General features: G+C 38.4%; 1 protein-coding gene and 1 pseudogene across 7 annotated transcripts; one reads left to right on the top strand and one right to left on the bottom strand.

The window, feature by feature from the left end:
* Positions 1–29,558: 29,558 nt before the first annotated feature.
* Positions 29,559–30,428, top strand: LOC120236170 (annotated as a pseudogene).
* THOC2 (THO complex 2) lies at positions 29,867–140,278 on the bottom strand. 7 transcript variants are annotated; one of them, XM_039238800.1, is made up of 39 exons: positions 140,203–140,278; positions 124,702–124,760; positions 118,835–118,926; positions 115,567–115,618; positions 111,684–111,754; positions 110,703–110,824; positions 109,997–110,130; positions 98,935–99,101; positions 88,599–88,691; positions 86,421–86,576; positions 85,703–85,875; positions 84,261–84,456; positions 72,466–72,507; positions 71,892–72,022; positions 71,694–71,795; positions 64,304–64,400; positions 63,575–63,668; positions 62,930–63,010; positions 61,257–61,353; positions 58,985–59,102; positions 58,203–58,382; positions 57,034–57,198; positions 52,566–52,841; positions 51,381–51,522; positions 50,772–50,929; positions 49,725–49,853; positions 49,252–49,383; positions 48,980–49,164; positions 48,306–48,484; positions 47,947–48,049; positions 46,616–47,046; positions 46,363–46,421; positions 44,816–44,932; positions 39,882–40,019; positions 39,471–39,540; positions 39,231–39,388; positions 37,026–37,102; positions 36,518–36,563; positions 29,867–30,177 (listed from the first exon to the last, which is right to left on the bottom strand). In XM_039238800.1, exons 1-38 carry the CDS (start codon positions 140,271–140,273, stop codon positions 36,536–36,538), a joined length of 4,875 nt encoding a protein of 1,624 aa, XP_039094731.1. In that variant the 5' UTR covers positions 140,274–140,278; the 3' UTR covers positions 29,867–30,177; positions 36,518–36,535. The 7 variants fall into 7 exon arrangements, 6 of the variants coding, with proteins under 6 accessions (XP_039094731.1, XP_039094734.1, XP_039094732.1 ...); XM_039238803.1 differs by having other exon boundaries at positions 44,816–44,851; XM_039238801.1 differs by having other exon boundaries at positions 46,616–47,043.
* Positions 140,279–144,179: the final 3,901 nt, after the last annotated feature.

Genomic DNA, 144,179 nt, shown 5'->3' with positions numbered 1-144,179 from the left:
CAGGTCATGATCTCGCGGTTCATGACTTCAAGCCCCGCATGGGACTCTGCACTGACAGTGGGGAGCCTGCTTGGGATTCTCTCTCTCTCTCTCTCTCTCTTAAGATAAATAAATAATGAAAAGGATGTCTTTGATGGAGCAGTGAAAATTATCAGTGTTATCTGTGTTGACCCCTGAGTACATGATTTAATATTCTGTATGACAAAAATGGGAAGCACATATAAAGCACTTGAGCTGCATCCCAAAGTAAAATGATTGCCTCAAGGGCACCTGGGTCTAAAAATAATTGCCTCAAAGACAAACACTTGTGCAATTCTTAAAGCCATCCTTTCCACAAAACACCATTTCTACCTAGAAGAACTTCTGACAGAGAAACTTTGGTTTCTCAGACTTGGGTTCCTGGCAGCCATTTCCCCTAAAATTAACAAAGTCAGGCTGTCACTTCAAGGAAGACAACTGACAGCATTTTTTTCTTTTTGCCAGTTAGAAAATTCAAGTCTTCACGTAACAATTAGAGTTTTAGCAAACTTGCATCTGCCACCATGAGCTTGACAGCTTTCCAAAACACTTTCCTGCTGCGATCCATGGTTAGAGCAACAAATGTGATGTTTTTATATTGTATCATGGATTATGTCAATATTTAGAAGATCTACATAACTCAGTGAAGCAATGTTTTTTAAAGGATCAATGCATGATGTTACAAAGTCATGCGTGGCTAAAAAATTATCCATTTAAAGCGAGGAGACAGTAATGGATTTCTCATGTACGAAAACGCAAAAAGTTCGCAAGTATTGTTTCAGATTCCCTGTTGGGACTGACTTCTAAGAAGCTTCCACTTGTCAAATGTTGGTGCGTCATCAAAGAATATCCACAACAGTAGTGCTTGATCGTGACCAACTGGTGGGTGTTCGTCACATGCAATGTAGAATCTACAATAATGGGTGGTATTCAGTGTCTGGTTTACTAACTTAATTTCCCAGTTCATTTCCTCTTTGGCTCCATAATTTCTTGTAAGCTAGTTTGAATAAATAAGCCACATTTTAATTTTTCCAAGTACTTATGCAGGAATCAATCCACTTTGTTAATTTGTTGAAAGATTCCCATGAAATTTGGGTTTTGAAGAATGTCACTTTTCTCTAACTTCTGAAGAGGAAACTCCTTTCACTTCAAACTTTAGTAGCTGCAACTATGCTGAATGTCTTTTCTTGTCTGTTTTTCAAGACATTGGTTTAGTGCATTTTTATTTGACTTGCAAGTATTCTAAGTAAAACATAGCCTCCCAGGGCACCTGGGTAGCTCCGTTGGTTAAGCAACCAGCTCTGGCTCAGCCTTGCATCGGGCTCTGCACTGACAGCTCAGAGCCGGGAGCCTGCTTCGGATTCTGTCTCCCTCTTGCTCTGCCCCTCCCCTGCTCACGCTCTCTCTCTCTCTCTCTCTCTCTCTCTTTCTCTCTCTCAAAAATAAACGTTAAAAAATGTTTTTAAAAAAACATAGCCTCCTGGTGCTCTGTGGAGTCTTCATGAATTAATATATTCATCCAGTCTGTTTTGCTGAAGAGTTTATAAGCAAAACAATAATCTTTAGTCTTGAGGTAGGCTAAAGAGGATCTCAGAGCAGCTTAATTTAAGCATTTAGAAGATTCACTTTATATTGTGCTTGACTCTGTGCAAATACTACTGGGATAATGAGTTGGGGAAAATACGTCTTTCGTTAAACAATGTTGAATGGAATTATTCTTCATCACAAAGAGCACAAGGAAAGTTCACAGTTCTTACTAATGGCAATGAATGGAACTTTCGTATATGCTCTCTGGCCCCTACAAATTGTGTTTTACATCATTAGTACCTTCATCCTGCACTTTGTCAGTTCCTCTCGAGGTGCGTCTGATGCTTACAGCCTTCTTTCTTTTCTCTTGTTATCGTCTCCATTAGCAGTATTTTCTTGGTTATGGTTGTTCTTTTCTTTCATTCTACAATTTTTCATTTTTAGAGTGTTTAGTTTCGATTGTTGATGGAAGAGGTTTTAACAGGTGGACGCTTCTGGCAATCTTTCTTTCGGTTTTGGTTTTTGGCTTCCACCGTGAATAGGACAGTTTCTTCCTGTCCTATTCGAATTTGGGTCAGTCAATATTTCCGAATTAAAATGGGATCCATATCGGATACATATTATCTGTTATATGTCATCACGTCACTCTTATGCTCCAGACATTGACATACTGGACACCACGTGTAGGCAGTTTGCTGCCGCCGGAGCATTTGTTTCTGCATGCCATTTTGCTGTATTAGTGACGATTTTACATGCTGGTCCATGCAAAACTGCCAGACTCCGTCTGGAAAGCATGGATCATATGTACGAAACACAGTCCAAAACACTGCGATGCATAAAACATGAGACTTCATGCACACGCTCATTGTTCATGGCACTGCTGTAGCTTTGGGCTTACAGAGAAATTCCGATAAATTCTCTTTAATTAGATTTCCATCAAAAAAGAAAAAAAGTTTATGGTATATGTATAATCATTTATGCCGCATTACTGATTTTATTCCTGTCAGGTCAGAGCTTATGTTCTGATCAGATATTGATAAGAACCAAACCCTCCATGTAAAATGTTACAAGTCCGGTAATGAGAAGAACTGTCTATACACTAGCTTCTGGCTCTGTGCACTTCAAATCTTGTTTCTTCTGCACGAACCACATACCCTCTGTGCCACACACCAGAGGCACATTTGTTACTGCAGCACAACTCGTGGTCTCACACTTGAGGCGCACTTTGGGGAGTAGAAGGATTCCCAGAAGGCTTTCCTACATTATCAATAACCTAACTACACATAATGCATTTCCATCAACTGCCCAGTAGCCAGATCGCAGAAGTTCCCACAGGCTGCCAACCAACAACAGGGGAAACAGGACGGAGGGGAAGGCACAGTGAAAAGAGATGGCAGTTATAAGCAAGTTTTAAAATATCTGACTTGCGCGGGGCGCCTGGGTGGCTTAGTCGGTTAAGCGTCCGACTTTCGCTTAGGTCATGATCTCGCGGTTAGTGGGTTCGAGCCCCGCGTCGGGCTCTGTGCTGACTGCCAGCTCGGAGCCTGGAGCCTGTTTCAGTCTGTGACTCCCTCTCTCTCTGACCCTCCCCTGCTCACGCTGTCTCTCTCTCTCTCCTAGAAATAAATAAAACATTAAAAAAAAAAAAAGAATCCACTTGCAACAATGGCAAGGTGTCCACTGTAGAAGGGACATGGCAATGTATGTTGTCAGCAAGGACTCTATGGTAACATGCAAATAAGGGAGTTATTGCTGCAGCTTCTTAAAGAAATAAAAGTAACATAGGCGCAGAGGAAAGAACATTTCATTCTGCCTAGGAGGGCTGTGGTGTTGAAAGGCAGAAACTCATGGTTTCTCTTCTACTTACCACTCTACTCTCAATACTTCTGGCATCAAACATGGGGAGTGTGGGGGGGGGTTCTCATACCAAGCAATTCCCCAACACCAGCGAGGTGTCCTACAATTCACTCAATCCTTACACTATCTCCCGGGAGATAATGTCAGATCCCACAGGTTAGGGGCTCAGTCCCACAAGACTGTCCTCACTTCAGACATCAGTTGCAAGTCCAGTTGTCACCCATGCTTCTGACCGCCTCTTCCTTCTCAAGTTTGATAATTTGCTAGAATAGCTTGAAGAACAGGAAAACAAGCTGCTTATCATACTACTGGTTTCATATCTATGAAATCATTGCCAAATTCTGATTTTTCTTTTAAGAGCATCACAGGGGCGCCTGGGTGGCTTAATCGGTTAAGCGTCCGACTTTCGCTTAGCTCATGATCTCGCAGTTCGTGGGTTCGGGTCCCGCATCAGGCTCTGTGCTGACTGCCGGCTCAGAGCCTGGAGCCTGTTTCAGAGTCTGTGACTCCCTCTCTCTCTGACCCTCCCCTGCTCGCACTGTCTCTCTCTCTCTCTCTCCTAGAAATAAATAAAACATTAAAAAAATTTAAAAAAAATATCTGACTCGCGCAAATATTATACAAACATATGGCCACGGACATACACTATTAGGGCTCTCCAGAGGCCCTTGGGAGGGACTCACTCGTTTCATGGTAAATTCATTCAACTCTGGCTCTCACAGCAGCCAGACTGATTTTTTTTTTTTTTTTTTTTAACTAGAAGCCAGTTTTATCACTGCTCTACCTAATAGGCCCTGATGGTTTACCACTGCATTTAGAATAAAATACAAAATCCTTACCCGAGTTTACGAGAGTCTGCGTGATCCGGTCCCTATCTGTCTCTCTAACCCCACTGACCACTCTCCCCCTTGCTCACTACACTTTTTCCACAAAGACATATTCTGGAAGAGACCAAATTCTTTTCCACCTCTGGGGCTTTGCACTTGCTAGTTCTTCTATCTGGAAGGACTCTTTCACAACAATTTTGCTCTACTGGCTCCTTGCCATCCTTCAGATGTCAGGCTAAATGTCACCTCCTTAGAAATGCCCTGTTATTCCAATCGGCTAACCATGGATCACACCGCCCTACTTCGGCTCACCACGTAACACCTCTAGCTAATAGTTTCCTTCTTTATGCATGTTTCTATTTATTCACTGTCTCCCCAAATTCCAAAAGAGCAGGGACCTTGTCTACCGGATGAATTACCGAATCACTATGATTTATTTTTTTTAATAGTTTATTGTCAAGTTGGTTTCCATATAACACCCGGTGCTCATCCCCACAAGTGCCCTCCTCCGTGATTTAAAAACAGTGCCTGGCATATGTGAGGTCCCATTCACCGAAACACAGGAAGAAAAGGAACAAGTGAGATAAGGGAAACTGAGGAGTTCGATTTTGGACACGTTGCACTTGAGATGCCTGTAGGACACCCAAGTGGAGACCTTCTAGTAGGTTCCAATGTTGGGCGAGAGACTGGGTGGAAGACAGAAGTCTGGAAGTTGTCAGCACCGAGATGGTGCCTAGAATAACAATCATGGATACGACCAGAAGACATCTACAGTTCTCAATCCAGGTTCTGGATCAAAACCTGCGGAGAGGTCATTTTTTTCCCCTATTCAAATGTGGTTCCTCTTGCAATAGACCAAGTTTTGAAAGTGAAAACCAATTTTGCATATGAACTGATTCATGATAGACATTCCAGAGAACAGGCTCAAATATCATAGAATCACCCAGACTTTGTGCCTGACGAAGAGAAAGAATTCTAATTGAACAGGGATATATGTGGTTTTTTTTAGTTTGTTTATTTAGAGAGAGAGAGAGAGAGAGAGAGAAAGCACAACAAATGGGGAAGGAGGAGAGAGAGAGAGAGAGAGAGAGAGAGAGAGAGAATCCCAAGCAGGCTCTGCACTGTCAGCACAGAGCCTGATGCGGGGCTCAAACTCAAGAATTGTAAGAACATGACCTGAGCCAAAGTCGGACACTTAAACAACTGAGCCACCCAAGGGCCCCTGAACAGGGATCTATTTTGATGACAAAGTCAGCTTTTGGATGTTTGTTAACCTATGACTTCAATATTTCACCTCTCCTGAACATCACAGAGGGCTCCCTGTGCTGAGCACAAGGAGATTTTAAGAACTGGCAGTAAAGTACACTGACTTGTAAACTTTGTTCCTTCCAGTATACCTTTGCCAAATAATATATGAGAGCCTGCTAGAGAGTGAACACTAATTTGCACATTTAACAACCAACAAATAAAAGAAACCAGGGTTTCTTGGAGAAATGGTTGATTCCAGGCAGGGGAGAGAAAATGTACAAAACGAGCTTAGAAACTCTTGTCCTACCAGAAAGCAAGGAAGCCATCAAAGACATAGAGGTTCACTATATTTACTCTGTCTACATTTTTTTTTGAAATTTCTCCATTAATTTTCATTTCAACAATTAAAAATAGTAATACCTCAAAAAAGACTGATGTTGGGTCATTGTCTTTTTCCATCCTTTTATTTTCAACCTATTTGTGATGCTGAATCTGAAGTTATGTTTCTTGTAAACAGCATCAAATTGGATCAGGTATTCTTAATCCATTTTGGCAATTTCTGCCTTATAATTGGAGTGTTGAATCCACTTATATTTAATGTAATTGCCAGTAAAGTATCGTTTATGTCCATCATTTTCTTTTCTGTATGACTTATGTCCTCTTTATCTTCCTCCATTACTGTCTCTTTTATGTTAAATAGATGTTTTCTAATATACCATTGTATTCCCTTATCATTTCTTATTGCTATATATTCTTAGAGTCTTAGTTGTCCTGGGGATTACTATTAATTTTGGAGTGCCTGGGTGGTTTAGTCAGTTAAGCGCCAGACTTTGGCTCAGGTCACGATCTCTCACAGTTCACAGGTTCGAGCCCCTCACTGGGCTTTGTGCTGACAGCTCAGAGCCTGGAGCCTGCTTCGGATTCTGTGTCTCCCTCTCTCTCTGCCCCTCCTTTATTCATGCTCTGTCTCTGTCAAAAAATAAACACTAAGAGAATGTTTTTAATAACAACTCAATTTTTATTTTTTCTACTTCTATTAGTCCATATTCACGTTTAATCTGTCGGTATATATGAATATATATAAGGCATATTTCTAATATTTTATGCATGCTATTTTTGTACTGTTTTGTTACCCAATATCTATGCATGTCTACTTATATTTACAAGTCTACAAAATTGCCGTTTTTACTACCCAGGTAATTAATAAGCTGAATGGAACCATGTTACTGACATCTTCTTAGTATTAAGAATATTTTTTTTTATTTTTAAAGATCTAGTTTAGATTTATAAAAATCTAGATTTTTGTTTCAATAATATATAAAAACTTTACTCTTACATGAATCCTTATCCGCCCCCCTCCTCTGTGCTACAACAGTCACATTTTTATACAGTATGTGCCCATCAACATTATGCATATGCTCGTACGAGGTCTCTGAGGTTATGTTCATTTTCCTTCACCTTTTTCTTTCTGCTCCCCAGACTGGATAATCTCAAGTGACCTACCTTTGAGTTTGCTGCTTCTTTATTCTGCCAGTTTTAATCTTCAGTTGTATCGCACTTGGGAATTTTTCACTCCATTATATATTTTTTTTATTAAAAAAAGTTTTTAACGTTTATTTATTTTCAAGAGACAGAGAGAGACAGAGCATGAGCAGGGGAGGGACAGAGAAAGAAGGAGACACAGAATCCAAAGCAGGCTCCGGGCTTTGAGCTGTCCACACAGAGCGCGATGCGGGGCTCAAACCCATGGACCGCGAGATCATGACCTGAGCCGAAGTCAGACACTTAACTGACTGAGCCACCCAGGCGCCCCATACTCCATTATATTGTACTTTTCAACTACAGAATTTCTTCTTGGTTCTTTTTTCTAACTTTTTAAAATTGATATTCTCTGGTGAGATTTTGTTCTCACATTTTCCTTTAGTTCTTTAGAGATGGTTTCCTTTAGTTCTTTGAACATATTTTTAATAGCTACTTTAAAGTCTTTGTCTCTTAAGTCTAACGTCTGGGCTTCTTCAAGGGGAAGTTTCTATCGATTCCTTTTTTCCTTCACTATGAGCCACACTTTCCTATTCTTTTGCCTGTCTCATCACTTTTTGTCGAAAACTGGACAGGTCAAAGAATACAATGTGTCAACCCTGAAAATCAGTTTTTTCCTTCTCCCCAGGGTTTGCTGTTTTTGTCGTTGCTGCTGATGTTTGTTTGGTAACATCACTGCACTAATTCCTCAAAGTTTGTATTCCTTGACAAACGCAGTCCCAGTAGTCTCCCCTTGGGTAGATTAGTGGCCAGCTCATTATTGAGCAAGGATTTCCTCAAATGCTTTGAAACAGTAAGTTTCTGAGCCTTTTCCAAGAGGCTTTCTGTGTGTGTGTGTATGTGTGTGTGTGTTTGGGGCATGCCTTCAACACTCTGGCCGGCAGTGTACAACTCAGCCTTTGCTTTGCATGCACACAGCCCCAAATGTGCATGTGGCCTTTGAGATTCCCAGGAATATGTCAGAGCTTTCAAACTTCCCTATGGACATCTCATTCTTCAGTTTTTCTGTTTTTTGTTTGTTTGTTTGGACGCCTTCCTATTAGCCCCTTATTCACCATCCTCTTTTTAAAAGGTATCACCAGCTCAGACAGCTGTGATTTTAAACAATTGCCACTGACTGTTTTTACCAAGTAACTTGGGGACAGAGCTCTTCATACGTTACAAGCTCTGAGTCAGGTCAAATAAATGAAAGCCCTGAGAAAGGATCTTTTCAGAAAGCGTCCAGACAGGTCAAATAGGGACAGTTCTCTGTCCGGGAACTTTCCGGGAACTTTCCGGGAAACTCCTAACCCCTCCAGGGGTTTCTAGGCTTGCTGGTAAGTTTAGAGCTAACATAGTTTCAATAACTGTTGGCTTTCATGAGTATCGCAGAAATGGGGAGAGGGGAATGGGATTAGGCAAGTTAAAATACCACAAAGCTCACTGTTCTTACTAGGGTGCAGATTTTCTTAAATCTAGAATTTCTAGGGTTCTGTTTTTCTTAAATAAATCCTCTTCAGATCACTGAAAGTTTTGGTTAATTTCCAAAGTTTTAAAAAAGTTGATTTTGACAATTTTTGCCTGTGCCCTTATTTTCATGATAGAGCAAATCTTCACAAGTCCTCTTAAACCACCATTCTGGAAATGCATTTCCTTTTGCTTGGTTTGTTTTTGTTTTGTTTCTTTGTTTTTTTGTTGTTTCTTTTTTTGCCACCATATATGGACTTATATTGGATTTTAAGACAGATTTTAAAAGGATAATAAATGTTTATACTTATAAAAAGAGAGGCAGGACATGAATTTTAACAGACATTTAACAAACATGAATTTTGATAAACTAGGCATGGAGGGTTCCCAGATGTTGTTTTTAGAACCTGTCGTGGCACTGAAAATGTGGACTTTTTTTCCGCTTTGTGAATCTGGTGACTCCTCAGGAAGTGCAATGTCCAATAACTTTTCACACCAAGTTTAAGAATCCTTAGGCTTCCTGGGGCGCCTGGTAACTCAGTTGGTTAAGCGTCCGATTTCAGCTCAGGTCACGAGTTTGAGTTTGAGCTCGTGACTTTGAGCCCCGCGTCGGGCTCTGTGCTGACAGCTCAGAGCCTGGAGCCTGCTTCAGATTCTGTCTCTGTCTCTCTCTGCCCATCCACCACTCATTCTCTCTCTCTCTCTCTAATATAAACAAACATTTAAAAAACAACTGTGATTGCTTCTCGGCCTTTTGGCTAAGATCAAGTGTAAAAAAACAACTGTAAAAAAAAAAAAAAAAAAAAAGAATCCTTGGCCTTCCGCTTCAATGAAGCAATTTGGGGAATGTCCTGCCATCCAAAACCAAAATCAAAGCATGGCTCTTCCTCCATTGCTGGTTTCTGTAGCCTTCATCTTAACCAGCTCAGGCTGCAGCCCACGACTCCTAGTCTTTTTTTATTGAAACTTGGCAACTCTTCCTATCCTTCGTCAGCAAGCCACTCTTTACATGTAACTATGACCTGAATTCTAACTGCTAAGGGTCTCATGCTTTGTTTGTAAGGCAAGACTTCTTCGCTCTCTTCAAGCTAGCCTCTCAAGTGACGAATCTTCCCTAAATTTAAGAAGACTTTTTATAAAACTATTTTTTCTGATATTTTTGTTATTTTCCCTAGCAGCAAGATAACAAGAAAGTAGCATTCAGTACTTACCACAGTTCAGGCACTATGCCTCTGTATATTGATTGCTGAACCTGATGATAGTGGTGATATAATTTGCTGTCCAAATCAGGTCACTTTGAAGAGGAAGAGGGCACTATGAATAATCATGCACGGATAAAACACAAATCATGCAGGGGACAGTCCCGGGCCACCGGAGACACAGAATCATCCTACCTATGAGACAGGTAGTGTCATCCTCCTCACTTCACAGATAAGGAAAACAGAAGCTCCGAAATGTAAAATAACTTTCCCAAGATAACGCGGCAAGTTAAGGAACAGAAATGTGCTTCACGCCCGGGCCTGTTTGTCCCCAAAGCATGTGTTCTTGTTATACTCCATGCTGCAAAGCTGCGTTCATTGTGTTCACTCAAGAGAACGGGTTCGGTTGCTAACTACATATACCCTCGATGCGCCAAAGCAGGGTCCCAGTACCCCCGAGGAAATCTTCCGGAAAGAAATTCATCAACAACTTCCTGTGGTTGTCCTACTGTATTGGCTTTGATTCCTAGGACACTGGTTTCCAGTGGCAGAAATCCATCCTCTCCCAGGAGGCATTTCAGAGTGACAACCAGTATAGACTGGCCTGGCATGCAGCCGCTACTGAGTACTCAACGTTTGTGGAAAGATGAGCTATCTTCCGGCGACATCACCTGGGTGGTCTTTGCCATCTGGAAAGATGCTGATCTTGGTAAACTTGGCCCAACGTGCACTTCCTAATCCTGGACCTTTCGAGCTTCTGTTTAAATTATATAATAGGTATCAATCTAAAATTGACGTCATTCCACATGAAACGATGCTCAGCATCCCTCCTCATCAGGGAAATACAAATCAAAACCACACTGAGATACCACCTCACGCCAGTCAGAGTGGCTAAAATGAGCAAATCAGAGAACTCTAGATGCTGGCGAGGATGTGGAGAAACGGGCACCCTCCTGCACTGTTGGTGGGAATGCAAACTGGTACAGCCCCTCTGGAAAACAGTGTGGAGGTTCCTCAGGAAACTAACAATAGAACTCTCTTATGACCCAGCAATAGCACTGCTAGGAATTTACCCAAGGGATACAGAAATGCTGATGCATAGGAGCACACGTACCCCAATGTTCATAGCAGCACTCTCCACAATAGCTAAAACATGGAAAGAGCCTAAGTGTCCATCAACAGATGAATGGATCAAGAAGATGTGGTTTATCTATACCATGGAATACTACATGGCAATGAGAAACAATGAAATCTGGCCATGTGTAGCAACGTGGATGGACCTTGAGGGTGTTATGCTGAGCGAAATAAGTCAGGCAGAGAAGGACAAATACCATATGTTTGCACGTATAGGAGGATTAGGAGGAACTTGACGGAGGACCAAGGGGGAGAAGAAGGGGGGAAATGGTGGGGGAAAGGGAGAGAGGCAAACCATGAGAGACTCTTGAATGCTGACAAAAACTGAGGACTGATGGATGTGGGGGGGGGGGGGGGATGGGCATGAAGGAGGGCACTTTGGGGATGAGCACTGAGTGTTATGTAGAAACTAATTTGACAATAAACTATTTGTAAAAAATAAAATAAAATAAAATAAAATTGACGTCATTCTTTTAGTACATCCGCCGACAAATGAGGACCACGGCAATGTTACTTAAGTTTCTTGTCAGGGACCCTGCTGGGTCTGCAATATGATGTGCCAGCGTTAAGGTCACACAGTGCTAAGTGACGGGTATTGCTGGGACAGTCCTTGTATGTCAAACAGCATATACTTCCTCCGCCAGGCTTGCTTGCACGTTGAATGTGGAAGCACAGTCCGGGCCAGATTGAAGAGTCTGCAATGACCTAAAGTAATATGCAACGATTGCAAAATGCTTACTCTTTTCCTCTAGGCAAGTACAACCTTTTCCATCTTGATTATGTCAAGACAGAACAAAAGTCTTGATACAGATGCTACCAGGAAGCAGGCCAGCTACCGGCAAACTTACTGACACAACTCAGAGCAGCCATTTTAGCATACAGTCTATGTGGATTTTAGGCTGGAGCCTGCATTTGATTGTTTCTCAAGGGCAACTGAAAATGGCCTGTCAGAGCCAGCTCTTGACCAACTTTCTAGAATTCTCTAAGAGAATCCTGTCATTATCGATATTATGGCAGGTAGAGGCCAAGGCAAAAGAAACAACAGAAACTTAAAAAAAAAAAAATAGAGGTAGAGGCTATGTGATTTACCCCATCCTATTTCCTCTAGCTGTATGTAGCATATAAATACCAGTATTTTAAAGGATCAAAATGAAACAGAAAAAATTCCACCCTCCCTTTTACCCATAATGATCCCTAACAGCCACATCACCCCTCTTCACAGCTTTCAAAGATGGTTTTGAATAAAGGGTACCAAGAATCCCTCCATCTACACTCCACTGGGGCATGGTCTATCAGTTGGCCTAGGATTACGATAGTTATAGGTCAAATGACTTTGATCGTCTTGGATATAAATGATAGTGTAAGAAAACATGGCATGAGGATCAGAAGTTCTTCAAACTACATTCTCTGTGGAGTGGAAGTTGCCTTAATAAATGCCTAGAATTCGGGGCACCAGGGTGACTCAGTCAGTTAAGCATCCAGCTCTTGCTTTCAGCTCAGGTCATGGTCCCAGGGCTGTGCAATCGAGCCCTGCATTTGGATTTGGCTCCACATTCTGCATGGAGGCTGCTAAAGATTCTCTCCCTCTCTCCCTCTCTCTCTCTCAAAATCTCTCTCTCCCCCCCCTCTCTCCCCCGTCTCTCTCCCCCTCTGTCCCTCTCCCCCACTTGCTCTTTCTCTCCAATAAAAAAAAATTTTTTTTTAATGCTTAGAAATCAAAATTTTAAAACACACCAACAGAAGTATAAACAATGAAATGCCTGACCCGGAAATGCTTCACGAAGCTGGGAGCCTCATCTTCTTCTTTTCAGACTGTGTGCACTCATCTCACTTAGGGAATCGTATCATGATCCAACCCCACGTGCTTAGGACAAGAGCAGTGACAGGAAACAATGACAACCCAGGCTCCAGAGGGACCCACTGGGATCAGAAGAATAAAGGAAAATAAACTCTTGCAGGGCCTTGCTCCCCACAGCTCTCCCCTCTCTCATCTGGAGAGAATATTTGGGCGTGCAAATCATGACTGTCTGCCATTTAGCAGCTCATGAGACCTAATGTTTTCCACGAGTTTGAAAAACTTTGGTTTTTCAACCAGAGGTCATGACAGCAACCACATCTCCAGGGTGAAAACCGACTGGATATGATTGGACACCTGTCTTTCAGTTTGAGACCAAAAGTCTGGATATATAGCATCCTGGCTATGGTAAGACTGTATCTGAAAGTCCGTAAAAGCTTTAAAAAAATTGAAGTTATGAACTTACAGGGGTCAGTGTTTCTTTTATTTAAGTACTTTTATTTTAAGTACTTTTTTAGTTTTATTTTGCTTATTTTATTATGTATTTACGTATTTATTTTTTTATTTTTTTAAAGTATTTTAAGTACTTTTTAATTTAAGTACACTAGGGCCGCCTGGGCGGCTTAGTCGGTTAAGTGTCCGACTTTCGCTTAGGTCATGATCTCGCGGTTCGTGGGTTCGAGCCCCACGTCGGGCTCTGTGCTGACTGCCAGCTCAGAGCCTGGAGCCTGTTTCAGTCTGTGACTCCCTCTCTCTCTGACCCTCCCCTGCTCACGCTGTCTCTCTCTCTCTCCTAGAAATAAATAAAACATTAAAAAAAATTAAAAAAAAATAATTTAAGTACACTTAGGTGGTTTTTTTTAATATTTATTTATTTTTGAGAGAGAGAGACACAAAGTGTGAGTGGGCGAGGGGCAGAGAGAGAGGGAGACAGAGGATCTGAAGTGGGCTACACGCCGACAGCACAGAGCCCAATGTGGGGCTTGAACTCATGAACTGTGAGATCATGACCTGAGCCAAGATCAAGAGTCAGATGCTTAACCAGCTGAGCCACCCAGGTGCCTCTAGACTTCTGATGCTTTAAATGTACTGACCTTTGAAGAAAAGTTGTTTACACACAGAAACTACCAATTCAGAAATGGACAAGCTGAGACAGTCGAATGGTTGCATGTTAGGTTCCAAAGAAAGAAAGAAATGAAAATACATATGAAGCTAGCAGCCAGTAATCATAAAAAAAGCACTACCAGAAACTTCTCTGAACCATTTTAATATTTTTTAAATAAATATTAAAATTCACATACATTTCCAAGTTCATCTAATATTCCTATCAAAGTGAATCCTCCCACAAATCAGTGACTTGATAAATTTGATTTCTAAAAGGCTAAATGTCTTCTCCTTGATTTGACTCCACTGAAGACTAATGCAAGTGTAATATTGCATTACATATTTGCAACAAATTTTAAAGAAATTCAAATAAAGAGATCCAGAAAAAGTGAAAATACTTGGTCATTATAAAAGTTCATTTTTAATGGACTCATTACTATATAAATGTATTTGCTCTTCGTGACATTTAGATGACAAGGGAAAATCCAGATGATAAAAGGTCTTGCAGTATGCTAACGTTTAAAGCTTTAGTGAAGTCATCTATCCTTTTAGATATGTACATATTGAAGTTTATTAAAACTATTTGACTGGGGCCCCTGGGTAGTTTAGTCAGTTAAGCGTCCGATTCTTGATCGTGGCTCAGGTCATGATCTCACGGTTCATGATTTCAAGCCCCACATTGGGCTCTGTGCTGTCAGATCCAGTGTCCACCTCTCTCTCTGCACCTCCCCTGCTCACGCTCTCTCTCTCTCTCTCTCTCTCTCTCTCTCTCTCAACAATAAAATAAACATTTAAAAAACCTATTTGATTTTAAAAACAGAAGCTACGTAGAGGACCGGTAACTCAGAAAAACAAAGTGGTCTTTGAGTATATGGTTTGTTCTCAACCATGAGGGTGTAAAATGTCATGAACTTCTGCAGGTTCTACCCACATGGCAGAAGTGTGTCTGTGCTTCTCACCCTACCCAAATACAATAGTTCAAAGGGGTCTGTTAATGTGCTTGTTTTTGTGCTAATCTTGCATACTTTAAAATTATACATGATTACAATTATATAGAGGAAGGGCTTCCATGGTTACAAAGTAGCTGAAATTACTAGTCTTTATTTTTTTCTTTCAGTTGTTACAAACTATTGTTTCCTGATTGATAACACAGTGCTGTGGCCATTTCTGTTCTGGGGCTCTGTGTTATTAACCAGAAACCCTTGTTGATGTTGCCCGTCTCTGAGATGAGCCAAAAATTCGGAGATTCAAAGGATTAAAATTATCCAGGTGTTTTTGACACCCAAATTATTGCTGTCACTTCCAAATGGCCACTAGGTAGCACCAAAGGCTGGCTCCTCCATTTTGTAACCTATTGCAAAGCACTCACAACAAAGAGGATGCTAGAAATAATTAGGTGCACTTGATAGCCTTTAAACTTCTCGGCCACTATTTTTTAAAATATTTTTTCTGCCCTTTTTTCTCCTCCCTTTAAAGGATATCAATTACACATACGTTGGACTAGTGTCTCTCTGTTTTTCATTTTCTTTGGTCTTTTCTGTTCTTCAAATTTACTTATTATGAAACACACACATATATATATGTATGTGTACATTCATACATATAGATGAAACATCTATATTTATGAAATCAGGTCCACTAATTCTTCTGCCATGTTCGATGTGTTATTAAGCCCATCTAGTACATTTATTTCAGTTATTGTGTGTTTCCCCTTCAGAATTCCTATTTGTGTTCTGTGGTAGTTTCAACATCTCTATTGCGATGTTCTCATTCATTGATAACACGTTTTCCTTTAATTCTTTGAACATATTCATAATAGATGTTAAATCTTTGTCTGCTAAGTCTGGTATTTGAGCCCACTCAGAGGCAGTTTCTATTGACTGCCTCTTCCCCCAGGCCTGAGTCTCACTTTTTTGTTTCTTTCACAGTCTGGTATTTTTGGTTGAAAATTAGACATTATAGAAAATACACTGTAGGGACTCTGGATTCTGATGTGTTCCTATAATTACTGGGTGTTTAATCTAGCAGACAGTTAACTTACCTGAATTCAAACCGCAAATTTTGTGTCCTTTGTGGAATGCAGCAAATGATACCTTTGCTTTGCTCTTACAGCTATCCACTTGGAGTTTTAGCCTGATGCCCCACGGAGTCTCTCATGGGCCCGTGTAATGTGACAGTCAGCCAAGAATTTAGGCAGAGATGAGGCTGAGCTTTTCCGTGGCTTCCTTGCCTCTAAGGTTTTATACCTAACTACCAGCTGTCTTCCTGGCCTTAGGTTTAGTCTCCTAGCACTTCAAGTCCATAGCCTCAATTTTCTGCTGCTCCATCAAAGCACAGATGGGAATGCATTCGTTTAAAAAAAAAAAAAAAAAAAAAAAAGCACTTCTAGATATATACCCAAAGGAACTGCAGACAGGTACACTCAAATAAGTACATGTGCTTGCATGTTCTTAGCATCACTGTTCACAATAGCGAAAAGGTTGAAAGAGCCTGAATGTCCATCAATGGATGAATGGATAATTGTGGTATACACAGACAATAGACTATTTATTTGGCCATGAAAAAGGAAAGAAGTACTCATTGCCACTCCAACATGGATGATTATAAGTGCAACATTATGCTAAATAAAAGAAGGCAGACAAAAAGATCTCCTATCACATGAATCCATTTATATGAAATATCTGGACTAGATAAATCCATAGAGATAGAATGCAGATTGGTGATTGCCAGGGGCTGGGGGGAGGGGTGACTGAGGAGAAACCACTTAATGGGCAAGGATTTTTACTCTGGAGTGATGGAAATATCCTGGAGTTAGATGGAGGTGGTGGTCTCACGACAACACGTATGTAGTACATTCCACTGAATTGTCTCCTTTAAAATAATTCATTTCTGTTGTGTGAATTTCACTTCAATGTTACTTTTTGCTTATTATGTCAGTACCACTATCCATTAAAGAAATGTGAATTAAAACCACAATCAGATATAAATACACACCTATTAAAACAGCTAAAATAGGGGCGCCCGGGTGGCTGACTGCCAGCTCAGAGCCTGGAGCCTGTTTCGGAGTCTGTCACTCCCTCTCTCTCTGACCCTCCCCTGTTCATGCTGTCTCTCTCTCTCCTAGAAATAAATAAATAAAACATTAAAAAAAAACAGCTAAAATAAAAAATAGTGACAATACCAGATGCTGTCAAGTATATGGAACAACTGGACCTCTCATACATTACTGGTGGGAATGCAAAACCAATGAGTATAGTTTGACAATTTCTTATAAAACGAAACATTCAACTACCATACAACCCAGCAATCATAATCCTGGGCATTTATCTCAGCAAAGTGAAAATTTACATCTACACAAACACCTATACATGAATCTTCATAGCAACTTTATTTGTAATAGCCAAAAAATGCAAACAACTAAGAATATCCCTCAATAGGTGAATGGTTAAAACAAACTGTGATATATCTGTTTCATGAAATATTAATCAGAAATAAAAAGGCAGGGCAACTGGATGGCTCAGTCGGTTAAGTGTCTGACTTCCGCTCAGTTCATGATCTCGCGGTTCGTGGGTTCGAGTCCTGCGTCGGGTTCTGTGCTGACAGCTCAGAGCTTGGAGCTTGCTTCAGGTTCTGTTTCCCGATCTCTGTGCCTCTCCCCCACTTGTGCTCTGTCCAAGCCCTCCCTCTCTCCCTCTAAAATAAGGTGTCTTACCATCCTTCCTCAAAAGATAAATACTGTTTTAATTTTTTTCAATGCTTACTTATTTTTGAGAGAGACAGAGAGAGACAAGGCACAAGCGGGGCAGAGGCAGAGAGAGAGGGAGACACAGAATCCGAAGCAGGCTGCAGGCTCTGAGCTGTCAGCACAGAGCCCGATGCAGGGCTTGAACCCACAAGCCGTGAGATCGTGACCTGGCTGCTTAACCGAGCCACCCAGGCACCCCTAAAAGAAAACATGCTCTTAATAATGATAACATTTACCTAAGCCACATGAATCAGAATTTTAATGGAAACTCATTTGCCACTTTAATTTTTGCTTGTATCTCAGTTAAGCCACCAAATATGTTCAAATGCGGTAGGTAAGTGGAAGTTTAGTTAACTGAACTATGGTTTAGAAACATCCTAAGGAAGCTTTCTGAGTAAGTAAATCAATGATTTCATACCTCAACAGCTGTAATGCTTCACCAAGACCAAGAACACAAAGTATTTCTTACTTTGAGAAAGAGTTTAAACTCTATTTGGGCTAGTAGGCAGAGTCAGAATTTCCTGGACATATCCCACAGGGAACAGTGAGATGTGGCTCCTAAAATATTCCTAGTGACTTCATCTTTCCACATGCCAGCTCTAAAATAATTGGCAGCTGACGGCATGAAAGGTGCCTCTGGCTGATACCTTCTATTACCCATAATGTTCTTTCTTCAAAGGTTAGCCTATTCTAGTTCTTAGGACATTAGACATCTACATTTTCTGTCTGCCAACAGAGCTGAACGATGAAAGAGACCCTGGGAAATCTGCCATGTAAATTGCCTCAATGAGTGTTATTTTGATTATTGAGAGAAGAAAATGTACTTGACAAAATGTGAACTCCAGCATTTTTTCTTAAGTTGCTCTAAACTAACAGCCTTCCCAAAATAATGGCCGCTAACACCAAACTAAAAGTAACCAGAAAGAATTTTCGTTAGCCAAATCATCTTCTGTCAAAAATAATGATATCAACCTTGAAAAGAAAAACCTTCTCTACTCTTTGTCCAGGGTTATGGAAAAGGAGTCCAAGCTGGAAATCTACTTACTCAAGCTTCCTGGTGAAAAAAGCATGTATGAATTAGCCTAACAATCGTCTCCAGTTTTCCAATGGGCTGTGTTCCAAAATTTATTTGTATGTCAACTGTTTGGAAATCAGAACATTTTCCCATAACAAAGGGCGGTCAGGGTCTCAGAGAGCTCACAAAAGTTAATCAATAGACTGTAAATCTACCTCAACCATGAAACCACTGATACCAGTCTGCAGGCTGGGTCCTGAGAGCAAATAGGTTGCAGTAGAGAAGAAGAGAGGAAAGATATCTCCTTCTCCTTTCCTGTTCCTATTCACCTGGAGAAAATGACAAATGGGTCAAAAATTTATTTTCGTAAGATTTTAAGTACTCTAGGGGCCCCTGGGTGGCTTAAGCATCCAACTTCGGTTCAGGTCATGATCTCACGGTTTGTGGGTTCGAGGCCCACGTCGGGCTCTGTGCTGACAGCTCAGAGCCTGGAGCTGCTTCGGATTCTGTGTCTCCCTCTCTCTCTGCCCTTTCCCCACTGGTACTCTGTCTCTCGCTCAAAAAGAACAAAATTTTTGAAAAATTTATTTTACCTAATCTTTGCACCCAAAATGGGGCTTGAACTTCCAACCCCGAGATAAGAGTCGCCTGCTCTACCCACTGAGTCAGCCAGGAACCTTTGGGTCAAATATTTATTGAGTACCCTTTGCCATGTGTTAGGGGCTGGCATTAAACAACAGTCCTGCACTTGTGAAGCTGACATTCTAGAAGAATGCTGAAGAACCCACAGGAACCAAACAAATCCTCAACGAAGAAACAAAAGATGAGAAAGCACAACTGTTCCCAACCCACCAGTGATTAGACTTCCAAACCAGCCACCTCACCTTTTGGAGGTGAATACAATATAAAGTATGACCAGGTCCACAATTGGAAAAGTCAAACAGTTTAAGGTCAGTTGTGACATATTCTTCTTGCCAGTGAAACTGTAGGACAAAACCCAGAAGCTGAAGTTCACACACCAACCCAAGGTCAGGTCACCAGTGGGGCCAGGCCCAGCTGGGCCGCTTTCCTGCGTCTCCTTTCGCCTTCCAGCAGCCACCTGAGCTGCCTGCTGTGGTGGTCTCCCTGCGCCAGGCTGTGTCCCTTTCTCTGGCTTTTGCACAAGCAAAGCCACTCAGTGCCTTACTAGGAGATATGGGGGCAGGATGGGGGCAGCAGAGATCATTTGTGCTGTAGTACTCGTGAGAAAATTGATCGACCCTTCTCATAATGCCTTACTGAACCGATACGCACATCTCCAGAAGTTCCGACAAAAACGCTTAATTGTGAGAATTTCACACACCTCAGCTGGCCACTAGGGGAGACGTTTTGAAATCAGGGCCTTTCAGGGCCCACGCAGACTATACCTGTAGACAACTACTTAACTGCCATGTATGTACACAGCAGCTCGAGAACCAAAACTGTGGGGGGGGGGGGGGTTGACGTCCTAAGGAGTTCTCTATCCTCTGATTTAAAAACAACAACGCATCTAGTTCCATATAAATATGCGCCAAGCACCACTATCAGCTGTCTCACTTAATCCTTAGGAATGCCGTATGAAATGGTTGTCATGATTAGCTTCATTTTATCAGTGAGGAAACTGAAGCACAATTCATCTAAAAGAAGGCAGGGAGAAAAGGAAGAGATGATGGGACAAATTGAAGACAAATAACAAGATGTCAGATTTAAACCCAATCATATTGGGCGACTGGGTGGAGCAGTCGGTTGAGCATCCGACTTCGGCTCAGGTCATGATCTCACGGTTTGTGGGTTCGAGCCCCGCGTCGGGCTCTGTGCTGACAGCCAGCTCAGAGCCTGGAGCCTGTTTCAGATTCTGTATCTACCTCTCTCTCCGACCCTCCCCTACTCATGCTGTCTCCCTCTCTCAGAAATAAATAAAACATTGAAAAATAATAACCCCAATCACATCAATAATGACATTAAATATATTGTCTACACACACCAATTAAAAGGCAGAGATTGCCAGGGTGCCTGGCTGACTCACTTGGCAGAGTATATGACTTTTGATCTTGGGGTTGTGAGTTCAAGCTTCAACACTGGGCACAGAGATCAATGAGCGAATGAATGAATTTTTCTTTTAAGACAGATTGTCAAATTGCATAAATAAGCAAGAAACAAACCTATTTTCAATATTAAAAAATATATATACCTTGCAAATGGAATCAAAAGAAAGCTGGAGAAACTATATTAATATTGAAGTGGATTTTAGCATGAGAAGTACTACCAAAAATAAAGAAGAGTATTTCACTTCGATAAAGGGGTCAATTCACCAAGAATACATAGTCCCAAACGTGCATGCACCTAAGCACCAAGTTTCAAAATAAATGAAACAAAAACTTACAAAAGAAGAAATAAGATAAACCCACACTTCTTTTTGTAAATTTCAATACGCTTCTCTCAGTAATTGAGAGACCAAGCAGGCAGAAAATCAGCAAGAATACGGAAGATGTGGAACACCACCAACCAACTTGACCCAATTGGCATTTATAGAACACGACAACCAACAAAAACAGAGGACACATTCTTTTCAAGTGCACACGGAATATTCACCATGGTAGACCGGCTATTGTGCCCTAAAATAAGCCTCACTGAATTTAAGAGAATTTAAATAATTCAAAGTATGTTCTTTGACCACTACAGAACTAAAACTAAGTATACAGTAACAGAAGGATATTTGGGAAATTTTGTAAAGATTTGGAAATTAAACAAGTCTAAATGACACATGGGTCAAAGAATAAATCATAAGGGAAGCTGGAAAATATTTTGAGCTGAATGAAAATGAAAATATCACATGCTAAAATTGTGGGATGCCGGGGCACCTGGATGGCTCAGTTGGATACGCGTCTGATGCTTGACTTCAGCTCAGGTCATGAGATGGTGGTTCAGGAGTCTGAGCCCCGCATCAGGCTCCCTGCTGAGAGCCTGCCTGGGATTTTCTCTCTCTCTGCCCCTCCCCTGCTCTCACGTGCTTGCTCATGTTCTCTCTCTCTCTCTCTCTCTCTCATTCTCAAAATAAATAAATAAACATTAAAACTGTGGGATGCAGCTAGAGCAGGGGTTAGAGAGAAATGTATAGCATTGAATTATTAAACACTTATGCAACCCCCCTCTCACCAACGTCAGGATATTATGCAAGTAAAAGTAAGGAATGGAGGACAAAACTCAGCCCCGAACACAACAATCATAGAAAAGTGAACCACTGCAGATGAAAGTTAAAGGAGAAAGTATAAGTGGTATCAAAAGCAGCTCTGAAGTCCAAACCGCTTACCTTGGTAATGGATGCTTGCTGACGACATACGTCTAGGTTAACGAGAGGTCAGATCCAGGAAGGTCAGTGAAGGCAGGCCATAGATGGCAGGAGGTCAGAGCGTACAAGGACAGCATGGGCTAGCGGAGCTGATGAACTCTGATCCCAGGACAGAAGCTGTTGCTCTTGCTTTTAAAATACTTCTTGCTAAGGATGAGTTGCCCCTGGAGCTTAATACTTAATAAGAAATAAGAAGGCTTGAGACACCGGGGTGGCTTGGTTGGTTAAGCATCCAACTCTTGGTTTTGGCTCAGGTCATGCTCTCATGGTTGGTGGGACCAATGCTAATAGCACAGAACCTGCCCAGGATTCTCTCTCTCTCTCCCTCTCTCTCTCTCTGCCCCCCCCCCAGCCCCCCCGCTCATTCTCTCTCAAAAATAAATTTTTTGAGGGGCACCTGGGTGGCTCAGTTGGTTGAGTGTCCGATTTTGGCTAGGCCATGATCTCACAGTTTGTGAGTTCGAGCCCCACATTGGGCTCCGAGCTGACAGCTCAGAGCCTGGAACCTAGAGCCTGCTTCAGATTCTGTGTCTCCCTCTCTCCTGCCCCTCCCCTGCTCATGCACTGTCTCTCTCTCAAAAATAAATAAGACAGGGGCGCCTGGGTGGTTCAGTGGGTTAAGCGTCCGACTTCAGCTCAGGTCACGATCTCACAGTTCATGGGTTCGAGCCCCGCATCGGGCTCTGTGCTGACAGCTCAGAGCCTGGAGCCTGCTTCAGATTCTGTGTCTCCCTCTCTCTCTCTGACCCTCCCCTGTTCATGCTGTCTCTCTCTCTCTCTCAGAAATAAATAAAACATTTTAAAAATTTTTAATAAATAAGACATTAAAAAGGAAAGAAATAAGGCTCTGGATAGGTTCTGTTTCTAACTGAGGTAAGAACAGAGACGTCAGGATTGCACGTTGGTTAAACTCTGTAATTCCGAAATATCATGCCTTAAATTAGAATCACCTAAAGAACTGCGTTAACAAATACTCCAGGCCCGCACTTAAAATAATCTAGTGCAGTACATTTGGAATGTGGAACCTAAAGCTCCCCAATTAATTCTGATCTAATGATTTCCAGTTTGCAAACTACTGGTATACATATTATCATTAACAAAACTTGCTAACAGTTACTGAGCACCTGCCACTACCAGGTCCTCGTTATGTGCTTTACATGTATTGTTACACTTAATTCATTAACAAAAGGGCACCTCGAAGACCAGGTGAGGAAGTTCAAGCGGAGTTCATCCCCACTCAGAAGAAACAGATAAGGGAAAAATCATCTTGACATAGAGGCAGTAACTTTTCAATTACCTGTAAAGCTATGAAAAATGTGATTGATGAAAGCAATAAAAAGACTGGTGACGTCAGACACAGTCATGAAAAAAGACAAAAAGGGGTGCCTGGGTGGCTCGGGTAAATGTTCGACTCTTGATTTCAGCTCCGGTCATGATCCCTGGGCCATGGGATTGAGCCCCGTATCGGGGTCCTCACTGGGCATGGAGCCTGCTTGGGATTCTCTCTCTCCCTCTGCCCCCTCCGCCCCACTACTGCTCTTTCTCTCAAAATCAGTAAACGTTAAAAACAATAATAAATCAGAGACTCAGATCATTTTTAAAAAAGAATAAAGGAAAATGTCTTGAGGCACAGGACAGTCTCCAGAGGAAGTATTTGCCTCTCAAGCATGTTCCAATCCTGCAGTACCAAAGGAACAGTCTGGCTTCAAGGATTGTGCACTGTACCAAAATGGGTCTGAACTTCAAGTTCAACATTCTCTCTCCTGGAAGAACGGCTTCCTGACCATCCAACCCTTCCTGAAGTCTTCCCAGATCAACCTGCGGAGAACAAAACTTCCCAAATCACACCTAGTCTGAGGTTACTCTTAATCCTGAGAATCCCAGATGCATGTGCTATGAATACCTTACTGATTTTACACTTCGTTCATTTTCTGCTTGTATCTTGAAAGCATGATCTTTTGTCTCTATTATTATTGATTGCCTGGATCAGTTATCCTGAAAAGTGCAAAAGGTGTCTGCATAATAGTAACTAGCAGTGGCATATCTAATTACAATTCATAAATGTTCTTTGATAATGATATGTAACCCTAGAAGATAAGTACCACGACAAACTGCATGAAATCAGGACCATGAAGTCCTTGAATACAGTACAATAATATTCCATTTAAAGTTCCATGGAAACAGGGGCGCCTGGGTGGCTCAGTCAGTTGTGTCCCAACTTTCGATTTCGGCTCAGGCCTTAGAGATCAGTATTCATAAAAACAAACAAACAAATCAAAGGCCAGGCACAGCTTTTAAACTATGGAGATTTTGTTTGTGTTACTTGTATCATGGAAACCAAACAACGGTCACATGAGTTTTCTGATCTTTACTAACATGCTTATAAAAAGTAAGGCCATCATAAATCCCAGTTTAGAAGACCTGTTCTGAATATTCGAAAATGTTTTCCCGGACTGAACCAAATCATCAGGGACCTGGGTGCCTGGCCCATGTATTTTGGTGTCAGTGTAGAAATATCCTTACTAGGGGCGCCTGGGTGGCTTAGTCGGTTAAGCGTCCGACTTTCGCTTAGGTCATGATCTCGCGGTTCGTGGGTTCGAGCCCCGCTTCGGGCTCTGTGCTGACTGCCAGCTCAGAGCCTGGAGCCTATTTCAGTCTGTGACTCCCTCTCTCTCTGACCCTCCCCTGCTCACGCTGTCTCTCTCTCTCTCCCTCCTAGAAATAAAAATAAAACATTAAAAAAAAAAATTAAAAAAAAAAAAAGAAATATCCTTACTAGAATGAGTTGAGGCGTTGGCCATCAGCTAACATTCAGGGCCATTACAAGGCACATCCCCTTGTTTTGTTTGCTGAAAAGACAGGGCTTGTTCTTCATGACAATGTGAAGGAGAAGTTTCTTTCAGGCTCATCAGAAAATGTTCTTCTCCATGACTGGCTTTTTATTTAATGGACACGTTGATTCTTGTAACTGTGACATGACCTTCTCTGTGTGGCCTTCCACGTTTCTCAGATCGTCCCGGATGTACATGACATTTTTTTTTTTTTTTTTTTTTTTTTTACAAATAGTTTATTGTCAAATTAGTTTCCACATTGTACATGACATTTTGGAGTGTTAACTTCATTTTAGGTATTCATTTCACCCAGAAATCAAGTTTTCTCATTTGCTTTTTAAATACTGGACTGTTTTTTCATAAATCGTTTCCAGAACATGGCAGGGTAGACATAAAACTATTACACAATTGCTGGGGAGAAAATAAGGCCGCTAGGATTTCTAGCCGTATTTGGCTAAGGTGCTTCCAGGAAATAGAGAATGGCCCTATACCATGGGCTGGTGACTTTCCAGCCACAAATTGCTCCTCACTTGTACACTGTTTAACAAGGCAAGGGAAGATATTCTAACTTTTGCCCCTACCGTTTAAGAAAAGGTAGATGGAGGGGCGCCTGGGTGGCTCAGTCGGTTAAGCGTCCGACTTCAGCTCAGGTCATGATCTCACAGTTCGTGGGTTCGAGCCCCGCATCAGGCTCTGTGCTGACAGCCAGCTCAGAGCCTGGAGCCTGTTTCGGATTCTGTCTCCCTTTCTCTCTCCCAGAAATAAAACATTAAAAAATTAAAAACAAAAAACAAGGTAGATGGATGTACGACAGTCTTCCAACTTCCCACCTGCTCGAGAGAGACAGGTTCAGGGTTATTTTGTATGTGTTTGTGTAGTTTAGAGTTCTTTAGGTCCATTTATAAGCCTAAAAGTACAAACTCCTTTCTAAAAGATGGCAAACTTACACACCAGCCACGACAGCTCAGAGCCTAGTTCCTGGGAGAAATCCTGCATTACATGATTTTCATGTAAAAGGTTCAAAGACGGGTAAGGGGTTAGGGATTACTCCTGCTCATATTACCGAGTCATGAAATATTCATACCGTGGTAACTGCTTCAAAATATCCTGCTTTGCACCTCTTCGCTCCACAAGATCCCTCTGAAGAGAGCAATAAGCCCTGCCTCACCCAGGTTCCCATTTCCTCAGAGGTCCTCTCTCCACCTAATGTTAAATATTTCTTTGGCACCACTGATAGAACGGAAGGCACGCGAGGGTAGCAGGGACTTTGTTTTGCTCAAGGCTGTACCTCTGCTGCCTAAGAGGCACTCAAACCTTTTTTAAATAAATCTTGTATAGGAGGCTCTCTAGCAGGCTTTGGTAAATGAAATTCTACTAGAACTGGCAGGCTTATCCATTCATGTTATCACCTATCCTTTACATACAGCTGCTTCGTGCTACCGTGTCCGAGCTGAGGAGTTGCAAAAGGGTGTACATAGCCGGCAGAGTCCTAAATATTCACTATCCGGCCCTTTACAGAAATCGTTTGCTGACCTCCACTAGCATTCATTTGGCCCTTATTTCTCAAGCTACCACGTATCCTAGGTACAGGAGTTACATCTTAATAGTCCTTTGTACCCAAAACAGAGTAGATGCTTAAAAATAGCTACCACTGGGGCGCCTGGGTGGCTTAGTCGGTTAAGCGTCCGACTTTCGCTTAGGTCATGATCTCACGTTCGTGGGTTCGAGCCCCGCATCGGGCTCTGTGCTGACTGCCAGCTCGGAGCCTGGAGCCTGTTTCAGTCTGTGACTCCCTCTCTCTCTGACCCTCCCCTGCTCACGCTGTCTCTCTCTCTCCTAGAAATAATAAATTAAAAAAAAAAAATTTTTTAAATAGCTACCACTACACAAATACAGATTTCCTACTTCCAACATAAACTATTTTGGCCCAGTTAAATCCAGAGTTAGTACTTTCCACCCTCGATGCATTGGTAGCTGGGATGCAACCAAAGCTCACCCGTGTCCAATAATCTGGAGATAAGGGGAAGAGGTACTGATGCTAAGTAAACTCGCAATCGTGTCATCTTTAAAACGTGAATGCAACATAACTGGGGTGCTCCCCCCTGGTAGGTTTCAGACCAATGATTTTTCTCAATGTCAAAATCATTTTAACAATGTATAATTTCTTTTTATGCCAGGCCCATCATGGGTGCTCAACAGTCACTGAATGGATCATTCTCCCATAATTATTGTGCTCATCAAGTTTTGCAAATTACAATTACCTGAAAGGAAGCATCAAGATTTATATCCCTTTGCCAATTCTAAAATATGCTCAGCATTTCTCAATCCTTTAAAAAATTATAGCCTTGTCATTCTCTAAAAATTAATTTGCATACGTATCACTGGTTCCAAAGAAATAGAGTAAATGGATAACTCTGGGCATGGTTTCAGCCCACTGTTTACCCCCCCCCCCCACTCCCCAGGTGCAGAGGTGAGCAAATACGACTTTTTCATATTACTGAGTGAGGTATCATTTGAATACACTGTAGAACCATGGACTAGAACAGAATGGAGAGAGAGAGCTGGAAACCATACTGAATTATCTTTGCTAAGTTATTGTGAATAAGCAACAATACACACAATAATATACAATCATTTGAGAAAACTATCGTTTATTTAGAAAAAATGGTTACACTGGTAGAATTCAGTAGATAAAAAAGTTTTCTTTTAAAAATGCCACTGTGAAACTTTTCCAGACGAAAGTCCAGCAATACAAAGCTCCTGTAGCTGTAGAATTAAAACACAATTAAGTTTTTGATTTTTTACCCCCTCCCAGATTTGTCTAACATAATTACAAGGAAAAATGGCAAGGGACAAGTGAGTGCTGGTACCTTTTTCTTTTTTCAACAGGTTTTCATGTCGTACACGTACTATATAAAATGACTCCTAAGCACTGCATAAGACACTGCTCCCACTTTGTTCTTAGGGACTAATATTAAAAACAGGCCAAAAAATAAATTAAAACTTGAGTTTTAAAATGAGGTAAATTCAAAATGGTTCAATAATTGTTTATTTTCAGTTTCAAGCAATAAAAAGGAAGCATCTCAGGTTGAAAAAAACCAACCAAACAAACAAACAAAACAACTAAACCCAGGCAATATTTAGTTAGCCTAAAGTGAAATTCTGTACACAAGTAACCTTATTTGCTTGTTGGGAACTGTATGCAGCACATTGTGCTAAAAATATGGAACAGTTAACACTTTCAGCCATTTACTGAAAATAAACACGTAGAAACTAAGCAACAAGTTAAATACAGTAATGCACAACTCAACAGCTTTTAAGTTTTCGGCATGGAGCAATAAAGCAGATAACTGAATAACTTAAGAAGATGCAAATTGGCCCTCTTGATTCATAATTCTTGGCAATCAGGAAAATAAATTTCAGGTCACAGCTGAACCATTTCATTCCAATCTCACCTGAAAGAAACAAAGTGATTATATTGATAGATAAGGAAGGAAGAAAAGAAGGGAGGAGCAAGGGGAGGAGGGAGGAGTGGGTGTAAGGGAGGGGAGAGGGAGGAAAGGAGAGAAAAAAGAGGGGAGAAGGGAAGGAGGAAAGGAGGAAAACAAGAAGAAAGGAAAGAAGGAAGACTGAAGAAACAAAAAGCCAATGAGCTCTGTCAATCAACAGCCAAGGCTTGAATTAAGTCCCTAGATAAGAATGAAATATTTGTGTATTTCTCATTGCCCACTCTCCCAAAACCATTGAAAATAGATACACTAAGAGGGCTTAAAAAAAAAAAAAAAAAAAGCCACTGAACATTCTGCCTGTGAAGGAAGAGAAGTGAGGGGAGGGGAGGTTGGATAAAATGAAACACAATACTCCACAGGGGCAAGCAACAGCTTGTCAAAAGGAAACAGAACACACAGCAATGAAAAGGAACCGATTTTACATGACCAACAAAAAAGAGAGAGAAAAATGACATCACATTTTTCACAAGGACACGATTTTAATAGTGACTTATATTAAGATGCAATGTCTGCTAAATTATAAAAATTGCTTTAAAAATATATTGACTTAATTATACTCATTTCCTTTCCTTTATGTACTGACATTTTCAAATACTGCATATTGAAATAAATTCAAAACATGATCATTACAGCATGTGGCAAATAACTTCATATCTGCCTAACATTATTCTCAAATTTTAAACTAATGCTTAAAGCATTAAACTTTATTGACGAAAATACTACATTCACATATTTCATAAAACCAGAGCTAGAAGGGCCTTGGAAAGTAATCACACTTGCATGAAATGCTGACAAATAATTTACACATCATTTCTATACAGCATTCTGTTCACACCATGTATAACCTTGACATTACCAATTATAGTTGTGGATACACTAATGTCGAACTTACAATTTTAATACTTAAAAATCATTGTTCCTGTCCATCACAAATGAATGGATAAACAAAATGTGGTACACATTCATACAATGGAGTATTATTCAGTTACAAAAAGAAATGAAGTTCTGATACATGCTACAACATGAATGAATCTTGAAAACATGATGCTAAGTAAAAAGAAGCCACACACAAAAGGCCACACATTGCATGATTCCATTTTTGTGAAATGTCCAAAACAGGCAAATCCATAGAAACAGAAAGTACATTAGTTGTTTCCAGGGACTGGGGGAAGGGGAGAACCGGGAGTGACTGCTTAGGGGTATGGGGTCTCATTTGAGGGTGATGGAAATGTTCCAGAATTAGTGGCAATGGCTACAACATAGTGAATATGCTAAAAAACCATCTTAAAATGGCAAATTTTAGGTCATATAAATTTTATCTCAATTTTTTTAATTGCAAAAAAACGTGTTGCAATAAAGAGATTACGGTATCGGGATGGCCGTAACTAGAATAAGAAATGGGGGTGGGTCTCAATCATGATGGTGTCACAGTAGGAGAATCAGCAGGCAAGGAAATTTTTGCTGACATACATTTAAGGGATTTAAAGGATAAAACTGCTGTTGCCATTAAAGGATAAAACACGTAAAGATGATCTTTCCTGGGAACTGAAATTAAAATTTTTACAAGATGCCAAAATCCTCAAGCAATATAATCATCCCGATATTGTCAAACTTATAGGAGTTTGCACACAAATACAGCCTATCTATGTCATTAAGAAATTGGTTCCAGGAGGCAACTTCCTCTCCCTTCTGAGAAAGAAGGATGAACTAAAACAGTTAGTGAAATTTTCATTAGATGCTGCTTCTGGATGACGAATCTCGAGTAAAAATTGTATACACAGGGACCTTGCTGCAAGAAACTGCCTGGAGGCGAAAATAATGTTCTGAAAATCAGTGACTTTGGAATGTCTCGTCAAGAGGATGGTGGTGTGTATTCATCTTCTGACTTAAAGCAGATTCCCATTAAATGGACAGCACCAGAAGCTCTGAATTATGGGAGATATCGTTCTGAGAGCGGCGCATGGAGCTTTGGCATCCTCCTCTGGGAGACCTTCAGCTTAGGGCTCTGTCCATACCCTGGAATGACAAATCAGCAAGCACAAGAGCAAGTGGAAAGAAGATACTGGATGTCAGTCTCTCAGCAATGTCCAGAGCGTATTTATAAAACAATGCTGAAGTGCTGGGATTACAAACTTGAAAACCACCCCAAGTTCAGTGCACTTCAGAAAGAACTGCCAGCAAGAAGAAAGTCATACAGTGATGAACCAGTGCCAAACTCACCCTTCAGGACTCTATCTTCTGGCACAGTAATATTTTCTTCTCACTGACAATGCATTTATACCACAATACCCAGAACATTCTCCTAAGGTTTTTTAATTAACTATTTTTTTAAACACGTGCCACTTTCACAAGTGTAAATGAGAAAGCACAGGCTCCTTTAAATGCAAGACATAACACAGATCCATCTTCTTCACACCTAGGACTGGTGAGACTTCTCACAGAGTTTCTACTTCAGGCTCTGTTCAGTCGGCTGTCCTCCCCCGCAAGACCGTTCTGCTCTATCGGTGCTACGATCTGTGCTGGCAATACCATGTTTGCAGAAAGACATGGTTACATCTGTAAACATCACTTTCTACTGGGTACTATCTGGACAGGACATCCTGAGGTGTTTTTCTTTCCACCCCCCACCACCCCCATTAACAGGCCCTGATGTATTAGTAAGGTTGCAATTTCCCTGATGCTCCCGCATGCCGTCCTCCTTCGTCAGGGCATCAGAAAACTATGCAAGGAATGCCCTCTAAGAGCACCCTCTCAGAGCTGAGGCAGCCAGTTTTACATAATGTTACTTTATAGAGAGTCATGACAGCAAGAAGCAAGTTTGAAAAGTAGGGTGGTCTGGAGAAAAGAACAGCTAGACTGGTGATCAAAGTCGAGAAGAAAGGCAAACATAAATTCAGCCTCCTTACCAGAGGTATGCCTTTCTTTATGCACACCTGTGCGCACGCACACACAGTCTCTCCGATCAGATTCACCAAAAAGGTCCTAAAGAAATGTTTCAATAGTACATAGATTCCTCATAAAAGAACTCTCTTGATGGCAACAAAAAATTTTTTAGACAAACTATACAATATGGGCCCACAAAATAGATGGTTTTTGGTTAAGTGTCTTCACCTCAAAGGAGGCATCTGAGAGTTTAGTTAGCTTCGTTTTCACCAGTTTCTGAGACGGTCAGGATTTCATGATCCAACTTCACATACGCACGCACGCAGTAGAAAGGCATAGATGGATGAAGCTGACAGTTAAAAAGTCAAACGAACATTATGAGGAAGAAAGAAGATACAGGAGAAGGTCACAGGGACAGCCATCCTATTTCCACTTTACTCTGTTCATTTATCCTTATACTGCCACCTAGGAATTCTGACCACAGCAAACATACTTCCCAAGATGTTCTATGTAGAGAAATGTAACACAGAATTAAAACTGGGATTCCAATGAACTGAATCTTAGCACACCCAGGGCTGCCTCTTAGGATAATGGCACATGTAAGGGACAGTCCCATTCAGAGGTAAATGTGGCATGGGAGCTCTCTTCTAAGTGCTCATGCCTATGTCCCGATAAAAACAGCACAGCACCTAGTCAACATGTGGTCTATCTTACATGGAAAAAAGGGAAAGAGAAAATTCCTCCTAGTCTGCCCGACTATTTGGTATGTAGGAATAGCAGTATAAAGGATGCATACCCATTAAAGAGTATAAAAGATGAGAATGAAGAGAAAAATAGTGTCTGTCATTTCAGTCTCCTAACGGAAACTTTTGAACACATTTAATGATTACTACATACAGACCCAAATAAAAGCATAATAAACCTGCCTCAAAAAATATGTTGCAGTATACAAAGAAACTTCTTTTAAACAGGGTACTACCAAATACTGTAAATAAAGTGAACCACCTTTTGAGGGCAAAAAATTAAAAAAATAAAAAAATCAATGCTCTTTCTCATCAATCCCAAAGAGGTATACGTAATACTTCTGCCCATAGCTCTCCATGTGAAGTTAACAGAGTATATGAAACATAGCAGGTAATAAAGAAAAGTACATGGCTGTTTGAGTGGAAGGAAAGGATGAAGCCGCCACCTTCAGCAAGATCAGAAGAATCTCAGGAGAGGGATAAGTGATACCCTCCTACATTGCATAGTAATCTGCCTACGGCTCCATAGGCAAGCTGGCATGCCCACACGTAAGCAATGGGAAACTGAGAAAGAAACGTAACCAAACACTCCCCACTCCAACACATATTCCCAGTACCTAGGACTGTGCCTCACCATGGCAACACATTCCTAAAATTAGCAATCTCAGAGCATTTAGGAAGTCAATTTCCAAGTATGGACTGAAGGGAAAAGGCTGAGAACAGGAATTGCGAAATCAATTGTTTACAGAGGCTAATACATAATGGGAACAAATGAAGTCAGCTGGGTGGGGACTGGCTGAGGCAAACTATTAAAAAGGAAAGAAGGAAAGAAGGAAAGAAGGAAAGAAAGAAAGAAAAGAAAGAAAAGGAAAGAAAAGGAAAGAAAAGAAGAGAAAAGAAAAGAAAAGAAAAGAAAAGAAAAGAAAAGAAAAGAAAAGAAAAGACAAGACAAGACAAGACAAGACCCACTCTCTATCAAAGGGGGTGGGGGGTGGGGTGGCCAGGTCTAGCAGGACACAGTGTTGCCAGATATTCCAATTCCTCGAGAAAAACGGAAATTCGGATTTTGTCAACTCTTCGGATTTTTAAAGGAAATCAATTAAAACAATGTTAACTATTGTGTGAGGCCAAGAAAATATGCAAACAAGCCACATTCTGCCCATTTGCAACCCTGGGTTTAAAGGATAAGAGAGGTTACACAGGGGATACTGGCAGAGAGAGAACCTGCGAAAATGATCAGGCCCTGCTGGAGGGGGATTACTATCAGAAGTGAGGACACTACAAATGCAGATGGATAGGGAAGCGCTTGCCTCACTGCTCGTGTTCTCGGAGATCAAAAATTAAAGTCCCAGAAGACTGAGCTTCTCAAAGTCTGGGAGCAAGCCTCAGCACGGCATCTGGCTCACAAAAGGACTCTTTAAAAGTTAGCTAAACTTGACACTCATGAACTGAGGACCACACATACCAAATAAAATTGAGAAGCTAAAGGATAGTCCTAAGAGAAAAATTTTAATAGGAATTTTTAGAGATTAAACCAGGGGAAAAAGTTAAAGACAAAGCAGCTAGTAGTATTCAAGAGACTAAATCAAGGAGATACGATACATCTGGACAAAAATGTTAGTAATAACAAGTAACAGAAGGTACAGAGAACAAGAAAGAATTTTACCACTAAAAACTGTGAGATAGAAAAGATGACAGAAGACTTTGGAAGGAATTTAATCTGGGTCACATTTATATATTTCATTTTCTTATTTCTAATCTTACGTAACTCTTATCTCATTTTATTTTTTCTAAAATCAGGGTGATATTTACAAATCAATGTCATTTCCATATCCATCCTACTCAAAAAACAGTTCTAGAAACCAACAATGAATCTTGCAATTAAACATCTCCGATGGGGCGTCTGGGTGGTTCAGTCGGTTAAGCATCTGACTTTTTTTTTTTTTTTTTAATGTTTTATTTATTTCTAGGAGAGAGAGAGAGACAGCTTGAGCAGGGGAGGGTCAGAGAGAGAGGGAGTCACAGACTGAAACAGGCTCCAGGCTCTGAGCTGGCAGTCAGCACAGAGCCCGACGCGGGGCCCGAACCCACGAACCGCGAGATCATGACCTAAGCGAAAGTCGGACGCTTAACCGACTAAGCCACCCAGGCGCCCCTAAGCATCTGACTCTTGGTTTCAGCTCAGGTCATGACCTCAGGGTTCGTGGTTAGTTTAAGCTCCACACTGGGCTCCAGCTCCATGCTTGGGATTCTCTCTCTCCCTCTCTCTCTCCCTCGCCCCTGCTCACACTGTGTCTCTGTCTCTCTCTCTTCCTCTCTCTCAAAATAAATAAATAAACTTAAAAGAATAACATCTTTGAATCATGGAAATGTGACATTATGTAGCAGCTCTCTTTTCTGTAGAACATAAAGTAAAAAAAGGAAGCAGGGAGCAGATTTGAAGTAGCCTAAAGGTAAATGGTGCCAATCAGAAATGATGAAACATCTAAAGGAAAAAGAACAGAAAGACTTGACCAATTCTAGAATGTATCCAAATAGAGGCAGCCGAGGGGGCCTGGCTGGCTCAGTTGGAAGAAAGTGGGAGTTTTGATCTCGGGCTCGTGAGTTCCAGCCCCACATGGGGTGTTAAAGATCACTAAATAAATAAAACTTAAAAAAAAAAAAAAAAAAAAAGAGGCAGCCAGAACAGCCAGAAGAAGGGAAAAAAAACCAGAGCCTCACAAAATTCAGAGTCTACCCAAGGAGAAAGTATAGGACATAGTTGTCAAGAAGAAATTGAATAGGATGAACATCAAGCCAAATGTATCTTAAAAGAATATCTGAATTGAGAAGCTCTGTTACAAGACCACCGACCTAACATCTAATACCCAAGCCAATCTTTCATGCCTTTGGTCCTGAGAGAGTATAGAGAAAGATAAAGTACAAATCCATGGCCCGTGTGAGTAAGAACTCAAAGAAATCTGCAGTAGAACTTTCACATACCAAAGAATAATACTTAGGTACTGAGTGAAGAGAGAGCTGTATAGAATCACAGTGAAAAAGTGGTCAGTCACAATGGTTGACTCATTCCTAATGAAGATATAAGTGGCAGGTTTTTTCATTCTGCTTAATAAGGAGACCAGGTGAAAGCAAAAAGTTTTAAAAAAGCAAGGGGCGCCTGGGGGGGCTCAGTCAGTTGAGTGTCCGACTTCAGCTCAGGTCATGATCTCGCAGTTCATGAGTTCAAGCCCCACATTGGGCTCTGTGCTGCTGACAGCTCTGAGCCTGGAGCATGCTTCGGCTTCTCTGTCTCCTTCTCTCCCTCCCCCTCCCCCACTCGCACTCTGTCTCTGTCTCTCTCAAAAATAAATAAACGTTAAAAAAAAGGTTTAACAAACAAAATGTCAAAATAAAAGAAAGTAAAGTGAAGAATAAAAAAAGAAGAAAGATGAAGAGTTTATAGCTCAGCAGGGAAGACAGCTAGTTGTTGGGGCAGAGGATGACTAGAACTGAGGAAGGGGCAACCTTTCTAAAGATTTTTTTAAAAATCTATTAAATTGTAAATGTTCTCCCCTAACTCTCATTTACCCCATTCTACTACATAGATAACAAGCAGATAAGAACAAAGCTGAAAAGGCACACCACCTATCAGGGCATTATCCATCTGGCAAACTCAAGTCCCCATCCTGGGCAAAATCCATTCCTTAAAACTCATACTTTAATACAGAATGGGCTCTCCTACCTTTCTGACTCTTAATTTAACCCTAAAAGGCCTTGGTTATCTCTCTGGTTTCATAAAAGCAGCAGCAAATATTAGGGGGAGGGTACAGATAGCAAGTACACTTGGTATCATTAAGAAGTGACAGCTAATAAGGAAGCAAGAAAATGAGCTACCAAAAAGTCAACAACTTCAAATCCAGCCATCTCAAGCCATTACATGTAGAGGGCAAAGCATTCTACAGACCCTAATAATCCTAAGGCATCAGCAGACAACAGCTATTCAGATGATCGGAGTGCTCAAACAAGACTGCATTAGGTTCTGAACACACTCTTCACTAAGAGTAGGCTGCTGTCCACATACAATTTATTTAAGATGGTTAAACACTTTTTAAATCTCATATAAGGCATAATTACCTTGAAAACAAAATTGTGTATTTTAAATTCCAGAACTAAAAGCACAGACTGGATTTTCTGGCCTTGCAAAAACATGGGCTGTGGTAGAAAATGCACAAAAACTTAAAAATTTCTGGATAACATGTCTGCGTGAAAAGGCAAAAAGAAGAACAGAGAACACTAATGGGCAAGGAAACCTATGCTGTGAATACTGGCTCTGCCAGCTAGTATCTCTGTCAGCCTCTTCAGCTGAACCTCTCAGTCTCCATTTCTTCACCTGTAAAGTGCAGATGCCAGCACCACCTATAAGGCTATCGGTACTTAAAAAAGGTAAATGATTATCTACAGAAGACGGGAATGAGTGCTGAAGAGAAAGCCAGATGTTCTTAAATACATCTTGGTGCTAAGAAAAAGGAAAAAAAAAAAAAAAGACCCATAGCTAATCAGCAAGCTTAAGATGAAAACAGTTTAAAAATAACTGTGAATCTTATTTTACATCTATACCCCAAAGACCTGGTCATTACAGTTAGGTGCAAAATTCTAGTTGTATCCTGCAAAATGTATCTAGTTTCCTCAACATTTTCAGACCTCATTTCATCTCTCTCCTTTTAAATGAAAGGAGGTGAGAGAACACTCACCTTGATTGAAAGTCTTCATTATCTGTGCTTGTCCGAGGACTTATGAGTAGATGACAAATTAAGGGAAAACAACTTTGAAAAAAAAAGGAATGGTGTCTCAACTTCTGGTGCAATCCTTCAGCTCACGGTCCTATTTGGCTCTGACTAGCCTGGTAGCCTCAACCTCTACCAGCCCTGCTCATCTGCTTCATGATCTTGCCCTTCTATTCCCCATGCCCAGGCCCAAAGGACTCTGTTCCCTTTCTTCCTCTTGGTGGCAATACAGCCAGAGAGAATCTTGGTGGCGTAAAACAACCTCAGTCACCACAGAGGTTAAAAAGAAAATATATCAAGTCTCCCCCTTTGACATTTCATACACTCAAGAGGGTTAACTGAAGAAACTACTTAAAGGTTAGTTAAGCCTTTCAACTTTAATCAGACCACATACTACAAGGGTACAATTCTAAACATGACCAGTATCAAAGCTTTCCATTACACTGTAAATACGCCAGTAAGATGAAAAGGATATTGTTTCTTCTCTTCCTTTCCTCCTGAACTGTCCCGTTTCTCTTTCTTTTCTATCTTTTCTTTATCATGCCTGGACTCCTATAAGGAATGGTGGAATTAGTCGGGGAAGGGAAAACCAAATATAAAAATCAGCTCAAAATCCTTTTTATCACCCACCAGTCACATGTTTTTCTTCAAAAACGTATTTAATGATGCCAAAAGCACAAGCAACAACAAAAAAATTGGACTTCATCAAAAATAAAAACTTTCATGCATCAAAGAACACTATCAAGAAAGTGAAATACAATGTACAGAATGGGAGGAAATGTTTTTTGCAAACCATACATCTCATAAGGGTCTAGTATCTAGACTATATAAAGAAGTCTTACAACTGAGCAACAAAAAGACAATCCAATTTAAAAATGGCCAGAGCATCTGAAGAGATTTCTCCAAAGAAGGTATATGAATGGCCAACAAGCACATGAAAAGATGCTCAATATCATTAGTCATTAAGAAAATGCGAAATCAAAACCACAATGAGATACCACTTCACACCCACTAGGATGGCTAGAATTTTAAAACAATGTAATTAAAATAATTTTAAAAAAAAAAACACAGAAAATAACAAGTCTTGGCAATGATGTAGAGAAATTGGCACCCTTGTACATTGCTGGTAGAAACATAAACTGTCCAACCACTGTAGAAAACAGTTTGTGGGTTCCTCAAAACGTTAAGCATAGCATTACCATATAACCCAGAAATTCCACTCCTGGGTATACAGACAAGAGACCTGAAAACAGGTCTTCAAACAAACACTTCAGAGCAGCACACAAACATTCATAGCAGCACTATTCATAATAGCCAAAGGGAACAACAAAAAAGTCCATCAACTGACAAATGGATGAACAAATGTGGGATATTCATACAATGGAATATTATTTAGCCATAAAAAGACATGAAGTACCGATACATGCTACACCATGGAAGAATCTCAACAATATTAAGCTAAGTGAAACAAGTCAGACACAAAAGACCACATTATTATACAATTCCATTTATATGAAATATCCAAAACTGGTAAGCCCAGAGAGACAGAAAGCAGATTAGTAGTTGGCAGGTGCTAAAAGGAGAGGGAAATTGGGAATGACTGCTGAATGGGTACAGAGTTTCTCTCTGGAGTGGTAAACACATTTTGGAACTAGCTATGTTGATTGTGCAATACTGTAAATATACTAAATACCATTGAATTGTACATTTTAAAACGATTTTTTTCATGTTATGTGAATTTTACCTCAATTTAAAAATACTTATTTAAAAGGAGAAGCCTCACATTTAAAGCATATAGAAATTTTAAAACTATCACCTTATAATTTTCCAAAATTGCTTTTAAGAACTGTGACTACAGGGGCGCCTGGGTGGCTCAGTCGGTTGAGCGTCCGACTTCGGCTCAGGTCATGATCTCGCAGTTCGTGAGTTAGAGAGCCCTCCATCGGGCCGGACTCTGTGCTGGTGGCGAGGAGCCTGCTTGGGAACCTCTGCCCCTCCCCCTTCCCTCCCCCTTCCCTCCCCTCCCCCACTTGCGCATGCTTGCTCTCTCAAAATAAACAAAACGTTTTTAAAAATATATTAAAAAATAAAAAAGAACTATGACTATATATACCATAATAATGCTTTCGAAACACTTTACACCTTAGTAATGACTTGCCTACTTTATGGCAGATGCAGGAAATGCATTCTTAACATCACCCATGATATCTAAGAGAATACACACTAAGTTTGAAAATCAAATACAAGTTGTACACACATAAGTTTATGAGAAAATGTTATAAAAATGTTTAAAATCACAATTAATAAAGACTTTATGACAATGTTAACAATCAGGGAGAATACATGTGACCATATTTTAACCTCATGAATGTAAAGACACTAAAATCACTGTTGGCGGAGTGGGGGCGAGAAAACAAAAAGGCTAGGCTAAAAGTCAATGAACAGAAGTAGGTGGGAGTGAGTGAAAGGAAAGGGAATTTCAGCGATAAACTAATTCTACTCTCCCAGTAATGTGGGACCGTACTGGCTCCAATCTGCCAGATACACTGCCTTCCCCAATGCCTCTTCTTCCCACCCTCAAATAATCAACGAGACGATTAGATTACCAAAAAACTCCATCTGTGCTAAGTATTCAAAGTTTTGAGATAAAGCATTTTGTCACTTTCTTTTCCCAATTTACCTTTTTGCCACCAGAGGAGATTTTATCCATCTTTTCAGATTTAAACGAATCGCCGCCTTTTTCTTTGCCTGAAGATTTTGACTTATTTTTTTCCTTGTCTTTCTCATTTGGATAAGGAGACTCACATGGACTTTCACTTTTGTGTTTTGAAACCCCCACTAAAATTATAAAAGAGAATCATGAAAGCCTTTTCCAATTCAGTTTGATGACTGCTTCAAAAGTATTAATAAATCCACCTACTTGTTCCATTTTCCTCTTTTCGCCTCTTGGCTAAGTCCGGTGGCACTTCACGGTCATTGTTTGAATGATCCTAGAACCAAGAATTGTGAACTACATTGATCAAGAGGTTACGTTTTTGTTTTAAAATATTACTTTTATACAAGGGCACAGCTAACTAGCATCGGAGGGTATTGCCAATAGTGTCTCACACTTGGGAAAATGACATGAAAGACAGGCAGAGCTGGCAGAGATTACTAAACTGAAGATCCGTATTACTGTAGAAGAGTCAAACACACTTTGGGGTGAAAATACCAGTTTAAACACTAAATAACAGCCTGCCATGCAACAAACTAGTACTTCAAAAAAGACAACAAACACACTACCATATAAGATATAATGGCTTTCCAAACTAGTTTTTAAAAAATTACAAACCCTTTTCCGCTCTTTCCTGTCCTTTTCATCTTTTTTCTCTCTTTCTCTGGATCTTTCCCTTGACTTGTCCAAGTCTTTCTTGTCCATTTCTCTCTCCTTACTCTTGGACAGTGGTGGAGGAGTATGATTAAGGTAGAGCTGTTAAATTAAGGCAATATTACTAAAGATTATTAGTTTTCCACTATCGGCATAACCTGTTTGATTGTTTATTTAATGAAAGACAACTGGTTGTTAGACCCAAAGTCAAAACTGGTCAGCTGTCTGGATTATAAGAGGTGAAATAAAAGAGCATGGCACAAATTATGCAAAGACTTCAATTCTTGGCCTTCCAAAATTTTTCATTTAAATTCAGTCAGTTCACTCCTGCCTTAACTGAGACTCAGTAAATCTACAAGCTACAGTTCTTTTATAGCTCTGTTGTGAAGATCTATAACTACCACCACTACAGGAGTACAGATGTGAAAAACAGTGTCTGGACTTTCTCTATTGTTAAAAAAACAAAACAAAACAAAAAAAACACACAAATATCTACAACAATCATGGAAATTTTAAACAGTTTTACCGTCCACTTAGGCAATTGATGACAGTGAGCCAAAGTATAAAAACCTAGCCAGGACTTTACTATTAAGTCTTTTCTGCCTCTGCATATACCATGTTAACATTATCCTAAATTATTTTTATAAATGTAAAGGCTGCATTCTCCCTTACTTCTTAAAACACTCCAATTTCTACTAAATAATCGCAACTCGCTGTGAAATTTGTCTTACTGGTCCTAAATGGCTCAGAAAACCATTTGGTCAGCTGAGGATGATAAAACGACTCCCAAGACTGACAAATGATGAATTCTTTCTCTGCCAAAAAGGCCCACAGGCAATAAACAGCCAAAGAGCAAAAGTGGACTATCTACTAATTAAGAGATAATTTTAATAACTCACGCAAGTTGTAAATATGGAAATCTAGTATAAAAGAAAACATTAAGGAAGTAATCAGATACCTATCCTTACAGCATTTATAACTGTGCTATAAGCTTATACTCAATTTAAGACATTACATAAAGTATTAGGCAGCAGTGTACAAAATATAACTCATTACATAACTACACAATCCTAGATATACCTTAGGAATGAAAAGAATAGTTGAGTCAAAAGTCAAATAGTTTTACATGAGGAAATCCTTTGGTATTCAAAGGAATACATGAAAAAAAGGCAACCGTCCATATGAAAATTAAACGCTTAGTTTTTTAACACCACCAAATATTTTCAATTCAGTTGGTCAGAAATACTGCCATAGCAATGCAGAAGTAGATTCTTTAAAATGTCAATATTTAAAAGTTGATGATCAACTGAAATAGACAAAATGTTTATTAATAACAAAGAGCAAGAGAATGAAAAACAGTCATAAAAGTGCTTGTCCGAAAGGTGCTCTTGCTGGGTTAATGCCCTAAGCAACACTTCAAGATTTTCTAATTGTGAGGTTTACTAATATCTTAAGTTAATATTACCTGTGAAACTGGTAAGACAAAACAAATAATATATTTCTGCAATACTCAAAAGATTTCACTAACCAAGGTAATTCTCCTGATAAAAGCAAAACACAGGTGTGTGTGTGTGTGTGTGTGTGTGTGTGTGTGTGTGTGTGAGAGAGAGAGAGAGAGAGAGAACAAATAAGCACACACAAGCACACCCATGCACACACATACACCTCTACAAGAATTAAGTTTTTAATTGCGCCTAGCTTGAATTCTGTATTGCAGGGTATTGAAAAACCTATACATTCTTAGTTTAGAAACATACCTAACTCTATTCCTTCTTCCTACCCTTCTAAGAATAGTTCTGATCACAATAGTCTCTTTTCCACAATTAACATGCAGTCTCTCATTGCCTGTGGAATAAAACGCATACTCCTCAGCTTAGGTATTTCCAAGCTCTTCACAATCTTTGCACAATTTTATCCTGCTATGGGCCAACTCAATACGCTCTATGCTGTGGCAACCACTGGCCCCCTAACACCCTGTCCTTCCCAGCAGTTCTCTTCACCAGAATGGTTGCTCGCTTTTATCTCAATCTCTTAAAATCCTACTAACCTTCAAAGACAGCTCAAAAGCCATCAGCACTTCAATCATCCCTCAACTCTGCAACTCACTTTGTGGTGATCTCTTTATTATTTTCTATCAATCTTCTTTGTGACAGGTATTCCCTATTAATTTCATGTCACTTATTTTTGTCCATAACACAGTTTCCAGTATACTAGTTGAGCTCATTAATGTGTCTTTTTTTTACTTTTACACATTTCCTAATGCCAAGTACTCAACACATGTTTGCCAAACAAAATTAATGATTTGTTAAATTGATCTGCATATAGCGTTGTTGGATTTTGCTTTTGATGTGCTTTTATTCTGGACATTGGGATCAATGGGTCCAAAAATTAGGATTGATTTTTACAATCTGTTAACGTTGCTACACTGACTTTATTAAGGCTACCATATATAAAGATGGTCTTGCTTCTAGGCTTCCTTTGATTATAAATCCTTGCTTTAAGATGAACAAAATTAAAATCTGAATTCTGTTTCGAGGATGGTTATTGCTGCCCTCCTAAATTACAGAGAAGCCTAGATAAAGGAGAATGCTTTTCACACTTTCTTCATCAAATATAGCTGCTAGGATTGCTAGGTGAAAACACAAGTAACCATAGTGGAAATATGCAAATTGGAAATTGGGGGGTGGAAGGTAAACAGAAAAGATTTGGATATTAAGCTAGATTTTTCTCCCTTTAATCAAATCCATGTATTACTTTTACCATGGATCTGAAAGCAAAAATAGTAAGTAATTTCACTTAAAAAAAAGAGGATCCCAGGGACAAAGCATAACTGAAAAATTAAAGTATAGAAACAATTTTATACGTATGAGTGACCAGATAACACGAAAGAGACACACATCACTCAAATCCTCAAAAAAGGAAAAGCTACCCAGAAACAGTGAGCTTATACAGACTGTCAATTTTAGAAATCACTGAAAAAGTGATCTTTTTCCGGTAAAGTAGTTTTTCTAAGACATTCATATGCTATTGTACTCTCCTAGATATATAAAAATGCAACATCACCTTCTGTGCAGACCAGTAATCTTTGGATGGTTTACCAAAGTCCAAAGGCTCATTTCAAATATTTATTGAACACCTAATCATATCACTAAGTTACCATACCAAGCACGAAGGATCTAAAAAGTGGTAGGAGTCACCTGATTTTTATAAGTGCATTCAGATGCCATTTTCAAAAAATTTTGGTTGAATGTGGAATAAATGTATTGAATTTTAAATACCCAGAAAATCACTATCTTTTTTTAAAGAGGGGTAGGGAGATAGTAGTTTTTAAAACAAGGCAAACACATTAACGGAGTTAGGAACCCCTTCCAACTACTGGTGCAATGGGTGCTAAGAATCAAGAGACATACATTTTTTTTGCAATTTTTTTTTCATTGTGGTAGGAATACTTGAAGAACCTTAATTTTAGTCCAAGTTTTGGTATGACTAACAAGTTACATGCCACTGGGAAAGGATCAAGAACTTTTTTAGTCTCTTATTTGTCAAAAAGACACTGCCCCTCCTGCCCTATCTACCTCACAGCATGGTTATGAACATAAAATGAGAATAACATGTTTATTTCACGTGTTTTATCTTCAAAAGGTTTCTGCAAATGTAAGGAATCATCATTTTCATCGTTGATTGGAAAATGCAGTTAACTGTAACAGCAGGTTTCAACTGCTTCAAAGTATGTTTCAGGACATAAATACTCACAAGGTAACCCTGTTAACCCATGAATTTAAAATAGCCCATACCAAGCCACTGATGGTTAAGACTGATATGCACAATCCCAAACTGGTTATGAAAACCAACTATATTGCAATACAATTTAGCCAATAAAAAGTTTTACCTTCAAAGCAAACACAGTACAGCTAATACTCTTTTGATTGATACAGTATACTCGGAAAACAATGCTACAGTTTCAGGACAAAGGCACATTGGCTAACCTAAACTATTAAAAACTTTGTGCTTATTTGCCCAATATCCAACAGACATTTCATTATAAAGCTATATATCTAAAAGCAGTAATGTCAACTGGCTTTATTTCAAAATTTAATTTTGTATTGGTCCACCAGTAAGAAATACTACTTAGCAGATATAAGAGGCGGCAAAGTGGAAAATCAAGGTGAAAAAGGGTACAAATTTTATAATAGACAAAATAACATGAACAATGGACAATTCAACTACAATAATGAAATGAACTCTGTAATAAGATACACAAACTGCACATTATTTTTAGTAGAAGAATACTCAAAAAAGTAGAGTAATAGGCAAGAATTAATACTGACATGTAATTACATGCAACCATCGAGTTGAGTATTCCCCTCCAAGAGAATGATTAGTTTACATTAACCATATTTCTTGATATTATGCTACAACTACCAAAAGGGTAGCTCAGCAGAGGCAATAAAGAGTTTTACGGATTGGGATGGGCTCAGTTTTTAGAACAGTTATGTGGATGTATCAAATTTCTTTTTTGGTCTTTTGGGTTATCCTAAAATGTCAGAAAACAACCTGACAGATTTGCTTTGAGAAATTAAATAAGCCTACTCCCCAAAACAAACCAACAACCCCTTCCCCAAACCTTAAACGTATTTCCAGATTTCAAAGCATAAAAGAATAATTCATAACACAGCAAGCAGTAAGAGATTATAAAAGTGTTGCCACATTACACACATTTGATAACAATCTCATTGAAAGGGACCGTTGTCATCCATTGTTTCAGTTTGTGGTAGTTATTTTTAAAGGTTATTCTACTAGCTTACTGAATTTACTAGGGTGAAGGTATCTACTAAATAAATGAAGTAAAGAATTTTTTTTTGTTTTACTTAGGCATGATGATTTTAAAAGACTCAAACCTTTGCTGAAGACTCCTTGAGTTCGATGAGACTGTCCTGTAGAAAATGAATGGAGATGACAGGTGAGCTGGCATAGTTCTCAGAACCCAGAGGAACTTTGGGAAGTATGGCTGTAACCTGGAAATAAACCAGCTACTTCTTGTGAGGATAAATCTCATGATGTCAATTATTATATGAATATCAACAATAAAAAACAAAAGCAAAACCATGTAATGGAATTGTAATGTTAAAAAAAACTAAATTATATATACTCAATGTAATAACAAATAAAAATCTTTATCTGCTTATAATTTAAACATAAATGTCAATGCCACATTTTTCATAACACTGTACGTAAGCTATAGGTAATGTTAAGAGGCTTAAGAAAACAAAACATTTTTCCCCCTCCATAAAATGTCTAAAACAGTGGAGGTCACTGTGGAAGAACATTATCTTACATTTTCATAGTTTTTCTTTAATTGGGAGGTTTCAATTTTTACTTTACTTATGACTCTACCATAAATATATGCATTTTTAAACCCAGCCCAAAAAATTCAGTGGCATTATATTAACAAGAAAACAAAATGTATTCTTTAAAAGAGTAATCACTTTTTTTGCAAAATGCGTCTGGTGGTGAATCGCATGCCTCCCACAAAAAAAGCACTTAAAAAAGAAAGAGAGAAAGAAAGAAAAAGAAATCAATTACGGTATTCCACCACAGTGCTTTTGATGAAGAATTAGTTAACTTACAGTTTTAAAAGTTCAACGTACTGCAAATTCAAAGATTCCATGAAATTAGATGGCTTTAGAATTAAAATTAAATATGGAGCAAGGAATGGCTACCCTGAGTCTTCAAGAAGGCTACACCCACGATTTTGTGCTGCAGTTGAATGCCTGGGGTTTCTCTTTGCTGGGTGGTAGGATTGGATGCCACATCTGCTTTTATCGTAACGCAAGGTTCAACTTGTTGGGAACCCAATGGGTATAAACAAACCTCCAAGGGAAGATACAACAGAAGCTGCATGCTCACTGAATATACACAACTACAGGAGAACTGATCACCAAGGAGACTTTAAAATGGAACTCCTTTCAAGACTCCTTCTTAGAAGGCACACATCGGTATGATGCTCATCAAGAAGCTTGATGAATTCAGAGGTATCTTGTTTATCCTGCATCATCCAGGAAGTCTTCAGTGCTATATATTCTTCAATATTTATGCTGAAAAATAGGCTTCATTCTGCTGAAAAGATTCATTTGCTTGTAGCTACCATTGCACTCCAAAAATGACTGCTTAAAGCAGTGAGGCACTTCTGGGTAAAATTTCTCTTGCACTTTGAAACACTACAAAATTAGTGCTAGGTCCTTTGTAGTTTTAATATTTTTATAATAAAAATACTCAATAGGAAAAAATATCAGTCCACCAATATGTAAAAAATTCATTTTCTAATGCAATATAAAACCTCCAGTGGCTCCAGTGAATACTTGGCACAAGACTTGAAGGAAGTCAGGACACGTATTCCAACCAGGTGAGCCTAACATGGACGCTGCCTTCCTCAGGCTATACTAACCTTTACTGTTGAGGAATGCGATGGAGAAGGGTGGGTATCAATTTTGCGGCGTTTTTGTTCTGTTGGTACAAAAAGAAAAGGTCACAGTAAGATTTCTACTTTTTTCCAACCACTTAAGAAAAACCACCAACTTAAGGTCATCAAATATGAGTTCCCCTCAGTAAAGTCCCTAGATAACTTGCCAAAACAAGAAAACAAGAACCAACTATTACACATTAACAAGACCCAAAAGTAAATATAAAGAAAAACTTGCCCCTTTCAGGCTCTGCAACATCTGATCGGGGAACAGGTGACTTCAAGGACCCAGAAACGGGTGTTTTTTCTCCTCCTTTAGCATTTTCCTTTGATTTCATTTCCTTTGCTATATCTCTTTCTCTGGATGGCTCCTTCTCTCTTTCCTTTTCTTGAGTTGATTTTGATTCTATGTTGGGGATGGTGGTTTTGAATTTCTCATCTTTAGCTTTTTCTTCCTTCTTGAATTTTTCTTTCTCTTTATCAGACTTAGGTGTTCTTTCCTTCGTCTCTCTTGCTTTTTCATCTTTATTTGGCCGCTCTTCCTTCGGTTTTTCTTTACCATCTTTACCAAGTACCCTGGCCTCTGGAGTAGTAGCTGGAGTCTTTTCTTTTTTCTCTTTTTCTTTCTCTTTCCCTTTTTCTTTATCATTTTCTTTAACAGCTTTGCTGCTTAAGAATAAAAACACGAGATTTTAAGGCAATAAAGAAACATACTCCATGTTATATAAATCATAAAGGGTTTCCTACAGACTTCAAAAATAACAGAACTAAGAGAAGCCCTTTGAAAACTAAATGACTTTAAGACAAATAAAAAGGAAGTACTTCTTTATCCAGTAAAAAATGACCAAATTCATGAACAGCAGATTAAAAAGAATGGCAGGCCCTTTTCTATACATGTTCATAACCTCTGAGGATTACAAGGTTAACAACTGAAACTTATCCCACCCACCAACCAAGGGTGCTACTATCAGGAACTGGATTACTTGGCTGGATGGATCCCTGGTCTGAATCAGCATAGGCTTCCTTTATGTTAAGCATCCTTACCCGGAATACCCATAGCAAGCACTCAATCCTAAAATGTTTTTCTTTTTCTTTTGTAAAAAAGTTTTTAATGTTTATTTTGAGAGAGAGACAGAGAGAGAGAGGGCAAGGGTGAGGCAGAGAGAGAGGGAGACACAGAATCCGAAGCAGGCTCCAGGCTCTGTCTGAGCTATCAGCACAGAGCCTGAGGTAGGGCTTGAACTCATGAACTGTGAGATCATGACCTGAGCTGAAGTAGGATGCCTAACCGACTGAGCTACCCAGGGACCCCAATCCTAAAATGTTTTTCTAACTTCCCCACCTGCCTTCACCTGCGTAACTCAGCAGGGGAAACAATGTTAGTCGTGGCATTATACAAAACATATGGAGGATGGTTACACACATCATCCAATTAGGGGTAGTTACAAAATTTGAAAGTCCAACATAAATGACTTTCATAGTATTCAACTACCACCCTCCTTCATTCATGTCTAATGAGATTAATCATTTAAGAATTCAGAATTGTGACATACAGCACAGTGTTCCTACCTGTTAGAGCCACTGTTTCCATTGCTTGAATTCCCTTTTGGTGTGGCACTAGAAGCTTTATTAACAGCTTTCACACCACACTGAGATCTCTCCCTTGATTTATCTGAAATAAAGGTAAGGTTTTATTTGACAAGCCCCAACTGTAAATCAAGTACAATTTCACAGCAAAATGATTAGAGATGAATTCTAATTCATTCTTTCTAAAGAAACAAAGGGCTGATTACTTCTTGATAATTATATACTCCCACCTAGGGAATAAAAATAATACTAAGCTAGCATTTTACTTGTCACGTGACATAAAACATCTTAGTTTGTTGCAACAAAATGTATCACTTATAAGTTTCTACAAATAAGCCTACCAGTCTCCTCAGTACTGCTTTCATCCGATTTGGATGCACTTCCTGCCGACGATGAAGAAGGCCCACCCCCAGGCCCATTCTGTACACTGGCAACCGCATTCCTCGGAGGGGGGTCTTTGTGATGAAACTCATTTTCAGGTATCATGTATGACTTTCTACTTTTCAACTGCCCAGAGTAGCTGAAAGTCGCACAAAGTGTTTAAATATACAAATACAAATCAAAGAGCACAAACACGGAGTTTAAAAGAATAAAATTAGCAAGTTATTCACCCTGCTACTTGATTCCAAAGAGTCAAAAATATTAATTTTGAGTAAGTTCCTGAAGGTCTTTAGAGAGAGCCCCAGCTGCTTTCTTAAAACTAAAAATGTAAACTGATCCTTAAACTGTCTTTTTTACACTATTGAAGATCCAAAACTCAACTGATGATAAATTACATTTCCTCCAAACCAAGACATACTATATATGACTTTCAAAACTATCATCCAGTATAGACCGGAAGCTGATAATCAGAAGTGACAACTCTCACCAGCCTGTGGGAACATGATCGCATAATCTCCCATAATCTCCTGAAGTAAGGCAGAAGATAAACTTCAACACTGGAAAACATTTTAAAGTCTTCAGAATCCTTCTGTCATCTAGTCTCATAAATCACATTAAAGTATAATTGTGTTACCCCATAGCCAATGCATATAGATCTGGCCTCTTCTCTTTTTCTTCTTGGCAGATTTTATGCACTCTTCTTTCCAAAGCCTGACCCAGATTCAAAACTTTTGGGTACCAAGGAAGTATTTTTGTTAGCACAATCAAAATATTCCTGATGTGAGTATATTCGCCTGTTTCAAGGCAATGTACCGATGCCTACAACAAACATTTTAAGACCTATTATTATAAAAATATTAAGTATAAAGTGAAAAACTACCTTTGAGAAACACAATTGTTTTTTACCTTGGTTAGTTTGTAATGCCATTTATGCACAACATGTCGAAAATTTTCATAGTCTAATTGATCAGCTTTATTTCCACCATCAAATCCAGTTGCTCGTAATATAGTAAGGAATCCTGGATAATTTCCACATTCCTTTAAAAAAAAAAAAAAAAAAAGGCTGTTAAAGAAAAATTCTGCCCCAGAAAACTTAAGTGGACTAGGTGAATGATTCCATGTAAAAACAAGATCCAAATGATATGTAGTTTTCATAGAAATGTTCAGCTTATTCGACAGTACTAATTTAGCACGTCAGTTCGAGATAGAACTTTTTTAAACAGCACTTTTTAATGATGAATGAATTATGCTTAAATTTTAAACACTGTTTTACAACTGAATCTTAAACTCAGCTTCCCTTTTAAAACTGAACAACCTAAAGATTACGACAGCGGTTGTTATATACATGGGTAAAATGTAAGGGTGTTTATTAGCCATACCTTTTCATATGTGGCTCGATCACTGTGCCACCTGGTCACAGTCTCTAACATGCAGCAAAGAAATCGCCCATATCGACTCGCTTCATTTTCTGTACAGCTTGCAACTGTGTAAATTATATCAGAGAAAACCTACAGGAAAAACGTTTGAAAAATAAAAACAAATCAATGTCAAAATTCGTTCAAAATGTTAAAAGGTTGTGTTACAGCAAATCATAATAAACTGAACAATTAGTTTATACATCTTCCCCTTTTATATTCACAATTCCAGAAACCTTTAAAGATTTTGGCTTTTGTGAAGAAACAGCACATTCATAAAGCAACAGCAACAACAAACTTTTATTCTAAAAAGCTGATTTACAATGACAGAGGAAAAAACTGTAATTATCATTACGACATAATTTCTTCAACAAAGGCTTAGCCATAGATATTACTGGGGTTAGGGGGACAGTAAGCAGAGGCGAGGCTCACAGAAACTAGAAACAGGCAGCTGACATGCTGTGACATAGGTCACATTTTTAAACCACAAATGCAGTAATTTATTATTAAGAAAAAAGCCAGAAGCAAAATTACATAAATGTGACCATACTGAAAAGCATCCCTGTTTTTATGTGTGTGCAAAGGTGTAAGCCGTTTTGTTGTTTTGTGAGGGGGTGAAGGTTAAGAATGAAGAAGAGTGTTCTACCTATTACTGACAAACATACAAACCCATATTATGAGTTAATAGATTAACTAGGGGTGCTTATTACGTGTCAGGCACTATTCAAAGTGCTTTTGTGTCTAGTGACTCATTTAATCCTCACAACAATCTTCTGAAGCAAGTACTATTACCCCAATTTACAGATAAGAAAAATGAGGCACAGGGAAGTTAAAAAACTTGCCAAAGATCACATAGCTAGAAAGTAGCAGAGCTAGGATTCAAGTTCAGGCACTTGGCTCTTGAGTTCATGCTTTTAACCACACACACAATAATACCTCTATAGCTTATAATGTTTAGCTATCTTTGTGTGAGACTTTTTTTTTTTAAAGGTTGCAATAAAAAGAACTTACTCGATCATAGCAAAGAAGTGTGGAAAAATTTGGAGTTTTCTGTTGATGTACCAATTCAACAAAACGAGCACAGTAAACAGCATCAATTGCTGAAAAAATACATCGAGGAAATATACACAGCTGTAGAAATTTTGTGATGGTCTCATTTTTGGTAGATTCTAAAAATAAGGGAAGAATATATTAAGTGGTAAACTTCTTCCTCAAGTGCCTCAAGGCCACTAAACATGACAACATATTAATTTTAGTGTAGAGAATGCTATAAAAAACCACAAACTCTATAGTTTGTAACCAAGGTCATGCCTGGGATAAGACTTTCATTTTCACTCTGTGGACATTTTTCTATCTAAAATTTCTCCAGAAATATGATTTCATACAAAAAGGTTGAATAAGCTGCCAATATTGTAGTTTATAATTAACTTCACCAGCAAACTAAATCAGTTCCTTCAGCGAACATGTGAGGTCGACTCTGCATTAATGAATAACCAAAGAACGGGATAGTGAACACGGAGTTGAAATATAAACATAATACACCTCAACACCTCGGAAGTCACAGAGGTTTGCTTTTGTAATTTAGCAGTAGCAGAAATGTTAACAAGTCCAACAACTCACTTGCTAAAAGCCAGTTGTCCTTTTCCAGTTTCAGTCTCTGTAGAACTCGCTGTACATGTTCCATCTGTTTCTTTTCTTCTTCAAGAAGCTTGTCCTGAAGGGCAGTACAACGCTCCTTCTCCTTTTTCTTTTTATTTGGAGGCTACAAAGTAGAAGTTACATACTTTTCTAACTACAGGCACATTACCTCCCTTTCTTTTCTTTTAATTAAAAAACTCAAAAAAAGAGATAAACGCTGACACTTCACATTCATTACCTCACAAGGATGTGGAGGAGTCCACCTGAATGTGCTTTCACCATCATTAAACAAATCCAAACTCTGGTCTGCCCATCAAAATGGGCTACGTTCCCAGCACGGATACTTTTAGTCTGAGGCATGGAGTCATCTCTGACTCTTCCTTTTTCATGCCAGTATCCCAAATGCTTACAAGTTTCGTGCATTCCCACTACCTCAGTACTTCTCAATGAACTACCCAAAATGCCACCTACCTGGTCTCCAGCCTAATGCCAGCCCCTTCCCCCTAACAAATGCATCCTTTGTACCACTGTCAAGAGTAATCTTTCTAAAGTACCATTTTTACCATTATCACTTCCCTGCTGAAGAATCTAGTAACAGCCCTCAATTTTATCAGTCTTCTTTTCTAACTTCAACTGCTCTACATAATCTGGCCCCATCCTAACCATTCAAATTTATCACTAAGTCCATTCAACTACAGTAAAAGTGGTCTTTTTAAACCTTAAGTTACTTCACACCTTTGCTGGAGCTCTAAAGTGGCCAATCTGTCTCCCTGTTTCCAAACCTAATCTATCTTCAAAGCCTACCCAGCTTGAGACTCACCTCTTCCATAAAGCCTTCTGCTAAAGAGCTCTCCTTCTGGCAACTCCTATCACTCTCGAAACTGGAGTCACACAGATCATTTTAAGTCGCTAACATAGTCTTCAGTTAAAAAAAAAAAAAAAAAAAAAAAGCAAACTCCTAATACCTTTTGTGTGATCAAAACCTCCATGTATTCACCAAGCCCCTGCCCTCTCCCACTGAGAGGTCACCATTAACTCAGTTAGAAAATATTATATAGCAATGATCATAGTTTTAAGGAACCTGAGTTAATACAATTTCAAGGTATGGGTACTATTGAATTAATACCATGAAATTATTGTACCTGGGCTACTAGAACAAAGACCTACCATTTCCTGATTGTCATCAATTGCTTTCATCTGGACTTTAAGCTTATTGACTTCCCGTTCATAGCTGGTGTGTGGAACTGCAAGGTCATACATTGTCAATGACCAGAACGTGGCATAGAATTGAGGGCTGATGTCATCCCAGACTTTGGAAACATGTAAGGAGACCACTGCTTCATGGACAGGAGCCATCACCATTTCACACGATGTAATGTACTTGTGAACTTTATGTTGCTGTTTACTTCCTTTTTCTGATTTTTTAAGTTCATCATACTTCGACTGGAGATAAAAATGTAAAAACAAACAACACAATTTATAGCACTGACTTTCAAAGTACAAAATCCTACGTTCCCTTTTCAAGAATCAGAAGATGACCACTCGAAACTGTTGTAGGAATTCTGATTTCTTACCAACATTTATTTTAAGATAAATGATCCCCAGAAGCTGTTCCAATCTCACTCCTGTGCTCACTAGGAGCTTCTCAGAAGATTCTTATTAAACCTGACCTGTTAAGTAAACAGTGTACGTGTGCCTCCTCCACCATCCACATCACCCACCCTACTCTCTCTTACTACTATACATCAAAGACTGAACATGTAGGGTTTCCATTCCTGCTTTTAAGATCTTCAAGGGAACCAAGTAAAGGGTCTTAACACCAGTAAAGAGGTAGAATGGAACTAGTAATAGCCAACCAGCACAGAATGTTTTATCACTACACACAGCCTCTACTGGCCGTTACAATTTGTCAATTAAGAAGCTGGATGAACATTAAGAAAGGGTATGAGAAAGTTACTACAAGACTGCTAAGTAGGGTGCCTAAGTGTTCACGTTTGGCAGTGAACGAGGGGATTCCCAGGATGCAAGAGTACAGTGCCAAATCTGGCAGAGTCCCAAGCAAACCAGGATGGTTTGCCAGCTGGTTGCCCTACTGGTAAGCTGAATAAGACTTTCTGTGAATTGATATGGTATATTAGAATTTAAAGCATTTTAGAACTGGCACTGCAGCTTTTTTAGGCCTGACTGGTTTATCCTAATTTGGAGGAGGGTCAGAGGAAGGCCATACTCTTAGTAGAAGGAAATGAAGCTGTTAGTGCAATGAGAGGGAACTACTTATCAGTTCATAGGGTATAACACCAAAGGTAAATAATAATAATAATAATAATAATAATAGTACAAAGTGTTGCTATTGTCTCATATCCTTCGATCTCTTTGGGATGAAAATTTTGTAGGGATTAGGCATCATCCCTGAAGATGTACCTAAGAGGAGATCTAAAACTCGCTTCTTCTTTATGTTAAATAAAGAAGCATTTAAATCATCACAGTTTGTGCTGAACATGGAACCCAGAACCAGAAGGTCAGACATCAAAGGCTCCACTTCCAGGGCTGCACTGTGGATTCTAAGAGGCTTGGCTCCTTAACAGTCCCACTGCCTTCCCTCTAGAGTGCCTCTCTACCCCAGGCTAACTGGATAGAAGACATAGCAAGTACTCTGTTCCAGAGGGTAACTCAAGCAGCATCTTACAATGACTAAAATTACAGAGAATCTTACGATTATTCTATAGGTAGGAAGATTTACCTCCTGTTACCCATTTTAGAGGAACATACTGAGAATTACTGAGACTACATAGGTGACAAAATTACAAAGAATATTACTTTTGAGAGAGAAGTCCCAATTACATCATAGACCTGAAAAAATAGCCGGGATAAGGAAGGGTTTTTAACCTCTGAGGGCAGGTCCTGGTGATGGTGACTAATATGAATCTATGTGGGGCAGAATGATACCTGCTAAGGTTGTAACAAAACATAGGAAAAACAGTGCTGAAACTATCTGTACAAGATAGCTTGGATACCTGATTTGGGCAAGATCCAGAACATGAATTGGGGTAAAGCCTTTCTTTCAGAACTGTGTTGCAAGGTCGGGTCTCAACAATTAAAACTGAAAATTAAGTTATAGGCATGAGGAGGCAATGATGTGGTTTGACAGCCCCCATCTCCCCAGTCCTCGGGTTCTGAATGTCATTTCTATTGCTAAACACCCACCTAGTCCCTATCTAGTTTAAAAGAAAAAAAAAAAAAAAAAAGGCTTGAGGAGGAAAGACAGCTGTACTTCATATTTAACTAGGATGAAAATTTCCTCACCTGAAGTCAGTTTAACTCCCTCTTCAAGCTGACACCCTCAGTCAAATGCAGAGGCATAACAGCTCTACATCTCAAGTCACCTGGGGCACTAAGTCCACGGACTAGAACTGATATCCACAGTTATTGCTATACTTCTAATTACTGTTCAAAAAGCTCCTGTTGGCCCAATAACCTGAACAGTGTGTGGTTGTCTGAATTGCTCCCATGAGAGCCTGCTGGTAGTCCATTTATGGAAGGGACCCAGCAAGTCCTGCAACATTCACACCCTCTCCTTGAAGGTTCTTCAAGAGAGGTCCTCACTGAAGAAGCAAAAGCAAGGCTCCCCCAGGGAAATCTGGATGTCCATCTAGTGCAACCAAAGTCTCCAAAGAACTCCCTTTCCAACTCCCTTTGTGGTCTGTCAGTAACAGACTTATCCCTGACTTGGCTGTATAGTCACCTCTATATAGTTTTTTGCTTTCCTCTGCAACCCTGATAGGGACATGACATTTCTCTTAAATGACAAAGACATAATATTTTTACACAGGCTACAGAAAAGGTAGCTATTGGTAGGAATGACCTGCTCCATTTTCTGACCTGGAAAAGTTCAGCCAACCTCAGGCAACCAGGTGTTCCTGTTTGCTAGGGTTCAATATCGCTGATTAGTGTGTTCACTTCTCAGTATAGCACAGGGCAGGTCAGAATTCCTGAGATGAAGCAATTCTCCCACCTCAGTCCTTCAAGAAATCAGGTCCCCTGTTGCATAGCTGAGACTGACCTACTGCGGGATGGGGCGACAACACAAGACATAACTATGCAAAGAGAGCATACAATTACCTGGATTGAGAGATTCTAAAGGGGGAAAAGAGACCTCATCCTACCCCTTGTCCCCTTTTCCCTTCTAGAGAATATAGCAGAAACAGCAACAGTATTGTTGCATAATGCTAATAAAGTGATAATTAAATCAATTAACAGTTGTCAGAGGGAAGTGTGACACCGCACCCGTTGATATGTAAACACTAACAGCTGATGGTCGATTACATGATCAATTAGATCCCAAATTTCTCAGTGTCTTTTCTCCATACCTCTGCTACACAACCCTGTATTCCTACTGGGAACAAAGAAGGGATCCTACTTTAAAAGAAAGGACCAAGATCTTTCCCAAAATCTGGAGTGAAAGCCATACACAGTACAGACAACAAGAAATAAAACAGAAGGGCCAGAATTCAAGCCTACACAAAGATGAAGAATATGCTTGGGCTCCAGTCAGAGTGGAGAAGTACCACAGTTTCTAAACAGAGGGCTGACCGTGGTCTAAAGGGAAAGGAAAAGTTAATTCCCCTTCTAGGTCACTGCTTTGCAGGCTAGAGTCCAGGTGGCAGACAGAAAAGAGGAGGGAGGGCAGTCTCCTCTGCCCCCAACATCCTTAGTCACTACTGGGATACTCTGCTCGGGACGGCTCTGGTTTGCTTTGTTATTTTTTTCTTTTTGGTTGTCTCATTTAGGGGGAGAGAAATAAAACAAAAGCCATGACTACTCCTTTCTGAAAAGTTACACAACACAGACTACAAGAGTTCTCAGAGTGTTTGGGGGTGGTTAAGTCTTTCTGATAGTCTCATTATTTCTCTCAAGGCAGTCTGAATGGCAAGTCAACTATCTGACAGGGATGGTGTTAACTGAGGAAATAGGATTCTGAATTCGACAGGGGTGTTTCACAGAATGACATACCATATTTTCCTGCATCAGAATCAACTAGTGCTTATTAAAAAAAAAAAAAAATAGAAATTCCCAGGTACTATTCAAGTTACTCAATTAGAATCTGGGGACACAGGATTGAGTTTCTAGGATGCTTCATCGGTGACTCTCATCTACACTAATGTCTAGGCTATAGTTAGTTTTAAAGGACTCATAAGACATCAACCTGGACAACTGGTGGCCCAGTAACAGTAAAATTATAACACCAGTGAGACTTACTTTTAGAGGAAACATTTTCATTGTGCACTGCTCAAAGATGAGTGTTAACAAAAAAGTAACTCTCCAAGGGGCGCCTGCGTGGCTCAGTTGGGTTGAGCATCCAACTCTTGGTTTCGGCTCAGGTCATGATCTCATGGTTCATGGGATTGAGCCCAGCACTGGGCTCTGTGCTGACAGTGTGGAGTCTGTCTGGGATTTTCTCTCACCTCTCTCTCTGTCCCTCCCCCACTTGCATTCATTATCTGTCTCTCTCAAAATAAATAAACTTAAGAGTCTCCAAGAGACATATAATCTATATCTATGTCAAACTAAAACACATTTATAATTAAGAACTACTTTGGAATCATTCTTGAATGGCAGCAAAGACACTTACACTTACCGAAATGTGGTGTGCATACATTGGCCTAGACAGGAAAAATGCTGCATCATGGGGTGTATGAAATTCGTTACAGAGCACATCAATTGAAGGCACTCGCTTTATATAATCTTCTGTGCTTAGATTAGATGCTAAAAACCCACCAAACTGTACCAGGGTATCATGACACTAAATTTAAAAAATAAGACAAAAAACACAAATGTGCTACCACTTTACAAAACCAACATAGAAAATTTTCCAAAATGATTACGATGTCATTTTAACAATATTTTTTAATAAAGAATTCAAATTTTATAACTTAAAAGAACTATAAAGACAATCTATACACTATCATGTAATCATATTACCACAAAAGATACCGAAGCCCTGAAAAGTTCATCAATCTAAGACCTGAATGTTCAACCAGATCTCAAGTTCCAAGCTATTATTTCATCACTTTTAGTAGAATATATTTACCCTACATCACATACAACAGTTTTATATATACAGAATTTCCTTGCCCTTAAAAGAGGAAAACTTTATTTATAAAATATATGTGATCATTTTTTCCCTTGTAATACAGTTGGTGATAAACACATTTTGTAGGCTAATCACAGGTTTTGGTGCTTAATATTTATAGAACCATTTTATAAACATCACATCTACTTTGTTCCAATTGCAATTCCAGATTTCCAGAGATCAAGAAAGATCTGAGAGCAAATAACTTGAAGTTAACTATTTAAACTGAAAATCTTATACACATGATTACATTTCCTAGAGCCTTCTCTTAAATACCATAATTTGCACGGAAATCGCCCCTATTTCAAGAATGTCTATTTTACATTAGAGCTGTTTCACACTCCTATGAGGTGCAAATGACATTTTAAAATTTCCATCACATTCTGGGACATCTGGGTGGCTCAGTCGGTTAAGCATCTGACTCTTTGATTTTGGCTCAGGTCATGATCTCACAGTTCCTGAGACAGCCCTGCGTTGGGCTCTGTGCTGACAGTGCAGAGGCTGCTTAGGGTTCTCTCCCTCTCTCTCTGTCTGTCCCCTTCTTGTGCTCTCTCTCAAAATAAACAAACATTTAAAAATAAAAAATAAATAATGAAAATTATATCACATTCCATATTTTCCACTATCAGGATGAAAAAGAAATCCACATAAACACAAAAGCCACCTTAACTTGCCTGATCATAGAGTTTTCCCACAAGTTTCAAATGTTTCTCTCCACCTTCCTGGAAGATTACCCCATTCCTCTGCTGAGCCATAAGCAAACAGAGAGGAAGAGCAAGATCATGGTCCAATAGTGCATCTTTTAATCTCTGGGACGATTTTTTAGTGTTTCTGATCTGGCCAAAATAACCACCCTGCACAAAAGAGGACATATATTTACCAGCGCATACTACGTAACACATGCTATCTGATATGGGAAAGGGAAAAAAAAAAAAAAAACCACACAGAAGAGGTTCAGTTACAATCCTAAAGATAAAAAACTTACTTTATATTCCTTCCCTCTCTTCACAAATTTATTTAGTGACACAACTGCTGATTACGGTCACTGGTTTAGAGATAACTGTCAATTGACTTTAAACTTCTGCATTTTTTCCATTTTCTACTTAGCATGTCCCTTATAAAGGATTATTCTTTATTCAGTGTGGAACAGATCCAACAACAGAGTAACTATGTTCAGATTAACACCAGTTAAGATATCAAGGACCACAGAACACTTGGTATTTACTTCCTTTACAGATGCATTACTGTCTTTTATACTTTGTTTCAGCTGTTTGAAATGGCTAAAATAACTAGTATATCTCAATTTTTAAAACGGAGATGAGGTCAGTCATGAAAGGAGGGTTATGCACGGCTTTGACATTTGGCTTTGTGTACTTCCATGCTGTCTGGATTTTTAGTATGAGTATTCATATATTTTGAATTTAAAAAGTCCATAAAGAAACCGAGCAACTCTCACCTCAGCTTTTAGTTGCTCTCCACCAGTCATGGCCTCTAGCTGCTCCATCGTCATTTCCTCTGTAATTTCTATTCCTGCCATTTTTTGTACCACTTCTTTCAATATAAGCAGGTCAAAACTATTCAGAAAAAATAAGAACCAGTCTAGAGTTGAAACTTCAAACATAAAACTGACATTATACTTAACATGCTGAGAATCCCTAAATTATTTGTATGTCAATATGGAGGGGAAGGAGGCTAAAGTGGTTTTTAAGGAAAAACTGCATTCCTAGAACCATACTGAACAATATTTGAGGCATGTAATATGTTTATGTTTACTTTAATGTTTTCCTCAGGAATACTCTCAAACTTACAGATAGTATGTAAAGGTAAAAAAATAGTACAAAGCACTGCCATATACCCTTTACCCTGACTTTACCTATTAACATTTTTACTTCTTTCCCTTTATCATTTGTGTTTTCTCTGCCTTCCTCTACACACACACACACACACACACACACACACTTTTTTGAACCATCTGAGAGTAACTTATTGAGTAAGTAACATCACTTTTCAAGGCACCTTTTACCCCTAAAATTCCTAAAAATGTATTTCCAAGAATGTAACTATTCTCTTATATAACCAGAGCGTGGTTATCAACCTTAGTAAATCTAACACTGATACAGTACTTTATAGTTCATATCTTATTTTTTATCAGTTGACCCAACAGCTCTTCACAGTACTTTTAAATGTTTTTTTTATTTCTTTTTAAATTCAAGTATAATTAACATACAGTTTATATCAGTTTTACTCATACAATATAATGATTCAACAGTGCTATATATTACTCAGTGCTCATCACGGTAAGTATACTCTTAATCCCCTTCACTTCTTCACAGCATTTTTTTATCCTCCAGTACCAGGTGGCCAATATATATATTTGATGGTATAGAGCCATCTCTCTAAATGATCACACACACTTGGAAAGAATGGAGTGAGGGAGAGGAGAAAGAAAAAAAAGGAAGGGAATGAAGTTCCAAGTTGTAGTGTATGAGCCTGCCTAAGATGACAGCCTTAAAAACATTTGTTATTGTGCCAATAGTTACTCATTTTAATTCTCAAAATTTGGGACTATCAATGGAAATAACAACATAAGACTTTCAAGATCTTCTTTAATTAGTTATGTAATGAAGATTAAGTAGAAACCTTCTTTCCTACAAAACAAATACAGATGTTTTCCCAAACGTAAAGCTAGACATACCCAAGACACAAAAAACGATAAAAGGCACAGTTTTTGAAGAGTCTTATTGAGTGCTTACACTCTCAACTTTCTTGCCTTCCCTAAACATAGGTTTTGAAAACAAGAGAGCCCTCCATGCAAATTAGTATGCAACAAGTACTAATGAAATATTTTAATTTTCCTTTAAGCTATCTTTTAATTAAAAACTATATTCACAGTACAGAAAACTGAGTTACAGACTTAAAAATAACATTATATTCTCCTGGCCCATAGACACAGAAGAGTAAAATGTATAGGATTGGTGGACAGATGCGCGGAGTGTGATGTGCTGACAAAACCCTAAATCCAAAATAAGAATCTATCAAGAATCACTTAGGTAATACTTGTGTAGAACAGCAGATAGCTTTTAAAACTTTTGTTTGCTTTCTACCAGAAAGTTTTCAGGAACAATTTCCAGTTCTTCGATTCTAGTACATCTACTGCTGAAGGGGTTTAATATACATACTAATTTCAACTCTAAGCAGTGCTATGGGTCCAGAATAAAACAATAAAACTCAGTATTCATAAAGAAAAAAGGATACTACCCGAAAGGTATGTAAGCTGTACGTAATCTCTGAAGTTCATATTTTTAAAAAAAAAAAACTTTTGTCTTAAAAATACTATATACACCCTCAAAATAAATATGTTCCTACCATATGCTTAATGTAAAGGTCAATTACTGTCCAGCAGCATAATCAGTAAGGTTTTAAGAGGATTTACAATATACCATATTAACTAACCACTTATTCAAGAACCTAATAAGGTAGTCAAAATGAACTGTCTTCTTAATGAATTACATATGTAGCGAAATATTACATTTCTTTCTGTAAATAAGTGTTTATATATGAAATTACAATTTCTTTTAATTAAAGAATTCCATATATATAAGTGAGCAACTATTCTACTTAAGCCTACAACCAACAGTTTTTCAGGATAATAGCAATCTCAATATCCCAATACCACCAGAAGTACTCTAATTACTGAATTTCATTTACATATAATTTGCTATGAATACCTTTTGCCTGCCTTTAGCTGATTAGCCACATATTGAAGAAGACCAGCAAGATCAATTGGATATTTACGAAAAACTGCACCACAGAAACTAGCCAGACCTATATGAAATAAAAAAATAGGGCTTTTAAAAAACAGTTCATAAAACAAAACAAAACAAAAAAACCCCACAATATTAAGTGCCATTTCTCGACTAACTCAATCTCTAAAACAAAATGAGCTAGGAATACTTGTATTGCTGATGCCATTGAATGGAGTTTTAGAATTATTAACAGCTAGCTAATATCTACTAAGCATACATATGTGAAACACTGTACTAATAAGCATGTTACGTTATTTATCTCATTTAATTTTTGTAATAATCATCTCAGGTTGTTTATCAACCTATCAATGCGGAACATGTCACATAGTTGATATGAGGTAACAAAATGATTCAAACCTATATGGCCTGATTCCAGACCCTATTAGGCCACAACTATTAATCAGGCCACAACAAAATCTTGCAGATCACTCAGTAAATCTGAATGATCAACAAAACACCTGCCTCTCAAATGTTTGAGTCACACACACAAAAAATCTCTTTTTATCTAGAACCATGCTACTAGTTGTGGAGAGGCAAGCAAACAGGTAAAGCATTGCCAGACCAAGAAGCAAACAAAAGATCAATTTTTACCAATAGCTCTGATCACATCATGAGTAGGGAGAAAACCCCAGTCAAGACAAGAGGAGGAGATCCCAGTAAAAATCAAGTGATCTGTAGCTTTTTCAACAATTATTTCTTGAGGATAATGGACAAAACAAGTCCTGCCCTCGAGGAGCTTACAGTCTAATGAGGGATACAGAAAAGTAAACTGAAATAACTATGATGAATAAAAGGTTCCATGGAAATACAGAAACGGGGCACCTTAATTCTGACTTTTGGGTAGGAACATTACCAGGGAAAGCTTTCTGAACAAAAGTGACCTCTAAGCTGAAATCTAATGAATAAGTAAATAAGTAGAAGACGTGGTAGAGGAAATGAGGCGGCATGGAAGGGTATTTCAAGTAGGGGCAATAATGTGCAAAAAGGCCATGGAAAGTACAAGTTCAGTGTTAATGGAACCTAGAATATTGGGGAGGGGCAAAAGATGAGGCTAATACACTGAGTAAGGACTTGATTCCAAAAGAACTTACTTATATGACTTAATCCAGATTTCAGACTTTAAAGGGCAATGGGGAGCTACAAGATTCAGCTATCAAACATGATGGGCTGAAAGAAAAGGGAACTCACAGCTAGAAACCAAAAGCACAAGAAATTTTTTTTTAAAAACGTTAGTGTTTTTTGTTAACAATCAAGTTTTTGTTCTTTTAAGATGACTGAAAAACCAGGATGGAAAGGATAGAAAGGAGAATAGTTACCTTAAGATTAATTCCACTAAAATAATAGAAGGGAATTTTCATCTCCCTAGTAAATGCAAATTCTATCATAGCCAATACTGGACTTTTGAGTTGAAAAATGAGTAAGTACTACATGAACTTCCTTACACAGCCAAAGACTTGGACGCTCTGAAAACAAGCCAAGTGGCTAAGTTTTCTCAACACCTCTTGACAAATAGGCTCTTAGAGTGGGTAACAGAATATATAAATGGCAATTATAACAGATGAAAATTTCATCCATGGAAAAATAAAAATACTTACTCTGAAGCCAGCTTGAGATGGTTGTGTCGTCGTGTTTCATTCTCTCCTTTTCCGGATTAGCTAAAGCTTCAATGATACAATCTTTCATACATTAAGGAAAAATTTTAAGCCACTATATCTCTAATGAAGACCCTTAAAACAACAACAAAATACCACATCTTGAAAAACAATTGTTACTCTCGAATGCTGAGAACTGAGGACTGATGGGTATGGGGGTGGACAGGAAGGGGGGTGATGGGCATGGAGGAGGGCATTTGTGGGGATGAGCACTGGGTGTTATATGGAAACCAACGTGACAATAAACCATTAAAAAAATTGTTAGCTTCAAGTTATTATAAATCATTGAAAATTACACTCACTGTAGTACCAATTTTTCTTCTTTAGCAGCTTTTCCATCTTTCAGCAAGACGGACAGATTTCACCTATTTCATGATGTTTAGTAAACTTAACATTGTTCTCTCCCTATATATAACGCAGACATGTATACACAAACTTCTGACTGACCAACCGTCAGATCAGCTAACTCAATCAACCTCATATGGCTACTAATGGAACTTACAGTGAAAAAACATAATGAAAATAAAATGTTCACCATTAAGATCTATGAAATGTGAAATCTATGTGTTAGTTCGCTTAAAAGGATACAGGCCAAAACATCATAATTCAAAGAAGTGAGGTATTTCAATGAATCTACTACAGGTGTTATTAAGTTATCATATTTCTGTATTTGTGACAAGATCTAGAAGATAACAGGAAAGAATAGATGGCATTAACTCATCAAAGGAGAACTTCAGTACTAAATTATGGCTATACGTTTTGTTTTTCAAAAGAAACAATGCTTAAAGTAGCTTCCTTCTATTTTGTATTTATATAAAACCTACTATTCCATTTCTTTAGAAAATATTATCATAAAGTACATTTTCCAATTGGGAAATAATTCCAGGAATGTAACTTCAATTTTGGAATGATATCATTTAGAAATCTCCTTCTAAATATGAAAGTGTCATGCCTGAATAAAATGCTATTCAAATGTTTCTAACAACTAAAGTCATTTATAATGCATCTCTTTATTAATATTTCTCTAAATCAACATATGGTAAATAAGACTATATTAGACTATTTATAAGAGCAGCATTATTATATATTACCAAAACATTAGACCAATATGTTAAATATATTGTATGCTGTTTTGGTTTCAGATTATACCATGTCTCATTTGCTAAAGATTTTTTTCCCCTAAAACTATGAAACATTTTTAGTATATGTGCTGCCGAAGCGAGCACCTATGAAACATTTTTAAAACTTCATCATTCCATTTCCACTTGTCCTGATTTAAAGACAACAAAAAGAAAAATCCCTTAAAACAATATTAACCTCAAAACATACATAATCAAACAAAATGGTTGGATTGCTGTGGCTCAACTTCCCAATTTGTCTTCCAGAAGGCTTCACATTTTCCTTGGTTAGACGCCTACAAGGGGAGAAAAAAGATGGCACAGATCATCTTAATTAAGTCATTTCCCTCATAATGTTGATAGCTTTGTTAATATCATAGGAACAAAAAAACCCATAATTCTTTCCCAAGTATCTAAAATGGATCTATGTAATAAATACATACATACATAAATTAGAATAAAATGGATCTGTGTAAACAACCAAATTCTTCATATACTTTACTGCAGGCCTTAGGTTATTTTGATTAGGCATTGAAGCAAAGAATATTAAGATTTTGTACTGATGCTTAACATTTATAATACACATTCCCATTTTATAATAGTTGTCTAATAAGCAAAATCTCCTAATGTATTCTACAAATACATAAAACTCTTCTTGTAGAAAATCAGAACTATTTTAGATTTAGACAGGCTCATTTATCAGTTTAGGGATTAAAATATATAATTTAGCGTAATGCAATGAAATATCTCATACCATCTGTTTCAGTTACCCTAACAGAGTGATAGCTAATGCTGCATTCCTTGATATAGGAAGTTCTCTGGTTTTCATATAAATAATTTTTGAAAGCAAACCAATTTCTGGAAAATCAATTCTATTCCTTTTCTTCCTCTTTAATTCTTCCTCTGCTCAGTATTCTTTTACTAACATTCTAGAAAACTTACATCTATGAAATACTTACAGCTCAAAATTACTACATGGCATCTTAAATTTTTCTGACATTACATAATAAATCTATAAACTTAAAGCGGCACCTGGGTAGCTCAGGGGTTAAGCAGCCGACTCTTGATTTCGGCTCAGGTCATGATCTCACGGTCCTAGGATCGAGCCCCACGTTGGGCTGTGTGCTGAGAGTGAAGCCTGCTTCAGATTCTCTCTCCCCACTCTCTCTCTGCCCCTCCCCTGTTTGCACTCTCTCTTTTTCTCTCTCAAAATAAATAAACTTTAAAAACAAACCTAGAAACTGAAAAAAGCTGACAACTGAAAGTTTTCTAGAATGAAAATACAGTATGATGGAGCAAATAGTGACTTCAGTTGATAGTTCAAAGAATGGAACAATTACGGAAATAACAAAATTAATTACCTTAAGAAGTTTCTTATGACAAAACTGACCCAACAATAAAAATTATTTCATCATCAACTGCTTCCCTTTCCCATTCTCCATGGCCCAGTTTCCCTTTTCCCCCACAGGAAAGAGAGACCTATCAAGTTTTAAACTTGGCTTATACTCTGCTCCACCCTCAAACTCACTACCACCTGTCCTTACTTCTGACCCTACTATTTCAAGTGGTCATCCTACTTGCCAAAGCAAACCCTCTTCTCTATACTTTTTATCCCATTCCCTTCTGCCTCCACCCTGAAGGGAAAAACAAACAAAAATAAAAGGGAGTTTTCTTATGTCTCTCCCTCAAGCTACCATGGTGCCTGGCATATGGAACACAATCAGTGAGCATTTGTGGAATGAATTACTGAATGCCTTACAGCAAATTTGTTTTTTAAACAGTAATCAAAATTTGTGAAATTCTGCAAGTAATAAATTAATACATTCCGCTCCCCGCATACAAAGTTCAATCAATACCAAAATCATATTGTTCAAGCCTGGTGAAATAGTTACAACTAACAAATAACAACAAAAATCCAAGTAGATCAAAAATTCTACACATATCCTTCTGTGATAAATATTTTTATTAGCCAATTCATTCATATTAAAGTCTTCTATGACAGGCAAAGAGCTAAGCACTAGGAATACAAGGCTGAATAACAGCTCCTGCTCTCAAGCTGTGCCCAGCTGGGGAGACAAATTCAACCTATTTTTTACATCTTACATTCTCTAATAAATACAGCAAATTATAGAACAGTACTAATTATATGCTATCAACAGCACAAAAAGGGAGAACAGGATCTTTGTATTCACCTGTATACACAAAAAAATATCTGGAAGGATAAATAATAAAGTAAACTGGCTCCTTTTTTCCTTTAGGAGGACTGAGTGGATGGGAGATAGGGTGAGAGACTTTCTACTATCTACCTTTTTGTACTTATTGAAATTTGAACCACGTGAACATATAAACTCTTCAAACCATTAGATAATTAGATAAAAGACAAGTAATCCTAGCAATGTATCTATGTGGTATGACAGCATCACATGCCCATGGGACAGTGGTGGTGCAAACAAACAACAGCTGATTGTGCTTGGCAGCATGTGCTACAGAAGGCTTCATGAGATGGTTAACACTGGAGCCCACCCTCCGAGGATGAGTTCACCAGTTGGAGAGAGGAAAATGAAGTAAGGGAAAACCTGTACAAACAAAAGAAACAAAATATGCGAAGATAAAGAAGACCACAGCACACTGAGGGAAACTTAACTGGACTCAATACAGTTAGAGGTAGAACTGGCAGGGAAGAGGTTGGAAATGGGGAGGGACAGATCACAAAAGATGTCTCACATCACTATGCCATAAAGGTGGACACATCATAACCTGCAGGCAATGGCTAGTCACCAAAGGATCTCGAAGAAACAATAAATACAAGGCACCATAATACTCCAGATAAGAGAAGTAAGTTATAGTGGCAGAAGAGAGTGGAAGGGACAGATTCTAGAAATTTGGTAAGATTTAATACATAGTTGATCCTTGAACAACATGGAGATTAGGGGCAATAACCCCCAACACAGTCGAAAAATCTGTGTATAATTTTTAACTCCCCCAAACCTTAACTACTAATAACAGCCAACTGTTGACCAGAAGCTTTACCAGTAACATAAAGAGCCAATTAACACATATTCTGTGTATGTATTATATACTGTATTCTTACAATAAACTAAAGACAATGTTATTAAGAAAATCGTAAGGGAAACACATTTACAGTACTGTACTGTATTTATCAATACCGTTAAGTTTACATCATCTATTTACAAGATGAAGTCTGTCAGTACCTACATCAGTATTGTATGATACAAAACACCTTAGATGTATGTATTACTAACACTAGACATCAAAAATGAAAAGATGAGGTGAAAAAGAAATTCGTATTCATTTACAGGTATGTATGATTCAAGCATTGATAACGAAACAGCAGCAATACAATTGCTTTAGGACAGCCTAGTATAATCGATCCAATTGTTTCCCAGTAGCCTACATACACACTAATGAATGAATTGTTATAAAATTTTAATGGCATACAGCATTACAGTCATAGTCATAATACAGTATTGGAAACACTGTTACATTTTTTAAAAAAACCACTTACCTATGATGATAGGCTGATATGCAGTTTGTCCAATTACAAGAGAAAGGCATAATAATAATAGTAATAATTATTATTACCGTACATAATAATTGTACGGTAATACGATTCTTTGAAAGCAAAGTTGTAAAACAGTAAGAAAACAAAACACATTACTAATGCTGTTAAATATCATTCACTTTATGCCTATGTAAGGACAGGCTATCCACTTCCATACAAGTCTTGCACACAATGTCCTACATGATGAGGAGGAGAACAGAAAAACGTCTCTTACAGTTCTTCCCACAGGGTTAGACTTTCATACGAAGATGCACACAAACACAAACATACAGGTGTGTTTCTTAACTGAATCACAGGATGATTATTTACTATTCATTAAGTGGAAGTGGATCATCATAAAGTCTTCATTCTTGCTGCCTTCGCACTGAGGAGGTTGAAGATGAGGAGAAAGAGGAACGGCTGCCATTCTTGCTCTCTCAGGGATGGCAGAGTGGAAGAGGCAGAGGAGGTGAAGGGGAGGCAGCTGTGGCAGGCACATTCAGTGTAACTTTATGGAAGTACATGGTGATTTGCCTTTTTTGCTTTTCCACTTTAAAAATGTTTCAATGTAATACCCATCCTTCTCCCACTATTTGTTGTCTAGACCTTCTTGTTGTACAACCAAAAGACTGGCACTTGGTGTTTATCTTTTCCCTTCAAGGCTCAGGTGCTAGCAGCTCTACCGATAAGGGCACCCTAGATCATAAACCTAACTGCATTTGCACAAAGCAATAGAATTAGCCTATCCCTTCCTGCCTTGAATCCTGGTGTTTGCTCCTCTTCCTTACTAACATATGTCTTTTGTGGCTTTATTTTCCAGAATAGAGTAACTTTTGTCATCATAATAACCTGTACAGGGGGTGCCTGGGTGGTTCAGTCAATTAAACTACATCCAACTTCAGCTCAGGTCATGATCTTGCAGTTTGTGAGTTCAAGCCCCACTTTGGTCTCTGTGCTGACAGACACTCTTGTGTCTCCCTCTCTCTCTGGCCCTCTCTTACTCATGCTCTTTCTGTCTTTCTCTCTCTCTCTCTCTCTCTCTCAAACATAAACATCAAAAAACTAAAAATAGGGGCGCCTGGGTGGCTTAGTCGGTTAAGCATCCGACGTTGGCTCAGGTCATGATCTCAGGGTCCATGAATTCGAGTCCCGCATCAGGCCCTGTGCAGACAGCTCAGAGCCTGGAGCCTGCTTTGGATTCCGTGTCTCCCTCTCTCTCTGCCCCTCCCCTGCTCATGCGCTTTCTCTCAAAAATAAGATAAAAATATTTAAAAAAATTTTTTTAATTAAAACTAAACCTGTTCAGGCAGATAGCTCTTCTCCATGATTTATATTTTTTAGTTTATCTTTATTTTTGGAGAGAGAAATAGAGAGCAAATAGGGAATGGGCAGAGGGAGAGGGAGGGTCCACACTGTCATGCAGGGCTCAACCTCACGAACCATGAGATCGTGACCTGAGCCAAAGTCAAGAGTGGGATGCTTAACTGACTGAGCCACCCAGGCGTCCCTCAGTGATTTTTTTAATGGCATCTGGGAACTCATCTATTTTCTGCCTCTTGGTCAGCAGAAACTGCTTCTCTTGTTATCTTGACATTTTTTAAAGCCAAACATCTCTACAATTATCAAACCATCCTTTGCTGGCATTAAATTCTCCAGCTTCAGATCCTTTTAAGATGTCACAAAATGACTTGGCATTTTCTCAAATATTAGGCAGGGTCAATAGATATTTCTGCCTTACAGCAATCCTGCACCCATAAAAACAGCTGCATTTTCAATACAAGATCAAAAAGTATTTTACAAAAAGTACAAGGTTTTCACATCTGCCCATATAGCTGCAGCAATGACTTCATGAATTTCCCTTTTTTAAAAACAACAACAACAACAACAACAATCCTTAGGGGAGCCTGGGTGGCTCAGTTGGTTAAGCATTTGACTTCGGCTCTGTCATAATCTCACAGTTCATGGGTTCGAGGCCCACATCGGGCTCTGTACTAACAGCTCAGAGTCTGAAGCCTGCTTCAGATTCTGTGTCTCCCTCTCTCTGCCCCTCCCCTGCTCACTCATACGCTCTTTCTCTCTCTCTCTCAAAAATGAATAAACATTAAAAAAAATTTTTTAAACAACAGTCTTTAGGCTGGATTCATTTATCTTGAAATGGCGGGTACCTGCAGCCACAGACCTCAATCTATGGTACACAGTAAGCAATTCAATTTTTTCTTGCAATGTCATGACTTTTCTCTGCTTGGGAGCACTTTTGGCAGCACTAGAGGTGCTTCATATGGGTCCCAGGTGTTATGCACGGCTTATGATATCACAATAAACACGAAAAATATATACGAACCATGAGATGTCACTTTTTCAGCAATACGCAATTTACTAGAGAGATAAACTGCTCAGAGATTATTAGCAACACACAGTGTTTTAAGCAGGTACGCACAACACTTGAGCTCACTGCATGGCAACAGGAGGTAGCTACGAAATTATTACAGTGGTACACAAGCTACTGCAGTTAGTTTTATGTAGTTATGACTTAATAGTAAATCTTTACATGTTTACATTTGTTTCTCTTGACTACAAATGGCATCACGTATAGTCTGTTAAGTATACATACAAGTTTTGATAAATTTTAACTTTTTAAAATAGATTTGTGTATATTTTATGGTAGCAAATTATAAAAGACTAGTATCTACATATATTTTAGGCATTCAAGACATACCTTTTTCTTAATTTTTTCAATATTTCTAGGTGATATGATTTGTAAGTTTTTTCAAATTCAAATTGTTCCAAATACCCAAAATATTTTCCAATGTATTTACTGAAAAAAAATCCACATATGAGGCGCCTGGGTGGCTCAGACGGTTAAGCGTCTGACTGTGGCTCAGGTCATGATCTCATGGTTTGAGGGTTCAAGCCCTGTGTCGGGCTCTATGCTGATGGCTAGCTCAGAGCCTAGAGCCTGCTTCAGATTCTGTGTCTCCCTCTCTCTCTGACCCTCCCCTGCTCACGCTGTGTGTGTGTGTCTCTCTCTCAGAAATAAAGAAAACATAAGGAAAAAAAAAGAAAAAAAAGTCCACATAGAAGTGAATCCACATAGTTCAAACCCATGTTGTTCAAGGGTCAAAAGTATTATTAAATAATTTATATAAATCACTTAGTTCAGGGCCTTGCACACAAATATTAATGGCTCCATAAACATTAGCTTAGCTGCTGTTGTTAAGCTAGTTGGGGAAATCTTAAGACTGAACTCTTTTGGAAGGACGAATTCTAGTATCTCCTTCCATGCCTTCCCCAACTTCCCCAGGGTGAAATAATTCATTGCATACTGTTGAATCTAGTTAAACTAGAGAATGAACTATTTTAATTAGAATAACCATACCACTTCACAAACATGAAAGAAATGACAATCAATAGCCTTGATGAAAATACTTGCGATATAGCAGTGTATTTAGTATTATAAACCAACTCTAATCTGAAGTACACAATGTGTAAAATTAAATTTCAGTTTACCAAGAAGTCAAATAACATCACCCTTATGTTTTCAATGACATGAAGATAAAGCACACAAATGAAAAAAATAAAAAGTGGACTCAAGGAGACAGTTTTGCATCATTCCATTAGCTCTTCCAAAAAAGAAAAATCTTTATTATGATAACTTTTGGCAGAGGAAATTTCAAGAACCTTGACCACCTTGTATACACCATTAAATGTCTTATGCAAATTGAGCAAAGGCCACAGTAGGCTGTCCTTTAAAAAAAAAAAATCCTATAACATGATGCATTAAAGAGGCTTATTTGATTTTACAGCTATGCAAATATGACAACTATAAAAACTTAGTCAAAATGAGCTAAAGAAAAATAAACACAAAAATTGATAGTCATTCTATCTGCAGTATATAATAAACTATCCCATTAGCAAATACTCATAGGCTTCCTAAGAACAGAGACTCAGACATAAGTTGGTTAAAAGAAAGTAAATTAGATCCAGATATACTTTAGATTAATATGAAGAAAAATAAATTAAAACTTACTTCATTATATATTTGGCTCTGTCTATTGTTTGGGCTTTAACTTTTACTAAAAGTGGGTGACTGTTATAAGTTTCATTCTTCCACTGGCCATACAGACGATATCTTAAAAAACGATGAGATGAAGAATTAGGAAAAGTTAAACACTTAGATGTTAATGCACTAAAATAGTAGTTAAAAATACAAAAATTATGTATTTACCTATGCTGATATGGAAATGTTTTAAACATTCCCCATAGTTCCTCAGACATACAAGCATTGCAGTCCATCAAAGAAAGAGATGGAAGTAGTACCTGGTCAGTAATGCTAAGTAAACAGCTAAGGATAACTTCCTAAGAAGAAGGGGGGAAAAATTATATCAGTAAAAGATCCATATTAATCCCCACCCCCCTCCCCAAAAAAAAAGTTTATGCCAGCCTTGGAAAAATTGCCATTCCTTCATCTCATAAGATACATATAATTCCCCCACACTATCACTGTCCTTTTCCCAGTGGATATTTGTGTCTCTCCATCTAAGAAAGCAATGAGATGAGGTAAGGAAAGGAGCAGCAAGAGAATGAGGAACTCATTATCCCTCTTCCTTTCTCAACGTAGAAACCTTCCAAAACAGGAATTGTCAATCTTAAACGATAACTGTATGATATTCCAAAAGCTATACTCAGCATGTAGAGTACAAAATATTCACATAGGTGATTCAAGTCTGATCATAGTAAAATTTACAGTATGCTATAAAAAAGACAAATATCAGACACATTGGATTTTTCTGGTCTCTTACCGTTTTCTCTTTATCTTCTTGTTTGCTTCCATCAGACTGAAACTAAAATTAAAAAAAACTATAAATAAAATGCAAAAAGGTTAAGATTATGATGTCACAATTTAGCTTCTGATTTGAAAAAATTAATTTGTACATGGTTGTGAATTATTTCCTTACTTTTTAAACAAACATAGATTTTAAATATAGCCAGCATTACCAATTAACATTTAAAAATTTCACCTCTATTTCTAACTTCCAAATCATTTTGCATTCATGAATTTTAAATATCAATTTTATAAGCCAATTCTTTTCTCAACCTCATTATCACAAACCAAAGCATCTTAAAACTGACCTAAGTATTTATTACAAGGTTGTATCTAGCACAATTTTGTTATAATGCATTTGCACTTTTCCACCCAGAAGTTTTGGTTTTCTGCTACATTAGAACTAGTACAATGTAAGGCTAAAACATTAAGAAAAAAAAATTAAACCCAAAGAAATTTAAACTATGTTTTAATTCACCATTACTTAAATTCTCAATGAGAAATAAGCCCAAAATATTAGTAACACTGCTGACAAAGACAAAACCACTGTCTAAGTTGGACTGAATGAAAAAACATGGGTCATTTTGTGTCAATGATTTGCAGATGGATTGCTGAAGTGCCATGTTTGATGCTGATGCTGTCCATCCATTCAAAATGAAACAGTGAGTAACATTTATGTGTGTATAGGCAGGTAGAGGGTTGGAGGACCATGCAAAGGCCAAAAGGACAACTGAAGCACTGATAATCAAGGACAATCTAGATTTCTGAGAAGGCTTTAACTCAATACCAAGTGAGGGAAGAGGAAAAGCTAATGTGCAGCTAACAAGCTTATTTTTTTTTTAATGTTTTATTTATTTCTAGGAGAGAGAGAGAGAGACAGCGTGAGCAGGGGAGGGTCAGGGAGAGAGGGAGTCACAGACTCTGAAACAGGCTCCAGGCCCTGAGCTGGCAGTCAGCACAGAGCCCAATGCGGGGCTCGAACCCACGAACCGCGAGATCATGACCTAAGTGAAAGTCGGACGCTTAACCGACTAAGCCACCCAGGCGCCCCACTTTAATGTTTATTTTTGAGAGAGAGACAGAGACAGAGTATGNGCCCGACGCGGGGCTCGAACCCACGAACCGCGAGATCATGACCTAAGCGAAAGTCGGACGCTTAACCGACTAAGCCACCCAGGCGCCCCATACAAGCTTATTATTTTCTTGGCAGAAATGGGTATTTTGTGCATCTACGTTTTCATGCTTGAGTAATTTAATAGGTAATGCTACAGAGAAGCCTAACTTTTGTGCAACATTTTCACTTAAAACTAATTCCAGGAGACTGCCATGTCACCTTGATGGGAAAACATATACAATCCTTCCTGTTTTTAATCAACAGGCTAAAAAGATATGGTTCCCTTTCATAGGAACAAATGTTAAGTCAACATATATCCCGGTAGGCAAATAAGGATCAGGTTAAGGAATGGCCTGACAAAAACAAAGTTAATAGCCGCTTTTGTTTTGTTGGGGGCATGGGGGGGGGTTCTGGTGGCATATTAGATGTATAGTGGGGGGCAGAAATAAGGGGATGTCATAGAACTAGGAAGAACTAGGTGGGGATAAAAGCTACTCCTTTTCTAGTATACTATGATTCTAATAAAGCTACATGTAGTTTCCTGCATAAAAATAAAAAATTTTCTTACTAAACTGTCTTAATTCCCTTACTAAATCTTTAAGTTTATAATGCCTATAGGTCAATTCTGTAGACTGCATAACCAGGAAAAGTTTGAAAAAGACAAAAAAAAATATGGAAAGCACAATGTAACTACCTAGAAGACCAGTAAGAAACATTCCTATCAATGGCTAACTACAACAAAGATGAACAAACAAACAAAATCAAAAGGCACATGTAAGTAAAAATAATCTTCTTTTGTTTGGTAAGAATATAAAGACACATTCAACTCCCTTGATGCTTCTGCTTGTAGTTTAATTTGCTCTTTAATTCACAGTAAATAAAAACTCTCCATTCCCACAGTATGACACTAAAGTTTTATTGAATGGCCAACCCAGGAAGAAATGGGGGGGTGGGGGGTGGATAAAAGACATCCACTTCATTCATTCATTTACTGTGTGCCAGACACTGTGAATTCAAAGATGAACAGAGTTCCTATCTTTGAGGAACTGACAAAGACAAAAGACAGTTCCTATCTTTGACAATCTCTTGAAGATCAAACGTACGTTTGCCAATGTACTATTAGTAGTTGAATTTTTAAGTCTGAATAAAACTCATACTTTTAAGTCTGAATAAAACTCATAATTATGCCCAAACTATCAGCTATAAATGGCCCCAAGCAAGTTCCATTCTTGCCCTATTCAGAGAGAGCAGATGACAAGACTGCATAACAAAACTGAGCACAAAAAGAATTTAGGTCCACCAAGAGCAGGCTTCTGGAGTCAAGAAATAAAGCTAAGGAAAAGGTAGATTTAACTAGGTAAATTACTTTATTACTGACGTCCTATTTTTAGTACTCTAACCCGTGAATATTTGAAATGTTACTTTAGACTATACTTTATTTCAGACTAGATTTCAACCTGAAGGTACATCTAAGTAAATTATGGCACTATTTTCACCTTTATTTTCCTCATTCTTATTAACTTCCATTTACTGAGTACTAGGTTCCATACACTAGGCTAAGAACTTCACATTTGTGTCTTAAAACTATAAGGAAAATCTTTTTGCTAGAAAGGATCCAATTAGACCCATGATAAAACTATAAGGAAAATCTTTTTGCTAGAAAGGATCCAATTAGACCCATGAAAATAACTTAGAAATGGGAAAATATAACCTTTAGGCTAAAGATTACAGGAATATGGGTTTACCAAGCCCGGAGAAGAGATAACTGAATTACCTTTCAATGTTTTGGTTCAAAGCTTTATTTTTTGATCAGAAACTTACTAAATTTTTATAAAACACTTAGAAATAACCAGTAATATTGATACATCATTTCTGAAAACAGAGATACTAAATGAAATACTTCTATCTTCCAACACACTTCATTTTTAATCAATACAAATCTGTACTAAGATTGCAAATCTGTACCAAAGAATTAATAACATGGTCACCTATACACAGGGTGACCATATGTGCTGGTTCTTGCTTTTTATCCCAGTGTAAGTAACAGCACAACCTTTCCATCTTGCATGTCCTGGTTTAGACAATAAAGCACATGGTCTCCCTACCTACTATGTGGGCAGCATCCAAATTGCAATAAATGGACTTGTGGGAGTGGCTTAAACACGAAAATATAGCAAACAAAACGCTAAATAGCTATACTTGGTTTCATAAAATTTGCCACCCAAAAGTAATTACTTTGGTTAAAATGTTGATGATAACATGAAACTGTGTTTTTCACAAGCATAGTTCTGACAAGCTGTGTGTAAAAATGGGTATTTTCAGTGCACTTAATGACTATGAATATGTGATTTACTTAAATGAATTCTCTTTATAAATGGAGTTCATAATAGAAGTCTTTTGTAAAACAAAAAATTGCCCTGTAAATCTATCTTTAGGGAAAATTAAGGTGTTCATATTGAATTATTTAAAAGAGTATGTCTCTATGTTTTAGTTTCTATTTCCCCAAAAGCAGAGCCTATACAAGTGCTGCCACAGTTTATTTGGGAAGCAATCCTAGGAAATCCCAGTGGCAAATTATTCCTGTGGTTTAATGGGAGCTTAATCCCACTGGGAACTCAGAGGGTCTCTGTAAAAATGCATCTCGGGATTATCCCATCTCAAGGCATGATAATTATACACCAATTCCTATCATTTAACTGGTTGACAGCTAGAGAGAGGAAATGAGGGGAGTTAGTTCTCCAGCAATTCCAGGACACCAATTCCTTATACTACTTATGCAAGCTCCCACGGCAAGAAAAGCCTTCCTATAAAGAGAGGCAGGTGCCAGCAGTTGAAAATTGGGCTGGCACACACCAACATGGTAAGGACCCAGTGTAAGACCCAAAGGAATACAGACAGAATCGAATAGCATCTGCATAGATGAACAGCCGAACCTCTAAGAGATGAGAGGTTTTCACAAATATTTTTTGTTTATACACTTTGAATTTTTTTTCCTAAAACTGAACACTGAGGCTCAATTTCAGAAAACAATCTTTGAGAGGAGGCACGGGGGTTGTTGAGTCAACTGCTTACAATGTGCATTTGGTACACACTAAAAATTCTATCTTCTGTCTTGTATAAAATATATTGTTAAAATTATACCGTTTGTACACAGTCTACATTTGCTTGTTAATAGACTTATTATCTGCCTATCCTTGTATGTTTATATGTCTCTCTTAAGTAAAAAGCATAGCTAATGGCAAAAATTAAGATTTTATTTGTAATTTATTACCTTAACTATGATTCTACATCTTGATTACAACTGTCACATTAAGATACTCAGGAATAGCAAAGGTGACCTTAGTTCAAACCAATTATTACAAGTGACAATTTAAGTACAAATAAAAACATCCTAACAGTTCTTCCTTGCTCAGGCTCATTAAATAGGAACGATCTTGTAGATTCAATCTGGTCTCCCAAAAGAGAGTTCATTTGCTTTGTATAAGGCTTATAATAGCAAAAGTACATAGAAGAGCCTAACAGACGGTACCAATGATAGCAATGTCTCTTGGACAGTAAGAATTATAATGCAAGGTTGCGACTGTCTTAAAAATATTTTTTTAAGGTTTTATTTTTTAAGTAATCTCTACACCCAACAAGGGGCTTGAACTCACAACCCCGAGATCAACAGTTGCATGTTCTACCAACTGAGCCAGCCAGGCACATGTTTTAAAAATATCCTTACAAAATTTGTACCTACTTAAAATTGGAAACTGACATGTCCACAGCTACCCTTAACTACTCCACTCACAAAACCCCAGCAATAAAAATTTCATTTGATGAAAATTTTGATTTGTTACTAATTTACAATATAAATTTCCACAATGAGAAGGGGGGGAACATCTGATAACCACTACAATGTAAAGAAGCCAAAGGCATTCCTATATAAAATCAAATCTGCTCTTGTGGGAAATGAAGCTGCTACTTTAAAGTAGTACCTATTATTTAAAGACGGAAATAAAGTATATAACACTTTATTTTTTTATTATTTTTTTATTTATATTGAGAGAGAAAAGGAGCAAGAGAGAAAGAGAGCACACATGAATGCAGAGGAAGGGCACAGAGAGAAAGAGAGAATCCCAAGCAGGCTCCACGCTGTCGGCCCATAGCCCCCAATGGAACCTGATGTTGGGCTCACTCCCACGAACCGTGAGATCATGACCTGAGCCAAAATCAAGACTCAGATGCTTAACCAACTGAGTTACCCAAGCGTCCCAGTATATTAACATTTTAAAACAAATCATCAAAAGCTAGTGTAGTGACAACTTATAAAGTTCAACAATAGCCAAATCACGGAAAAAGCCTAAATGTCCATCAACTGACGAATGGATCAAGAAGATGTGGTTTATCTATACAATGGAATACTACATGGCAATGAGAAAGAATGAAATCTGGCCATTTGTAGCAATGTAGATCGAATTCGAGGGTGTTATGCTGAGCGAAATAAGTCAGTCAGAGAAGGACAGATACCATTTTTCACTTATAAGTGGAACAGGAGAAACTTAACAGAGGATCATGGGGGAGGAGAAGGGGAAAAAAGTTGGGGAGAGGGAGGGAGGCAAACCCAAGAGAGAGAGACTCTTGAATACTGAGAACAAACTGAGGGCTGATGGGGGTGGGGGAGAGGAGAAGGGGGGTGATGGGCATGAAGGAGGGCACTTGTGGGGATGAGCACTGGGTGTTATATGGAAACCAACTTGACAATAAACCATAAAAAAAATGACCAGTTAAAGGTCACATAACTAACAAGTAGCTAGCAGATCATCCTGATGAAACCCGTTAATGTAAGAGTCAATGTGTAATAATGCCTTAATTACTTTGGGGGACAGCCTTAAATGAAGAATCTTTGCGGGCAAGTTAGGTTCTAAAGTCAATACATACAATAAAAACTACATATACTTATAATTACCCTTAAAATCTCTTAAATTATCTATAATGTACACAGATACATTATCTTTCATTCAAGTACAACACAAGACTGTTTTTCCTCTGTAGAATTAGAAGAAATCACTATAAAATGAACATGAGATGTGAACATGAAATCAGGTGAACATGAAATGAAGTAACTGGCTTGCATTTAGGGGCCATGTCGAATGAAAACCCATTACTTTAAAAATTAGACTCCCAGTAAATGTGGCAAGGGACCTGAGCAACTGAACCAAACTAAGAAAAAAAAATCTCCAATTTCACCCTTACTCCTAGATATACACACTGAGTATTTTGATGGAACAAGTGTGGCCACATTCGCATAATGAAGCACAAGTATGGTATAATTCCACTGTACTTGTACCTCCATCCAAAAGGAATATTAATTTTGGGCTTTATCCTACACCGCCAGGGTAGGTCTTCAATTTTGAAAAGCAAAGCAAAAATCATCAACCCAAAATTCTAAAGTAACTGGTTCCTAAACTAGAGTTTTGGAATCTGTGGTCTAAGATAGATTCTGTTCCTAGCAACCCAAATTTTTATTATTAAAAATTTCAAGTTTACATAAAAGTTGAATGGATAGCACACTATCAATAAACACCTATATACCTACTTTGTAGATTACCCATCTTTTTGACTGACCAAAAAAAAATAGCAGACATGACACTTCATTTGCAAGTAATTCAGTATGCACCTCCTAAAAAGGATATTCTTCCACATACCACAGTATCACTATCCCAGCTATTCCTAATATCATCTAATGCCCAGTCTAAGGAATATTCTGACCCTCTGACTCTAGGTTTCTCTAAACTTCATCTATGAATCAATTTAAAGCACTTAGGCTTTTACCAAAGGCCAACATAAGAAACAGTGTATAAAGAGCCTGGCCAGACAAATGAATTAAGATGACAGAGCAAAGCATAAACACAGAATTTCTCTCCTCTAATCCCTAATGCAGTGAACACGATATGTCTTTTTTTTTTTTTAAGTTTATTTACTTATTTTGAGGGAGAGAGAGAGAAAGAACACAAGCAGGGGAGGGGCAGAGAGAGGGAGAGACAGAATCCCAAGCAGGCTCTGCGCTATTAGTGCAAAAGCCCAACACAGGGCTCAAACTCACAAACTATGAGATCATGACCTGAGCTGAGATCAAGAGCCGGACGCCTAACCAATTGAGCCACCCAGGCGCCCCCTTTTTGTTGTTGTTTTAATGCCCCATGTTCACCATCAACAAGGCAAGAAAAGGGGAAACTATGCTATTAACTTCAAGGGAACACACATGAACACGAACACACACACACATACACACACACACACACACACCCTCTGGTAGTACACACTGTGTGGTAATGGCTCCTGCCCTTAACCCAAACCCAGAAGTAGTACAGATCAAGGAAGGTAAGTCAACAAAATCCTTCAGGAAATAAGACATGTAAGGTAAGTGAGTAGACTGAGGAAACACTCTTGTGAATACAAGCCCAGCAGGACTCCAGCAAAGAACCAGCTGCTAAAGCCTGCTCTTTGAAAGAACTGTGCTTAGACGGCTAAGGGAGCCAAAGCCCAAGGGAGCTGGATACCCACTTGAGCTGGACATGCCTAGTACAGGACAGGTAAGAGGATCTCAGAAGAGAAAGTTGAGGTACTCTAAACAAGGCTATACTCAGCCTCATCAAGCTCATTCACTTTCCTATCATAGACTAGAAAAAAAACTGAAAGGAGAACTCAGTACTCAGACTGTAGCTTGCGGGGGGAGAGGGGAGGGAATGACTGGTCTTAAATAAGGTAAGAAAGGTTAAGAGGAATCACCGTCACTATATCAGAAAGAAGTTCTGAACACAGCTATACATATTAAGATGAAACGAAATGCTGTAGCTACAATGGAAAGGGCGAATAGTACCCTCCCCCCCAAAAAAGCATAAAAAGATAAATGAACTTAGTGTGAAAGAAAGTAGAACACAAAGGACAGAGGCAGATTCTACACGTAGATATAATCATAGAAAAAAGAAGAATGAAAACAAGAAAAGCTTGGAGACATGAACACAGAGATTTCAGAGATAAAATAACAAAATACCACTAACATAGATCTAATTTAAAATAGCAAGGAATTTCAAGAATTGGAAAATTTAGATAATCTACCATTTCTTTAATTTCAGACACACTATACTTGTATAGGCAGGAGAGCATGGGGATTTTGAGCTTGGCCTCTGAATCCAGATTGCCTGGATTGAGATCTCAGCCATATTAATTATGTGACCCAGGATAATTTACTTAACCTGAAGCATAAAGGGCACAGGGCCTGGCACAGAATAAGAGCTCAATATTAGCTATCGATGTCATAACCTAATCCATGAACATCAGCTGAATAAATAATAAAATAAATTAAATAAAAAAATAAAAAAAATTTATTAATAAATTAAATAAATAAAATAAAATAAATAAAAAAAAGCACCAAGGACTTCATCTGTAAGTGTGTAGGTACTGTCAAAAACTTCTAAATATGTCAGGTGAGCCACATTAAAGCAATGCTCTGCAATTAAATAAAATTAAAGATAGCAAAATGTGTCTGTCCATTCATACAGAAATCTTCTTTAGAGCTACCCCCTCTTTTAAGGCTGAAATAACTTGTTAGAAATGCAAATTCTCTTCAGGAGGTTCCACCCCAGACCTACTGCATCAGACCTTTTGAAGATGGAACCCAACAATGTTTTAAGATGAATTCCAGGTGATTCTAATGCATGCTAAAGTTTGACGATCACTGTACTAGATGGTCCTAATGTTATGTACCTCAAATTTACAAATAACTGTAGGCTAGAAGACTATTCTTTTAAGTGACAGCTGGTAAAGTATATTACTTATATTTTTAAAATATGCATAATTCATATATACAAGCAACCCCCAAGCTTACAAATAAGAGAACTGTTAAAATAGTTTAATTATAAATATATTACTTGGAATCAAGGTCACATCCACCCTCTAGGAGCAATCTTATAAACCCTAGATAAATTCTTCGCTAGGCAACAAAAGCCTTTTAAACCTGAAAACACAGACAAATGATCTGTTACAGTGAAGTATTTTTATGGGTAAAAATAAACCAAAATTCTAACTCAGATCACTGGAAAGATTCACTTTCCCTACCACAACCTTAGCAATGAGAAAAGACAGATTTCTTCCCACACTGTGATCAAAATAAACATTTTCCTCTTCCTTTCTGCCCTTCTACCTCTGCAAAAATAGAGACTGGAGTTAGGGGCAGGCACCAGGCACAACTGTGACAGAACAGAAGTGCAGGAGTGTTGCAATGGAGACAGCAGAGGGGAAAGGTGACCCCTCCAGCACCTGCACATCTTGGTAACAATAACTGTATACATTTATGCATATGTCTCTGTACATGACTTCCACAAGCTGGCTGTTTGGTCTCCTGCACACAAGTTGATAATACTTGTAGCCAAAGAAAGAATTTCAGAACAAGCGATATGAACATTAAGATGTTCAGTTAAAAAAAAACAGCATTAGTGGGTAAAGGTAAGATGAGAAAAAAGACTATTTACATGGTCTCAAAGTATCTCCCCACAAGATGCATATTAACAAAGGAGAAAGAATAACTGTACCCTAGAGAAACCTGGTAGCCCATCACCTTAACCAAGTAATCAATATTAACATCAGCAATAATGGGACAAATTTACTTCATATGCTTCCCAATATGAGGCACCAGGAAAGACACGACCCCTTTGTTTTTTGAACAGGCACTAATTAACATGACTCATCCCTTTCAGACTATAAGGATTAAGATAATGAAACACCATTATACTTCCTTTTTATGCGTTATACAATAAATCATTTGTATAGTAATAAACTACTTAGCAGATTTCTTTAGAGTATCTTTACACACCATATAATTGTGAAGATTAAAAAAAAAATCTACCAGCTAAGCAGTAAGAGCAAATCAAATATTTCAGGTGTCAAGGGATTAATAAATTTTGTGTACAGTTACTGTTGTCAAAAATTAAAATTAGATGCAATCACCAAACACTGGAGAAAACTGTATTTGTGCTTGTAACAATTTGCAGATCCTTCTGATAGCCTTTTTTTTTTTTTTTTTTTTTTTACAATTGAAAAGAAATTATGTATTCCTTTCTGCTTCAAAATTTTAGGTTAGGCAAAGATCTCTCAGAACACAAAGAAGATACCACAAAAGACAAGTACTACTAAATTGGAATTAATCAAAATTTAAAATTTTGCTTTTCCAAAGACATTTAGCATAATGAAAAGGCAAATCAAAGAAATAATAATAAAAGACAATCCAATTAAAAATGGGTAAGAGATTTGAATAGACAATTTGATATATGATGATTACAAATGGCAAATAAGAACATGAAAAGATGCTCAACATTACCAATCATCAGGGAAACATAAATTAAAAGCACAACAGTACCACTAAACACCCATTAGAATGACTAAAATTTAAGAGTGACAATAACAAGTACTGATGAGGATGTGGAGCCATTGGATGCCATACACAGGAATGCAAAATGGTACAGACATGTTGGAACAGTTTGGCAAAAAGGTAAACATACACTTACCCATATGGCCCAGCAATCCCATTCCTGGGGAAACAAGAACATATGCCCCCCCCAAAAAAAAGACTTGTACAGGAATATTCATAGCAGCTTTATTTATAATAGCCCCCAACTAGAAACAACCCAAATGCCCACCAACTGGTGAATGCATAAACTCTGCTATGTCTATATAATACTGCTCAGCAATAAAGGTACCGACATGTCCAACAATTTGGATGAATCTCAAAAGCATTAAGTGGAAGAAAACAGACAGAAAAGAGTACATTCTATACAATTCCATCTATATGAACTTCTAGAAAAAGCAAAACTGGAGTGACAGAAAGCTTATCAGTAGTTGTCAGGAACCAGCAACAAAGGGACGGAATTGAAAGCAAAGGGGAAAGAGGGAAGTTTCTGGGGTGATGAGTGATGAAAATATTCTCTATCCTGATTGCAGTAGTGGACACACAACTGTGTACATTTGTCAAAACTCATCAAATCGTACACTTTAAACTGGTGAAGTAAATTGTATGTAAATTATAACTCAAAGCTGATTTTAAAATTAAAAAATAGCAAAAATGGTTACCCTTAGGGTACAGACTAGAAAGGAGTACAAAGGAAACTCTGGAGTACTGGTATTGTTCTATTTTTTGATCTTGGTGGGGGATACCTGGCTGTTTGGTTTGGGAAAAAAGTCACTGAGGTGTACAACTATGACTTGTGTTATGTTCTGTACATTTTATTTCAATACAAAGTTTACTAGAAAAGAAAGGATCCTCAACAGTCTGACTTCATATAAATAATGACATGATTCAAAATTGTAGCCAAGAAAATAAATGAACAGAATAAAAGGGGATTCAAAAAAAGCAATCACTTGTCCAAAGTATGTTTACCTATGTGGGGGACTTAAACAATATTCTACCTAGATTAAAGTGTGTGTGTGTGTGTGTGTGTGTGTGTGTGTGTGTGTCTACACAACATAATGGACTTTTCCCCAAACCTTACTCAACATAACCTTTTCTTAAATTAAGTTCACTTTCTTTTTATTTCTAGTGATACGTATAACACAAATATACACAGAACATCTTCACTCCAAAATTTAAGCTTTCTGCTTGGAAGAAAACAAATCTTACTAACCTCTTTCATAAATGACTTGCCTATGCGCACCACTTTTGCAAATAAAATTGGATCATGAGAAAGGTGAGGACCAAGGTAACAGAACATATTGAAGACATCTCTCCTCAAATCTTCAAAGCTCTCTGCTTGTTTTGGTGCTCTCTTGTTTTGCAAAGCATTAACAGGTGAGCCTTTAGCACCTTTAGGAACGCCAACTCTATAAAAAGAAGCAAAATTTATATATACTATATAATACCCTATTTTAAGTTAACACAGTCATATTTATGATTAAGTAAAGCTTTTCTTGCTCAAATTTGCTTTCTATATTTCACTTGTGCCTAACTTTATTAACAGCAGATAATTTAACTGGTAGAAAAAGACAAAAACAATACTCATTTGGAGAAAGTCAGAGCTCAGAGAATGTTTCCAATTTACTGCATAAGGAAATCAGAGAAACGCAGATTTCAAGTAACATTTAACATACACCATATGAACTTGTTCTTAGTTAAACTTGGCCATTATCAAGAATTTGGATATGGGAATGGGGAACAAGGGATGGACCTCAGAGACACTGGAAGATGAAACAGAAAAATATGGATATAACAACAGTGATTCAAGTCAATAAACATTTCTCAATCTGGGTTCCACTACCTAGACTGAGTATGAGGTAGGTGGTGGTAGGAAAGGTGAGCAGCATAATGAAAGAGGGTGTAACACTAAAAAGGACAGCATGCCCAGAGTTCTCACCTGCTGAGCAGGTGTCCCGCTGTGGAGTCACAGGGGTCACTCTCTGAGAAGAAGCCTTCATGGTCCACAGCCCAGGTGGCACTGAAGGCAGCAGCCAGCAGCTATGCACGAGTCACAAGGCTGGGGCCCTGGAGGCAGGCTCTGATCTGTGGGGCTGAAGCCAGAGCTGCTGCCAATACTGCTCCTAAGTATCCTGCAAGCAGGCTGAGGGCTAGAGGACTGGTCGACACACAACTAGGGATGATGAGAAAGGCTGCACTAGCAATTTCCAGAACAGCAGCCTATATGCCAGGAGAGATAAGGCAAGCAGAGAGGCAATGTCCTCACTCAGAGCCCCTCAACAGAGGGAAATTCCCTCAACAGAGGGAAATTACACTAAGTAAAAACCTTAGGAATTCTCTGCCCGCCCCCAAGAAAGGAAGAAAAATCAAAAACAGAAGAGAGTTTTCACTCTCAGTGGAGCACACCCAACCTAGGCATCTAACCTACAATTTTTAGACTACACTGCAGCCCGCATTCTGCACCACCTGGTCTAGATGTTAAGAGACAGGTCACTGATTAATATGTATCAGATTCATACACTCTGAATGGTTCTTATCTTCTATAAAACATACTGAAGTATTTGCTCGTTTGAGGAGACAAGATAAATATGCAGATTTTTTTGTAGTCCTAAGCTATATCTACCTCAATGATTCGAAAAGCATATAGTAACTTACCTTCGGTAGAGAGGCTCTATAGTTATGTGAATGAGCTTGCAAATAGCAAGAGCTATTAGCTTATGTGAAGCTGCATAGTAGGGAGGCATCTGATCCATAATGTTCTGCGCATGCTGCCAATCACCAATCTTCAACAAGGCTTCCAACAAACCAAGTTTTTGGTTGTCAGGTGGCTAAAAATCAATTACAGTGAAGATACTCAGAATGTAGACACCAATAAATCTCAGCATTTTCTCACTTAAAAAATTGAGCTAAACACCACAATAATGCATGTCAACAATGGCTGCCACCCATGGGAAATGCAATGATATTTTCCTGAAAGTAAAAGCAAGTTTTGTTAGCTACTGAAAAAACAACAACGGATTTGCTCAAGTTGTATTTAATGCTTTATTGTGCCATAGGGAACTAGAATTCATTCATCTTTGAGAATCCCCTTAGGACTTGAGAGACATTAATAAACAGAGCACAAATATAGTCATATATTTTACTTAGAATACACTTTGATATTTGTGGACAAAAAACATGGCAGGCTCTTTTGGGAAGGTGCCAATCAGATTAAAACCCAAACCACCTTTGCAAATTAGTATTCCAAAAACCAGACTTCACTACAATTAAAATTAATAAATTATTCTCCCATAAGCTGATTAACTATTACAAGTTAACTTTCAAATTCTAAATCCATAGGACAATGTTAATTTTATAAAAATGAACTATATACCTTCTCTACTTTCTCCTCTTCTTTTTCCTTTTCTTTCTCTCGCTCATCGATTTTTTCAGAAGACAATACAACCATTGTAAGTTTTCTAACAATCTGCTTAGCTTCCACAATTTCTCGTTTGTGTTCATCCATAATGCAATTATCAGCTGGAAGAAGCTAAAAACGGTTCATTAAAGTTTTATAAAATAGCTAATACTGCTTACACATATAAAAAGCAAACACTATCTACCCTTAATTGACCAAAATGTAAATAAGGTCTAGCCTATTAATGACCATGATTTGCTTTCAAAATAAGTTTCTCTCCATTATTTTCTTATAATCTAACAGGGTTAAGTACTTGAATTTTGTACACCTTTTAAAATCAAGTAGCAATTCGAAATTCTTTTGCCTTCTTTCTGTTAGAGGTCCTAAATTAATATAATACAACAGTGATGCTTACCATTCTATTTATTAATTTACCCAAGAAAATGTATGCCTATTCCATGAAAATTATCAGAGTTCCCCTTTAAAGGCCAAACCCCATATTAAAAGAGTACTGCATATGGATCCAATTTGGGAGGGTTAGCTACTGAATTACATGAAGGGGTAAATTTATTTCCTTTAGATGAAAAAAATCTCAAGTAGAAAAATTATGAACTTGACATCTCACTTTTCATTTTCTAATACCTACTATTTGACTTAAGTCACAAACCAGTTTTTAGTTATTTACAAAAGAAAAAGTAGTATCTGTATAGTCAACCTTCCATTATGAAAAAGGATCACGTCATCTCTAGTACAGCCATCTTGTACAAGTGAAAGATGGTTAATGTAGGTATTTCATAAAATAAATAAAAAACCCGACACAGAAAAATATAGCCAACAAACCATTATTTAGTAGTTTCTTCTAGGCACTATGGTAGGCTATATAAGAAGTGTTCCCGCCCTCAGACATCATCTATTTCAGTAACTAAGTCTAATGCAAAGTAAATAATCAGTAAACAATGAAAGGAAACATAGTGAAATATTAAGCTATATATTGTAGACTTCATCCCATTAGTCAAAAATGGGGAGAAAAGTCACTATACATTGATACGAGAAGGTAAGCAAGACTTTTTCCTCATTCTTTCTGCTCTCCACTGGCCATGAAACCCATTTTTATCGCTTTACCTATGTACCTGCTATAGGTCCTCATCTTTAACCTAGATTAATACAACTGCCTCTAAAAATCTCCCATTATAATGAACTATAAGTTTCTTTAAAAAAAAAAAAAAAAAAAAAAAACACACATTTCTTTAAGTAATCTCTACACCCAGTGTGGGGCTCAAACTCACAACCCCAAGATCAAAAGTCACATGCTCTACCGACTGAGCCAGCCAGGCACCCCTGTAAGTTTCTTACAGTTCTCTCAATTTCTAGTTTTGTGTATTTTGAGAATATGTAATTAAGTGTACATAAAGTTACAACTGTTTTGCCTTCCTAGTGAACACAACTTTATTATGAAGTGACTATCTCTTTTTGCCAAAAAGTCTATTTTGTCTGTAACAGTAATAATTTCCCTGGTATATTTTTCCCACCCTTTTACTTCCCAATCTTTCTTTGCCCTTAGGTTTTAGAAGTCCCGTGAAAAATAAATAAACTGGTTTTTAATCCATCTCAAGATCTTTGACACCTTAACAGGAATACTTGGGCCACTTGCATTTGGGCATTTATTGTCAAATTCAAACATTTCAGTAACAAATCTACCATCATCTATCCTTTTTCCATTTGTCCTACCAGCCTATACTTGCCTATAAACTCATTATCTGTCTTTGAATTCTCCTTTTACTGACAAATTTTCCATATTCTCAGTTTGTACATCACTTTTCTACTTTAAATCTTGAAGGGCTCTCTACTCCCAACAAGAAAAAATCCAAACTCCTTACTATGGGACTTAAAAGGCCCTGCAAAGTTTAGCCCCAACATACTCTTCTCCATCTTCATCTCCCCACATACTACCCTAGGCTCCAACCACTCTGAGGTTCCTGATGTTCCCCTAAGATGATCATGAAGCCCCTGTCAATACTCCTGCCTTTATATTCAATTAATTCTACCTACAAAGCTTCCCACCTTTAAAACCAGGCCAACACTCTATGGCTGGCTACTCCTCTTCCCACCCCTGAGATGGACACTCAAATATTCTTAGCAGCCCACTTGACTTACATGTACATAAAGATCATCTAAATCAATAAGATTAAACTGTAGAAGTACTGCTGCAACTCTGTATAAAGATGAAGGAGTCTCTCCATTTGGTTCCTTGGGGGAAAAAAAAAGTTTCTGTTTAGTGCATAAAGTACAACTAAAATCATATTCTTTACCTACCAATAATTAAGAACAATAACATCAAATAACTCTAGATCAACAATAAGCTTAATTGCCCTTCCTGATCATACATAACATCTGAACTGAGGACAAAGATAATTAGGTCAGTATCTCTTTTCACCCTGGAAACATCTTCTGATGAACCCAAAGAAAGGTTTCAAAAATGGACACACTTTACAGTGTACGCCAATATTTTTTAAAATCTGAAAAGTAAAGAGAATAAGTGAGGCTTTAACCCTGCATAATAATTAGTTTTGGTTTCAGTTTATATGTGTGTTCTTAACTTGCTTTTTCAAGTAGTTCCTAGTGGAGATGCAGACAGACAAGAAAGACAAATTTGGAAACGTCAAACTGTGTCTGCTTTATACTTTTCTCCCTGTTCTTTTATTTCCTGGGTTTTGTGCTAAGTATATCTGCTTATCCATTATTTCCCCTTCAACACAGGTGTCTATACATATTACACATGGATAAATCAACATTTTAAAATACAGAATGGTCAATTCCAACCAAGCCAGCCCTGTGGACCCTACACAGAAACAGAAGAACCTTTGAATGTTATCAAAAAGACTTTTCCCCCAAATTTCTAACCTGCTCAGGGTCAAGTGAATGGAAGACTGAAGCCAGGACAACTGGCAATTACTAAATGGCAAAATGCAAATAAAAAGCAAACAGTGACAACACATTATGTTCTGCTTCTACTCAACGCTGAAAACAAGTTCTTTGTAAGGCTCCCCACAACTGTGACAGGTGTTATGGACATAACAAAGGAAGCTGACTAAACTAATGGATATCTTATGAAGAAGGCATTGTTCACTCTCTTTGTTAAGACAGTCTGTTAAGACAGTCAACTCAACAAGTTTAATTCTAAATATTTAAATGTTTATTTAGTATCAAAGCATTTTCCCATAAAAAACAACTGGTCAGGGATTCAGAGCAAACCCACAAAAGCATATTATCTGACTTGGACCCACCAGGAACACTCTCATTACTCCCATTATCTCTGTTTTAATGAGTTCACCACAAGAAGCCCGACTCCCAGGCAAAACATCAACTCCCATACTCTAATCCTCATACTGCTCTGCACAATCCCTGTCCTGTCCCAACCCACCTTTCTGCATTCTTGAAAAACTTCCATGGAATCCTCTGGAACTCATAATCCATCCTCAGCAAAACCCCCTATATATCCGGAACCTCTCCTCTGTTCCTTTACCTTCTTACTCAGAGCCTAGCACTCTGCAGAAACACCTCTCACTATAACCCAATCAAGTGGTGGCTATTTTCCCCAGAACCCTCACACTACTACTAGGCCTAGAGGTGGGGTATGAGTCATCTTTGTTTTTTTATAGTTGTTTTCAGAGTATTCTCCCTCCACTGTCCCCTAAAGCCCACTCAGCTCTGAATTTCCAGTCACTCTCCCTCACTATTGCTGTGATCTAGTCTCATTTCACCGTGGTCAAAGAAAATATTTTGTATGATTTCAATGTTTTAAATTTACTGAGAAGTGTTTTGTGGTCTAAGATAGGGTCTATCCTGGAGAATGCCCCGTGTACACTAGGGGATATGTAATCTATTGTTGCTAGGTAGTTTCCTATGTATGTCTGCTAAGTCTCATTGGTTTATAGTGGCTGTTCAAGTCCTCTGTTTCCTTTTATCTAGCTGTTCTATGCATTAATGAAAGTGGGGTATGGAAATGTCTAACAATTATTGTAGAACTATTTCTCTCTTCAATTCTGTTAATGTATGCTTCATATATTTTGAGGCTCTGTTCGGTGCATATGTGTTTATAACTTTTATCTTCTTATGTCCTTTGTGGTCTACTGTAAAAATTTTTGTCTTTAAGTCTATCTTGCACGATATTCGCACTGCCACCCCAGCTCTCTCCTGGATACTATTTGTATAGGGTATCTATTTTCATACTTCCACTTTGAACACAATTCTATCTGATCTAAAAGTGAGTCTTATGATAAGCATATAGCTGAATGTTTTAAACATTCTGCCAAACTGCCTTTTGATTACAAATTTTAATCCATTTATAAATGTTAATCCATTTAAAGTAACTACTGACAAGGAAGGACTTCTGCCATTTTGCTATTTGTTCCCTACATACATCATTTTTTGTTCCTCATTTCTTCCATTACTGCCTTCTTTTGTGTTTTTTTCTGTAGTGTACCTTTTTGATCCCCTTCCTTTCTCTTTTTTAGTTACTTTCCTAGTGGGTATTGCAATTAATATTTTAAACTTCTAATAATGTACTTTGAACTAATACCAACTTTGCTTCAATAGTATACAAAAACTCTGTACCTATACATCTCGATCCCTCCCCCTTTTATATTGTTACATTATGTGCCAATTCAATCTATAATTGTTTTTATTCCTTTGTCTTTTAAATCACATAAGAAAAAAGTAGGCACTACAAACCAAAACCTACAATAATATTGGTGATTTTGGCTTTTTTGTTTATCTATGTAGTTACCTTTACCAATGTTCTTTATTTCTTTATACAGTTTCAAATTACTGTCTAGTGTCCTTTCATTTCAGCCTGAAGGACTCTCCTTACCATTTCTTGTATGGGCAGGTCGACTAGTGACAAACTCTCCCAGCTTTTGCTTATCTTGGAATAATCTCTCATTTCTGAGGATAGTTTTGCTGGATACAGAACTCTTTACTGACAGTTTTGTTCTTTCAGCATTTTATATATGCCACCCAATGCCTTCTGAAGAAAAATCAACTGTTATCTTATTGAAGATCTTTTGTATGCAATGCGTCACATCTGTTTTGCTGCTTTCAAAATTATCTTTGGCTTTGGCTTTCAACAATTTGAGTATAATATAATGTGTCTTGGTGTGGATCTCTTTGAGTTGATCCTGCTTGGTGTTTGTGGGTTTCTTCAATGTGTAGATTCATATCTTTCATCACATTTGGGAAATTTTCAACCATTATTTTTTCTGAAATGCTTTCTATCCCTTTCTTTCCTCTGCTTCTGAGACTCCAATATACACACTGGTATTAAATGATATCTAGTCTCTTAGACTGTTCATTTTTCTTCATTCTTTTCTCTTTCTGCTCCTCATGCCAGGTAACCTCAACTGGCTCATCAAGTTGGCTTATTGGTTCTTCAGCCTTCTCAAATCTGCTGTTGTACCTCTCCAGTCAATTTTTCATTTATCATACTTTTTGACTCCAGAAATTTGTTTGGTTCCTTTTTTATAATTTCGATTTCTTTACTGATATTCTGTCTGGTTTCCTTTAGCTCTTGGTCCATGGTTTCCTACAGATCATAACATATTTAGGACTGATGATTTAAATTATTTATCTAATAGCTCCATCTCTTGGGCTTGCTCAGGGATAGTTTCTATTTTTTTTTCCCTTGTGAATGAGCCATACTTTGTTTCACTGCATACCTCGCTATCTCTTTTTGAAAACCGAATACTGGCAACTCTGAAAATCAAATTATGCCCCATCTCTGGGGTTTGTTGACGCTTAATGTGGGTTCTTGTTGTTTTCTTATTTTGTGACAACTTATAGAATCTACATTATTGTTGTGTGTGGCCACTGAAATCTGTTCTGTTAGCTTAGTGATCAGCTGGAGTTTTGAGTTTTCTTAAGGGCCTGAAGCCCAAAAAAAGAATAAAAGAAAAACAGAAAGAGAAAAAACACTCTCCCAGTCTTTACATACTGGCTCTGTGTTAGGGCATGCCTCAACACTTGGGCAGGTCATTTACAATTCTTAGTCTTCACTTCCTGCTTGGGCAGAGCCCAAAGGCCAGCCAGAGGGAAAAGCTTAGGATCTTTTCAGCCCTCTTCTAATTATGTATCCAGTTCTGGACATAAGCATGGCCTTTTGTTCCAATTCCCTGGCACATGCTATCTCCTTAGCCAACTTCTTTCTTCCCAGGCTTTCAGTCTCTCTATTGCTTCTGTCACTGCTGTCTCCTGTTCCAAGCTGCTAAAGCTAGTAGCTGTGTCTTCAAATCCTTTTGGCAAAAGCCACCCCAGCTCTGGAGATGTTCCTAGTCAGGCAAAACAAAAACAGACCCTTATACCAGTCCTTCAGAGAACAGCCAGAGAGGTCGCAACTCACAATTCTTTGTGTCCCCGGGCATGAGCAACCTATACACTAGGAGTGCAGGCTTCTATCTTCGTGGCCATCATTGATCTGGATGTGAGGGACAGTAGGCAGGCAATTTACAACATCAAAGTGCTCTCTTTGCCCAGCAGCAGCTTCTTTCTTCACCAAGCCTTTCCTCAGTTGTACGTTATTTTTACTATCCAGAATTCTGTTAAGTTGATGGACAACTGTTGCCGGTTCATTAGTCGCTTTTATGGACAGACAGAGCTCTAGGGTTCCCTACTCTGCCATTCTCGGTCGGGTCCTACTGTTGCCATCTATGTATTATTCATGGGTCACTGCCCTTCATTTAGCAATGATCTTATAGCTTCTGATTCACTGCCACTATGTACGACTCTATTTCTTTCTTAATTTTTAATTTTTTAGAGGTTTTCATATATATATGTAAATGATACTTTCCATCATGCTGGCCTCTTGGCTCCTCGAACTCTTCTCTGCCAAAGATCTTCTCCTCTACTCCAGCTCAGCCATTCAGTCCATAACCTAAATTTTAATATTACCAGTAACTACAGCCTCTCCAAAATGTCAATTTCACATATCCACCCTCAGATGGATCCTTAATGCTGCTGGACAATCATACTCTATATCTCTCATCCATTCACTCTCCTATATAAACTATTTTCTACATTCTCTCCTAACCTCCAATACCTCCTCTCTCACCCTCTTTCGGCTGATGACCTTGTTTTCAATCTCAGCAAGAAAACTGGAGCAATCATTAAAATTTCTGCAAACTTTCACCATCACATCTATCCATCTACCAACATCTGTACCTATATGTGCTGCCTTTCCAACTGTTATTCTAGATGAATTCTCTATGCTCTCATTTAAAGTCAATCTATCCATTTATACCATAAACTCTTCTCTCTATCCTATTCAAGAACATTACTCCAATAACTCTTTCCTCTCTCTCCTATTATCACCAGTTTTCCTCCTTTCTACTCAATCATTCCTATTAGCATAAAAATACGTTTTCCCTTCCGTGTTCAGAACTTCACCTCTCTTGAGCTCACTTCCCCTGCCAACTACCTTTGTGCCTCTCTGTAACAACTCCTTTATGGAGTTCTCTATTCTCACTATCTCCAATTCCACTCTCCCCATTCTTTCTTAACACCACCCCAACTTTACCAAAATGGCTAGCTTTGCCCTCCCTGATAAATCCAATGACCAAATTTTAATCATTTAAGATGAGGCATTTAACGGAATTCATTATTCCTTCTTCCATTTAGCTTCCAATATGCTATATTCTCTTTGTTTTTCTCTTATCTTATGCGTTTCTTCTCTATATCTCCTTTGCTGATTCCCCCTCTTTTCCTGGGCTCTTTAACATTGGAGTGCCAAGGCTCAGCCCTGGGTTCTCTTCTTGTGTTTCTATAACCAACTCTTGATGATTTCATCCAGTATCACAATTTTAAATATGATCTACATCCTTTTGACACCTACATTTCTATTTCTAATCCAGTCCTTTCTCCTGAATACCAGAATTATACATCCAGTTATTTACTCAACACCTCACTCGGATATCTAAGACACTTCAAATTTAACATCTGCAAAACTGATTTCCTGATTCCTTCCCCCAATATGCCAAACCCATTCCACCCAAAATTTACTCTATCTCAGTTGATGATAACACTATCCTTTTTACTGCTCGGTCCAAAAAAAGTTAGAAATAGCCTTTACTCTACTTTCTAACATTCTGTATCTAATCAATCAACAAATACCATTGGCTCTATCCTTCAAAATATATTCAGAAGCTCATTAACTACCAACTGTTACCATAACCATATTGATTCTTTGAAAACCTAAGTCAAAGCACACATGTGCACAAAGTGTTTTGTCTCTCTTATCTTTCTCTCACTGACATACATACATACCACTCATGTCACCTTTAGAGGTGGCCACTAAAGAAATTCTTTACTCTGAAAGCTAGTAATTAATGGGACTTGGGGGTGCGGAAGGAAGCATCTGTCCTATCTTTCCAGTAGAACTGTATTTCAGAATAACAAACAACCCAAGTTGAGAAGGAACAATTCTTCTTTACAGAAGAATAACAGCTAATAAATGTAGAAGGCATGATAACATTAGTAAATCAATAATTTGGAACCCCCTAAGGAAATAACTGATTCAGGAAAAGATCATCCATGTATACAAAACCACTTAATGTAACATTAATGATAAACTGGATATTCACATGGTACCAAAATATCAACCTACAGATAGCTTCCTATTAATATGAGAGGAAAGGTCATTGTTGAATAAAGGGATTAGACTGTCATCAACTTATTGGAACATTAAAAGTCAGGCAGGTATGAGATGTTATGTGGTATGAAACATACAGCACAATCTATGAAGCCTTTTGCCATTAAATATTTTACCTGGACACAGGTAAAATGTTAGCTCTTACACCTAACTCTAAGTACATAAGACAAACAGGAAACAAAGAACAAATTAAATCAACCATGGAAAAGCAATCAGATAAATCTAATGCTTAGAAAGCTAAGAGAGTCTTCCACAATAACGGTCTCAACAAGTCAATGCCATTAAAGGAAGGAAGGTGGGCAGGGGGCAGGGACGGGGGCGGGGGGGGGGTGAGAGAGGGGACACTATTCTAGATTAAAAGAGACTGAAGAATTCTAACAATCAAATACAATCCATGGCCTCTGATTGGATCACTGTTTGAATATAACAGCTATAAATCTATTTGTGAGAAAATTTGGGAAGTCTGGATATGGTCTGAGTTTATTATATAATAACAATCTAGTTAGATATGAAACTGCTATCATGGTTACATAGAAAAAGTCTTTACTTTTAAAAAGTACAAATTCGTGTATTTAGGAGTAAACGTTCATGATATCTGTAATATAAATGATTTCCAAAAAAGTATAACAACATGGTAATAAACTTACTTCTAGGTGACGGGATTATGGGTATTCATTACACTATTCACTCTTTTCTATATGTTTGAAAATGTTCATAATAAAGTGAAAACATAAAAGAGAAACAAAATGAAAAAATTAAGTCAGGTCACATCACTCTCCTACTCAAAATCTTCTAAGAGCTTCATCCAGCATCAAAGTCAAAAACCTTGTGGCACTAGCTCTTTGTGATGTGGTCTCTCATCGTTGACCTCACCGCCTACCACTCTCCCACTCAACCAGTCGGATCCAGCCACACTGATCTCCTTGTTGTTTTCCAGCACATCAGGCAAGCTCACACCTTAAGGCCTCTTGCATTGGCTGTTCTCTTTGCCTAGAGGCTCTTCCCCAGGTATCTGCAGTTTACACCTCCCATCCTTTGTTTCTTTGCTTAAGTTTACCTTTGCAATGAGGTATATACTCACTATTCTATGTAAAACTACAACCTACCACTCCCGCCCTCCCACTCTTCCTTACCCTGCTCTACATTTTTTTGTCCCATCTCACTGCTCACCTTCTAACATACCACATGGTTTACCTCGAATGTAAGCATCATGAAGTCAAGAATTTCTATTTGTTTATAGATGTAGTACCAGCACCTAGAATATTATTGCCTGGCACCCAAGAAGTGCTCGATCAATATTTCTTAAGATTTCATTTTTTTTTTTAAGTAATATCTATACCCAGCGTGGGGCTAAAACTCACAACCCCAAGATCAAGAGTCTCATGCTCCACCGAATGAACCAGCCCCATCGATTAATATTTCTTAAGTGAATGAGGGGCGCCTGGGTGGCTCAGTTGACTGAGCATCTGACTTCAGTTCAGGTCATGATCTTACAGCTCATGGGTTCAAGCCCCGCATAGGGCTCTGTGCTGACAGCCCAGCAGAGCTTCGGATTCTGTGTCTCCCTCTCTCTCTCTGCCCCTCCCCTGCTCATGCTCAATCTCTCTCTCTCTCTCTCTCTCTCTCTCTCTCAAAAACAAATAAGCCTTAAAAATTTTTTTTTAATATTTCTTAAGTGAAAGTGAATAGTGCCTAACCATGACATCACTATTACTATTATTGCCGTGTTTTGAATCCAGAAATCAAGGGGCTATGATATGGGTGAGAGTCATTATCTCCTTCCTCTTTCGTGTGGCAAGCCAACTCCAGACAAGTTTATCTTTTGGTACCCTCACACTTTCTAGTACTCCTTTCTGACCTTTATGCTAATCTTCATGCTGTCCCTAGGCCCTCTATTACAGCCATCCCTGTTATGGGAATCAACCCGATGTGCCTGCCAAATTTTCCAAAATGTGCTCTAAAACAGCTTATATCCCCTATCATCCTTCCAAGTCAAAACATCCAGTATAGGTGATCGCAGGCTGAATCTAGGATAAAATCACTCTCACGGACTTCATAGCAGATAATAATTAGCTTTGCCTAGAAGTCCTAGCATTAAGGAGGTAAGGGGGAGAAGCCTATTATCCAAATAATTCCCAACTAGTGAAAATACAGGTTGTGGGCAAGGGGAGTCAACATTTTCAGACAGTGAAAGGAAGAGGAGAGGACAGAGTCAAGCAAGGGACCAATACACAAGGGTGACCATATATATATCTAGGAGCCAATTCCCAGAGTTACATCCTCCAAGCAGTTCTTCATTTTCATGGCTGTCATTACCTCCCAGACCACAACTTATCTACTATCTTTAACATTTCTTCCTCTACCCTCAGTGGTCCTTAAGACTGCAGATTTACACAAGATAGTTCAGGCAACAAAAACAAAGGAATGTTGTTACACACAGCAATACAAGAGTTACTCTTTCCAATAACAGGTTATTTCTAAATCAAATGTTTCCTGATTGGGTATTTCTTGCATAAGAAAAAGGCCCATCATCAATTTAAAAAAAAAAAAAAAAAGATTATTCCAACACTGACAACCTCAGGAATATTTTAATTTAGCTCAAAGGTGTTATCATTGTGAAGAATATTTTAATATAAAGATCCTTAAATTCTAAAACTCACATTCAACTAATAATACTTGATGTTATGCAGTAGGTCATCATTATTCACTGTAATATGCTCTGAAACCTACAGTCTCCTAAGCCCTAACTTATATTCTAATTAATTATGCCCAAGTTAAATTTCAGCTACCCTATCACTTCAGCAGCTGGCTTCATGTTCTCAAACCCCAAGCATTCACGGCACCTCTTAAGATGTGATGAATACTTGAGATTCTCTCTCCCTGCGCTAGGAGTGGACTCCCTGGATGCTGGTAGGAACAGGAAAAGCTGCCATCACTGTCTATACCTAAGTTCAGGAACTGGCTAGTAATTTAATATGACTAGAATATTAGATTTGAGAGGGGAAAAACACTAAAGATAAGGCTGGAAAGATAGAACGCGGCCAGATTGTGAAGAACCTTTTCTGCCACATTTAGACATTTGAATTTTATCCTGCAGACAAAGGTTTTTGAGCAGTGTGTCGATTCAATCTCTTTTAGAATTTAACAGTAGTGATAACATGAAAGAAGGGCTTAAAGAGAAATAATCAGAGGCACAGACTTGCTACGTAACTATTATAGTGGTTTAAGTGAAAAATGATGTAAAACACGCATTAAAAAATTCCCATGGTCACTGTCTACACAATAAAGTTCTAGACCCTTGACAATCTAAAGTATGCCTATCTTTCCAACTTTATTTCCTCTCTCTTCTTTTCCCTACATTTCACAATCCAGCCACATCAAACTACTTATCACTTTTGAATCTGTAATATACATTCATACTGCCACATCTTCACTTACACTATTTGTTACTTCTAAAAGGACAACTCTCAAACTCCTACTTAAAGGACCAGGTTAAAAAAGAGTTATATCTATAAAATTCTCTCTGATTCTATCTCTCTAAAGGCAAAAATTTATTATGCTTTCCTCTAGGCTTTCACATCACACCATTCATACTACTAACATAGTACTTAATCACATGGCACTGTTAGTTACCCATTTATCTACCACCTCTGCTAGAATGGCTGAGCTAAAACCAATCATTTACAAATATAAGCTGCAAATATAAAACCATGATACACACACACACACACACACATAATATGTGTATGCGCGCACGCGCGCGCACACGCACACACACACACTTTTTTTTACCTGGTAAAACTTGAATTTGAACCCAAGAATATGACACAGTGTTTGCGGTTCACACATACTCATGTAAGATTCTAATAAAGATATAAAGAAGTCATCATGTTCTGGCCTGCATTCAAACACTTCTAAAATGACATCCAAAACTCTATTGGGATCCAGATTAAAGCATCCTGCAACAGATGAGATATACACAAATTCAAGTGATTATACATCATTTCTAATAAAGCCATTAGCATTCAGCTCTTATATGTTTTTAAACACTTTTTTTTTATAAGTTTGCTTCCTCTGCACCAGAGCAAAATCTTTGTAATTTTCCAGATGACCAAGTCCACTCCCCACAGTTTACAGATGAGAAATATGACTTGCCCAGGAAGACAAAGTGGGTTAATAACACAACTAGGGCTGGAGCCCAGGACCTGTGACACTAAGTCAAGCAGACTTTCTTCTATGCCACAATGTCTCAGTTCTTGATTACTCAGGCTAGTGAAAGAGATCCACATATTTAATTCTCAGGAAAATAAGACAATCAAACAATGCATTTACAAGTTAGACGACTAAAGGATTTTCTTTAATGTTTTATGCAGAAGCATTTGGAATGTTGGCAAAGAGTTAGAAGTTCAGGTTCTTAAATGTAGAAGATCATTTTTAGAATCATTTCTCAGTTCATCTTATATATAACAAAACTATAATATAACTGTACCACTGATTTCTGTGGTTTCTGGCAGCATTCTGAAGAGAAAACAAGTATACTACTGATACTGAAGAGATGAGAGAATACCAAGGAGTTGGGGACATAACAAAAGAGTATAGATAACACAAGAGAGGAGGAAAACAGACAATCTAGGTAGAGCAGGAGAAGAAAGCAAGACAAGCACTGAATAGATAGATGCCAATGGCTACTTATTCTTGCTAATCTCTTAGGGAAAGCTAATGAGGGCTGATGGACAGAGATTTAATGGACATTCCTATCAGCCACCCTATTCTTAACACATTATTAATTTCACTTGCATCTAGCTTCACTTGTTACCAAAATTACATTATAGTACAGTCATATCATATGTGTACTTAATTTATGAGAATGCAAACATTTACACACAACAAGAGACAAATAAATTTTTAAAAAACTTAACGTTTATTTATTTTTGAGAGACAGAGAGAGGTAGAGCACGAGTGGAAAAGAGGAGAGACAGACAACGAAGCAGGCTCCAGGCTCCAAGCTGTCAGCACAGAGCCCGATAGGGGGCTCAAACCCACAAACTGTGAGATCATGGCCTGAGACAAAGTTGGACGCTCAACCTACTGAGCTATCCAGGCACCCCAAAGAGACAAATAAATTTAAACAACACAGCAGATTCTACCCACCATTCCTCTCAATAAAATGTACACCTATGACCCTGAGTGAGCATGAAATATCATCTGCTCTTCCTTCAATGTATATCAATTCCCACGTGCCTTGCACATCAAGCTGACTGGAATTCTAGAATTTAAAATTACATTTTTCATTAGACATAGCTCCTAAATGCAAGCTAACCACTTCATTGGGACAAGCAAATAAATAATGATTTCTTCTAATGCTGGAGGGAAGAAAAAAACAGCTGTGATGAACTTACAAATGTCAGTTCTGAACATAGTACATTATAGAGGAGTTCAGAGATTTTTCACAGAAAATTCTTACGTAACTTATTTTATAAGAGAGAGTCCCAGAGTTACTTCTATTAACTCTACACTTATATTTAATGCTATAAAACTAATACCTGGTTCACAGCATCTTAACAATCACTTACAAAACCAAACTATCCAGATATAAAAAGTGTTTCTTTCCTCTTTTTATGAAATCTAAAGTTAAGAAAACATTTTCTTCTATTTCTCGTACTAAGAAGAAAAAAAGACTAACACAAGATCATGTCTTACTGAAAGGAGCTCCAGACTCTCATAAATTCTCCAAAGAAATATTTACCTGAAGTTCTGAGAAGAAAACTTCTAAATATTTTTGCCTCTCCCTATACCCCCAAAAAGTATGGCTTATGAATGTAAAAGTGGCTCCAAAATACCAAATGGAATTTTTTTTTAATTTGAGAGAGAGAGAGCATGTGCACACACATTTGGGGAAGAGGGGCAGAGAGAGAGGGAGGTAGAGAATCTTAAGTAGGCTCTATGCTCAGCGTGGAGCCCAACACAATGCTTGATCCCACGATCCTGGGATGATGACCTAAGCCAAAATCAAGAGTCAGGCACTCAACCTACTGAGCCACCCAGGCACCCAGGAAATGGAAATTTTTAAAGCTGCTAGTGGAAATATAAAACATAAAATGGTACAACTACTTTGTAAAACTGTCAGTTTACTTAAAAGTTAAACTAGTAACTACCCTATGACCCAGCCATCTTGTTCCTAGGTATATACCCAAGAGAAATAAATGACTATGTTCATACAAAGACTATACACAAATACTGATAGCAGCTTTATTTGTAATAGTACACTCTCAAATGTACCAGCATGTAAATGGACAAACTGTAGTTCAGTGTAACTGTAGTAATATACAGTGGAATACTAATTAACAATAATAAGAAATAATACAAGGAGCAACATGGATGAATCACAAAATAATTATGCTGAATAAAATATGCCAGACCAAAAAAAGAAATACTCACTATATGATTCCATTTATAGAAGAATTCTAGAAATTGCAAACTAATCTATAGTGACAGAAAACAGATCAGTGGTTACCTAGAGAGGAGGAAACGGAGTGAAGGAAGATGAAATACAAAGGAGCAAGAGAAATTTGGGGGGAAGGGTGGTAGAAATGTGTATTATCTAGACTGCAGAGATGTTTTCACAGGTGTATACATACATTATAACTCAAATTGTATACCTTAAATACGCAGTTTATTTATGTCAAGTATGCCTGAATAGAGCTGAAAAAACAAAATGCCTCCAACCTGCTCTAACACTGACAGTAAAGATTATGAAATCAAGGCCTAGCAAATTCTCCAGTCTTGTAACTGCTTGAAATTTACTAAATATAAAAATCCAATCACTAAACAAAAATGAATAATACTCTATCAAAGATAAGATATATTAAATATAATTTTGATAAAATTGCTGGTTTATAATTACCCCTCGAGCTACACACACAAAACTTGTAAAATAAGGACCAGGACAGCAACATGTTACATAGAAATGCTGTGTTTCAGTAACAATTGCTTTAAAGTTGAGAGCTTCAGCATGCTGGTGTGAACCGCCCTCATGTTTTTTTTTTTTTTAACAGTATTACTGCAGCAAGGCTATTCTATCAGTGAGTGATCTGTACTGTGAACTATCAATTTCTTTCTAGGTGCAATTTAAGGTAGTAAGATAAAAGAAATGTACTTTTATTTATACCAGATATCAACCTTTGCATCTTTCACAAAAGAAAAACTGGTTTTTGAATTTTCTATTTAAGTGTCTCAGGTGTCATAAGTTAGTCCAACCAGTTAGAATGACTTTTGCTCCATACGATGTTAAAAGTAACCAAACCAAGGATTTAGAAAATGGTTTTTAAAGCCTTAAAGATTTGCTACGTAAGAGTTAAGCTATTTCATATAGAATAAGACTCTAGTAATCATCAGTAAGGTTAGAATGTCCAAAATAATTTTTTTTAATGGCCACTGTGGTAGAACATAGACACTCTTGTATTCAACCATCTTAGAAAGGCTTTTTTGTCTACCCCAAACATCAATAGTCTTGTGCTCTTGAAAGAGATCTGAAGCCTAGCTCCCTACCTCAATCACCAGCTACGTTAGGGATATACACACATATAATGCCTTTATGGCTTTCGAGGAACAAATAGGGAACCATATTGGAAGGGAACAAGTGGAAAAATAAATAAGTGGCAGATATGGAATGTATTCATTCCTTCATTTAAATAAACATTAAATAACTACCTGTTATATGCCAGGTGCTTGTGATATGGAGATTAATAAAAGGCCTAAAAGATTTCACACCTTTTGGATGGCATGTCTTTGTAGCAATGCATTGAAAAGTAATTGAAGTTTCCCCAAAGGTAGACAAGATGACTAAAGCAAGTTCATTAGAGCAAGTGATTGCAACTAGAGTACAAAAAATATTGATTAAACTCACAAATCCTGTTTTAGCAGTAGGCCAAAGTGAGATTCCTGACAGAAAAAAATATCCCAAGGTAATATTGTAAACATGATTGGGAGAGATATCAATCATCATGTTCCTGACAGAAAGGACCTTATGAGACAGAGAAAAACCATGCTGTGAACAGAAGGACATCTGACATCTAGAATTACTTCAGAAACAGGCCATGCTATATAGTCTGAATGCTTGTGCCCCACCCCCCAATGCTTCTAGGCCTTTGAGAGGTGATTAGGTCACGAGAGCAGAGCTCTCATGAATGAGATTAATGTCCTTAAAAAAGAGAACTCCCCTGCCTCTTGTCCCATGTGAGGATACAGCAAGAAGTCAGCAATCTGCAACCTGGAGGAGGCTTTCACCAAGAACCCAACCACACTGGCACCCTGATCCTGGATTCCCAGCCCCTGGAGCTTGGCGAAATACATGTGTGTTGTTCAGAAGGCACCTGCTCTGTGGTAATTTTTTATAGCAGTCCAAACGGACTAAAACAAGCTAATAAAAAACCTACTCTAAAAGACTAGTTCTAAGAAGTAGTATTTGCAAAAAAAAAAACTGCACATCTCAAGGAAAGAACCAGAGAACCAAGACACAAAGAAATGCACCTAACAAAATAAAAGTATAATTGTAAGGGGAGGGGGAGGGAACGTATGCTTGAGAACAGCAACTGCTGTCTTCTTTTTCACAGTGGAAAAAACAACTTCTTTGTAATTAGTATAATAGTAAAGAAACTTCAATAAAGCAAAAACATAGGTAAAGGAGGCAGTCAACTGGCTTCCCTTTCAAAGGAACAGCAGAGCGCGGACACAAAGATAAGATGCTTCTAGGCTGAAGGGCCCATATATCCAGATTGGTCCAACCAAAATACTTGTATTTGGTCCCATACCAGTATTTTATTAATCCAATAAACACTAAGTACGTATACACTTAGTACACTAAGTACACTCACGAAAACTTAGTCAAAGGGGTTAAAAGTCCCACAATTGCCCAAGAATCATTTGGCCTGGGGTCTTATCTCTGGTCACTTGCCAAGTAACCAAGAGGACTTGTGGAACTGAAGGTGCAGAGGCTCCCACGCCGGCCGGCCTTTCCCACCCCCAGCAAAATCTACAGCCTTGGACACGAGACAACAAACGAAGGACCCAAGGCTTAGTGAAGAGGGCTCTGCTTCTTTTTTTTTTTTTTTTTTTTAAAGAGGGCTCTGCTTCTGGGTGAGAAGGAAAGGGTTAGAGCCTAGGCCAAACAGATCCTGGACCACTAAACCCAAAATCAGGAAGAACCATTTCCATTCTCTAAAACTAAACTCCAGTTAGCCTGCCCCAAGACTAATTTTTAGCCAGAACTTTTGATTTAGAGCAGAAATCAGCATACTATGGCCCGTGGGTCAAATCCAGTCGGTCTCTGGAAATAAAATTGTACCAGAACACATTTATTTACATATTGTCTATGTCTGCTTTCACACTCCAACGGCAGGGTTGAGTAGTTGCAAAAGAAACCATATGGCCCACAAAGAAAACAAATATTTACTATTTCACCCTTTACAGAAAAAGTTATGCTGACCCCTAATGTAGAAGAAAGAAAAAGAGTACCCAGCCATTACTTTTTATTGAAGGGCATTCAGAAAAGTAGAGTGCTTACAGTTTGGTTCAACAAAGGAGTCCATCTCTGATATCTGTCTTTGAATTTCTAAAAGATGTTTTTATTTAAGTTTTATTTATTTTGAGAGAAAGCAAGCAGGGGAGAGGCAGAAAGAGAGGGAGAGAGAGAATCCCAAGCAGGCTCTGCACTGTCAGCACAGAGCCCGATGCAGGGCTTGAACCCGCAAACTATGAGATCACCACCTGAGCTGAAACCAAGAGTCGGACGCTTAATGGACTGAGCCACCCAGGTGCTCTCTAAAAGATGCCTTTTGCCATCTTGATGCAGGGTTCATTTGTGTGGAGTCTATGACTTGGTAGCTGAAGAGCCTACCAATCGCTATCCATTCCATTTCATAAGTTTTTCAAATTTAGTGTCAGACTTGAGATCACAACCATCCAATGGACTCATAATGATTCTGCTTCCTTGCTTACGCATGAAGTAAATATAAATAGCCCCTGTCTCACAGGATATAAACACTGTTTATTTAGGATGTACAGTGCCAGAATCTTTTAGAGAACAAATGACTAGCTTTTAATTAAAGGAGGAGAAGTAACAAGTTCTTCTGATCAGACCAAGTGTCCTAAAATTTAAGTACATTTAAATGCATACCTCTCAAACTAGGTATCAGTTCTGCCAATGGTTAGTGAAGGAAATCAGACCTGAGATAGATTTGTATGAGGTGTTATGTCCAGATTGTTCCTATAGAGAAATCAATGGGAATAAACAAGGGAAAACTCATCCAAAGATGCGTTTAAGAAAAATAAGATACTGTGTCAGTGAACTGCTTTGGCCAGATAAAACAAGGCCTGCATGGGGTCTGCACTGAGGGAAATCCAATAAATTTTAACACTGAAAGAGTACCCATTGGAACTGGAGCCTTAACCTCAATTTTCTTTAATTTTTTAACGTTTATTCATTTTTGGGAGACAGAGCGTGAGCAGAGGAGGGGCAGAGAGAGAGGGAGACACAGAATGCAAAACAGGCTCCATGCTCTGAGCTGTCAGCACAGAGCCCAATGCAAGTCTTGAAATCATGAACCACGAGATCATGACCTGAGCCGAAGTCAGACACTTAACCAACTGAACCACCCAGGCGCCCCCTTAACCTCAATTTTCATGTCAATGAAAAATTCTTTTCTCAGACAATAGGGGAAAGGATCGACTCCGCTAGCCAGAAAGAAACCCTGAGTCAGGGAGTCGAGCTTACTAAAATTCTCCATGTCAAGGAAGAGAGGCAAAGAAATCACTGTAAACTCTATGAGAAAGAGAGAAAGATGTATGTATTTTTCAGCAAGTATTTGGCACCTAAACACCAGGCACTGAGGTTAGAAAAACGAAAAAAACAAAACCACTGTTTCCGTGGAGCTTACGCTCCCGTGGGGGTAGAAAATAAAATTCATGTCATATTATGTGGTAGTAAGCGCTCAAAAGAAAAACTAGTGACTGAAAGGGAGTGTTGACGGGGGTGGTCAGGGAAGGCTATACTAGGAGGTAACATAATGAGTGTTTCTGGCCTAGTGTGCTTGGGAGTACACTTGATGGACCAGAATAGGGTTCAGCCCAAGAAATCAAATGGTTTGGAATAACCATATTAATCATGAACTTGCAGTTGTGACTTCAGAGTTGTTCTTCAGAGACAGTGACATAACCTATAAGAGCAAAGTTCAAGAAAGTAATGTATATTTTCCCAGTTAGATAAAAGCATACCTTCAAGAAAATCTCTCTGTGAAATGTTCCTAAAATAACAAAGGGCTAAAAAGGTATAAACCCACAAGGACAAATATTAAAAGAAACAAGGACAGACAAGAAATGTCAACAGGGGCACCTAGATGACTCGGTCAGTTAGGTGTTTAAGTGTCCGACTCTGGATTTTGGCTCAGATCATGATCTCATGATTGGGAGATCACCCCTGGGCTCCACGCCCAGCATGGAGCCTGCTTAAGATTCTTTCTCTCTCCTTCTCCTTCTGCCCCTCTCCCCCATGTACATGCTGGTGCAGGCATGGTCTCTCTCTCTCTCTCTCTCAAAAAAAAAAAAAGTCAACAAAAGATAAAACACAAACAACTGAGGAGCTTTACATAGCACAATAAAAATTTTTTAAGTTTATTTATTTATTTTGAGAGAAAGAACCAGCGGGGGAGGAGTTGGGAGGCAGAGGATCCGAAGCAGGCTCTGTGCTAACAACAGAAACCCTGAAGTGGGACTCGAACTCATGAACCTAAAGATCATGACCTGAGCCAAAGTCAGAGGCTTAACCGACTGAGCCACCCAGGCGCACCATAACACAAAAATTTTTATGTGAGAAATACCATCTTAAAAGAGTCCATGGCAGGATGTAAGGAAAGACAAACCTAATGGAGAACAATACTGCCAAGCATCTGAAGCTAGATCAAAATGCTGCAGGAAAAATGTAGAGCCTATCCTGAAAAGAACAGAAAGAAAACCCTATAAGAGGATTTTTAAAAATGGGTCACTGTTGGGGCGCCTGGGTGGCTTAGTCGGTTAAGCGTCCGACTTTCGCTTAGGTCATGATCTCGCGGTTCGTGGGTTTGAGCCCCGCATCGGGCTCTGTGCTGACTGCCAGCTCAGAGCCTGAAGTCTGTTTCAGAGTCTGTATCTCCCTCTCTCTCTGACCCTTCCCTGCTCACGCTGTTTCTCTCTCTCTCCTAGAAATAAATAAAAATAAACTAAATAAAATTTAAAAAAAAAAAAATTGGGTCACTGCCACACAGATAAGCAAGAGCCCTCCAGCCCAAGGGCTACCAGTCTTGACAGTAAATTAACAGGAGGAAGTAGCAGAGAGAGTAAATCAGCTGCCAGAACTAGACTCACTTCAAAGGGGGTATGGGAATGTGTGAAATAGGTGATGGGGATTAAGAAGTGCACTTGTGATAAGCACTGGGTATTGTATGGAAGCATTGTATATTTACACCTGAAACTAATATTACACTGCATGTTAACTAAAGGGTAAATTTAAAATAAAAGCTCCTGGGGAGCCTGGATGGTTCAGTTGGTTGAGTGAACGACTCTTGATTTTGGCTCAGATCATTATCTCACAGTTCGTGAGTTCGAACCCCGTGTTGGGCTTGGCACTATGCAGAGCCTTCTTGGGATTCTCTCTCTCCTTCTCTCTCTGCCCCTTCCTTGCTCTCTCTCAAAATAAGTAAACATTTTAATGTAAATAAATAAAATAAAAACTTCTTACATGCTACACCTGCTGATCACCAAAAGCCTAAGCTAAAAACAAAGATAACTACAGTAAATTTAGCTTTGTCTGGGACCCTACATATAGAATGGAGGAAGGGGATAAGGATGGGGACACTTCTTCTCTCTTAGTCATACATAAATTTCAAAAGCAGAGAAAAAAACTGAGAAGTTGAGCATAAGCATCCCTTAAAGTATAACCAGTGAACATGACTTCTCCAACAGGTCTCAAAATCTAAGACATCTAGGTGCTGCAAAATCTTCCCTAAGATAGTCTAAAAAATAAGCAAAAAGCTCTTTCCGTTCTGAAAGATCAGGATTACCCTACTTTTCTACCATTCACTCCTCCTTTCTATAGAAGACAACAATTTCCTCCAAACGCTGAATACAAATAAAAAGAGTAATGCTAAAGAAAGGCTCTATTTAGTGGCTAAAATGAGCAAATCAGAGAACTCTAGATGCTGGCGAGGATGTGGAGAAATGGGCACCCTCCTACACTGTTGGCGGGAATGTCAACTGGTGCAGCCCCTCTGGAAAACAGTGTGGAGGCTCCTCAAAAAATTAACAATAGAACTCCCCTAGGACCCAGAAATAGCACTGCTAGGAATTTACCCAAGGGATATAGGAGTGCTGATGCATAGGAGCACATGTACCCCAATGTTCACAGCAGCACTCTCAATAATAGCCAAAACATGGAAAGAGCCTAAGTGTCCATCAATGGACAAATGGATCAAGAAGATGTGGTTTATCTATACGATGGAATATGAGAAATGGCAATGAGAAAGAATGAAATCTGGCCATGTGTAGCAACATGGATGGACCTTGAGGGTGTTATGCTGAGTGAAATAAGTCAGGCAGAAAGGGACAAACACCCTATGTTTGCACGTATAGGAGGATTAGGAGGAACTTAATGGGGGACCTTGGGGAGAAGAAGGGGGGAAACAGTTGGGGGGGGAGAGGCAAACCATGAGACTCTTAAATGCTGAGAACAAACTGAGGACTGATGGGTGTGGGGGGGGAGGGGGGACATGGGCATTGAGGAAGGCACTTGTGGGCATGAGCACTGGGTACCATATGGAAAGCAACTTGACAATAAACTATTTGTTAAAAAAATAAAATAAAAAATAAAAAGGCACTGTGCTCTGGCAAAAGAAAAAAAAAAAAAAGGAAGGCTCTATTTAAAAGGTAGGGAGAAGAACACTTCCCTATCTTTTACTACACCTGTTGCATTTATTTTAACAGGCTGTTGTAAAGATAAAATAAGGTATGTATCAAAGTCCCTTGTAAAGATATTTTTTAAATCAAGTTCAAAAGAACTAAACATCTTCATGTTTCAAGAGTTCAATAAAGATTGTATTCAAGTTTCACATTTGCTCACTTATTTTTTGCCCTCTATAAAATTACTGAGAAATACTTAAAAATTAAAGATAGAAATGCTAGAGAGAGCAGAAACTAACATAAACACAGAGGTAACTGTAACAAAAAGATTTCTCATAAATACCATCCCAAATTTTTTTAAGTAGGCTTCATGTCCAGCACAGAGCCCCACATGGGACTTCAATTCACGACTCTGAGATCAAGACCTGAGCTGAGATCAAGTCAGGCGCTAGGGACGCCTGGGTGGCTCAGTTGGTTAAGCATCGGACTCTTGCTATTTGGTCAGGTCAGGATCTCACGGTTCGTGAGTTCAAGCCCCAAGTCAGGCTCCACGCTGTCAGGGCAGAGCCTACTTGGGATTCTCTCTCCCTCTCTCTGTCCCCCACCCCAGCACTCACACATACACACACTCTCTCCCTCTCTCTCTCTCTCTCAAAATAAATAAATGTAAAAAAGATTCTTTAAGAAAATAAAGTCAGAGGCTTAACCAACTGAGCCACCCAGGCACCCCAATATCATTCCAAATTTTGTTAATTATTGATAAAATCTTAAAAGTACAAGCTAGACACTTCTCTCATTTCTTAATTGAAAAAAAGACACCTATAGGGTATGCACTCACTTTGTCTTTTTGGATATTCTCCAACAGGTAAAAATAAACAAAAACAAAAAACCATATCTTAGTAACACATAGTATATATATTTGTCTTACCTATTAAAGATTTTATATTTTCTAAGATTAAATCACTAGTAATATTTCCAGATAAATCTTGCCCCAATTCAGCAATCAGCTTGGCATAACCTTCATTCTCTTCTCTTAATAAGTTGAATTTTTGCTGCTTATAACTGAAATTAGATAAACATCATAAAGGGGATAAAATTAATTCAATTAAAAAGTACTATATTCTTCTCATTGAATTTTATCTCTCTTATATACAATTATAATGGTTGTTGAAAGTTTACTTCTTTGTGTAGCTTTTAAAATAAAAATTAACAATGGTTCACAAGACACCCCAATGTTAAATACAAGAGACAGCCCAATGTTAATGACATAGGGAAAACCAGTAACACAAAGAAAAAATATTGCTAATCTCAAGAACAATAACATAACACTATTTCCATCAGTAAGATATACTAGAGTATATCTATAGTTGTAAATTATTTTATTGATAATAATAAAAGCACAGAGTATTATTTTAACTTCTAATATGGAGAAAAAGTAACATTGGTTTCATACAGGTAGAGTTTACTCTGACTCCATAATCATAGGCTACTTTTAAAAGGAAAAAAACACAAGACATGCTAACAGCAACAAAAAAAATCTTCAAACTGCCTTTAGACACTTCTGGTATTCAAATTGAGAACTAATAAACCATACTGAGATACTTGAGCTGCAACATAAAGACACATGTACTTACAAGAGCTTTGTCTTGATTTTAACTGACTTTTGATTGAACTGCTGTGATTGTTTAATAAGCCCTAATGATTCCAATGTTTCTGGATCCAGGCGTTCCTTTAGAACTGTGTCTGAAACTAAATACTGTATTAAAAAATATTAAATGTCATTTATTCCTTAGCATTCCAATGCATATACAATCTTAAATATATTGAAAATAACTTTCCCAAACAAGATTAAAATTACATTAAATATATATCAACAACTTTTAATTTACATAATAAAAAAAGCTTGGAATTTCAATTAAACCAAAAGGATGACTCCCGAAATACTGAAAACTGCCATATAGCTCTTTTTAAAAATCTCACTAAAAAATTATATGCATGCTGTACATAGCCTACAAATAATAAGAACTACAGATGAAATTCCGATTAAAGCTGAGTCAGTCAACTGAATTTTTCTTTAAGATTAATATAGCGCTCCAGCCTTCTTTAGTTTCTACTGTTTAAGTCAAATTCAGGTACAGCAAAGACAAGGACAGTCTTCCAGGTATGGTTAATAGCATTTCTCCTTGGTTCTATATTTATTAACATAAAATGGTTTACTAGACAATGATTATGACAAGTTCTAGAATTTATTATTTTTAAACTACCTCCATTCTTTTTCTCCTTGCCTAATAGTTTATAAAAAACTGTTCAGTTTAAAAGCTGTCCACATTTCTACATACTTTACCTTTTTCTTTATTTAGGAACTTACTAGGTCATGAATATCACCAAAAGTTTAAAATATACAGATAGTTTAAGTGATATGAAGCATGCATATTTCATAGAAATAATCAGCAGGTCTAATTTTACAAAGCATTCCATTCCAAAATCCAAATCTCACCTTATAATGAATGAATAGCCAAGGGAATGTCAATATCGTCCTCCATTAACATGATTAACTAGGATTACAATTGTTCAATGCAAAAATCTAGAAAGGGAAAGTATTTTTTATAACTTACCAAACATGCTAATACCAATTGTGTAAAATAGTCTCTCTTGCTTTTTTCTTCTAAACAATTTGTCTCAATATCTATAATGATGGAAGGAAAAAAAACACAAAAGTTTGATTTTTCTGTGCTCTTTCCAGCACTATAATAGGATACTTAATTTCTTTAAAACTAGCTAATTTTTAAACCCCTCATTCTGAATTTGGGGGAAAAAAGTACAAATCTAGTAAGCATGAGCTGTCGTTCATATGCATATGAATGCTTAGAATTAATTTCTCCTCATGCTGGAGACTGACCCTGTGACAAATGGCATATCCATAAAACGGTAAGTTGATTACACAGGAGCTACATATATGCTATGGCACTAGAAGCAACAAAACTTCGAAAAACTAATGTTCCCAAAAATGGAAATATTCAAGCAAATTTTAAATGGCCACACATCCGAGATACTAAAGAAGAGACAGTTCTTTAGGTAGAAAGTTGAACTGGGTGAGAACAAAGATCCCTTCTAACACTAAAGATCCTATTACTTGTGAAGATCAAACCCCTGATTCTGGCCACCTTCGTACCATGTACCACATTATCTAACCAAGCTACCTGGCCATCAACTCTATGAAGAGACAGTATTAAAAGAATATTTTTAACATCCTATTTTGAATTACAATTCTGGTCAGCAAATAAAAATTTATTCATGACTTTTATTTTCTTCCTACTGAAATATTTAAAAACTTGAGACCTCCCTGAGTTTCAGTAAGTTATTCAGAAAATTTGTCAAACAATTTCATGATGTAGGAAATAAAACAGTTCTTAATACCAAGCATCAAAAAATTCAACCAGGATTGACAGGATTACAAGGCTGATCTCAGGATTATTGCTTTAACTGATTACATACTATTATATTAAGGCCAACTCCTGATTTAGAAGAGGCACCAATTTTAGATCTGTAACAAAATTGTCTTCTAAGAGTTCTACAGTTCTCCCCAACGTCCTACCACTGCTTTGCTTCAGTTTACTTTCTATTGCCATCCCTGAGAATCAAAACAGAAAGGATTTTCTCATCAAACATATCCATTCTCCTGGCCCTTCTCTCCTTTCCTTTCTTTGATAGTGCCATTTCCCAGTATCCTGGCCACTGTAGCTAAGCTCAGCTCAAGCCTATTAAGAGAATTTCAGGGTATAATTTATACACTGTAAACTGTAATACAATTTCCTTCTCTCAATAAGACTTTTAACCCATGTGGATCTCATCAATCCCTTCCAGAGGCTCCTAGCTGTCTCCCTTTCTGGTCTTCTGGTCCCTTCTCAGCCTGGAACTTCAAGAATATAAATCTTGAGGGGTCAGTACTAAACTGGGCCCATTCTTTTAACCAACATCTACCTACCAAGGCCCAAAAGTCCCTAAGATCTATCCCCAAAGTCCCTAAGATCAGAGCACCTGGGTAGCAGGTTCATCCTTTTTCAAGTCTGCTCTCCTCTTAGCTACCTGACCTGATCAAAATACCACTCTCTGGGTTCTGTCCATGTTGAGAAATCCTTAATAGGATCTCAGTAAACTTTTCTGCTGAGCTATCTCAACAATCAATAAAGGACTCTATTATCACAAGTATGCCTTCCTTGTTTTCTTTATGTCCTAACTTATGAAACTACTCTAATAAATTCATTCATTATCCTTGACTCATCAACCCTGAGTCAGTGTCTAGTAAATTCTCTTTAATTTCCCCTATGATTTTACTAAAAAGCCCTCAACCATTTCCAACTTTAGGCCCCAGGATCACCACTCAGTGCATCAATTTTACATCAGACTTCCCCTTCTAGGTTAATATAACTCTCAGGCTCCCTCATCCTTACATAAGTAGTCTTTTGAAGGAAGTTGCTATCTTAACCAGGAAAGTACAGCACTGATTTCTCTTGTAACTGTTAAAATATTAGAAAGACAACATGATATAGTCAAAAGATTATGGTCTCTGGAACCAAAAAGACCCAGGTTCAAACCCTGCCTTACTGGCTAAGTGGCCTTGAAAAACCCCTTCTCTGAACTTCAATTTTCTGATCTGTACATTTATCTTACAGAAGTTGCTATGAAGATTAAAAAGAAACTAAATGTATAACATAATGCTTAAAACATAGAAAGTGCTCCAAAAATGGCATCTACGTTATTATTACCATCATCGCTATTACAGGTGGCTCCCATTCATACTCCTATTCCCCTAGTTTGGTCTGAGGTCATCCTTGGATCTTTTTTTTTTTTTTTTCTGCTAAGGGTGGGAGTGGGTGAGTGAGAGGACAAGTGAGGGAAATTCTCTTTCCAAGTCTGCCATTCTAATCTTGCTTGTAAAAATTGATAGGCTAAAAGAAATTTCCCAAGAGAAACCAAACATCCCCGAAAATTCATGTTATCAGCAAAAAGCAACGACTTGTAACAATAATTCATATTACTAAATAACTATGAAGGGAAAATATATCCTACTAAAATAAACCAATAAAGAAATTATTAGAACTTACTAGTAAGCTAACTGATGATTACCCAAAGAAAGACATAAAACATACTCCTGGCACTATCAAGGAACAACAGCTTCCACAAAATGTTACTTACAAATCATTCTTTCGGTCCTACAAATTTATAGTAAAAAGAATTTTTTTTAATTTTTTTAAACATGTCTCATGCTATATTTATATGTAACATAATGTAATACCTTTACTGCCTGCCTTAAAAACTAATCTTAAGAGGGTTTTTTGTTGTTGCTGGCATTAATCAATTCAATAGATAGTATGAACGTATACTTTATGGTCCAAACCAGGACAGTTTTAAGATTGAGATAAGGCCACCGTTAATTATGCCATGAAAAACAAGACGAAGTGGGACATATGTCCACCCTATCAGTGGTTTGCACTTTTCATTTATCACTCACAGTACACATACATTTTGACCTGTTCCTGATATTACTGCTGTTATGAAATCTTAAATATCCTGAAGGATCAAGCACCAGGAATTTAGATTGTTGAGATCAAATTCCCAGATTCTCAGTAAGACATTTAAGTAACCTATCTATTCTAGGAATTAAGACTAATGAGCTAAATTAATTCACTCCAGCTTGACAAACTCTCAGAGGATGTCTTATTTTAAAGGAATACTATAATGTCTGGTAAAGATTTCCATTAGATCAAAGCTCTAGAAAGCGTAATACTGATGGAGAAAACCGTACTCTAAGTTATCTTAAATCAAATCTAAAATTAGAGAAATAAATTTATAGCATATATTATTTTTTAAATCGATGCTTCTCATGGAGGGACACTACCTTTTGTTCTAAGTCAAAGAAATATTCCTTTTTCATCTTGCATAAATTCTTATTTATTGTGGACAGAGAAACTGCTATTTCCAAAGCTGGTTTCTCATCCTCAAAACAAAAGTACTTTTAATTACTTTGCCTCTTCGTGTTCTTTCTAAAATTAAGAAGAATCAAAAGAGTATATATAACAGTAAAGTAAATATCTCTTGAGTGTCTTAAGTTTGAGAGTCTCACATTTATTGATAACCTGAAGTGAATAAGATTAATTCTGTACTTACTAAAATATAAATAAATCACACTAACTGAACTTCAGAAAACCTGACTTTTTTTTTTCTTAAAATGACTTAATTTAGCTCAATTTTATATACACATACATTCTGAAAAACTCAAACTATTTGAAATATAAACTAAAACCATCTAAAGTTAGTTCATAAACAGTGATTATACTCACATTTGACCTACAACACCATATTTTCTATAAAGCTAAAATAATACAATCTAGATTTACAGAAACGTTTGAAAGAAAGCATTTTATTTAACATAGTATATTAATTATATTAATTTACCAAACAGCACTTTTACAGGTGAAATAAAGGTTTAATACCTACCTAATATGCAGAATACATCAGCAAGAATGGAGGGCATATCTTCACGAAATTCCTAATTATAAAAATATAATTACTCATAGTAAATACATGAATAGCACACCAGCAAGTATGGCTTCAGAATAACACTCTTCAGTAAAACTTAAAACCTAACAAAACCCCAACACCACTATGTTGACAGATAATAAAATTCTTCAAGTTTCATAATACAGAGAAAACAGAAAGAGGGACATAACACTTCGAAAAAGATGTTTAAATGTCTACAGTGAAATAACTTCATAAAGAACAGAAACCTAAGCAAGCACTTCAGGAAATATTAAAGAGCACAAATGAGTGACATTTCTCCAAAGAAATTCATGAAAGAAACCGCTGGAATTTAGAGTACCTTATACCTACCTAAAACAAGACTGTTAAAAATGGTACATTTTCATCTACAACTTTAAATGTTGTGCTCATGCCTGAATCAACAACAATCCAGGCAAAAGTTCTAGTGGTATTAGAACAGAAATCTAAAAAATACAAAAACAATCACAAGCTGTCGTTCCAGAACTAAAGATTCTTTGAAGATGAAAATAATAAACTAAATATCTATCTTTATTTTCTTTATGCACTGATGTTTGTAGCCTTTGGAGAAACTGCCCCAAATTTCTCCCCTCATTTCTAGATGAAAACTTCAACATTTATTCTAGATTTGTCTCTTAACTTTAGTAAGAATGATAGCTCAATCATTGCAATTAGCTTGCTAGCACTATAGCAACCCTTAAACTAGCCTATTTTCAGATACTAAAGGAAAGAAGTAATTCTAACGAAAAAACTGGCAGCTGTAAGAGACACACAAGATATGCCTCCATGGCTAAGATATGGGGCAGTGAGATACAAGACTATGAGAAAGCCAGGGCAAAGATTCAGCTGCAGAAGTGTATGTTAAGGACTCAAAGGAAAGGGGAAGCTAAGTAAGAACAAAATACATATTAATTTCTTTTGGACTGATACTCATTTTCAAAAAATGGGAGAAAGTATTAGAATCAAATCTATAAATACACTACATCCTATACCAATGTCCAATTTACAGAATGAAATAAATTTAACTGCACACCAGACTTCAGTCTTAAAAGTTTCTTAAGGGCTATGAACTTTCACTAAGTCTACTTGAATGCAAATACTCAGGCTACACGAAGACCAGAAATGAGGGAGCCAGACAAGAGTTTTCAACATGGAAACAGACTACTCCAATAGGAACTAATTCTGCTGTGGTTAAATAGATACAGTTTAGAGATAAAAGAGAAACTGATATTGAGCCTCACTGTTCAAATACACTTCAATATGCAGGGGGGAAAATAGAAAAAGGCTACAGAAGGGGCGCCTGGGTGGCTTAGTCGGTTGAGCATCCGACTTCAGCTCAGGTCATGATGCCACAGTTCCTGGGTTCGAGCCCCACATCGGGCTCTGTGCTGACAGCTCAGAGCCTGGAGCCTGTCTTTAGATTCTGTGTCTCCCTTTCTCTCTGACCCTCCCCTGCTCATGGTCTCTCTCTCTCTCTCTCTCAAAAATAAATAAAACATTAAAAAAAAATTTTTTTTAATGGGGGAAATTCATACTGGTATCAAGAAGCTCCAGGTCTTACCTCACTGGTACTTATTATGAAAGCTGTTCTCATTTATTTATACAAGTTTAAAACCAATCATAATAATAACAGAATAATATACTGCACTTAAGTGAAGAAACTTAACTACTGGTTTACAATAAACACCCTTACACTTGAGAGCTCATCAAACAATTCAAATACCAAACACCCATGAAAAGTATCTGGTCTGAATCTAACTTAAATTCTCTAATACATTAAAGAGTGAAATAATAATAATCACCTAAAAAAGGTTAGAAAAAAATCTATTTATTCATATTTTCTAACACAGCAAATACATGAAAACTGGCATCAAGTATTAGTTAGAACTATGCAACCTCAGGGCACCTGGGTGGCTCAGTCAGTTAGGCATCTGACTCTTGATCTTGGCTCAGGACATTATCTCACAGCTCGTGAGTTCGAACCTCACACCAGGCTCCATGCAGACAACACGGAGCCTGCTTGGGATTCTCTCCCTCTTCTCTGTTCTCCCCTGCTCATGCATGCTCTCTCAAAAATAAATAAACTTTAAAAAAAAAAAAAAAAAGAACTATGCAACCTAAATTTAAAATAATTTAGGGGTGTCTGGGGGGCCCCATAATCGACTCGATTTCAGCTCAGGTCACAATCTTACAGTCGTGAGATCAAGCCCCTCATTGGGCTCCAAGCTAGGCGTGGAATCTGCTTAAGATTCCCTCTATTTCTCTTTCTCTCCCACACCCTAATCCTCCCCACACATGCTCTCTCTAAAAATAACAACTGGGGGTGCCTGGGTGGCTCAGTCGGTTGAGCGTCCGACTTCAGCTCAGGTCACGATCTCACGATTTGTGGGTTTGAGCCCCGCGTCGTGCTCTGTGCTGACAGCTAGCTCAGAGCCTAGAGCCTGTTTCAGTTTCTGTATCTCCCTCCCTCTCTGACCCTGCCCTGCTCACACTGTCTCTCTCTCTCTCAGAAATTAAAAAAAAAAACAAAACACACCTATTTATCATATAATCATGCTTAATAAAAATATTTTTTAAAAAATAAAAATAAAAATAATGACTGTAACCCTCAAGTTTTAAAATATATTTAATATCTAAACATAACCACAAAAGAAAATGCTTTGATATGCTATATTGGAGAAAAATATTCTAGCCAAATTATTTTTACAGTAGCATTTTTAATTAGGTATACCTTGATTTCATTACAGTGCAGGCTTTTTTCTTTTTTATGTCCTCCCAGTTTACCTAACATTTTCTTCTTTACTCACAACCAGACAAAAAGATGAAACCTCTTTAGTTCCGCCTAGCAAGAATGGCTTACCAATACTGCCTTAAAACATTCATTACTATAATTCTGAATAAAATGAAACGCAAGTTATATACTTTAGAGATCTTTGTATCAAAAGCAAAATATGTGGGGCGCCTGGGTGGCTCAGTCGGTTAAGTGCCCAACTTTGACTAAGGTCATGATCTCACAGTCCGTGAGTTGCAGCCCCGTGAGCCTGGAGCCTGCTTCGGATTCTGTGCCCCTCTCTTGCTCTGCCCTCCCCCCAATCATGCTCTGTCTCTCTCTCTCAAGAAAAAATAAACATTAAAAAAAAATTGTAAGCAAAATATGTAATTATTATTAAGTTAAAAACATTAAATATATACATATATACATACTTACACTAATATCATTAAGAACATTAGATGCCTGTTCATGCTTTAGATTTCCTTTAATGACATGGTATGACAATTCATAAAGAGCCTGCTGGAAATCTGTTGAACATAAAAGAAGAAATGTAAGAACACAATCTCCTGAACATAAAAAGTAGACCCTCTGAGGAAAGACCTCTCTATTTCCTACTTCTCAGAATTGTAAGTATCAATAAGGACCAGAAAATAGATTTTTGATGTTTTTCTCTAGTTTTTTGTTTCTTTTACTTTCACAAAAACACAATACTAAAAGTAGAAAAAAGCTAACCTGGACTCCACTACTATAACTACTGCTTAAACATTTCCTTCCAATCTTTTTCTACATGTCTACATATTTTACATATTTGTGTCCACAGTGCACATCATGTGGTATTCTGATTCCCCCATAAACATTTTTTAAAGTATTTTCTCATGCTACCAAAGTCTCCAAAATTATTTTTAAGGACAGCATAGAACTCCAGCAAGTGGATATAAACTAAATTAACCATTTATTTCACCACCAAATTTCACAGACTTTTAAAAATATATTCAGATTATAGGCAATTCAATCTCAGGGCTACACTGACAATAGGTAAAGAATAATAGTCAATATAAAATCAAGTTTATCCATATCCTACGGTCAGAGAAATTTCTCCCCAAATCTAGATCTTTTCTATTTTCATCAGAATGCAAACTAAAATAATTGCATACGTACACACATAAAATGGCAGTCTTGTGAGAACTGTCAATCACAAGTAGTCTCATTTGCTATTACCATAGCCTCCTCTCCTAGAGGAGGAATTTGGGGGCCAGGGGGGAGTTAATGGTCAAGGGAATACCTCCTTCTAGCTATATTTTTCTTTAGTCGTATACACTGAAAACTTTACTGCCTTCCTCTCATTCAAAGTAGAAAAACAGGGGCACCTGGATGGCTCAGTCAGTTAAGCATCCGACTTTTGATTTCAGCTCAGGTCATAATCTTTCAGTCTGTGGGTTCAAGCCCTGCACTGGGGCTTCACGCTGACAGTGGGGATCCTGCCTGGGATTCTCTCCCTCTCTCCCTCTCCTCCCCCTCTCTCTGCACCTCCTGTGCACACGCGTGCACTCACTCTTTCTCTCTCAAAATAAACTTTTTTAAAACGTAGAAAAACAATTGTATGGTGACAAATTGTATGGTGCTTGTGGTGAGTATAGCATGTATAGAGTCAGAGTTCTTGAATGACTATGTTGTACACCTGAAATTAATGTATGTGTCAACTACAAAAACTGAAAAAAATAGAAAAACAAGAAGCTCTAAAAACAGTTGTAAAATAAAGTCAATTTATAATCCCCTTTTGAAGGGAATCAAAAATTTTTCAGGGCAAAATATCAAATACTTAAAAATCTTCTCCCTTGGGTTTTACTAGTCACAAAAAAGGAAGAGCAAAGAAATCAAAACTTATATCAATACCCCTTTAAACAACTTTATTTGTGATTTACAATTATTTTACAATGAAATAAATTTGTCCATTAAATTATTTGCTAAAGAAGTACAGCCAGAGTATCCCAATTCCTTATGAAGAACTCATTATTAAACATGGTCTAGCACCTTTTTCATAAATATGCCTTCATTATACTTACAATGAACTGTACAAAAGCTAAAATGCAAAGTAAAAAATTTGTTTGTATGGTAGACAGATGAGGTCAATTTCATGCTTTCAATTTCCACTAACAAAATGCTTTTACAACAAATAATATTCATTTAAAACTTATCCAGGGCACCTGGGTGTACATGTTGGGTATAGAGATTACTTAAAAATAAAATCTTGGGGCACCTGAGTGGCTCAGTCGGTTAAGCATCTGACTTCAGCTCAGCTCATGATCATCACGGTTCAGGAGTTCAAGCCTCATGTAGGGCTCTGTGCCGACAGCTCAGAGCCTGGAGCCTGCTTTAGATTCTGGATCTCCCCCTCTCTCTGCCCCTTCCCAGCTTGTGTGTACATGAGCATGTGCACGTGCTCTCTTTCTCTCTCTCTCAAAAATAATAAGCATTAAAAAAACTTCTTTAGTAATAATAAAATAAATAAAAATAAAGTCTTTTAAAAATTGGCAGGGACACCCAGCTGGCTCAGTTGGTGGAGCATGCAACTCTTGATCTTGTGGTTTTGAGTTCACACCCCCACGATGGGTACAGAGATTACTTAAAAAATAAAATCTTTTAGGGACACCTGGGTGGCTCAGACAGTTAAGTGTCTGACCTCGGCTCAGGTCATGATCTCATGGTTCATGGGTTCAAGCCCCACATAGGGCTATGTGCTGACAGCTCAGAGCCTGGAGCCTGCTTCAGAGTCTGTGTCTCCCTCTCTCTCTGCCCCTCCCCTGCTCATGCTCTGTCTCTGTCTCTCAGAATTAAATAAATGTTAAGAAAACAAATTTTAATAAAAAATAAAATTTTTAAAAAACTTCAAAATAGGGGCGCCTGGGTGGCTTAGTCGGTTAAGCGTCCGACTTTCGCTTAGGTCATGATCTCGCGGTTCGTGGGTTCGAGCCCCGCGTCGGGCTCTGTGCTGACTGCCAGCTCAGAGCCTGGAGCNCTGTTTCAGTCTGTGACTCCCTCTCTCTCTGACCCTCTCCTGCTCACGCTGTCTCTCTCTCTCTCCTAGAAATAAATAAAACATTAAAAAAAAATTAAAAAAAAAAAACTCCAAAATAAAGGACCGCCTGGGTGGCTCAGTCAGTTAAACGTCTGACTTCGGCTCAGGTCACGATCTCACGGTTCATGGGTTCAAGCCCCATGTCAGGCTCTGTGCTGATGGCTAGCTCAGAGCCTGGAGCCTGCTTCGGATTCTGTACCTCCCTCTCTCTCTCTGACCCTCCCCTGCTCACGCTGTCTCTCTCTCTCTCTCAGAAACAAATAAAACATTTTTTAAAAACTTCAAAATAAAAAATAAAGTTATTCAGGTAATTAACTTAAAAAAAAGCAATCACTCTTAGAAGGACAAAACAGCTGAGCATCATAAACAAAATTCCCGGAAGAATAGGGGTTCATTAGGGGCTGAGGGAATACTAATCTTATTCAGAGGAGATTAGAGAATAGCCCAGGTCATTTTGCTGACAGTAAGTGACATAAAATAATCACAATGTCATCCACAAAATAGTAAAGACAGTCCCCAATTCACATGTTTTTAAATATCCATTTAAGTGGTTAGAAAAGTCTACTGTACTTTAGCCAGAGAAAGAAGTGGTACTGTAAGATTACCAAGGCTAACCCCACAAAATCCTGTAAATTCCACACTAAAGTTGAAAAACATTACATTTACAATGTGGAAGAAAACCTAACAAACGTTTTTACTATACTCAAAAATAAAAGATTTTATCCTAACGCTAACATTTCAGAGAAAGTAGGGAAAAACCCTACTTTACTGATTTATTGTTTTAGTATTCTCTGCACCCAGCGTGGGGCTCGAACTCATGACCTGGAAATCAAGAGCCATATGCTCTTCCGAATGAGTCAGCCAGGTAAATGTAGTTTTAAGGACAGCCACAAGTAAAGGGGACTTCTAGAGATTCTTAGATATTCTTTATGGGCTTTGAACACTGAAGATGCTAGTTCTTGGTTATATCAGGAGGATTCATGTTTATCACAAATCATTACAATATCATTTTACTGGAGGGAAGGGACTTATACAAAGGAGCAGTCTGTGCAAGGGATACTGCCTCCCTCAAATTCAAGGGAGGGGCAGAAAGGGAAAGGGCTGAGGGAACACTACCCAAACTCAATCCCCCTGAGATAGAATGAAATTCTGGAGAAATAACATTCAGTTAGTTTCCTGCATAGACTACCAACTGAGGCCTTTAGACCAAAGCCTGACTGTTGGCAGAGATGAGCCTTCCTTCATATTGAGGAGGCATGCAAGGGCAGGGGAAGAGAGCACTGGCAATTCAGCCAGTGGGGCCACAATCATAACTATCTTTGGTTTCATATGTGAATCAGAACAACCATACAAGTTAACAATAATCTGGTATTTATTAAAGATCCATACAGTCCCATTTAAAACTCAAGAGTCATCATCCTGTGTTACACTATTTATAGTTTTTCTGAGAATTCTTTCTCTTATTTTACCCACATAAGATTTTAATCATAAATAAGACCAAAGTTAACTGAGAAGTTATAAACTTGTTTTAAACATAGGGAAGGGGCGCCTGGGTGGCTCAGTCAGTTAGGCGTCTGACTCTTGATCTCGGCTCAGGTCATGATCTCACAGTTCATGAGTTCAAGCCCCACATTGGGCTCTGTGCTGAGGGCGTGAAACCTGCTTTGGGATTCTGTCTCTCCTTCTCTCTGCCCCTCACCCGCTTGTTTTCTCTCTCTCTCTCTCTCTCTCTCTCTCTCTCTCTGTCTCAATAAATAAATAAACCTAAAAAAAAAACATAGGGAAGAAAAAAAGTTAAGTACTTTTAGAAAAGAGTTTGGTTGTTTTTTTTTTTTACTTTCTTACATTTCTGGCAGTCAACTGATTTATTCAAAAGAAAAGGCATTATAGCAACCTCAGAAATCTTTATGAACGATCATGCAACTTTATAAGCAGGATAAATTGGAAAATAACTGGGGATGTGGGCTAGGAATGTTAAGTGTTAAAACAGGTCTTACCCAAATGACAGGAAAAAAAAAAACGGCTAATTCATTTGTTAAAAAATGCTTTCCACTACAAAAATACAAACGTTCTTTAAAAAGTATACAGTCTCCTTCTCTGCCTGACTTACAAATACCATATGTTTGCACGTATAGGAGGATTAGGAGGAACTTGACGGAGGACCAAGGGGGAGAAGAAGGGCGGAAATGGTGGGGGAAAGGGAGAGAGGCAAACCATGAGAGACTCTTGAATGCTGACAAAAACTGAGGACTGATGGATGTGGGGGGGAGGGGGGATGGACATGAAGGAGGGCACTTTGGGGATGAGCACTGAGTGTTATGTAGAAACTAATTTGACAATAAACTATTTGTAAAAAAAAAAAAAAGTATACAGTCTCATATTAATATTTAATTTTTGATAAAACAAAAGTAAGTTTATCCATAAACATGGCTTTTAATGGTCTATTCACAAAGACATAATTTAAATAACTGTAATGAATATTATTCATTCTTTAAAATAGATTATGGTTATAAATTATTTTTTCCAGACTGTAAAAATGTATGGGTTCTACCCTCAGTGACAGCTACATATGAAAATGCTTTAAACTTACTAGACATAAATGCTTTTGTTTTTGCCTCTCCTTTTCTAAATCCAGTGCCTGATTTTAAATTAATGTTAAAATAAATTGTAAAATCCTTTAAAATTTACATCCTGTTTAATTACATTTTACTTAATCATTCATACTTGTGATATGCAGTAAACAACTCCTTTGCTTTTAAGGTTTTCCATGACAACTGCCTTTAATAAGATCCCCAGATACCACCTAAACATAACCAGCTTTAGTAAAAACACAACCTCAGTTTCTGGAAATTTCCTAGTGCAAACAAGATCAGAACAGTTTTTCCAGGCTAGCTTTTCTCTTCTGTTTATGACTGATAGTTAGCCTCTGTAACTTTTAATACAGCTAGCAACTGCTGATATTTAGCTAAATATACCATGTCGCAATTCTAAAAGCCAAGCAACATGACTATTGTGCAGATCAAATAACATCCATATACAGAGATATATAGTCTTACCATAACTATAGTTTTAATCCTAACTATAATATATTCACATAAAAGCTTTATATAATGTGAACTATCTCAAACCTTTTGTTTTTAATTCATAACAATTTAATAGAAAACAGGATATCTATTACTGTTGACTAAACCAAAAATAACAGCTATGATACTTTTAAAAGTCTTACCTCTGTAAGTTGAACTATCATGGCTTTTATTTTCACTGAGGATCCGGCATAAATGCAAACTAGAATAAAATAGAAATAATCTGTATTCATTTCCAATCCTAATATAGATGATCCTTATAGAGCAAATTATAGCAACTAAAAATATTTGGAAACGTATCAGTATGTTTAGATCCATTAGTTTATAATGAGAATAAAACAAACCTAAAAACCCTAATTGGTCAGAAAGTGGAGGATGCTAGTGAATCACTTCATTATTTTTGAAAAGTGGTAAATAAAAGAATAAAAATCAAGCACTTATTCTGCTTTTCACATATGAACCAGCAGTTGATAAAAAAATGTCTCCGTACTGAGGTATTTCAGCTAATAAAGAAGGAATAACAGAAGAACATCACCATTTTAAGATTCCTAATAAATTAAAGGATCTAAGTAAGCATCTATCAAGAGCTGTTTACATCACAAAAGACAATCAAACATTATGTGTATCCTGATCCTGATGAAAGAATACACCAAGCCACCTATGAAGTTGTCTTTAAAAAAAAAAAAAAAAAAAAAAAAGCCACGAACCTCAATTCAGGTTCAGACTGTGGAAAACTCTACAGACATTGACCCAGTCTCTTCAACACACTGCAAGGAAAACTTAAAGATGCTGGGGAATCCTCAAGGTAAAAAAGGCTTAAGAGATGTGTCAATCACAATTTTTGTGTTTTTTTTTCCCAATCACAATTTTTGGATCCTGTTTCAAACAAGAATTTTTTTAAATTAACATTTCTGAGTCAATTGGAGTATTTTATAAAGATCTTATTAATTCTGTAAAAAGTGATCTTTAAAAGATAATGCTGAAGTATTCACAGATATAATAGTATTTACTTCAATAGAATGGGAAAATGGGTGGGGTTTTACATGAAACAATATTGGCCAACCGTTGAGAACTACTGAAACTGACTAATAATTTCATTGGTATTCTACTTTCTCATCTGTTTGAGATTTGGTTCCAAATAAAATTAAAAAAAAAAAAACTGAAAATTGAAAAAAAATACTTGTATTTTAAAGACCTCTTTATTAGATTTAAATATTGCAAAGAAGGATAGATACACAGAATACAGTGAAGAGATATGTTTAATTGAAATTCCAGAAAGAGAGAACGGGGAAAAAGCATATTTGAAGAAATAATAGCCAAGAATTCAGTTTTCTAAACCAAAGTGAAATCCACAACTGGGCATACCATAGTGAAGCTAGAGAAAACCAAAGACAAAATCACTTAAGCACCTGGTGGGGGGAGGTGAGGGGGGAGGTGAGGGGGGGACTATCTTCGGGACTTCTCAACAAGAATGATAAATGCAAGAGATAGTGAAAAGATACATCCAAAATGCTAAAACAAAGTACCTGCTCACCTAAAATTCTATACACAAAAAACATAGTTCCAAGAAAAGGCAAAATAATGACTGAAGTTCAGACAAACAATAAATGAGTTCATGCACTAAAATAAATACTTGAGGACACTTTTTAGGCAGAATAAAAATTATCCCAGAGAGAACTTTACAGAGTTGCAGCCAAGAAATGAGGAAAAAGTGACAGGTATATGGGTAATTCTAAATGAATATTAACTGATAGTCATAATAGGGTCTTGTGATATTTAAACATGTGCAGTATTAAATATATAGATATATGGAAAAATAATATTGAAATCCCTCAAGACTAACGTGGGTTTATCCCAAATACACAAACTTGGTTCAAATTAGTTCACCACATTAAAATGCTTCATTCACTAGTTTTTTTAAAGTTTATTTATTCATTGGGGGGGAGGGGCAGAGAGAGCAGAGAGCCAAGCAGGCTCCAAGGTGCCAACAGGAGCCTGAGACCCAGGGTTCGATCCCACAAATGGCGGGATCACAACCTGAGCTGAAATCGAGTCAGACAATTAAACAACAGAGCCACCCAGGTGCCCCACACTAGTTTTTTAAAAAGATCCAAAAATAGGAATCGAAGGGAACAGTTATAATTTGGTAAAGTAGCAGCTCTCACAGTGTGGTTCACGAACCCCTAATCCCCAAGACACTTTACTAGAGTTCTGCAAGGTCAAAACCATATTTGTAATAATACTAAGACTTCATTTCCCTTTTTTGCAGTATTAACACTTACTCTAACAGTTCAAAATAAAAGGAAGGAAAGAATGGTGGCACCTTAGCACATCTCAAAGGCACTTGCATCAAACTGTCTCACTGATTCTTCATGATCAAGAGAAAAGGAAAGCATAAAGCCAGTCCCATGTGTGATGTCACTAAACTGTTTCATTTTATTTTTCATGACCATTCACAAAACAAGAACCAGTTTCACTTAAAAAGGTACTTAATGGAAGTGGCATCAGCAAGATGGCAGAACAGGAAGCCCCAGGCCTGCCTTCCTCCCATAGAGGATAAAAATTACAGAAACACCAACTTAACAACAATATACATGCCAAGTCACTTTATGAGAAATTCAGAAACCGCTTAAGAGACTCCTGTACCGCAGGTGAGCACTAAAACAACTGCATCAAAGCCAGCAGGAAAATTCATGTCACCCTTTCACCATAGTCCCTTCTCTGGGCACAGCACCACACAACGGGGGGGGGGGGGGGGGGGAGACACACACACACACACAAAAAAAAAAACCTCCCAGCTCCCAAATTCTCCCTGGGGAGGGAAAGAGAAGACTAGGCTTTACATCTAACATTCTGACTTGGAGTGGGGGCTGCCAGAGAGACTAGTTTCTTTCCAAAACATCTCAAAGCACAGATAGGACCTGGCGTACGCTAGGTGTCCAAGGCCTGCTGACAACAAAAAGGGAGCTGAGTGGTGAGCTCCAGATCCAGAGAATCCACAGTACAGCAAACAGAAACCAAAACAGCTCAGCAACCTCTCCCTCAGGGGACAAAGAGAAGATTGGAGCATGTGCCCAACGTTCCAGCTTTTGGGTGGACTGCCTGAAGGACTGGTTTCTGTTTAGCCTGACCTAGGGCACTGACAGTACCCAACATACTTTAGCCACCTAGGGGCCACTAAGAACAAAAAAGAGCTGGAGTATGCTGCTACTGCATAGGACACAGATGGACATCAAAGGATGCAAAAGAGTACAAGCTTCTGAAAAAAACTGGAAAATTCCTTTAATATGGAATCTACACACCTAAATCCAAAAGATGTATCCACAGAAAAGGTTTGAGAAGCCCCCAAAACCTATAGCCAGGATGCTTGGTTAAGGCCTTTCCCTGTACTAAGCCAATCCATAAAGACTGGGAGAGAAGAGTGTTTTTTTTCAAATACAATCATACAAGCACAAAATTGAAAGGACATACAGAAACAGGGGAAAATGGTCCAATAAAAACAAAATAAGTCTCCAAAAACTGACCCTAAAGAATTAGAGGTGTATGAGTTACCTGATGAAGAATTTAAAGTAACTATCATAAAGATGCTCAATGAGCTCAGGAAAATGATGCCTGAATAAAATGAGATCTTCAACAAAAGGTTAGAAAATATTTTTAAAAGAACCAAACAAAAAGATTAGTGGCTGCCAGGGGGTTGGGACAGCCAGAGATGAACAGGCAGAACACAGAGGATATTTAGGGCAGCAGAAATACCCTTATCCTATAATGGAGGACACATGTCATTATACATTTATACGAATCCATAGAATGTACAACACCAAGAGTGAAACCAAAGGTAAACTATGAATTTTGGGTGGTTGTGATGTGTTGATATAGATGCATTGATTGTAATAAAGGTACCACTCTGGTGGAGAATATTGAAAATAAGGGAGATAGCTATGCATGTGGGGGCAAGGGGTAAATGGGAAATCTCATTTTTTTCTGTGAACCTAAAATTGCTGCAAAAAAATTAACTCTGAAAAAAATGAAACAAAAAAATAAAAAGTATTAGGGAGGATATAGAGAAACTAGAAACCTTGTGCATTGTTGCTGGGGATGTAAAAAGGTACAGCCACTATGAGAAATTGTATGGAAGTTCCTCAAAAAATTAAATATAGAATTATAATCCAGCAATCCCACTTCTGGGTATTTATTCACAAGAACTGAAATCAGGATTTCAAAAAGGTATTTCTGGGGGCACCTGGCTGGCTCATTTGGTAGTGTGCAACTCTTGAACTTAAGGTCCTGAGTTCAAGCCCCAAGTTGAGCGTGGAGCCTACTTTAAAAAAAAAAAAGAGGTACTGCACTCCCAGGTTCACTGCAGCATTATTCACAACAGCCAAAAAGTAGAAATAACCTAAATCTACATCAACGAATGAATGTATAAAGAAAATGTAACGGGGCACCTGAGTGGTTCAGTTGGTTGAGCAGCCAACTTGGCTCAGGTCATGATCTCGTGGTTCACGAGCTGGAGCCCTACATCGGGCTCTGTGCTGACAGCTCATATCCTGGAGCCTGCTTTGAGTTCTAGGTCTCCCTCTCTCTGTCCCTCCCCTGCTGGGGATCTTTCTCTGTCTCTCGAAAATAAATAAACGTTAAAAAAATTTTTTTAAATGTAACATATACATACAAATGAATATTATTTAACTGTAAGAAGGAATTCCTGTCACATACCGCCAATATACATGAGCCTTGAGGACAGTATGCAAAGTGAAATAAGTCAGTCACAGAAGCATAAATACTGCACAATTCCACTTATAGGAGGTGTATCTAAGGTAATCAGACTCATAGAAGCAAAATGTATAATCTCAGTGGTTGCCAGGGACTAGAGGGAAAGACAAATGGAGAGTTGCTATTCAATGGGTATAAAACTTCAGTTACACAAGATGAAAAGGATCCAGAGATCTGTTGTACAACACTGTGCTTACCCTTAACAATACAGTACTGTTACTTAAAAATGTGTTAAAGCTGTTCTTGTTACTTTTTTTTTTTATCTACAATTTAAAAAATTGTGCTTGGGGGCGCCTGGGTGGCTTAGTCGGTTAAGCGTCCGACTTTCGCTTAGGTCATGATCTCGCGGTTCGTGGGTTCAAGCCCCGCGTCGGGCTCTGTGCTGGCTGCCAGCTCAGAGCCTGGAGCCTGCTTCAGATTCTGTGTCTCCCTCTCTCTCTGACCCTCCCCTGCTCACGCTGTCTCTCTCTCTCTCTCCTAGAAATAAATAAAACATTAAAAAAAAAAATGTGCTTGATGAAGTAGTAAAACATATTAATTAAATCCTGAGCCTGAGAGCAAGTCTTTAAAAAAAAAAAAAACATTTTAATATTCTATGTGAAAAATGGAAAGTACGCACAAAGCATTTCTGACACACACCAAAATACTACGGTTGTCTCCAGGAAAATCACTTACACAATTATTTAAATTGTGACCTAACTGATTTTTCATAGAATGCCATCTTTACTTGAAAGAACAACTCAAACAATGGTTATTCACACTTGGGTCTTTGGCAAGCATTTTCTAAAAAATAAACCAACTGAGCCAATCATTTCAAGGAAAACAACTGAGAGAATTTGCTGCCAATGATAAAACGTAAGGTTTCAAACAAAAATTTGAATTCTGAAAACTTACAGTTGCCGCCACAGACTTGACTAGTTCCCAATTCATAAATCTTTCCTGATTATCTCAGTGATGATACTAAAGAACGTGTTTTCTTATTTAATACCATGTATTGTGTCAATATTTGGAAGAGCTGCATCATTCAGTGAACCAATATTTCCAACTGATCAATGCATGATGTTGCAAAATATGTAAAAGAGAGACAAATGCATTTTAATTTAACAAAGTACAAAAAGTTCACTGATGTGGTTTTGGATTTGGCGTTACAACAAACCATTAAGAAACTACTACTTGACAAATTCTGACATGATATCAAAGAATATTTACAATTATCTGAAGAGACTATTAAAATTCTCCTCCGTCTGCCAACTACTTATCTGTGTGAGGCTGGATTTTCTTCATACACATCATCCACAACGACATATTGCAAACCCTACTTTATAGCACACATAAAAATCAACTCCAGTTAGGTAAGGCTTAAAAATGTAAAGTAAAAGGGGCACCTCAGTGGCTCAGTCAGTTAAGCATCCAACTTCAGCTCAGGTTATGATCTCAGTTCATGGGTTTGAGCCCCTCATCGGGCTCTGACAGCTCAAAGCTTGGGGCCTGTTTTAGATTCTCTCTCTCTCCTCTCTCTCTCTCTCTCTCTCTAAAATCTCTCTTGATCTCAGCTCAGGTCACGATCTTAACAGTTCATGCATGAGTTCCACCTCCACACTGGGCTCTGTGCTGATGGTGTGGAGCCTGCTTGGGATAGTCTTTCCTCTCTGACCCTCCCCTGCTTGTGTATGCGTGCGCGCGCGCGCTCTCTCTCAAAATGAATAAACTTTAAAAAAAAATTCAAGAACTTAAGCTTATTGGGTACTAAAACTGTAAATAAGGGATGCCTGGGTGGCTCAGTCAGTTACGCGTCCAACTCCGGCTCAGGTTATGATCTCAATGGTTCAGGAGTTCAAGCCCCACGTTCTGTGCTGACAACTCAAAGCCTAGAGCCTGCTCTGGATTCCGTGTCTCCCTCTCTCTCCCTGCCCCTCTCCCACCTGTACTCTCTCCCAAAAATAAACATTTTTTAAAAATATAAATAAAAACAGGGGCGCCTGGGTGGCTTAGTCGGTTAAGCGTCCGACTTTCGCTTAGGTCATGGTCTCGCGGTTCGTGGGTTCGAGCCCCGCGTCGGGCTCTGTGCTGGCTGCCGGCTCAGAGCCTGGAGCCTGTTTCAGTCTGTGACTCCCTCTCTCTCTGACCCTCCCCTGCTCACGCTGTCTCTCTCTCTCTCCTAGAAATAAATAAAACATTAAAAAAATTTTAAAAAAAAATATAAATAAAAACAAGGAAGAGAAAATCATAAATGTCAGGAAAATGGTTACCATGGAGAGGTAGAAAGTATACAATCTGTAAGGGCAATTATGTTGTCTTCACCTGGGTGTGAGTCGCATGGTGTGTGCATCTTACACTGATAATCTTTAAGCTCTACATTTAAGTTTTATTGCACTTTTCAATATTTTTTAATTGCACAATTTAGAAAAAGTAATCTTCTTACAAGTTGCACAAGGATCTAACAAAAAAGGAAACCAATGAATGCGTAGGTTTTTTATGTCCAGCAATCCTTTCTCCATAATCAATAAAACAATTTTTAAGACTTAGAAAATATGCCTGTATATCACACCTAAAGTGAAATATGTCACATTACAATCACCCACAGAGTGGGTAATCATCTACTTTGCAGACTATATATGCTGTTGCAGCTCACCATTTTGTGTCTTTTGATTATTTCAATACTCCATCATCATGATGAGCAGAGTAAAGCAGTTTTACTCATTCATCATGATGAGCAGAGTAGTTTAAAGTCAATAAGAGTAAACTTTTCCTAACAATTCACTTGTAGGTCACAAAACCATCTTCAAAATCAAAGAATAAAAAGGCCTTGCCAATGGAGGATAATTATGAAATGAAATCTGCATACTTTGAAAATCTCATTTATTAGTTTTTAACCAACTCCTATTTAAAAAAAAACAAAGAAAATTTTGCAGAGAGTACATTATAAATGGTAAAATAAACTAATTTAACTTTTACCACGAGTACTTTCAACTACTTCCCTGGAAAACTAGACAGACCTTCCAATGTGTTGACAACAGTGGTTAAGGTTTTAATTTCTCAAAATGTTAAACCTACCACAAGCTTATCTGAAATATAAAACAAAATCAATCTTCCTTCCAATAGGCAACACAGAAATATCTCCTTCAGACAAACATGAGAAATGTAACCTAAAAATGTCTACCATCTAGCTCCTTTTGTTAAGAATAAACATTTAAGAAAGTGTATCAAGATCACTTCAATAGTGGGGCAGCTGGGTGGCTCAGTCGGTTGAGCGTCCAACTCTTGATTTTGGCTCAGGTCACGATTTCCTAGTTCATGAGATCAAGCCTGGCAGTGGGCTCTGTGTGTCAGGCTCTGTGCTGACAGTGTGAAGCCTGCTTGGGATTCTCTCTCCCTCTCTTCTCTGCCCCTCCCTCTCGCTCTCTCTCTCAAAATAAACAGACATGTAAAAATAAAAAAATAAAAAAGATTGCTTCAATATTTGCTATAAAGTGTTAAAACAATTCCTTGTGGTTCTCACTGTCCCCAAAGGTTCAAATCCCTTTAGAAAGTAATAGCAGGAAACTGGTTTTTGATAGAAGAATGTAATGGAGTGGTGCCTGGGTGGCTCAGTTGGTTAAGCGTCCGACTTTGGCTCAGGTCATGATCTTACGGTTCGTGAGTTAGGGCCCCGCGTCGGGCTCTGTGCTGACAGTTAGCTCAGAGCCTGGAGCCTGTTTCAGATTCTGGGTCTCCCTCTCTCTCTGACCCTCCCCTGCTCACGCTGTCTCTCTCTCTCTCTCTCTCAGAAATAAATAAAACACTTAAAAAGAATGTAATGGAATCAAGTAACTCATCTTTCCTTTTGTACCCAGGCTACTAAAAAGCAAGATCAAATATTCCTTTTTTTTTTTTTTTTTTTTTTAGTTTTTTAATGTTTGGTTATGTTTGAGAGAGCACAAGCGGCAAAGGGGCAGAGAGGGAGACAGAATCTGAAGCAGGCTTAAGGCTCTGAACTATCAGCACAGAGCCCAGTGCGGGGCTCCAATTCATGAACTCGGAGATCATGACCTGAGCCAAAGTTGGATGCTTAACCAACGGAATCACGCAGGCGCCCACAAATATTCTTTCTTATGGTGAATGTATTTGTTTATTCACATTCTCAGTAGCTTCATTTTCTATTTGTTTTACTAAGCTTAATGCATATATCTTTCACAATAATCCTTCCAGTGGGAGGGGGGAATGTCAGTGTTCCCACTTCATCCCACCTAATCCAATGGTACAGCCAATGTTACACAATTTTAATAATGTAATTGAAATATAACTCCATCTTGCCAGTCACAAGGCTACAAAACATGTTCAGTAGAATGCAGGTGAAAATGTCATCCTGAACTATTAATTAGCATCTCAAAGATTTACCCAAATTGTGTAAGGAATCACAAATGGTTTATTAGGGTAAGGCAATTCATTTGCATAAGATACTTTCATTTCCCTAGTATAAAACAGTTCTTCCTTAGTTGTAGGAGGAAACTAAACCAGTTGCCAAGAATGTTCCCCCAATCAGAAGATTTGCCCATATTCTTCTGATTCACAAATAGATGATCAATCATAAAGTACATATGCTGAAACAATTCTGTTTCTGAATGCTGCATGTGTTACCACAACTATTAACCAGTTTTTGTACCCTATCCTAAATTATAAAGGGAGAAAAAACCAAAACCACCTCTAACAGTTGCTCATTTTAATGTGGATTTTTTTTAATGTTTATTTTGAGAGAGACAGAGAGCCATTTGGGGAGGGGGAGAGACGAAGGAGACTCTGAATCTGAATCAGGTTCCAGGCTCTGAGCTGACAGCACAGAGCCCAACGACATGAGGCTCGAACCCACAAACCATGAGATCATGACCTGAAGTCAGACGCCTAGCCAACTGAGCCAACCAGGTGCTTCTAATATAGCTTTAAAAATGATCAAAGATTAGGGGCGCCTGGGTGACTCAGTCGGCTAAGCATCCAACTTTGGCTCAGGTCATGACCTGATGGTTCCTGGGTTCGAGCCCCACCCAAATCAGGCTTTGTGCCGACAGCTCAGAGCCTGGAGCCTGCTTCAGATTCTGTGTCTCCCTCTCTCTCTCTGCCCCTCCTCCTGCTGACACTGTCGGTCTGTCTCACACTCTCTCTCTCAAAAATAAACATTAAAAAAAATAATCAAATACTCTCCCTCAGTCCAAATGATTATTTTATTCCCCTAAAAACCTCCAAATACTTGAGTTTACCGGTTTTTCCACTTTTAAAACAACTTGGTGCAGGGGCGCCCGGGTGGCTCAGTGAGTTAAGCATCCGACTTCGGCTCAGGTCATGATCTCACAGTTCGAGCCCCAAGTCAGGCTCAGTGCTGACAGCTAGCTCAAGCCTGGAGCCTGCTTCAGATTCTGTATCTCCCTCTCTCTCTGACCCTCCCCTGCTCACACTGTCTCTCTCTCTCTCTCCCTCAGAAATAAAACATTAAAAAATTTAAAAACAAAAACAACTTGGTGCTATCGTGGAGATGCTGTCTCAGGCCCCAGAGAACAAAGACAGAATCTACTTTCTGTCAAAGAAACAAACTGAATGTCTTAAGTTCTTCCAAGGACTCAAGTATTTTGTGAATACTTTTTGAGTATTTAGCGTTCCACCTTACTTGATCCCACTTTCCAATAAAAAAAGAAACAGCACAAGCCTGAGCTACTTGAGATGTTATGGTCAACATCTCAAAGGTGGCTTCACATATAAAAACAGTGATGTTGATCTGTGCCTCAATTAATTCTTAAAAGCAAAACAACAAAAAAGGCTAAATTTGGTGAAGCAAAGTACTACCTCTACTATCATTACCAGAATAGAAATCTAACCCACAAAAATGAATACTGGGCATGCAGTTTTAACTTGAATCATGCATTTATAAAAATGAAAATATTCACTTATGAGGAGGAAAAGAAACAGGAAATGTTTAAAAAAGAACAAAGAGGGGTGCCTGGGTGGCTCAGTCAGTTAAGTGTCCGACTTCAGCTCAGGTCATGATCTCACGGTTTGTGGGTTCGAGCCCCGCATCGGGCTCTGTGCTGACAGCTAGCTCAGAGCCTGGAACCTGTTTCGGATTCTGTATCTCCCTCTCTTTCTGACCCCCACCCCGCCCCCCCGCTCACGCTGTCTCTCTCTCTCTCAGAAATAAAAAATATTTTTAAAAAATTTTTAATAAATAAAAAATTTAAAAAAGAGAAAAGAACAAAGGTTCCTGCATACAAGTACATTAATAGCACTCTCTCTACCTTAATATTTAAGTGCAGGAGAGGGGCACCTGGGTGGCTCAGTCGGTTAAGCATCTCACTTCCACTCCGGTCATGATCTCACAATCCGTGGGTTCGGGCCCCGCGTCAGGCTCTGTGCTGATAGCTCAGAGCCTGAAGCCTGCTTCAGATTCTGTATCTCTCTCTCATTCTCTCTCTTTCTCTCTCCCCCTCCCCCACTCACGCTCTGTCTCTCTCAAAAATAAATAAACGTTAAAAAAAAAGAAGTTAAGCGCTGGGGAATAATTTTTCTAACAAAGAAAGCAACAGTCTAGAAAATCTCCTGGTATTTGCTACAACATTTTTTTGAAAAATGCATTTCTCTTACCAGGAAAATGGACCAAGACTTATTCTTAACTTGTGAATACAGGTCAAAATGAGAAAATAAATGCCAGTGAAAACTAAAATACATAGAAAAGGTTTTAGATAAAACTTCAGCTGAATTTAGAGCATCTTTTGGAAAGAAAAAAAGGACTCAACCACCAAGACAAATCTCTTAGAATGATTATTTGCCATAACCCCCCCCCCCCAAACATCCCTCCAAAAAATTCAGGTCAGACAACATTTAATGAACATCCACATGCACTCAGACAAGTTCTGGAAGGTATAAAATCATTTAGTAGCAGAAGAAAAAGAATGGTAATCACAACACCTGGCAACTAAATTTTTAAAAGCTTACTATAATTACCAATGATTAATAAGGTAACATCTAGCAAAAATTCTAATATATAAATGTTTAAAAAGAAAAATGAAGATCTTCAAGCAAATAATATTCAACAAATAAAAATATTTCTACATTAGAACAAGTATGGACACGGGGCTAACATTTCAGCTTAAGACCCTGGAACATAAATCCTCCAGTTAAGGTTGCCTGTGACACAAAGAAATGCTGAACTCACTGTGTTAATGATTTCTACTATAAACAGAATTCACCACTGGATCTACCAGTACATGAAAAGTTTATTAGCATAATCATGGCAAGTCCTATGCTAACATAAAGTCATCAAGAAACTAATTTCAAATTTAAGTGATTAAATCTGTACCTTTCATGTGTGGCAGAATTTGCAAGTTTGCATTTAGATGTGACACTTGTAAGAATAGCTCTAAGTGTTACTAGGAAAGACAATAATTCTGTTTTGGTAGTCCTAAGAGTTCTATAATTTATCATTAAAAACATAATCAGTATCTCTGGAAACAACAGGTTAGCTAGGTTATGTGATGGATCATTCAGACAAGCAAAATACAGTTTTTCTTTCCCATAATTACCTAACAAAGCTTATTCTTCAAAGCCAACACTTTGCATCTTAATACATTTGCTTTCTGGGAGGCACAATTAAGAAACTGCCCTCTCTGAAAATTACTAAATGCCCCCCTAAATCTCATGTGTTGCTTTAGCACTATGTTCCTGAAGTTGACTACAACTCCCTAAATATACTGGTTGAAGTGAGAGACGAGAAATGAACTAACAACCTCATGAAATACATCACGCATTTTTCTTAAAAAGGTAATTTTCAGTCAAGTTAGAGCTCATCTGCTAATTTATCTCATGAAAAACTAAAAACCCACCCAAGATATATATTTTTTTAATGTTTTATTTATTTCTAGGAGAGAGACAGCATGAGCAGGGGAGGGTCAGAGAGAGAGGGAGTCACAGACTCCGACACAGGCTCCAGGCTCTGAGCTGGCAGTCAGCACAGAGCCCGACGCGGGGCTCGAACCCACGGAACCGTGAGATCATGACCTAAGCGAAAGTCGGACGCTTAACCAACTAAGCCACCCAGGCGCCCCCCACCCAAGATAAAATTTTAAGTTATTGGTCATGTTCTAAAAGCCAAATCTATAAAAGTATTCACTAATAATATGTTGACACACTACCTTCATTTTTAACAGTTCCAGTTGCTGGTTTATATTTAAGAGGCTCTGTTTTCATACAAAGGAAAGGATTTTTGGTAATAGATTTACAACACCATTCATTCTAATAAAATGAAAATGCTAGATTCAAACACTCCGAAGTTAGACTGTACACAACAAAATTTTCAAAGAAGGGAAAGAGGTCAATAAATGAAGCCCAGGTACTGGATGGTGATGTATTTGCCTATTTAAAATATTTCATTCTGTCACACAACTAACAACTTTACACTCTCTTCCTTTAACAGAATACAATTATAAAACTGACTATACTGATTTGAATCTACCATTCCAACTATGGTCCTCCAACCATGAAAATACCTACATACAAATAAACCCTAACGATTTTGAAGAAGCTCTTCAGGAACAAAAAGGGAACATGGATCATGCAAATATACATAAAGTGAATCCAAAAATCTCATTTTGACAAGGTATTCCAATCTCCTACATCATTGTTTTTCTCCAACCACTGCCAGTAAAAAGCCAAGCAGAATTTCACCTTCTATTCCTAATACCACTCATTCTAAGGGGAAAGCAATAATAAAACTGTCAAAAACAGTTAGCTGGAAGGAGGAAGCTGAGCAATCTACAAAGATGACAGGCCCTAAATAACTAAACAAAATAGTGAACTGATGTATCAGTTTGGGGAGGTTATCCTAATCTAATACAGATGAAAATAATGGTTTGGTTAGGTAACTTCCCATCATGCCTTCCCTACACACAAGAGACTTAATAGCTATTTTGTTAAAACAGCATGTACAAGGATCTGGAAACTTCCTAACAGTTACAAATGAATCTTTATCAAATACACTTCTCGCTTTATAAACCAATAAGCACTCTAAGCAAACGCTAGGAAGGCTAGGGGGAGAGGGGTAGGGAGGCGGGCACGGCGGGGGGGGGGCGAGCACAGCGGGGGGCGGGGGGGGTGAGGCCGCGGGTTGAACCAAAATAAATATGAAACATAGTTCCCACTCTTCAAGGGTCTCTCAATTCGTTAGAGTACAAGAGTACACAGGAGAAAGAGTCAGAGACCAATTAACTGCTAACCTGAGTGGTACAGACTTTAAGAGCAAGAGCTGTCCAGAGAAGTTTAAATATCTAAAGATTGGAATAATATTACTTTTAATAGCTATCACTTGAGCACTTACTATAAGCCAAGTGCTTTAGAGGCATTATTTAGTCTTCACAACAATCCTTTGAGTAGAGTACTTATTAATCCCAATTTACTCAAGGGGAAACGGTCAAAGTGGTTAAGGAACTTACCCAAGGTCACTCAGCTAGTTAAGTGGCTAAGACCGCCGCTTACCCAGGAAATACAATTCTAGAGCTCACACTATTAAGACTTCGTAAAGGAGTGCGAGTGCGCGCGGAGGGGGGGGCGCGCGGAGAGGGGGGCACGGGGGGGGGAAGGTGAGGAGGCCATACAGGCTGGCATTATTACACGCGCAAGATCAGGGAACGCGTTCCACGGATTTCGTTGGAAGTAACGAAGTTCCAAAGATTCGTTACATTACGCACGAGCAACGCGAGCAACCGTAAACTAACAAGCGGGGGGCGGGGGGGAGAAGGGAGGAGGGGACGGGGGAGGGGAAGACCGCAAAAATGACTAACGAGTTAATCTTATACAATGTTAAGCTGTAGCTAATAAAGCCATTCAGAAAAAGAAATTAGAAATAAGTTACTTGTTTTCGAATCTGGCGTTTGTTTTGCTACTTAAACGATTTCTTTCTTTTCTTTTTTTTTTTCCCCCCTCCGAGAGCGCGCGACCTGAAATTTTGGGCGAGGAAACCGCGGGTATGGCAAATTACTGTTTTCTGTATGACCGGGGGGGGGGGGGAAAAAAAAAAAAAAACCCCACCAAGTTTCAGGACTAAAGGAAACGCGTTATTCCAGGTGCTCGAGAACCCTGGAGAGTTGCCAAAATTAGTTGCGGTCCCAGGACAAAATGGGGTTTAGGAAACATTTAATGACGAAAGTTGACTCGGCCCCGAAATCGCTCTAAAGTGGAAAGACGGGGCAGAGAAACGCCGGTAGGTCTTCGGGGAGAGCGGCAATCCCAGCCCCACTTCCGCGGCCAGCCGCGCCGCGCGGGGCCGGGACCACCCCAAGGACCGCTCCCCGGGAGGACGAGGGGTGCCCAGCGGGGCTCTTCGCGACGCCCCGGGCATCGCGGCGGCGGGCGGAGGGGAAGGAGTCGGGACGGTTCGCCCTCCTCGGACTTCGGGCGGAGGCGGCGCCGGGCTCCAAACTGCGGAGTCGAACGGGTGCAGAGTGAAGCAATGGGACGGAGAGACGGAAAGTCCGAACCCCCCCCCCCCGGCACCCCGGCGCGGCCCCGTAAAAAAAGAAAGGAGCCAAGTGAGCTCAAGCGAAGAGGGGGGACAAAAAGAGACGGAGCTGGAGCGCGGGGACCCGCGGGGGCGAAACAGTTCTGCTACGAGACTAAAGGAAGACAGCCTACGGCGGGCAACGAGGATTTCGGAGAGGTCAGGGAAGGAAGGAGGTCGGCGGCGGTTACCAGCACCTCTCCTCCCCGAGTTCGAAACTCCTAGCCAACCCTCCCACACCCGCCGCCCGGATGGGGGAGGGGGCACATCTTCCCCCCCCCACCCTCTCCCCACTTGGGAGAGCACGACTAACGCCCGGGCCCGGCCCGGCCGTGCGCCCGCCCCCAGCCCAGACACTCACAATTCGCCTCTCCCTGATTTCTCCCAGTTCTTTATCCACTCTACGGGAACCACCACAGTTGCGGCCGCCATCTTCCCCTCACTAGTAGCAGAGGCCCGGATGTGTAGCACGCGAGCGAGGGGTCAAAGGGGAGCACCGCCCACGGGGAATGCCGGGAGCTGCGAGTTCGGTTTTCGATTTCCCGCCCCACTTTCCTCCCCACCCGCGGAAACCCGAGGCCCTGCCTGCAACCAGGTGGCTGAGACCCGTGGGTCCCTTTGCAGAGTGACTACGCCGACCGCGCCCTCTATCCCCCTTGCCCTGCTGCCCTGGCTTCCCTTTAGGACAGGAAAGATGCCATCCCCAGGCCGACTCCTACTAGCCCTTCTCTTCTTCCGCAATACCTACTCCAGGCCACTAAGTCAATCACGTTATTTTTCAAGCACCTAATATGTGCTAGGCACTGGGGATAGAGAAGCAATAAGCCGTTACGCCTACCCTCAACGAGCTCACAGTCTGTGGGAAAGACAAACTTAAGCAGATCAGCTACAATGTATCCTACCAAGTGCTGAGGTCAAAGAAATTAATCAGAAGCAGCAGCCATTTACTATGTGCTAGGCATCACGCTAATACAGGGGAGAGGAGCTAGCGAGCAAGAGAGAAATTGACCCTGGGAAACCCTTGCTGACACCCTACGGTAATCGGCCTCTGTCACTCTATAGAACCTTACACAAGACTAGGGGGCGCAAGTACCCTAAGAAGCAACTTGTTTACGTTACACGGTCTCAAAGAATCTCCCGACTAGATACTATGTCAAAGGCGAAATAAAAACTTTAGAGTGAAAACATGGCGGTCTCCGTCCTAACTATGATGAAAATCAGCATGCCCAGAAATGGGCATCGTGTGCCTCCTGAGAAGGTGCTAAGAAAAACACGAACCAATTTTGTAGCATTCACCACGCCAAAATTGGCATAAGCTGAATTTAGCCACGAGGGAACATCAAACAAACCCATGCTGAGGGTCAGTCTGCAAAATTACTGGCTTGCTGGCGCTCTTCAAAATCATCAAAGTCACTAAAGACCAAAGAGACGTATTGAGGAACTCCTCCGGATTAATAGAAACAACAGACAGGACAACTGATCCCCAGCCAGAAAAAGAACATTTTTGTTTTGCTAAAAAGGGCATTATTGGGACAATTGACGAAATTTGAATATCTATAGACTAAGTAATAATGTTGTATCAATGTAAATTTCATCATTTCAATACTTGTTATATGGCTATTGTGAAAGTCCCTGTTTAAGAAAACACTGGGTGTAGAGATAATGGGGCATTACGTTGCAACTTACGCTAAAATGTTTCGGAAGAAAACTGTAGGATGATTAAGCAAATGTAAAATATAAACATTTTAGGAGTCTGTGTGAACCACAGGCAAGGATTCTCTGCTCTATTTGTGCAACTTTTCAAAATAAAAAGGTTATAAAAATACGTGTTTGGCAGAAATTTTAGAAAATTTAGACAAACCAAAGGAAAAAATCCTACCACACACATATTAAGGTAAAACTTTAGAACTAGTGTCTTCTAAATTCGGCAAGCTTCGCCAAATGGACCAGGTTTACTTGCGTTGAAAAGCTGTTTCGGGGATGGGCTGTATTAAGAAATTCTGGGAAAATACTACGTTGTTCATGATTGTTTCTCATCAGCTATATCTAGTCTGCTAATGTCCTGTCGGATTTCAAAATCCTAAAGCCACTCAGTGGAAAACATACACCGTTCAGTTTCAATGACATCTGCTCTTAAAAACCCTTTGCCATTTCAAGGAGGTTCAGAGATTTGAGTGCCTGTTGATCTTTTCATTTTTCATTATTATGAATATTTTTAAAGTGCACAGAAAAGTGTAGTGAATCCTCAATGTACCGTCATCCTCCCTTTAAAACTGTGAAATCAGGGGCGCCTGGGTGGCTTAGTCGGTTAAGCGTCCGACTTTCGCTTAGGTCATGATCTCGCGGTTCGTGGGTTCGAGCCCCGCGTCGGGCTCTGTGCTGACTGCCAGCTCGGAGCCTGGAGCCAATTTCAGAGTCTGTGTCTCCCCCCCTCTCTCTGACCCTTCTCTGCTCACGCTGTCTCTCTCTCTCTCCTAGAAATAAATAAAAAAATTAAAAAAAGAAAAAAAAAGAAAAAAAGAAAACTGTGAAATCATTATTACAGGGTAGTTTCAGTGATACAAGGCGCACTATCCTACTGCTTATGTAAACTTCACTGTATAATCAATCTATATAGCAGTGGGCACTATCCACATGTTAGTCCAGATCATTCTTTGCAGAGGACAGGGAGGATCCTGTGCATTGTAGGATGTTTGGCAACATCCTCCCTGGCCTCGACTCACTAGATGTCAGTAGAACCCCCCCCCCCCCCCCCCCCCCCCCCCCCCACACACACACTCCAGTTGTTAAGGAGCTATCTCCAGACATAGCAAAATGTCTCCTGTGGTGCAAAATAACCCCTGATGAGAGCCACTGACAACATACTGCTGTATTGTGGTTTACCTCGCCACTTTATCACAGTGATTTCTCCTTCCAAACACTGAACTCTGCGCAGCATGCATACGACTCTGTATGCCACAAATGAGGTATGACCTGACTGCAGTGATGCCCTTTGGAGCCTTGATTTTCCCTTCTCCCCGAGTCTGCAGAACTATTTTTCCGTGTTATGATGACTCCTTTAGGGATTCCTCACAGCCAGTGGCTTTTTGCTCCGTAAGATTGCAAAGCTATCATATCTTTTGCATTCTTGTTGTTGGCTTGCCTGTTCTTTGCTATTGGTGCCTGGTATTGTCTCACCAGCGGAGAGTACTGTTCACGGGGGATCTCACCGGCTCCCAGGTACCAATGGACTAGGCAGAGACTGAGGTCTGTGGTGAAGGCTAGGGATTCAGTCGTTTCCTTGTTGACAGTCTGATGCATGGAGTGATAGGTTAATTTTAGGTCACTGTAAGGTAAAGCAAAACAAGGCAAAATAAATAAAATAATCAACGAATGAATGCAAAAACTGTGGCCTTTGTGGAATTGTCCCCTAGAATGCTGAGTATCAGTAATGGATTTCTATTAACTGAAGACTTAGTTATGTTAATATACATATTAAAATTTCTAGGATAACCACTAACATAGGATATTATATATCTTCCAAACTACCAAAGGGGGAGGGGGGGCTTGAAAGAGAGAAAGAGGGGGAAAATCAATCAATCAATCCCAAAAAAAGGCAAGAAAGAAGAAAAAACTTTTTGGATAAGTGGGACAGAGAGAATAGAGGAAGATGGTAGGTTTAAACTTAAATATATCAATAATTGCATAAAATTTAAATGAACCAAATGCTCCAGTTAAAAGTAAAGATTATCAGTCTACATTTAAGGAAGTCTAGCTATTTTTAAGAGACACCCCTAAAACATAGGCACACAGTAAGTTTGAAAGTAAAAACGATGGGAAAAATATACCAGGCAAATGCTATGATCAACAAAAATTAAGCTGTTATAGCTAGATTAATATCACACAAAAAAAGACTTAAGGGGAAAATAATTACTAGATTTAAAGGTTTTAAGGGGTGCGTGGCTGTCTCAGTCAGTAGAACGTATGACTCTTGATCCTGGGCTTGAGGTTCAAGCCCCAAGTTGGGCGGTAGAGATTACTTAAAGATAAACTCTTAAAAACAATGAAAAATAATAAAGATGTTTATAATACATTGATAAAAATTTCAATTCAACAGAAAAAATGTAATAATCCTAATCTTGAATGTACTCAACTACTTTGAATATATGAAACAAAATTAACAGAACTACGAGAAGAAATAGACAAATCCAGTGCCAGGGTGAGTCTTTGATTTATCACTCTCATAAATTCATAGATGAAGCAGACAAAAAATCAAGAAAGATGTAGAAAATTTGAATATCAAATAAACAAGTTTGTTCTCGTAGATACACAGAAAACATTGTACCTGGGGCGCCTGGG

This window comes from Hyaena hyaena, unplaced genomic scaffold (genome assembly GCF_003009895.1).
Source record: "Hyaena hyaena isolate Hyena2069 unplaced genomic scaffold, ASM300989v1 scaffold_147, whole genome shotgun sequence".
NCBI lineage: Eukaryota > Metazoa > Chordata > Mammalia > Carnivora > Hyaenidae > Hyaena > Hyaena hyaena.
This window is presented reverse-complemented; position numbering and strand designations above follow the sequence as displayed.

Coding starts and splice junctions, on each gene's coding strand:
- THOC2 (XM_039238800.1), bottom strand. CDS start 140,273: ATGGCGGCCGCAACTGTGGTGGTTCCCGTAGAGTGGATAAAGAACTGG. Junction 63,011..63,574: donor GAATTATGATGTTTTGGCCT/GTATCCTTTTAA, acceptor AATGTATGAAAG/ATTGTATCATTGAAGCTTTA. Junction 47,047..47,946: donor GGAAACAGTGGCTCTAACAG/GTAGGAACACTG, acceptor TTTATTCTTAAG/CAGCAAAGCTGTTAAAGAAA.